General features: G+C 39.1%; 1 protein-coding gene across 5 annotated transcripts; it reads right to left on the bottom strand.

Moving 5' to 3' along the window:
- Window positions 1–723: 723 nt before the first annotated feature.
- WDR33 (WD repeat domain 33) lies at window positions 724–100,704 on the bottom strand. Of its 5 annotated transcripts, XM_082465671.1 has the most exons (23): window positions 100,536–100,703; window positions 62,950–63,033; window positions 60,239–60,465; window positions 58,914–58,982; window positions 58,226–58,330; window positions 55,893–55,988; window positions 55,554–55,705; window positions 53,786–53,883; window positions 20,431–20,557; window positions 19,015–19,169; window positions 18,843–18,921; window positions 18,305–18,415; window positions 17,847–17,941; window positions 17,547–17,633; window positions 17,176–17,315; window positions 16,381–16,533; window positions 14,660–15,745; window positions 11,428–11,536; window positions 8,025–8,463; window positions 3,510–3,673; window positions 3,309–3,401; window positions 2,139–2,354; window positions 724–1,375 (listed from the first exon to the last, which is right to left on the bottom strand). In XM_082465671.1, the coding sequence occupies exons 3-23, from the start codon at window positions 60,440–60,442 to the stop codon at window positions 1,146–1,148; spliced, it is 4,008 nt and encodes a 1,335-aa protein (XP_082321797.1). In that variant the 5' UTR covers window positions 60,443–60,465; window positions 62,950–63,033; window positions 100,536–100,703; the 3' UTR covers window positions 724–1,145. The 5 variants fall into 5 exon arrangements, with proteins under 5 accessions (XP_082321797.1, XP_082321796.1, XP_082321798.1 ...); XM_082465670.1 differs by lacking the exon at window positions 62,950–63,033; XM_082465672.1 differs by lacking the exons at window positions 724–1,375; window positions 2,139–2,354; window positions 3,309–3,401; window positions 3,510–3,673; window positions 62,950–63,033 and having other exon boundaries at window positions 8,324–8,463; window positions 14,842–15,745; window positions 100,536–100,704.
- Between the last annotated feature and the right edge of the window lie 17,899 nt (window positions 100,705–118,603).

Raw genomic sequence — 118,603 nt, 5'->3', positions numbered from 1 at the left:
AAAAACAAAGTAAGCGGTCAGTATACAAAGTATGCTGGGGTTATCTCAAACTGAACTTTTGGCTTTCAATTCAAACTGGGCCAAATATTCCATTTATTTAAAACTAAAGGAATTTGTTGTGGATGAGAACTTCCTGGCTTTAAGTTGGAACAATCCTCTGCCTTAAAGATTGGTGTTTCCACATAGCTAGTGTGGAAGAGGAAGAAATTATTTAAGTTTTGCAAAACTGTTTTAAGAGATATTTTGATCCATTCCTTTTCAACTTAGAACAATTTGTGAAATGATTTACAGTATTCAGAAGGTATGTGTAGTTGATTTCTGGTTTATGTCAAGTTCCTCTCATCAGAAAAAGGCAATTCAAGTCTAAGGTGTGATTACTAGGAGATGCAGCCAAGGAAGACCCCTACTTGGACATCCAGATTTTTTTTTCCTCCGGTGTATAATTTTCCATCTGCCACAGTAGATCTAACTAATAATAAGGCTTTGAATCTACTTCAAACCTTGTTATAGTTTTGAAGTATTTCTCACTCTACTACAAAAATAAGTGTGACAGAATGGCTAGATAAGAATTTGTTTAAAAACAAAAAGTTCACAGATGACTTTAGATGACTTAGAGATTCCCATCAAGTATGCTCACAAATATAAGCAATAATTGTACACCCCTCAGCAGACCGGATGCAATGGAAGCTAAGGGTTTCCTTAAGGCAAGCACTTGACGACTAGTTGTTTTCTGTTAATTCTTGCGTAAATCACATTCTGTATTCATACAAAAACAACTTTTTCTCTGACAAACTGTACATATAGAAACAAATTTCCAATTGGACATGAACTTAAATTTGTGGAGGTTCCATGTCTTGTGACACTTTAAAAAAAAAACAAAAAATTCCAGCTCTTAATCTTCACAAGCCCACGTGGGATTTAGGGCAATTTGGGCGGACAGGACAAAACAAGGCCAGCTACTCTGGGTAGCCAGCTACTCTGGCAGCAGTCTCTTCACCTTGAAGACATCAGGGGCTCCTGGGATTCAGCTGCTCCAGAAAGAGTTCAGGGCTACACGGTGCAGGTTTCCTTTTGTTTCTCTTGGAAAGTCCACAGAAGTTCTTAAATACTGTCCAGAGAGGCCAAGGGGTATTGAGCCCCAACTTCTACCGACCCCTTCCACCCCCCCTTGAAGCTCCTCGCCTTGGCGGGCCAGAGTTCATGTTACTCCCTCTACCCCAGTTACTGCCACTCCGGCCCCCTCTAGAAGGGGTACCACTGCCTGGAGGGCCCCCAAAAGGTTCATCTCTGTGGTATCCATCATGGTGATCTCCATCCAAGGAGCTGGAACGTCCGGACTTTGGCACTCTCTGAGAAGGTCCGGGGCCCCCTCGGCCTGAAACGAAACAATGGTTTTACATGTGACTTTTTTTTCCATCAGAGACTGTTAACAACTCCTGGTACAAACTTTTACTCTATGATGACAGACAGTGGAACACTTCTTTTTTTTAAAAAACAGAGTTCTGAGGACATGAGCACAGCCCTCACAGCACTGAAAGCTGTGCCTCTGCTTTTCTGGACCACCATCTCACTCCTGCCCCCCCTGAAAAGAAAACCCTTTCCAGACCATACTCCCCAAAGTCTTTGTGACTCTGGGCATAAGCCGAATTCCTCCTGGGTTCAGACTGAAAAAAAAACCCCACAGAACCTGAGAGAGGACAATTCTTGCTGCCACTGGGGACACCCTTCAAGGGATCAGAGCAGCCACTACCAGAGAGCACATTTGCCAGTTAGAGCAAGAGTCTCACAGATCAGCAGAGAAAGCACCGGGGCAATCTGAAAGAGCGCTGGAGTGGAAAATGCGAACAAACCAGAGATTCCTGGAAGCAAGGGGAGGAGAACTGCATAGAGGCTCAGCTTGCAGTCACCCACCGAGAGCTCCCACTGGCTGTACCGCAGCTGGGAGCACGTGCCTTTGCACAGTCGAAGCCCTGGAGGGTAGAGTGGAGAAAGGACCCCCAGTACCCCAGTCGGGGACAGACAGAACAGGCACACACTAGGATGGGGCTGGCCTGGAGATGAGGCTTCCCGTGACCCCTGCAGCCTTCTCGGCAGGGCTGTGGCATCCGTAGTTCCTGAGCTGAAATCACCGGCCTCACCTTTGCCTCCTCGATCCTCAGAAGGACCCCCTGGGGCTTCCATTTCTCTATGCTCAGAGGTTCCTGGCCCATCATGCCAGGGGCGCTTTCGGGGTGGTAGGGATGCCATGTCCATGCCTTGGAGAGAAGAGGACCGTTCTCTGCTAGCTGGGGAATGCCCGTCGTGAGGGGGATGATCAGGGCGGGGAGCATCACGGAAGTGTTCATGGCCTGGCCCTAATACAGAAAACACAGACCCAGAGGGCTAAGAGTCTGACCATCTCATTCTATTAAAGCACAGGGTGACTAAAAGCAGACAGGAATTATACTGCTAAGAATAAGTGGCAACCCGAAAACCAATATTCACTCATGCTAGAAACATTTCCTGAATACCTAGTCACGTCATGAGTACACAAAAAGCGTCAAGATAAGAAATCAACGTACCTCCTGAAACAGGAGGCAGGGAAGGACCAGAAAAGTGGTTCTCAGACTTTTTAGTTTCAGAGTGTCTTTACATTCTTAAAAATTATTGAGGATCGCAAAGAGAATTCATTTATGAGAGTTCTAACTACATTTGCCATGTCAGCAATGAAGACTGAGAAAACTTTAGTTCATTTAACTACATTTTCCAAAAACAAAACAATTTAGTGAAAAGAGTGGTATTTAGACAAATCTCTTTAATATCTGGCTCAGTAGGAGAAAGCTGGGTTCTCCCATCTGCTCCTGCATTCAGTCTACACTGTGGGTTGAAGATGTGGGTTGAAGACAATCCAGCCTGCCACGGAGAGGTGAGTCGCTAAAGAGAGAACCCCAGGGGCTTCCCTGGTGGCGCAGTGGTTGAGAGTCTGCCTGCCAATGCAGGGGACACGGGTTCGAGCCCTGGTCTGGGAAGGTCCCACATGCCGCGGAGCGACTGGGCCCGTGAGCCACAACTACTGAGCCTGCGCGTCTGGAGCCTGTGCTCGGCAACAAGAGAGGCCGCGATAGAGGCCCGCGCACCGCGATGAAGAGTGGCCCCCGCTCGCCGCAACTAGAGAAAGCCCTCGCACAGAAACGAAGACCCAACACAGCCATAAATAAATAAATTAATTAAAAAAAAAGAGAGAGAACCCGGTGGAGCCCTGGGAGAGTCCTCAGACCACACTCTGTGAACTGTGGGACCCGAAGCCACAAGCAGCTCTACTGCCTTACCTGGCTCTCTATTTCCATCCCAGGAGTCTGGTTTCCGACCTCCTTCAAAGCGAGGGAACTCATCAGGAGTGGGAAGTAAACCCTTCCTTCCTCCTACACAACAGAACACAGCAACGCCGCACTCACAGACTATTTCAGGGGTGTCCACAACAACCCACCTCTCCACCCCTGTCCTTCCCAGACCCGGGGTTCTCAGCTCACCTCGTGGGGTACCCCGACCTCGACCTCTGAGATCTCTTCCTCGGGCTGTTTCATCAGAAGCATCAAAATTCTCCTCTGGTCCAAAGTCTTCGGGACCAGGAAAACCATCCCTTCCTCTGGGGGGAGCACGGCCCTCATGCCTCGGCGGGGCTCCTCGTCTGAAGCTGTTAGGGAAAAACAACAGAATATCCACCTAATGGAACACCTTGTAGTCCTCAGTTCATGTTTCAAAGAAGCATAATGATGTGAGAAAATATGATACAATGTTAAATGGGAGAAAAACAAAATAAAAGTATGTATTTTTTTAAGTACGCATTTTACAATCCCAATATGGCACGTAAAAACAGGCAAGAGGGAAAAGTACCAGAATGTAGGGTTATTTTAACTTTGTTTTAGGCTTTTAGGAATAATAGCAGTGAGCATTTTTTAGGTGCTTATATCATGCCAAGTGCTTTACATGTATTATTTCATTTCATTTTATCCTCACAACTACCTTATGAAGCTGACACTATTACTTCCCTGGCAGTCCAGTGGTTAAGACTCCGTGCTTCCATGGCAGGGGGCATGGGTTCGATCCCTGGTCAGGGAACTAAGATCCCGCATGCCATGCAGCACACCAAAAAATGGAAAGAAAAAAAAAAAAAAAGAAAAGAAACTGACACTACTATTCTACCCATGTGTACATTGGGGCTCAGAGAGGTTAAGTCATTTACTTAAGGACACACAGTAAGTGTTGGGATTTGAACTCAGCCAGTCTTGACACCCAGCCCAGGCTCTTTACCACTGCCTCCCAAATACTTTTCATATTACCATTTATGTTTTTATAATGACTATTACTTATATAATCAGAAAAAAGGGGGGCACAGATTCATGCCTGCTAACTGTACCCAACTTGTTTTGGGGCATCTGCTCTGCCATCTGCCCCGGCCCACCTCTACTCAGGGGCAGGCCTGGCGGCCACGGACTTCACCAATGGCCCCAGACCACAGCTGACTGGTGTACTGCTAGGGCCTCTGGCTTACGGGTAGCCCAACCGCTGGCAAGCTGGCAACCTGGTGCCTGGGCTGGTGGACAATTTCACCACCTCTCAGAAATTCTGGAACTGGGAAACTAAGTCAGCCAGGAGTGTTACTGAAGCAGGACCGTTAATGAGGGGGTGCCAGAGCTGTAGCAGAAGCCTGTGGGGAAGCAGGAACAGGGGCCTGCCAGCAGGAAAGGTGCGTGAACACCCAAGAGATGCCATGGAAACGAGAAAGGATCAGAAGGGGGAAAGGGCCTGGGCCATCTGCATGAACTGCCTGCTCGTGGCTTCCTCTCAGGCCAGGCCTTCTGCTTTTTCCTGAGTTTCCACTCAGTTATATTTTACTCCAACATTTTATTTCGAAAAATTTCAAACTTAACAGTAAAGATGGAAGTATAGAGCAACAAATGCCCATACATCCTTCACTGCGATTAATTAATCAGTTCTTAAGATTCTGCCACATGAGCCTTTGTCTTTTCTCTATCCATCTATTTATAAATTCATTTTCTAAACCATTTCAAAACCAGTTGTGACGTGATGCTTCACCCCTAAATCCTTCAGTAAATTTCTTCTAAGAACAAGGACTTTCTCCTACATAATAACACTACTATCACTCTAAATAACATGTAATATTATTTAATATACAGTCCAACTTGAATTTCTCCAATTGTCCTCAAAACGTCCTTTTACAGTTGTCTTTATAGATTTCAGTCATCATCACACACTATTATTTAGTGGTCACGTCTCTGGTCTACCTTAATCTAGAACTGTCCCCCTCCTGTGTTTTATCTTTCATGACCTCGACTTTACTTATTTATTTTTTTTTTAATTTTTACTGAGATAGGCCCCAACATTTTTGAAGGACCCATTCTTCGAAATGGATCGTTTTACAGAACGTTCCACAATTTGAATTCACGTGATTGCTTCCTCATGATTAGATTCCAGGTGAAACACTTATCGCAAAACGTCTTATACCTTCACAGGGATGCCAGTCTGTCCCATTGTTTATGATGCAAAAGTGGTATGGCAACAAAACTTCATTGTTGCAAAGGTACATTTGATCCTTTGCAATTAAGTAATCTGTAGGGTGATACTTTGGCAGCATGGGAATATCCTGATTCTCCACAAATCTTTTGACTCAGTGGCTTTTAGCATCCACTGATGATCCTTGCCTGGATCAATTATGACACTGGGTGCTTAAAAGAAGTGGTTTTCTAATTCTATCACCCCTCCTCCATTTATAACTTGGTGTTTTACTGTAAAAAGAGCTTTCCTTTTTTCACTCCACCGTTCCAGCTACTAGCTACCTTTTTAATACCCTTCTTGTCCTGAGGTAACTTAATGAGCCATGCTCCTGCAAGCAAAGGGGGTATGACCCAGATGCTGGCTGAAATAACCACCTAAGGTGAGCGTGGAACTGACACGGGGAGGTAAGTGGGGCAGGAAGAGTATCAGCAGAGGGCACTATTGCCCTGAGACAGATTCGGGGAAGACTCCCCAAACACGGCAGGACTCTTTTCTTGTCCAGGCAGCCACTATACGACTGCCCTAGCTACAAAAGGACAGGGGGACTCTCATGCGCCCTCATTAGAAAACAGTTCCTGTTACGGACTAAACGTTTGCGTCCCCTCCACCAAATTAGTATGTTGAAGCCCTCTCCCCCGAGGTGGCTTTGGAAACGGGCCTTTGAGAGCTACTTAGGTTAGATGAGGTTCTGAGCATGGGGCCCCAGGGTGGGCTTAGCGCCCTTGTAAGAAGAGATGCCAGCAAGAGCTTGCTCACTCTCTTTCCGTCATGCAAGGACAGAGGGAGACGGTGGCTGTCTGCAAGCCAGGAAGAGGAGCCCCACCAGAAACCCACCCTGCTGGGCCTGGATCTGGGACTTCCAACCTCCAGTACTGTGAGCAAATTGCTAGGCCTGGATCTGGGACTTCCAGCCTCCAGTACTGTGAGCAAATTGACTTCTGTTGTCTAAGCCCCCCAGTCCGTGGTATTTGTTACGGCAGCCCAAGCTGAGCAGCACACCTCCTAATGAACTGACCCCTGTCAAATACATCTCCCCCTTTAACAGATTCATTTATTCAGCAGCTACTGAGCACCTACAGGGCGTCACCACTACTGCTCTAGTTTCTGAGGACCTGCCTTCAGGAAGCTACCGTGCTTCTGGGAGATACAAGTAATACAGAAATAAGTATACCACTTAATGTCAGGCAGTGCTAAGTGCTATGCAGAAATATAAAGCAGGGCAAAATAAAGGAACAGGAGGAGAGACCTAAGTGGAGTGAGCCACAAACATCTGGGAGGCTGCGCTCCAGGCAAAGGAAAAAGCAAGCACAACGTGGACAGGACATGTTTGGCACATCTGAAGAGGAGCACAAGCTGGAAACAGCATAAGAGTCTAGGTGTGGGTCTGTCACTGACAGACGAAATACGACAAACTGAAGCACAGTAAAATCTGAAACTTTGCACAAGATGCAGAGATTCAAGAACTCAATGAAAGTTATGTTGATGCCAAAGCCATTGGAAACGAGGTTCCTGCAGACTTGTGAACGCTCGGATGTCACTGCGAGCGCTCTTAAATCTTTTTATTAAAAACTCCCCCGATAGCTGCTTCCTTTAACCCCTCTAGCTCACCCTCCCTGGCCATTTTATCAGCCACTCTTTTCTAACGCACACCGTGAGAACGGACATTGCCAACCCTTACCTCAATGACCTGCAAGCGACAGGCATGAGAAGTATGACGGGAAAAGACACAGGAGAGAGGACTGAGGCAGGAAAGGCAGGAGTGCTGGACAGCACAGCTTGGGCACTGCAGTCGGACGGCCCAGGCCTGAAGCTGCTCTTCCACTTACCACCACCTATGGGGCCTTCCAAAGTCAAGAAACTGCTCTGACTCTCCGTGTCATCCCTTATCTGTAAATGCTGACGGGAACACCTGTCTCACAACTCACTCTAACAGTTAAATGAAGTAACATCTGGCACAAGGTAAATACTCAATTATTATCTCATTGATTATTCTGAGTCTCACTTGAGATTTCACTAATTCTTGTTTTTTTCCCCCTACTTCTATTCCTTTTGTTACCCCAAGCAAGTTGAGTGTTCAAGCCTGACCTCAACCTAATTTAATAGCAAGATTATTTTCCAGTTTAATTGGATTTTGTTAAGATCTTTAGGCAATTACACAGAAACTATCTACTCAATAATTCCTTTATTCTCAATCTAGATATCTGTCTCATATTTCGTCATTCTAACCAAGAGAACCTGGAGATTTCTATTCAAATCCAAGAAACTCTACAGTACACTGACCCACCTATCTGAGACAAAAAAGAACCACATAAATGTTAAAGGTATATATATATTTTCAAGTCTAAACACAAAACCTAGAGGAGGGAGGGTACTCTCTCCCCAAGTGAGAGAGGAAAGAGACTTTTGTGGAGAGAACAGGTGGAAAGCTCCAGGGAAGAAGAAACGGACCCACGAAGTATCCATCCCACCTTTCTTCTCTGCGCCCTCGAAACCGTGGGTCCTCAGGATCCCGGGGGAAGCGTTCGTCTCCAGGTCTGCGGCCTTCCCATGCCCCTGGAGGGCCCCGGGCCGCGCCCCGGCCATCTCCCTCACTGAACTCCCTGTGATCAGGAGGAAACGGAGGCCCGGGGCCCCCACGCCTCCACTTCTCTTCTTGCGGTAAAGGTCCTCCTCGCCCCTCAAATTCACGTAACCGGTGGCCAAAGCGCTTGTCGGGGTGGAAGTCATCTGGTCTGCTGAAGTCATCGGGGAAGTCGGGGTGAGGGCCGCGCCTATCAGGGGGACCCCTGCAGTCCTGGCCGCCCCGGAAAGGACCCCTCTCGGGACCGTGCTCGGGCCCGCTGCTCTGCTCGTGCCGTCTCTCTGACATTGGGCCCATGTGATGGTTCGGAGGGCCACGTGAGTCACCTAAAGGAAACAAAACTGATTTTTACCTTGTCTTCCAGGAATCATGCCAACGTAGGTCTGATTTTCAGCATCTTAAAATTTCAGAATGCATTCTTTTATTGAGAATGTTTTCCCTCTTTGGTTCCCAGCATACTTAGGAGACAAACGTCCCTAAGGCACCATATGATGAAAAGAACAAGGGTTCTGGGGGTGCAGATTTCATCACTCATTAGCTAAGCAAATCGACCTAGGGCAAATTATTAATCTCAAATGAGATTAGCAACTCAGTTGATGTGAAGATTCATTTAGAAAACACAAGAGAGCCTCACAGGCATAAGAACGAGCTTCCCTTCCTGCCCCCATGCCTTCAGTGTTTTTGTTGGGCCCACTCCCCATACCCAGGGAGAAGGCAACAGGGAAAATTCATGCTGAAAGTCGGGAAGCCAAGTACAAGGAATTCACCTCTGCGTTTGTAAAAGCCCGCAAGCTCACCCCAGGGCCACAGGCCTACACTGCCATGATGTCTCTCCTTTAACTCCTAGTTCATTTAACTTGATTTGTTAACTCATACTTTGATTCTTAACAAAATCCTCTGTAAGGTACATGGGAGCATGGGCCTCTCTAATAACAGCTTGGTGACCAAACAGCCTTGCTGTACTTCAGTTTCAGTGTTTATATAAACACTTTTTCTGTCCCTTTCTGTGAATGATATCCCTCGTCTATAATATCATCACCATTCTTTGCAGATAAGAGTTTGGAAACCCACTAAAGATTTTTAAAAATATTTTAATACATGTAATATATTCAGAATACTGAATAAAAATGGAAAGCGGCTAATTACACTTAGTTTACTTTGAAGGGATTTGTTTTCCTGGCTACTGAATGATTATTGCAGCCATTGTAAATGTACACCTATTTTCTGTCAACATACAATTTAAATCAAATATTTTTTTTAAAGTAGAGAGCAAAGGGACACTCTTGCTTCTAAAACAACTAACTTTTAAAAATGAAATTCCTCCACTTGCCCAGCTCATGCCTTTTACTGCGTTTCCCTGGCAATCAAGACGAACTTCCTTTCCTTACAGCACAGTCGGCCATAATCTTTGCCCTTCTAACATCCTTCCTCTCTCATTTTTACTCATTTCTCATTTCAATTCCTCCTCACCATTCAACATGTTTAAAAAACTTGGAACTCTTAGTATAAAAATACACCACTAGAAGGACTCTCTCTTCTTTTAAGCTTTCTCTGTCCCCTCTACCTTCCCTTCTTTCCTTCCATTAAACCAGTCCTCTCCATGCTGAGGAAAGCGCCTTCGAAGTTGCCTCTTTGTTCAAATACCCCAGGCTTCTTTCCTCCTGGTAAACAGCCCCTCACTTCTCAGTGTGATCCTGCCACTGATGGCTCCTTCTCTGACTTCATGTGGCTTGGACTTTGTGTGACCTCAGACACAGCAGACCTTTGACCTGAGGAAGCTGAACACATTCCATTCGAACTTACCTATGAATAATCCTCCCATTACCTCTATCTGCTTAAAAGTACCCTGGCTCCTCCAAAGAAAGAAACCCACCACTACAAATTAGAAGGGATGTGGCCCCTGGTGATGGGCCGCGGCATTGGTTAATCCAGTAAGGATGGCAGGGCCACTTTCTCGGCTCTCCCTTCTCCCTTTGGTCCCTGGGAGGAGAAAGGAGGAAGGTGGGGGGGGGGGGTGAAGAGAAAAGGGGAAGAGCAAGGAGGAGAGGGAAGTAGGTGGAGACAGACACAAGGTGGGGGAGAGGGAGAGAGGCAGGCTCTCGGTTTGCTGATGGCTGTACCTTGTGGGAAACAGACTTCTTTTCTTAGGGTCCCCAAATCCAGAGCTTGGTTCTTGACGCTTTCTTTCTCTTTTTCCCTGTTGGCCACCACTTCCATACGATGAGACTAAAATAAACATTCTCCTAATTCCTTTACCTCTCCCTTTCCTACCTCTAGTAACTCATGTAAATTCAGGACTAAGCTTTAAATTCCCAAAGTCCGAGGGCTGAAAATGCTGACAAGGACTTTTCTTAGTCTGATCAAATCGGGGCAAGAAACCTAACATGTACCACAAGGTGCTGTGGGCTTGGCCAATTAAAAATGAAAAGGGGTCTAGTTCTTTGTAGTGACGTCTCCACAACGCTCATGATTCTCTGGCTTGCTCCCCCGTGAAAAGGCGCACTGAAAGTACAACTCCATCCATCCATCCACACTCCCTCCCAGTCCCGCCCTGTAACTCTCCACCCAGTAGCTGCCCACTCACCACACTCCTGCTCCAGCTCCTCCTGCGCGTGTGAGAGCTGAACACCTCGGCAGAGCAGGGACTGCGGCTCCTGCGCATGCCCCCTTCCAACCCTCAGGGGTGACTCAACTTCCACAGAGCCTCATATCTCAACACTGACAATTCTCATCTCTGTGCTTTTCATATTATCAACAACCTGAGGCACAACACACTGGTACATGGCTTTCTTCTTTTCAAAGGGTACGGAACAATGTAACCAGCTAAAGAACGCAATATATGACACAATTTGAGGGGAGGAGGGGGTGATATTAAAAACACCGTCAAAATCTCTGAATTCTTTATCCCATCAAAAATTTAAACAGACAGTTCAGCTCTCTGGGAGGCTAAAAACATACGCTTGCGTTCCGTTAGCACAGGAACCACTCCCGCTCCCAGGAGACGGACAAGGCCGGCCTGTGGCTCAGGCCCTGCTCTTGGTGGCTGTCCAGGGGTCTCACCGCCCACTTGCGGTGGCGAGGAGCTGCTTCCTCTGGGCAGGATCTGGGCTATAACTAAAGCGAGTCTACGAAAATGACGTAAGACAAAGCTATGACCTGAGGTGACTAGGCTCTTAGTTTCCCTAGAGGTTCCAATGACCATTCTATCAATTACTTACCAGTAAAACTACTGTAAGATTTACCCAAAGGAGATAGAAGATGACCTCGTATTCAGCCAAGCAGATATTTACCTTTGTGAGGGCCAGGTCCTTGTCCAGGGTTAAGAGGGGGGAGGCGACCTTGTGCTCCCTGCTGCCCTAGGCCTGGTATCAGGGGTGGGGGGCCTGCGTTCTGTCCTTCCTGAAAAGATGTTTTTAAAGCGGGGGTGTGAAATCAAAGGCTTGTGCTTCATGAACAGCAATTGTATCATAACGTGACAAGATAAAAACACTAGGTTGCCCCAAAACTTCCATGAGTAAATATATACCTAGTGACATTATAGCAAAATTGTCATTAAATTGGGGGAAAGGAGATACTTCTCTGACCATAATAAAAGGAAACACTTATATTTTAAACCTGCTGATAAGTTTTATTTAAAGCTAGATCTTTACTTGTAATGCCAAGCAAGAACCTCAGTGGAAAGTCAGAAATCATAACATAAAACAACAACACTCTGCACAAATGCGGAACTTCTAGCAAAAGTAAAGACCTGGAAACCCTCCAGGACAGGTAAACTCTGCTCTCGCATCCATGACCCCTTTCCAGCTATAGAAAATATCCATCCTCTCAAGAGGTTATGGGCAGGTTTAAAAGGCGGGGAGCAGGAGAGTAAGAAAGGGGTTCCTGATGAGCAAGGTGTTCACACACTGCTTTCTCCTTTCACTCCCTAACCTCTACCGTCTCACTCCCCCGTGCTCAGCACCCACTGCTCTTTCCCAGCTACATTACGTTACCGGGACGTGGGTTCGTGGGCTCTTGCGGCTTCTGTCTGACGCAAACCTGCTGCTCTGCAACCCCAGCTTGTCCCCAGTCCTAATATTCTGTATTTTTACCTAGCCGTGTCTAAATTCAGATTCCCCACACTGCCCAGTGACCTTGGATCTGGTCTCCTGACAAACAAACAAATAATCAAATATATATCTAGTCATTCCTTCATATAAAAAATGCATTTAGTGACTGGACCTACCATGAGAATAGCAGAGTTTCAAAACCATCAACAGCAAAAGTGCTTTCACATTCCAAACTAGCTACAAGAAAGAGCAGCGTTGATCGGACTCATTTACAGCACTGCAGTTATAAATTGTCATCATTAACTCAACACCAGTAATTTCCATATTCCTTTGTTTCTTGTCCCTTTTACTCAAGGGCAGCTCTTATCAACATCTTTCATGCTATTACTGTAACACCTGAAGGCAATTCCATTAAATTTAACCAATTAAAACAACTGGTTTAAATAACTGACCTGGGGGACTTCCCTGGTGGCTCAGTGGTTAAGAATCTGCCTGCCAATGCAGGGGACACGGGGTCGAGCCCTGGTCTGGGAAGATCCCACATGCCGCGGAGCAACTAAGCCCGTGCGCCACAACTGCTAAGCCTGCGCTCTAGAGACCGCGAGCCACAACTACCGAGCCCGCGTGCCACAACTACTGAAGCCCGCGCGCCTGGAGCCCGTGCTCCACAACAAGAGAAGCCACCTCAATGAGAAGCCCGCACACTGCAACAAGGAGTAGCCCCCGCTCGCTGCAGCTAGAGAAAGCCTGTGCACAGCAACGAAGACCCAAGGCAGCCAAAAATAATAAATAAATAAATAAATAAATAAATAAATGAATAAATAGCTGACCTGGTCAAAGTGAAGAAAGTCAGATATCAGTGTAAGAAATATAAGCAAAAAAAAGAAAAATACAAGCAAAGCTTTTTATCAGACAACTTCTGAGACGTGAAATGCCCTATAATATATTAATCCTCCATTCTCATGCCACCAATATTTCTATAGGTCAATTAAATTTTTAGAGCCATTTTGCTTTTCATGTATAAAATCTTTTACTATATGATACAATAAAAACTTATTAAATTGTCCCCAACAGACCTGTCCTCTGGAATATGACATGTTTATACAATTTCAGTCACAAGGTGATAGCTAAAGTTCATTGTGTTTTTATCCTCCAAAATGAAAACTGTTCATTCACTAACATAAGGTTAGGTAGGTAACTACTACAAACACACACAAATATACTCTGTATTAATAAAACATATATTACTTTTAAGTCTTCGGACAGTTCTGGATGGTAAACCTAGATTTATTAAACATCCTAAATTCTGAAAAGTGCCCAATAAGCTCTGGAAATAAACTCAGATGCCATCAGATTCTTCATTGGTATGACATTTTTAAGTTCTGGAAGATGTGCTGAAGAGGAACATATAATCTAGTTATTTTAATTCAGTGAATCCAATGGCCACCTTCCCATTACAGACTCTCAGAGGTGTTGTGTGTTCTACACACAGCATCCACAGCAGGCCCTCTTCCACAGGAATCAAGTGCCTTGCAACACCAGCTCACTCAGTCACTCACTTACTTTTGGTCCACGACTGACTTCAAGGACACAAACCCAGTTGTTCATACCCAAATAATGCTTTCAGACTATGAAATTCAGAAAAATGTAAACACCACAGAGCCAAACAGTGTTCAATCCACTCACGCCCATGCAGTCTTCTGTAATTCAGCCCAAGCAAACTGAACTCTCATCATACCACCTCTCAAGCACAGCTCAGAAAATGGGTAAAAAAACTTGGCTGACAGTAACAGAATCCTCTAAAAAGGGCCAAGAAAATTTCTACAGAAATACTCCCTCCTGTAAATACTTTTAGATGTCAGCTAAAAAACCAACTTGAACGGAACTTCATCCAAAGGGTCACCATTTGAAAATGCACAATTCTGGACTCAAGAGATCTCTAAAAGCATTCACTGAAATGAAAATAGTGAGATCATAGTCTACAGTATACTCATGAGTTAAACAGCCCGCACTATCTTAAAAGTAGAGCCGGCAGGCAGATAGGAGGTGGCTCAGTTGTCTGGCAAGCCCATGAAACACCAGCCTACGAAGGCAACAGCCCAGAAAACGGAGCAGGACAGGATCAGAGCCACCCATGCTCCCTCCTCACCCTCCTCAGGGCCACAGCTCTTTTGGAGCCCTGGGACAATTATGAACTGTATTCAACAGGGAGTTCATCTTTTCTGGAAGAACCTCTATTAAAAAACATAGCTTGAGAAGTAAAGATTCATATTGCGATGTATTTGGTGTCTACTTAATTACTTTAAGTACTTAATTTCTTTCTTCAGCCATGATGCTATTCTCAAGCCACCATCACTACTTGAGAGATATCTATACCAGCTGTGACTGCCTTTCTCAGCATTTGGAAGTGCCACCTCAGTGCAGAGTGTATTTCCCCAAAGTGTAATGCCTACAAGTTGGAAAGAAATAATACCTGGTTGAAGGGGGCCCGGGGCCCATCACCTAGCAGAGCTGTTTTCTGCTGCTGGAATGGTATTGGCCCTTGAGATGGATGTGGCCCTCTTGCCGGGTTCTGCTGTCCCTGAGGTCCAGGGGGCCCTTGCATGCCACCCTGGGGTGGAGGTCCCAAAGAGCCCTGGGGCGGCCCCTGCTGACCTTGTGAGCCTGGAGGCCCTCGCAATTCCTGGGGAGGGCCCAGCATTGATCCTTGGGGCGGAGGCCCCTGCATGCCTCGCATCTCCTGAGGACCTCGCATCTCCTGAGGGCCATGTCCCAGCAGTCCACTTGGAGGATGAGGTCCTCTCATCTCTTGAGGCGGGTGGCCCAGCATCATCCCTTGGGGAGCAGGACCCTGGTTCTCTCGGGGGCCTGGAGGACCCTGCATTCCTCTTGGATTCAATCCCATCAGAGGTCCCTGAGACACAGGACCTTGGATCCCTTGAGACCCTGGCCCACCTTGCATCCCATGAGGATGGGGAGGTCCTTGCATTCCTCTGGGACCAGGTGGTCCCTGCATACCTTGAGTACCAGGTCCCTGAGGGCCCAAGTGACCCTGGGGACCAGGTGGGCCTTGGGGGCCTATGTGACCTTGTGGGCCAGGTGGGCCCTGAGGACCCATATGGCCTTGAGGACCAGAACTGCCCTGTGGTCCAGGTGGTCCTTGAGGTCCCAAAGGGCCATGAGGTCCAGGATGCCTTTGCATTCCTTGGGGCCCATGCATGTCCTGAGGCCTCGGCAACCCCTGGGGTGGGCCCTGGGGCCCTTGTGGTCCCATGAATCCTTGTGGCCCCCCACCTCCCTGATGCAGTGGAGGACCTTGTGGTCCCATTTGTCCTTGGGGTCCAGGGGGTCTAAACTGTCCCTGTGGACCTGGAGGCCCCATTTGAGCCATGTTCATTGGCATCTGCTGAGATGGATGAGGCTGTTGAAAACCTTGAGGGATCTGAGACATTGGACCTTGTCCTGGAAAGGGCTGGGGTCCCAGGAGAGGGGTGCCAGATGAAGGAGGAGGCTGAATTTGCTCAGCCTGTTTCTGTGCAAGTCTTTCAATTTTAAGTTGCTGGAAAGAAAGGAAGAAAAAGCATGCTGATAAAAATGCCACAGCCCTTAAAGATGACAATATTGCTATCACTTATTTCGTTAGGGGAGCCTCAAAACAAACATAAGGTATTGATTGACCTCTAGAGTCCATATGATATTCAGATGTTCTGAAGGTACTCAGGCTTCCAGACTCTAGAATGCTTCTTTTTAGGTGCTGGGAAACAGCAGTCAGGACTATTTATATCCATCTTGATCAGGGAAAGCCCAACAATTTACTAGTGTTTTATCATTCTTGGTAGCTGCCAAAGGTAGGGAAAATAAGAACAAACCACCTGCTCTAGAGCTGACAGAAAAAAATCTTTTATCCATGGATAAGTAAGTGAATCCAAATTAAAACTATGTTGGTTTTATCTTGTCTATTAAAAAACGTATATTCAACTTAGTTCTACTTGCTGCTTGACTGATCGGGTTTTAAAAGTCTAAGAAACAGGATTCTTTTAGAAACTAGCTTCCTAATGCAGCAATAAGAAATGATATTGCTCATCAGACCCATCTGAGAGTCCCTTCCCTTCTCCTTAAGAGCATATCAATTAAAAAAACATTAATCACTACTTTCTTAGATCATCTCGAATCCCCCAAAAGAGCGTCACACACCTCCAGAAGCTGTGGGTTAGTATACTGTAATGTGGCCATCTCTTGTTCGATTTCTGCTTGTGTTTTTTTCTTCTCTTCCAATTTAATGTCTTCTTTTCTGTCATTCAATACCTCATTTGGAGCAGGAATTGGAACTTTATTTTGCATCCAAGCCTTGCGAAAGAAGAGAATATTAAAGTATACTCTAAGTGTGTAAATTACAATGACAGAATGAGAAAGCCATTCTATAATGTCACTGGCTCATTCCAATCTGGTGAATACAAGTCGGCTCAGCTGGTAAACTATCTTTATTTCTAATACTAATTCTTAGTGACACAGGAATGGAGTCAGGCAAGCACATCACTAGGTAGAAATTGTTAAGTTGATAAAAGCTGCAAGATCTCACATGTTATTAAGATGCAACACCTGCCTGCCTCTTCAAAAGGACACGTGCACTCTCTGTTGAGGGAACAAAGTGGAAGACAGACAGAATATGTTGAAGAGGGTCAACATACTCTCCCTGCTCCATGTCTCTTTTTTCCTTCCTCTGATAGCTTGGAATGATAACAAGGAGGTGAGAATAAAAGAAGACCTAGAGAAGATTCATGACAAACTCAGGACTCACTGCAAAGCAACAGATGGGAACTATGTCTAATAATGCCTGAAATATGTGAAGAATGCTCAAAAAGTATCTGTAGTACAGAAATACCTTCAACAGATGAGATAATCCAAGAGAAACCTATTTCTGCACTTCAGTTAGACTTACCAAGCAGAGTCTCCCACCAAGTGGGCAGGGGCGCACTTCTAGTTACTCACCTGCTGAAACTGAGCAGGAATAGGTTTTGCATAAGGAACTTTCTTCTGAGGTACTTTTTTCTGATCCTTTTGCATCACCTCCTCCATTCCCCAATCTAAACCTGGAATTGTCATTTCAATTTCGTTTGATTCATCTTTCCCTGAAACCATAAAGAGAAGGAGTTAGCCAAGGAAATAAAAGAAAGTGGTCACTTCATCAATGAACACATTTTTGGAAGAACAGATTCTAAATATCATGCAGTTTACATCATTTTTATCAACAATTCTCAACATACATCATTCTGGCATTTTCAACATAATTTAATATCATGATTATAAGAAATAGGTAAAATTACAGAAAAAGTAGAATTTATAGGTACAACTTCTCTTACCCATCTGTTCTTGTTCCATAGCTAATTTTAGTTGTTCTGGTATTCCCATCCCTGGAATTACTGCCAGGCTATTAGGTTCAAGGTCATCTATACATAGGAATACAGCCATTGTCAACAGAGATTTTATAAATGTATCACGCCAATAAAATTAACACTTTATAAAAATGAAAATTATTGCTGGCGATTTATAAATCCATAAACTATAAAACTAAAATTCGTTTTGCAAAATCTTCTCAACACCTAACACTTTTATAACAGAATATCAGATTTCAAAGCTGGATAAACATGCAGGAACCTCACCATATTCCACTCCATCTTCAGACATTCCAGGCAACAGGTTTAGATTGTATCGATCTCGCATTTTATCACCTGGTCGGTTTCGGGTCCAAAATTTGCTGTCAAAATAAAAGTATTTGGAGGGGGGAGGAGAGGAGCATGGTTTCGGTGTATTTCTGGGCACTTAACAGTACTTAGCAGTCCTCTGGCAAAAACAACAAAGTTTTACAATGCCTTATTCTAAACATTTTTAATGTAGAAAGATATTTTTTAAATTAGAAGGCAAAACAAAATTAAAATAACAAAGTCATATTCAATACCCAATCTCCTTGTAATATATGTATTTATAAACCACGACAAACATGTCCTTAAGAGTAAGTTAGAAAACAAATTAATACATTCCTATATGAATAAAATATACATTTATCTCCTGCTGCTCCATAAATACAGTAATTCCTTGTTATTTTTGACATAAAGCTTACCTAGTATGGTCATTTGAGCCTGAGCAGAGAATATGTCCAAGAGGATGCCAAGCCAGACTCCAAATCATTCCTTCATGGGCCATCTCCATCCCACCCACTTCTTTCTCTACCCTGTAATGGCACCACAGAAAGTAGTCTTTTTCACAAAAGTTACCCAACCCCTTCCCCACCAAAAAAGACATTTTCTTTTAATGCAACACAAAGCTACCAAAGTCTGTTACTTTGAATCTGGTCAATTCCACATGTTTCAGAGGTACTGATTTGTCATCAGTAATATAGTCTTTTACCCAGAGAGTGCCTCAGAGGGGAAATGCTTCAGAGATGACCGCACCACAAGAAACAAGGAAGTTGGGTCATACTCTCCCTTCATGACTTCCATAGCCAAAAAGAGAGATGCTAAGTTTTCTATCCCAAACTGGGTTTACAGATACAGGACATATGAACACTCAGAAAAAATACAAAACACTATCATTTTTTTCAAGTTCAGGTGCTCTCTTCATAAAATTTACAACTTCTTTACATAGTACGTGCCACATACCCGACATGCCAGAATAACAAAGAGCCATCAGACCCTCCACTGGCAAAAAGTCCTTCATGAACAGGATGCCAGGCCACAGCTGTAAACAAAAACACGGAGAAGGACAAAACTATTAGGATCTCGGAACACTACAGGTAATAGTCAAAATGAGAAGCATATCATAGCCGCTGACCTGTAGCTTCTTTCTTATGACCTCGGAAGACTTGAAGCTCTTCTTTCAGGTTTCGGATGTCAAAAAGTTTACAGAGGTGGTCACGTGATGCTGTGAGTAGCCAGTTACCGTTGAGATTTAATTTCACTTCCATTACTGTGTTTTTATGGGCATGACTACAAACAAAGTACCAAGAAAATAATCTGTCAGAATTCAAAACAAGTATAAATCAATATAATGGCCATTTTTCTTGAAAAGCACATGGCAGTCAAGATGGCAAGAAGTTTGGCCTAGAAGTAATAAAGCATGTAACATTATAGGACCATGGTTAAAAGTACACGTGAAAGAAATAGGTCAAAGACAGAAAGAAATAATGTTCATTATCTAAGCACAGCTTTCATTAACTAGTTAAAATAGCAGAACTTCAACTGGATAGAAAAGTGTATCTGTGAAGCAGGGGAAGCACCTGAACACATAAGTTAATATTCGATAAAGCTCATTAAATTTTAAAAATTCAATGAAGCTGCTCTCATTAAGTCAAAGCATTTTTAAGAAGGACACAAGATAGTCTGAGGGTTGATTTGAACTAAAGGCCCTGCAACCGCTGAGGCCTGCACAAGGCGCGTCTCGGAGGAGCACCATTCACAAGGCGTTCTGCTTGGCTGTGGCCATTGGACTCGCGCAACAAGGCAGCCTGGCTCCAACCAGCTCACTCTGGGTATGGCTCAATTCCCAAGCAGAGGGACCAGGATACAGCTGCTTAGTCAAAAAAAACGTTACCAACATATTCACAGAACTGTGAATGTTTACAGATAATTCAAAGAGAAAATTTTTTATGATGTGGCTGCATCATAACTAAATACCTCAGACAAAAAATGAGAACTGATTCAAATATGAAGGGAAAATTTCTCTATAAATAGATGTAGTGAGATGGAGAAAGCTGGCCTGTGTCTAACAAATGGCACACACGTCGGGACTTCCCTGGTGGTCCAGTGGTTAAGACTCCGCGCTTCCAAGGCAGGGGGCGCGGGTTTGATCCCTGGTCGGGGAATACGATCCCACGTGCCGCGCGGCCAAAAGTTAAAAAAAAAAAAAAAAAAAAAAAAAATGGCACACATATCAATTCCATACAGTGCCAAAATGTATTACGATGAGGAAACAGCAAGCTAGAACGGTAGTGATAACCACCTCCCCCACCCCCATGATTCCCAAATTAAATTTAGATGTATGTGGCAGAACAAACATCAAGCCTTATTTTATTAGGAATTTAGAGAGAAATCATATTTAATAAATAAGAAGCCTCTAGGGATAAGTCCATCTGTTGTCTACACTACTTTTTCAGGAATACATGAGAGGAAAAAAAAGCTAAAAGTTAAAGAATACAGGCAGCTTTGCTCCCCTTGGTTTAGGGACCAAGGTGGGGTTCCTATCACTTACAGTGTTGCAAGACTCTGCCCAGTCTTGGGATCCCAGAACTTGATTGGCTGTTGACTATCTTTACTTCCTGAAACAACTAACCCTTTTGTTGGATGCCAGTCTACACACTTCACATCAGCACCGTGCCCTGTCGGAAACAAGTTAAGATAAAAACCTAATCAGCATAGATATTTAAAACAGGACTCCATTCTAATTTAAACCAAAGTAGAGAAACCTATTAAATGTTTTGATCCTAGTACTCAGTCCTCTTAAACTTTCAAAAAAAATTCTCTTTGGTCTTTGTGTCTGGAAGACTTTCGGGTACAGCAAGCCCTCCTCCTATGCCACAACGCACAGGGACCATTCCTCTTCTCCTGGAACTAAGCTCACCTTCTCACCTACTTGCTGGTAGGCCGGTCAAGATTTCTGGAAGCCCCTGTATATAAAGCTTTGCAAACTTTTCATGATCTTCTATGTATTGTCCTAATTATTAGAAACAACGCTTGTCATTCACTTTAGCTTTCCTGCTTTGAAGTAGTCCCTATAGATCAAAAGTCTTAAATTCAGATTCAGACACCACCACTTTCTAGATGTGACAATACGAAAAGTGTTCCATCTTTCTGATCCCATTTACTGAAATGCAGAATGGGAAAAATAATCCCTGCTTCACTCACACATATGTCAGATGAGATGACAATAAAAGCTCGTCTATCGAGTGCTCACTATATGACAGGCAGTGTATCGAGCACTTATAAGCATCACCTCTTTAAATCCTCTCAAAATCCTGAGAGAAGCTAGTCAACAATAACAGGAGCTGGAATCTGAACCCTGTCTGTAGGAATAGAGATAGTTCTCTTAACCACTGTGCTAGAGCATGAGGTTGCTTCAAAAACGCAACAGATTAACCGTTACTAAAAATTACTAAAGTGAAAATCAGAATTTACAAAACTGAAAAAAATGAGCATGATTTTCGAAAACTTGTTGCTGTACAAAAAGAGCCTCAAGAGTATTTTATATAGCAAACGCACTACGAAGCAGGTGAAGAGGGAGGTAAACGGCATTTGAAACAGCTCCTTCTTTAACCAGGATCAAATCCAGCTTCTATGGAGTATGAGGTGGGAAGCAGGAAGGATACAGAAGAATAGGAAAATAGGGAAGTAGGGAAGAAGGAAGAGATGGTTCTAGAGGCGCTGGAGAGTGAACGTGCACCACACAGAAGGGAAATTCGCATCTCAAGTAGGCAAGGACTTATCTAAAGCTCATCCCAGTGCTGGCGCTCGCAAGATACCAACTCGCTGGAGAAGTTTGGCAACGTGTATTAAAAGCATGGAAAAAGTACATATCCTGCAACCCAGTAACTCCACGTCTCAGAACTGATCACCAGGATACAATGGGTGTCCAAAAAGATTGGCATATTAACGATGTTGACAGATACAGTTTATTTTTAAATGCTCTTGAATAGGAAATATACTACAGAATAAATTTCAGCATGGCGTATGTGCTCAATGGAATATGGTGCCCCTATTATAAATGATTCTATAGATAATTTAATGGCATGATTAAAATGTTCATGATACTAAGTTTATTTAAAAAAAAAACCAGTGTGTATAGCATTCCTGATGCCATCACTGTAGAAGGCAAACAAATTAATAACGAGTGACTGTGTGTGCACATCTATATAGAGAAAAAAAGGCAGGAAGTCTAGACACCAAGCTGTTATAATATTAAGCTGGATAGCAATTTTAAGGTGATTCTTATTTCTCTGTGTGTCTTCTGTTTTTATATTTCCTACAATAAATATATATTATTTTGTAACTAGGATCTGAAGGTGGGAAAGGGGAAAGAGGTCTCGTTGTTGCCTTAATTTTTTATTAAGAACTGAGGATGGAAAAATTGGACAGAAATATAATTCAGTCCCCCAGCCCCTTGCTTGACTTAAGAACTTTTAATGTTATTAACCATTTTATCCTTAAAAGATATGGCCAGGGAATTTTAAAACTTTATGGGCCACTATCACCTGAAATTAAATATTATGTATAGATACGCATGTATTTTTACCAAATTTGAGTACAAAGTGCGTGAGAAAGTATTTTTAAAATGTGATGCACTATGCAAAAATGTTCATATTCTTAGCTGCCACCTCTACCCTCACCTTCTCCGGGACACTTTTATTACATAATGAAAGTTGAGCTTAGTTTAAAGAAGTATATGCAAGAACAAGAAAACTATCAACCCATAAGAAAGGAACAACAAAATGTATTTTAGCGGCTTCACTTTTGTTTTCGGAAGTTTTCTAAACTATTTAAGTAGAATTCAAACAAGTGAAAAATCCCATCCATCCCTTTCTGTTAAATGAATTTACCCATATCCATATATATCACTAATATACATCAAACTGATTGGAACTGATTCTTGGATGTTATTTTATTGGTCCCTGTCCCTAATAATAAAAATACTACTACTAGCAAACACATATACTCCTTATGTATGGTACTATTCTAAGCAAAGAATGTATACTGAGTCATCATTTTACATATGATTACAAAGCACAGAAAGGTTAAAAAAGTTGCCCACGATTATACAGATGATATGTGGCAGAGCAGACACCTGAATGCAGGGAACCGGCCCCCGAGCCACTGCTCTTAATGCCTATTCTTTACTGCCTGATTACATGTGAAAGGTTACTTTGAGAGTTACAGAAGGAAAACAAAAATATGTACCTTCCTATTTGCTTCTCTATGCATAAAGACTCACCAAAGGACGGTACATTGCAGACAGGGTACTGAAATAGAAGGGGGACTATTCAAGCCTTTACATTATTTTACTTTTGAAAAATGTACATGTATTATCTACTTTAAAAAAATTAAATACAAATAATCTAAGAAAATATGTACAAAAAAGTATGTGCAGCTTGCTAACATTTGTGGCTTAAAAAGAGAGAGACACACAAACATACACAGAGCACACAATACATTTGCTTAAAAATGCATAAAATATGTCTGAAAGAATATGAAAGAATCTGATAATACTGACTGCCACCAAGAAGGGGAACTGGTACCCTTGTACCCTGGGAACAAGGGTAAGGAGGGTTCACTGTATATTATTTGGTAATTTTAAAATATTGAAACACATGAAATGATCTATTGAGAAAAAAATTCAATTAAAAAATTTTATTTACTAGATAACAGATTGATTACCTGTATGAAATCTTTACAAGCAGCATATGTCATTTTCGTAATTTTTCATGAAAAAGAATAAACAGATTAAGCTGGCATAGAAGCAAATTGATATGCAACTGCTTCCTTCTCCAGGGAAAAAAGTTACTGAATTCCCAATGAAGTGACAAAAACTATTTCAAATGATAAAATTCTACCCTCTCATGTCAATATGATACATTTAGATTTAGAAGAATCAGACTGATAGAAATCTATCCTAAGAAAATAATTTTCAAGGATTTTTAAAAACTTTTATTTTTAAAATATGGTATTTGAAGCCTTGTTCGTAACAGTTAAAAAGTATAAAAAATTTTAGAAGTGGAATAACTAAATGAACTGTGCCACAGTCCCAAAACAAAAGAAACATACAACTACTACAATGAAGATTCTGGGAACAAAGAAAAACATGCTCATGAGATAAAGGGAACTTTTACAAGCAAACAACACAGGCACAACCTGTGCATATGCTATGAGAATGACTATAAAAATGTACACATATATTTGCAAAAACGTAGATACGAAATAAGCAGGAAATGAAAAACATATTGGGATAGTGAGAACAAAGGTACAATTTTTCTATCCACATTTCCTCTAATGTTATACTGTGGTTTTAACCATAAATAACATGGGTTAGATTTTTGTGTGTGTGTGTGAACTTTTTGATATGTTTTTAAAATGAGAAAAAAATGCAAGTTACTTAGCTAGGTAATGTCTTATCCATCAAATTAGCAAAAATTAATTTCGGCGACACCCAGTTTAAGTAAGTTACAGACACTCTTACGCATAACTGGTTGGAAAGTAAATCAGTACGACTTTGCAGGGAGGCTTTTGGCCCTATCAAAATGTTAAGTGCTCACAACCTTTAATTCTGTAATCCCTCTGCTAGGAATTTACCCTATGTTTGTAGCTGTAAAAGCACACCAAGATTTATATACAAAGGTATTTATTACACTGTGTTTGAATTGTAAAACTGGAAACAACCTAAATATAAATCAATGAGGGGATATTTAGAAAAATTAAGATAAATCCATATAATTGAATACCATATGGCTGTTAAAACTGAAGCTGAAACGGAATCTGGAGTGACAGAAGTGTTTTATATCTTGATTATGGTGGTGGTTTCAAAAATGAAGCAGTGAGAAGGAACTTTCTGGAGGGACTGAAATGTTATATATCTTGATTATGGTGTATATATTTGTCAAAATTCATAGAACTGTACACCTAAAGAAAGGTAAATGTTACCATATGTAACTTACACCTCAATAAACCTGACTTCTAAATAGTATAAGCAGAAAAGCAAGGTGTAATTTAGCCCCATTTGGAAAAAAGAAAACTTAAGCTGTTAATAGTTTTTTAAGGAGAAGAAATGGTATGGGAATAAGAAGAAGGCATTTACTCTTCTGTACTGCTTGAAGTTTTTAACATGCACTTTTATTACTTTACTTAATGTCAACAGGCTTTGGTTTCCCTCTATTCAAAACTCAAGGGACTGACTGACATCAATTAGCGCCTGTGTTTGTCAATACAGAACTAACCGGTGCCTGTGGTCCCGGGAAGATGTGCTTCAGAACCTCAGTGGGAATGAAAGTTTTCGTTGAAAGCTCTTGGACTTGCTATGGCTGAATTAAGTTTCAAGGATAATATGGGTTTTGTGACCTGGCATGCTATATATAAAAACTTAATCTTATATAAATTATTATCTCACAGAAAAATGACTGAGTCCCAAACACATGGCTTATCAATTTCAACCATTAACCCTAAAGAACACCTTTAAAATAATTTTTATCATTTCAAAGGTCCAGAATTTCAGGATAGAACCATTCAAAGTTCTTTGTTATCCCCAAACATGGAAATTTCAAGACTGTAGTATTTGCAGTGCTGAAGCAATTAATACAGACTTAATGGAAAATTCATTCACGTGACAACTGTTTTTTATTGGCCTACTGACCTAGATATTTTAGTACTAAAAACATCTTGCTAATGGCTCAAGATTTTAGGACTGAAAACTTCTTGCCAATGAAAGACCAAGTATTTTTTAAAGTGGCATTTAAATGTTTCAGAATCAAGCCCATAAAAAATACAAAGATAAAACTCTCAACAACACCAAACCTCCTCCAGATACTATAGAGCCTAACACAGGAAAACGTGGAGCCCTGCAGGGGACTGACAGGAGTCTAAAGGTAGATTGTAGTAAACACATACAATCCTTAGTAGGATGGCAGAGCTTTAAGAAGCCAGCGACGTGGGCACAGAGTTACCAAGTAAAAACTCTAAGATCCCCAGGAAAGGTAACAAGTAGCTCGGCCATACTGCAACTAGAAATGGAGGCTATGCTTAAAGAAAGATTTCAGTATTGAGACTTGGAGGTACAACTGCCAAATTCTAAAATATCCCAGTTGCAAATCATCAAATAAAAAAACAAGACTGTCATGATAAATCTACACGTGACATTCCCTTTGAATGCTTATAAATATTTAAGAACTTAACCTTTGCTGTTCAATATAGTAGCTATCAGCCACCTGTGGCTATTTAAATGTTTTAATTTAGATTAAAAATTAGGTCGCTCAGTCACACTAGCGACATTTCAAGTGCTCAACAGCCACCTGTGACTAACAGCTAGCACACTGGACAGCAGAAACACAGAATATTTCCATCATCTCAAGAAGTCCTATTGGACAACACTGATTTAGACTGTAATTGGACATTTTAAAGAAAGTTTCTCCTTGAATTTCCATAATCATATTATTTTTATTCCCTATCTCAGTTACACAATGAATAGCAACAACAAAAAAATTACCTTCAATTGATACTTGAGCTAGGGAAGACCTACAAAGTTATACAGCCTTGTAATTTTTACAAGAGAAAACTGAGGCCTAAAAGGGTTTAGGCCAGTGGCCAGAGGTGGCCGGGACTGCCTTCTTCCCATTCCAATCTTCCCTTCACCTCACTAAATATAACATCCAAATGAAGCGGCAGAAGAGGTCCTTTTGTTTTGCTTCACTTATCAGTCAAATTTTGCTTGCTCAAATGTAACTGAGGAGGGTGTAGAAGGCAAACTTCTACACACCTTTCCATCTCTCAGAACTGTACAAGAAGAGAATTTAGGGGTAAAATCTAAAGATAAACACATAAAAAAGAATTACTTTTTAACTATCTGAGAAGTAACCAGATTAACTTCGAAGACCAGGGTCCTGTTAAATGTGGCAACCATGACCCAACTCCACCCAAAGAAATTCCAAATTAATCTAACCATACTGGGTTACTCTCAGAGCTTAAGCTTTGAGGGCAATGAGTTCTGCATCATTTCTTTGCTAGCTAAACATCCCCTCAGGGTCCTAGCTAAATGAATAGTGACAGAATTAGCATCTCTGGGCGACTGGTGGCACTGCTTTGGGGATTAACCTGTGTCTGACATGCCAGAATTGTTTAGCTTATTACTTCATAATAATTACTTGCAGAAAGCCACCATTAATTGTGCATTAGAACTTATACCAAATGGGGAGGTAAACAGCAATTTTACTTATTCCACTTGATTATACTTTCACACATGGATCTATCTTCACTTGCTCACTAATTCAAAATAAGTGTGCTCAATAGCAACATTTACTGGGTTTCTATTACGTGTGCTCAACCTCTAAAATATGTGATCGCCAAATGAAACAGAATTGAACACTGGGGAAGTATCTGTGGAATCACACAGTCCAGGTACAATAACTTCCAAGAAAGTTAATACTTAGAATAAAAAAGTTTTCTGAATATAGACTGAAATTAAGCCAGCAAACAATGCAGGTTTTTTGGAGACCCTCTCCACAAAATAAAAACAGGAAAAAAACCTCTTTTAAAAACAAAGTTACATGACTATGCTTGAAATAGGAAGGTGCAGAATGCAAAAAAAAAAAAAAAAAGATTTTTCCTAATGACAAAATGCTTAATGTGTTGTTGTTGTTGTTAAAGGAGATCCTAGAAATATAATGCAGAGACTCCTTAATAAACCCTAAAATTCTAAGAATAACAGGATAGATGGTTAGGTCCTTCGCTGTTTGGTGAACAGCTCTAGACTTACTTTTGTAGAAAGTGGAGTCTTCCTGTTGATTGATAATTTCCAATCTCAGAATCGTACAGTGCAGTGCAGTGAGGCTAGGAGCCAACAAGGGAACAAGGTCTGTTTTTGCACTCTTCCCTTATGGGGGGAGATCCCCTGGCCTCTGTGAAATTGTATGTAAACTCTGTGCCCCTGTGCATTTCTCAAGGACCTCATCTCTCCTCCACAACCTCGCCAGATCCCAAGGGACCTATTATCCTACACAGGTAAACAGCCCTGCCTTAAGACAATGCATATGCCCCCAAGCCTCGGGTGAACAGTCTGAAAATCAAGATACAGAGTTTTATTTGAAGGTCAGAAATAGTGTCCATTTTCCCATTTTATTTTTCCTGGATCAGACCATTATATGAACAAATCTTAAGGAAAATTTCTTTTATACATAGCTTACAAAAAGCACCAAGATTTTCTAATACAGGAAGGAAAAAAAGCAAACAAAATTTAAGCACCACCTTGTACAACATTAACAGCTGAAGAACTGTTATTCAAGAAAGTGTGTCAAACATTAACAAACTCAAGCTACTTCCAGCCACAAGAACATAAAATGTAACAGATCAGTTCAAGGCAAAGGGTATGTGTAGCCATGGTCCATAGCCAAACACTTCAGTAGGTCACCGGAATCAAGAATTTAAAAAATTAAGGAGCATAAGTAACTTGTATGTTGGTCAATGAATATGCAGTTTATTAACATTTTTACCTTCCTTTTTTGCAGAATGATTTTAAACTTGATCCAACACTGAACATCAACTGGAAGTAATTACTATCTTTGTCATTTAAATCTAGAAAGTTACATTAGTAAAAAACTATAAAATTAAATGGAAAATAAATTTTGGAAAGAGTACACCTCTAGGCAGTGTTTACACAAAGCATATTCCAAGCAACAACAGTGCACAGAATCATGGGTGAAGGGTTTCGCTGGTCAAATAGCTGGGCAATGCTGAATTTTAAAAATTGACAAGTTTCTTTTCATGTCTGAGAGTCTTCAGTGCTTTCAATATGTATTACAAATCTGTAGGTGAAAATTTGACCACAAGCCTTTTTTTTCTCAGAATACTTCCAAGTCCCTCAAAAGACCAATCTGCGAAATTTTGAAATGCTAGCTTAGTATGTGGTCTGGCAATGATGAACCTAAATTCAGGTCAGCAGACACCTCTGGAGCAGGAGAGGAGCAACTAAAGGGACCTTTAACCATATCTGTAATGTGTGTAATGTGTACTTCTTTTTAAAATTCAGAAATAAGTATGGCAAAATGTAAGGATTTGACATAGCCGAATGGTAACACAGGAAAGTGTTATGAAAAACAGTTAAACATACGGTGTCAGAAAAGCATCCAGTATACAAATAAAAACAAACTCAAATGGCATAGGGGGTAGACACATCATAAATTTGCCCATCTTCTACTTAACTTAACATATTTAATTTGCGTATGCAAGTAAAATGGTTTCTATTTATTTGTACCATGTATTTACATGGTACTGACAAAGGCTGACCTAAATGAAATTGTCAAGTAGGTTAAAAATTGAAATTAAACATACATCTCATAAGATTAATGCCATGTAACTACTTCTGGCATAAAGTGAAAAAAATTATGAATATATGACTAAGTATATAATTTCTGAGTCCAATTAAAAATTTAAAGTATTCAAAAAAAGTACAAGGCTATTTTGTTGAATATTTATCCAAGCAGATTAAAGCAAAGGAATGCAACAACCAACTATTCTTTCAGCCTCATTGCTGTTGTACTCCCCCAGTTGCTGGATGTTAACAATCAATGTATCAAAGCACTTCAGCCATTTGTCTGCGATGGGAGATACTTGGTGTCCCACACAACGCAGAAACCAGCCACAAAGTCCTTTGTAAGAAAGGGTACACTGGTGTGTGCGTGTGTGCGCATGTGTATGTGTCTGTGTGTGTGTGTGTGTGTGTGTGAGCACGTGCGTAATTAGTCAAAGTTCTCTAGTAAACATTTCTGCACACATTCATATTTCAATAGTAATATACAGATGATACAATATTCTTTTAAAGGATCAAGAAGAAAAGCATAGAGCCATTGCTTGAAAAACTAGAAAGAAAATGTAAACCCAAAAACTCCTTTAAAAGAATGAGCAGGGCTACCAGCAAGTGCGGTACCTCTGCGACATTAATAGTAAAGTCATCAGTGCCAGCAGGTACCTTGGCCAAGAATGAAGAGAAGTCATGACTGAAACTCTAATAAAGAAAAAGCAAAACCACTTAGAATGATACTTTAGGGTACTTCTAGAGTAAGCCTTCCTTCTGAAAACAAGGTAAAAAATATGGTTCACCCAGTTGGCCATCTTAAGGAGACTGTTTTTTTAAGTTGAAGTTTAGATACATAAAAGCAACACATAATCTTGGTCAAAGTAGAATTAATTAACCCCATGGCAATCATGGCCATGCACAGCATCAACTGTACTTTGAATCTCTGAGTTTTGCCAGACTATTCTTGGGTATATGTGCACACTTGTGGTAAATGTGGTTCCCTATATAATCCTCTCCATCTACTACTATTCACCTCTTGGAAGAAAGGAAGGTAACGATGGCAAGGTTATAGAAATTTACCTGTACCAGAACAAAAGGGTTATGGGAACCCCTAAATACTGCTGGGGTAAGTATGTATCACATGATTCCCAGCACATTGTGTAATTTCTACCTATAACTAAAACTCTTCCTACAAATGAATATTCTGATATGGCATTACACTCCCATTGGATCTTGATAATTATCTTCAATTCTGTTTCAAAGCAGAAATAAGATAATGGAGAAAACCTCAACTGGGAGCTGGTCCTATTGTCTAGTTTCCATCATAGTGAAAACATATTCCAATAAAATATTCATTAGCCCATAGTGATATAAATAAATAATAAATAAGAGGGGGAGAAGAGCTGAATTTCTCATACGTGAAAATTCCAAATAACTTAGGTTCACCCTCAAGGACGTGGAGCATAATTCCCAGCCCCTTTGGTGTGGGCTGTGCTTCACGACTTCCTTTCAGAGAGAACTGTACGGAGAGGGGGAGAAAGAGTAGCCTTTCACTGGAGAACGGTGACAAACACTGCTTCAACCTGCTGCCCAAAGTCAACCTCAAGTCATGTTGACAGTATACACCCTCTTGCTCTGACGTGATAAAAATGGCACTTCACCTCTGTGATCTACCTCCCCAAATCCCATAAAACCAAAACCAATCATGAGAAAAATATCAGCTAAAACCCAACTGAGGGCCATTCCACAACTACCATAATACTTCTCATCAAAACACTGGCAGCAAGAAGACAGAGGAACAAAATCTTGATAGTGCTAACGTGGGGGAGAAACTTTGAATCTAGAATTCTGAATCCAGCCAAAGCCTCATTATAAATGAAATGAAGACGTATAATAAATTTTCAAAATTTTGCCCATAGATCTCAGAAAGAAAAAAAACTTTTGACCATTCTAGAAACGTGGAAACCAAGTAATACTGATTAGGAAATGTGAAAATCCAAGCCAACTCAAATTAAACTTAACATATTATAAAGAATGCCATTATTTCCTCATGGAGGTGTTTTAAAATCTGCCATCTTCTTGTACTTTGTTGAATGAATGAATGAATGTATGACGAAAAGCCCAGAGAAAAAAAAACAAAAAACCAAAACTGTGTTCTTAGGAAAAACAGATCAGTGTTTTATTTTGCCCTCCTCTCTGAGCAGCGTCGTGAAATCACAAAAATTCTCATCTCCACCTACAATCTACTATATACTTCCTTCCCTCTGGAAGAAATAACCACAAGATAAAGTGAGCTTTGTCCAACAGGCGCACAGGTACAGTGTCAGAACAGTTTTATTTGGAATCAAGGAAAGGATATGTTAAATATAATTTAATTCACGTAGGTACTAATGTTTAGTGCTCATGTGCTATACAGTGGTTATTAGTAAAAAGATTTGAAGTGAACTTGATCTGTTTAAACCTCAAATGTCATTTACCATCTTACATAATTTACTTAACCCTTGCTAAGCCTTTATATTTCCATGTGTAAAATGGACTACTCAATCATTGGGTTGTTTCAGGAATTAAATGAAATGTATGAAGCACTTAGCATCATGCCTAGCACACATTTTGAATAGTCAAATTTTAAAAACTCTTATTTTGATCCAATCTCTGCCCTGAAAAAGCTCACCATAAGGACAGAGATTTCCATGTAGAGCTAGTTATTCAGCAAGAGCTGTCACTACCATGAACAGAGTATGGGAAAGCAGAAAATGGTTCAATTTGAAAGTACTTCCCACAAGTGAGCCTTCTTAAGACTTCGCTAAATTTCAGTCTTCAAGTGACCCAAGAAAAAAAGAACACGGAGTTCTAATTACCAACATCCAACTTAAGTATTAGACTTGATCTAATGCCATTTCTCTCTGAGAACTGGAAAACCTACAATGGGGGCCATCATTGCCTTTATTATATTATTTTGACTGTGTTTTAAGTAACTAAGAAAGACAGGTAATACTTTTGATGACAGACGATACTGTTAATTCCACTAGACTAAATGGCAGTCTCCAATACTGAGATAAAACCAATCACTTTTTTTTTAATATTTATTAAGTAAATATTTGAAAATTCTCTCTACATTTTTTTCTATTTTTATTAATATTAACACATTTCTAGGAAAAAAGAAACCTATGGGAAAAATACTAGGTTTAACTCAAGTGTCTTTCAGTTATTTTAATTGATCACTTACCTCTAAATTCCCCCAAATGCCATGGATTACCTTAAACTAGAAATACATGATTAAAAACTTAAATGTATAATATTTCTTAAGAAATGGAGAAATGATAGAAGTAGGAAGAATACCAGGAGGGATGTAAGGGAAACTGTCTCAAGGTCACTAATGTGAAGAAGGAATTGAGTCTTGGAATAAATCATGATTTTACTACTAAGTTAAATTATGTATGCAAGCCCCTTCCTAAATTACTTTGAAAGATTTACAGTGGATGCACTTATTTCCCACGACGGTCACTGACCACAAACGTTATGAAAATTTCAAAAAACTTCAACCTAAATGTGGGCAATTCTCCAAAAATAGATGGGGCTCAGTGATGAATGAACCATAGCACAGAAATAAAACACAAAATACACAAAGGACTGCTGGGGCCTTAAAGACTCTAGGCTCCAGGACAGCTCAGTGACAAAGGCTGTGATGCTGTAATGAGGGTAATTACAGAACTCTCCACAAAGCAACTTGTCCAGGCCCCTCCTCCTGCCTTCCCATTTATATAGAACAGCTGCACTCAGCTAAAGCCAGACAACGGCTTTCTAAAACAAAGCAATAGTACGTCTGGGAAGAAATCCCAGAACAGGACTTAAGGCTGGAGGGAAAAGCAGCACAAAGTTTGTGCCAATGCCATACTATGACCCTGGAGGAAGGAAAGGAGAAGGGAGAGGAGAGAAAGAAGGAAAGAGGAGGGGAGATGAGACAGGAGAGGAGGAGGAAAGGGGAGGGGGAAAGGGGAGAAAGGAAGGTAGTTCCATCCACCCAAGGGTGAAATAAACTGAGCACTGCATCTCAGAATACAACACACTTACTTTCTTACTTTGGCAATTGTGGCAGTTGCCCGTTTACTCCAAGACTGTCCTTCCCCACACAGCTCACTACACACGCGCTCACACACAAACACACACGCGCGCACACGTGCGCACACAGAGTCCACGGTGAGGTCTATTATCGAGCAGAGAGTCCTTTGGGCCAGTGGACTTACTCAACTGCAAAAGAAATGAAAAACAGCCACTTATACTAACCAACACAAATCTTCATTCAAATATTTGGCCAACCAAGGATCACTGGACATTTGAGAAAAATCAAACAGGAGGAAAGAGAAAGACCAGGAAAAAGAAACAGATTAAGTGATTCTAGGGAAAACAAATAGGAACAGACCCAACCAAACTAAACACACATATACACACATACACACACACCTCGATTACTATGCTAAAAGTTTTAAAGGGTATATGCATTTCAAAAAAACAAACAACAAAACAGGCCACCATGAAAAATGAAAAGACCAGAGAACCACTAGGGAGTCCTGGAAATTAAACACGGCAGTGGATAAAATAAAAATTTCATCAGAAGGGCTGAATAACAGATTGGGCATGATTGAAGATCATATTCTGGAAGATAAAATAGAAGAAATCTCCCAATACTTGGAGCAAAAGATGGAAACAGAAAATATGAAAGAGGTAATACACAGTAGATAGCTCCAAGAGGTCCAACATTCATATATCAAGTTCCATAATACAAGCAGAGACAGTACGAAATGATAATCAAAGAAGAAAAACCCTTTGACTAGGATAAAGATTTGAGATTGTAGATCAAAGTGAGCCAATGAAGATGAAGTTTAAAATCTTATACCTATACCCACAGTAAAAAAATAATAATAATAATAAAATAAGTCCACAGGAAAAAAGAGATCATTTAAAAAACATTCAGAAGGGAAAACTAGGTTACATACAAAATAATGAGAACTGGAATAGCATATGACTTCTCATCAGCAGAACTGACAGAACATAGTGGAAGCCTTCAAAATCCTGAGGGAAAAGAATTTCAAACCTAGAATCTGAAACCCAAACTATGAGTCAAGTATGATGGCAAATTATAGACCTCTCCAGACATCAGAATTTTGAAATTTACCTCTCAAGCACTGTTTCAGGGGGGTGGGGAGGCGGGGGGAGTATATTTTTAACTAAATTGAAAAACAAAAACAAAAACAAAACAGAGTGGACTTAACAGGGGAAGGCAAAGAAATCCCAGTATGACTGCAATCACAGGCACAGAAGACAATCAGTCCAAATTAGAGTAGGAAGTCAGAGAACCAGGTGAAGAATATCTTCAAAAATAAAAATAAAATGCATTTACTATAATTGCAAAATTAAAATTTAAAAACTTGCTACGATAAAGGCTTTTAGTGCCATTAAGAAAGAAGGGAAAGTAATTACAAATTGTAAGAAAAACTAAAGCAAACTTAATTATGGCATTACTTTCAACAGTTTATAGGACAATCGATTTAAGAAAACAGAGTCTCACTTGATCTTGATAATCTTCAAGTAGGACAACTTTTAACTGCCACAGAGTTTTATAAACCTGCTTGTACTACTTGTTTCTGAGATCAACAGGCTCATTCATATTCACAATTCTACTTATTGGTTTCATTTTTTTTTTAGAACTGAAACCTTGGTTAAAAATCCTTGGAGAGATAAAAGGGAGATAAGTAGAAAAGATATTGAGGGGCACAGATTTCCTTAGGTAACATAATGGTGAGTCAAGGAACGCTGCCTAAAGTTGGTGGCCCCCAAAAATAAAGAACTAAGAACATTTAACGCTATATGGGAAACTATCAAAACAACTACAATTCATAACAAAGCCCAGAATGTAGAAGGCAAGGCTGGTGGTGTAAGTACTTGAAATTCTTCACCTTTCATGATAGGTAGTAAAGAGACACTGTGTCAGGTAGATATACCAAGAAATATTTTAAATTCTGATGGTAACCACAGGAATAAACAAATTAGTTTAAAAGGATTATCCACATTCCATCCCTCTATGGTGCTGGAGAAAAGATTTTACCATATGTGCATTTTATTTATAAATTTTAAAAAATAAGCTTACATTTTTAAATGGTGGAAATTTCCTCAAATGTTAAGCCTACAGTATCTCTAGAATTTTTGGCTGGATCACAACATTCTTAAAGTTTATCGTTAATGACTCCAGGATGGTGAGGACAACTCAGAAGTATCTTCCAAAAGTTTGAATGGTCATGCTCTGATCCATCAAGTTTACTGCTAGGATTCTATCCTAAAGGAAAATTTACTTAAGTGGGAACAAATATAAAGGTACAATGAAGCTTAGTGCACAACTTTGTCTTTGTAAAACTTCTTGCAAATCCTAAATGTCTGTCATTGAGAATGGTAAAATAAGCTATGGTAGATACATGCTATGTAATGTTATAGAGCAGTTACTTTAAAAAGACTGGAATAGTAATGAGACGGAAGAATGATCATGATATACTGTGTTGTGAGAAAAGCAAACAGCAGAAGAATATATGTAGCATAATCCCGTTTCAGTAGTTTTTTTTAAAAAGTATCTTTTTGTATATGCGTAAGAGTTGTAGAAACATTCACACCAAACTATTAATGGAATAGTGATGACCTCTGAATGTGAGATTGGAAACAGGGAGGGCAAGACACTGACTTGTTACTTCTAAGTGTTTGAACTTTTTATGAATGTTTATTACCCTTGTAAAAGGCAGAAAATTCTCAAGAAAACATCTTCAACATTAATCCTACCCAATTCTTTCCTTACCTTTCCACCCCTCCATTCCCCCAACACTGATGCATCATAATATATCTCAGCCTTCCATATGGCACATGGTAGGAATGTGTGAATCCAGACATTACAATTCTCTCCAAATCTCACTTCCACGTGATACACAGAATATACTTGTCGTCATGCATGACTGATGGAAAAAAATGCATCTTACAATGTTGCATGTGGTCTTCAGCTTGGTTGGTTAGGAAATGGTGCTGCTAATAAAGCCAAGGTTGCAAGTGATATCCACATATAGGTCAGTAATTGTTATGGAGTCAGCCTGCATTTGTACTCATCATCTGTCATCTTTCTGGTGACAGGACAAGGTGTGGAAAAATCAACATAAACCCATTTTAACTAGTGAGAACGCTTCTTAAAAGATACATACTGATAGTGGGCTTCAGTCTCTTGGTTGTATTCTGAACACAGCTGTGCACACGTATGACCGCAGTTTATACATTTCTTTGCCAGTCAACCACACTAAGTTGTGTCATCAGTGTTTCCCAGAGAGAGAATGCCGGTTAACCAGGTATCTGCAGCAACACCGCCTGTCTGTGCTCTGTGGGACCAATGTGATGTTGGGGTGTGTGGGACCACAAAGGTCTCAGTTTCTGGTCTTTAATTCTCATCTTCAGCCATCATACCAAACACAAAATCAAAGTAATGTGGCAGAGCGAAGGTTTCTCAACCTTAACTGTGCTTGAAGAATGATTTTTCTTTTACTACTCATGTTTAGAAAAGGCAACTATATAAGGAGAAAATCAAAGACTGAAGAAAATCAAAGTAAGAACTTATAATGTGACTGCATTGCTAGAAATGGAGTATGTGACCTTGATCTAACTTGTCTATTTAAAATGCCCAAATAACTCACACCGCAGAGATGTATCATTTTTTTGGCCATTATATCCTTTCAAGATATTATAAACCTAGTAAAAAGTAGCAATGGAAAGAAAATTCTGCTGCATCTATAGAATAACTTAGTATATCTTATATTCACCAAATATGAATTTACCTAACTAGAACTCAAAAAAACAGCTAGTGATTCTCAGGAAAGATTCAAATGTACTGTCTATTCAAAAACCAAACAAGCAAGCAACCAAAAAAAGGAACAGAACTTTGGGGACAGTGCATGGGGAATGGTGGGAGTGAATTATTGCCTTAAGGTAATGCTGTGATTCTGAGATGACAGTGGAAATAAAGTATGAGGACTTATATAAATAAAGCTTTAAAAAATAAGTCATAGTTCCATTTCAATATAATGTTATTTATTTAAATGTGGCTTACAATACAATTAATTTTATCAATGACACATCTAAACCTAAGAATCACTACTGAAATAGGATAATCATATATGACAATCCATCCCAATTCTTGATCTAGTAATCTCCTCTTAAATAAACCCTTTATAATATCTTTCCTAATCAATTCCGACCTCCTCTTAAACCAAATTAACTTAAATGTGTTACTTTCTTTACACCCTCCATGCTTTCTGCATCTTTCCTAGCACATATATGACTTAAGCAACATTTACTTCATGCCTGCAACATGAGAAGTGCCTTCTTCTGCGTACTTCTGGGACCCTCACAACAACCCTGTGAGGTAGGTACCATGAGCTCCGCTTTACAGAGGAGGAAGCGCATACTGAGAGAGACTGACCTGCCCAATAGCAGAGCTGGGATTCAAAGCCAGACCTGCTGCTCTCAGATGAGTAATGTTTAAAGTACCCCAGACGAAAAAACAAAGATTGCCCAAGTAGAAACTATGACTGCAGCCAGAATTTTGGAGCAGCTGGAGAAGAGGTTCGACAACATTAATGATTTCTTCTTCCTTGTCACTTAACCACTGTAAACAGCAATTACACTATATTCTCCTATACTTTATTTTAAAAAAAAATTTTTTTTTGGCCGTGCCGCGTGGCATGCGGGATCTTAGTTCCCCAACCAGGGATTGAACCCATGCCCCCTGCAGTGGAAGCGCAGAGTCCTAACCACTGGACCACCAGGGAATTCCTGTATTCTATATTTTAAAGGTAGCAATACACAAACAGAGAATTTACCCCTCCCTTTTTTATAGAAAAAAAAATGACACATTACAAACAGACTTGCACTCATCATTGACTATAAAAAGACATAGTAAACTGGTACTACTTCACAACAACCCTTATGGTAAGTGGATAGTTACAAAGAAAACATAGATGCAAATCTACTGGTTATAGTAAACAACAGGAAAAGTGAGTTTTGTGGGGATCATGAAAATGGGTTGCTGCCCAGATAGATTTAATTTTAAATTACAAAACCTTATCTGGGCACTTTAAATCAAGAGAATGTACCACAAACCCTTGTGCCTAAATTACATGAAGATGTATTCTGGCATCTACAATTGGCCCAAATCAACCATATTCTAATGCTACTACTGCTCTACTAAAAGCATCAAGAGTTCAAAAGTTTTGCAATCTAAATCCTTTCTTAAAGGTTTTTGAGATTCTCATAAACATTCAAAGCTATCATGAAGATTTCAATGACAAAATATGATTATATTCTTTATTTCTATAGGAATATTCTATAGACCAATGGCAAAACTAGTAGTACCACATAAAGAGACTGGTTTGCCTATAGTGTGTCTTGCTTGTCTAATGGAGCTAGACATTTTGAATTCTCTAATCATGTGACACTATCCTAATGTGCTCTATACTTTTAATAAGTACCTATAGTCAAGTCTTAATTACAAACCTAACTTTTCTAGTATTAAAACTTACTCAGTTTTTACCAAATGACAAAAAGATTCAGTATTAAGAATACTCCCAGTTTATTATTCAAGGTAAAGATTCAACAGAAGAAGCCTATCTTGCAGTTTCCTAGGAGACAAATTTTGTTCTGAAGACCTTCACATTAAAAAAAAATTATCTCCAGACTTGCATGAGCAGATGCTCCACAAATACATGATTTTTAAAAGCTACCACTTTCAAAATCACAAAAATGGTAAGAACTACCTCATTAATCATAGGGATATTTTTCTATGCACTATAATACAATAATACAGTGCTTACTTTAGTATATGAAATTAAGATACCATTAAAAGTGATGCTTTTAAACCAAAAATCTCCAGCTATCACTTGTATTGCTCATGAAGACAAGAATAAGTGCTTGACTCCCCCCTCCATACCCAGGGCCTGGCACCTAGCTTGGCACACAGTGCACAGCAATTACTTAAATGAATAAATATACATTTCTTTTCAGTGATCTTTGATGCACATGAATAAACTACAGAGTGGAGTTTCAAAACATGGTCCTTTTTTTTTGCCTTAAGTCAACCTGAGAGTTCATAAAGAATTTTACAATTATTATAATTATTAATTGTAAGGCTTTTTTAAACAGTGTTCATAAGTCTTAAAAACCTTTAAAATCCCTTTGGTGTACACTGCTATGTATTATATTAACAAAGACAACAGAGAAAATAAACAGTTGACTCTTCCCAGATCTAAAGAACTCCTAAAGTATGAAAAACTAATTCCTAGACACTAAATTTAGTAAAATAAACCCTAAGATCCCCAGAGAGATTAATGCAGCAAAACTGACTCATCTTATTTCTTAAAAAGGACATGGTTTTACCCACTAAAGGTACTCCGTGCTTTTCCAAAGTCTGCTTTACACCACTTCGCTTTTATGAAAGATCTACATTAGTACAGGCATACCTCCAAGGTATTGTGGGTTCGGTTCCAGACCACCACAATAAAGCAAATATTGCAATAAAGCAATTCACATGAATTTCTGGTTTCCCAGTACTTAAGCTATATTTACACATACTGTATCTATTAAGTGTGCAATAACAGTATGTCTTAAAAAAATGTACCTACCTTAAATAAAAAATAATGCTATTGGAAAATGGTGCTAATAGGCTTGCTTGAAACAGGATTGCCACAAACGTTCAATTTGTGAAAAATGCACTATCTGTGAAGTGCAACAAAACGAAGTACAATAAAACAAGGTATGCTTGTACCTGTTTTTGCTAACAGAAAGAAATCCAAAGAGAATTTCTGCTTTTACAAAAAAAGGCAAAAAGCATTTGTTTTGCAGCAAAACCGAGATAGAGGCAGTGGACACCCTGAGCAACAAGAGTGGCGCCACCAAGCGCCTTCCCTAGGAACTACACTCAGCATCTCAGCAGCAAGCCATGGTAGCCTGCGAGCACCTGCGCTTTATTTTGTGCATCCGCTGGCAAGCTGAGTCCTACTTTAGGATAGTGGGGGAAACCTGTAATTACTTCTAGCCAGCTGAAGACTGGCATGATTCCCAATTTCTCTGCTTTGTAAAAATATACCTGTCAGTATCACCGCAGCTTGTTCAAGTGACAGACCCAACAGGTCACTGCTATTAAATCCTGACCTCCCCCAGCTGGTCCCTACATAGTGAGAAGCCAGTTGGACTTAAATGCTATTGGGGGGCGGTGGGGGGGAAGCAGTTGCTGATCTCTGAGAACTAATCTGATGCTCACAGCTAAGCCTCTATGTTATTAAAAACTGATCCGACATTTACAGCTAAACCATTTTGTTCTCCTGTTGGACAATCTCACTAAACATCTGTATCAAATTAAGTCATTCTGAGATCATGATGACGTGAAACAAAAACAAGGTCCTGCACAACCTACAAAATACCAAACATCTCTCTTATGCTAAAAGAGTGATAGCCCTCACTTCTTTGAACCCTTACCTCAATTACCCAAAGTCCAAATCCTATAATATAATCTTTATAACATCCTCTTACTGAGATACCCCGTGGTTCCCTATAGTCTGTGTTCTTTGCTTAAGATGAGTAATAAATCCAATTTGTTCAACTACAGGTATGCTCCTGGTGGTCTCTGACGACAGGTACTTACATTTGTCAATACTAATAGTAGAATAAAATAGACTAAGTGTTCTGGGGTTACAAAATGACTCTAAAACATGCCTTATTAATACACATCTCATAATTCACAGGGAGGGCAGCTTTGGATGATTTTGGTATAAGATTTCTTCCCTTTTGCTTTCAATGTCAAAACCATGCTAATATGTGTTGAAGAGTTCAGATAAAATAAAAAGCATTATTGCCAATCATACTGAGAAGGCATAGGAGAAGCCTATCTAGCCAAGATGATTCGGAGAATGAGCAGTTCATCAAGAGTCAGTTCAATTGAAGGTATGCTCAAGTATCTGGGCTACACCCAGTTCAGAAGGATTTTTTAAAAAGGGTTCCAGGAAAATACTCAGCAATAATAAAACCAAAGGTATGTAAGGAAAAGGTGGAAGAAAATAACTCTTAAAAAAAAAAAAAGTGCTCACCATAACTACTGGAAAATCTAGATAATAGGTTAGTATGAGAAGAAAATGAAGATTTTCATATGCACTTTTCCACTGAAAGATTTTTTTAGATGTACAAAAAAATCTCCCACTTTACAGCTGAATGTTACTTTTGTAAGAATTAATCACATCCAGACAGAGGTTAAAAAAACCAAGAATGCCAACTTAAAACAAACAAGTTTCTATAACACAAACAAATCTACTAGACACTAAAATCATCATTTTGTCAAAAAAAATTTTTTTAAAGCTAATCTATTCATAACTATATGTTTAACAGAAAAGTGAAAAACCAGAAGTCTTAAAGAACCTGAGGATAATAATTTTTAAAAAGCCCCTCTGGCCCAAAGAAAAAACAGAAAACATCTTTTAACTTGTCAACTATAAAATCCGCTTTAAAAGAAAGAAAGAAAAAAAAAAAACTATGAAAAAAAAAATCACCCATTCCTTACCTTCCAGATGTAACCGGAAGATTTTCATGTCTAAGGTTGGGGACATGGGTGAATGTATGCCTGTTCCCCTAGTGCCTACTGTGTCCTTCCAGGCCACAGAAGATGTAAGTTTGGAGTCTGAGATCCCAAACATGAAAGTCACTGTCTTCAAAGGCACATCATTTCCTAGGAACCTGCACTGTGGGGACATTTTGGGTGAGAGAAAACATTTTCACCACCACTGCCCTCTAACATGTAGCACACCAAGTGCTGCATATATTACAACCTGATTTCTCTTGTTATATAGGCATTACCATTCACTTTTTATGGATCATGAAAACCTGGTTATTCAACAAGTAGAAGGAGCAATGACTTAAACTCATCTTCTGATGCCATGATGCAGTTGAAAACCATGACTTCAACATATCAATAAAAAATGTTTAAAAGTTTGTTCAAAGACAATATATATTATACCATGTAATGTCTGTGTAATTTACAGTAGGAAAAGGAAGTCTGTGGTAAATGAAGTACTAAAAGACTTTAGGGAACAACGGGCTAAATATTCATAAGTTACATTTTACAGTAACCTCCTCCGTAAATCTCTTCTAAATTTATTTTTTTCAAGAAATGCAAATTTATTGCCTGCTGGATTTTAGCACATTTAATTCAAATGTGATTGTAAAATAACGATGAAGGAAACACCACAATATTGACTACTCTCTCTTTACGGTCCAGACCTTAACAACAGTGCCAAGCCTTGTCCTTCACAATCATCACAGTCCTTGGTGAGCCTCCTCCAGGACTGAAACTCTCCTCTACCCAACTGAGCCTTTCAAGCACCTATCATCTCACGGGCTTCAATCTCTAATATCCAATTCCCAAATCAGAACTGTGTCAGCATCTTATTTCCTCATGGTGGAAGGATAGCAGATTTTCCTTTTTTTAAAAAAAAAGTACAAAAGCAATTATACCCCTAAAAAAAAAAAAAAAGGTACAAAATATAAAGTAAAAAACTACATTTAAAACACTTAATTCAAAAAGTTAAAGTACTTTATAGTAACATTTAATGATTTTTCTGCTAGAATTTAATTAACCAAACAAAATGCCTAGCGTACTCTTGAATCTTTGTTTTAACAAAGATTTTATTTTTACCCAGAAGACCCTTGGTGATTTACATTTGCATGGCACATTAAAACATTAAATCTGTAAAACTCAAAATGTCCTCAAAAGTTAGACTAAGCCACTTGAAAAAGATGTAAATGGAATAGTTTCCATAAATCTCTGAAAACTAAATTAAATGATCTGATTTGACCATTACAAAAAATATGTAAAATATTAATAACACCAAACTTTTGAAGTATTTCAAAACATTGAGGGCCTACAGAAAGAACATTAGAAGCGGGTGGTGTACTATATGACCTCAAGAAAGAAGCAGGATTTATGTTCAGAAATCATCAAACTTACAATGAATGCTCTTTAACTTCTAATACCTCCTGTAATATCATCCTGTTTGCTCCTAGAATCACTTTATCAGTCGGGCCCATATCTGCTACATCCTATGTCAGGATCTAGATCCCACCCTGTAACAAACTCCACCAAAGACTTCTGGGCTAGAATAGGCTACACGCCCAGCCAGTCGGCTGTCAGCTGGCAAGATGGATGCGATGGGGACAGAGGATGATCAGGAGGCTGAAACGGTTGATACTAGATTTCTATATTTAAGTCCTGTCTATTGTGACAAAAAAATATGTGGAATACACTTTCCCCAAAACTCCTAACTTACTGCTTATCACATTCCTCATCAAAGATGACAAACAGAAATGACATATTCCCAGAGTTATCACTAGCTCACCCAACTTTATTATATTGCTAAATGGAGTCTGAAGTTTAAAACTGTGATCGAATTCAGTCAATAGGAAAAAAAAACCTGTTCTTTCCTCAGAGAAAAATAAATGCTGTCCCAAGGAATCAGTCTAGACACCAATTACCACAATCTGCTGCAGCGTGATAAGCTGTGAAGACTGTTGGATTTCAGTTATTCAGCACTATGCTCACCATAGTACTAGGCCAATTTACAAAACATGTGAAGAAATGAAAGAACTAGGGAACTGCTGAAAATGCTGCTTAAGGGACAAGATAATGCCTTGTAAATATATCAGCAAAAGAATCAAGCACAGCGTCTTGACCAGTAGGTAATCATTAAATATTCAATTCATCTAACAATTAAAATAGAATCTTTAAATGTTTCCATATGAGATCTTAAGATCTAAACTTCCCTTTACTCTTTGCCCAATTCTAAGCGCTGAATTTTTTATACCTGAAAACATTAGAAAATCATGACAACTCTGTTTAAACAAGTGCTCGTATTTATGGACTACCTGTAAATAAAAACTTGTACTACTGTAAAAACTAATGACAATGGCTGAAAAATATTTAAATGAGAAAAGTAGAATACACTTCTGAAATAACCATTTTAATCCTTAAATAGGCAGAGACAGGGAAACAGGCTCTGAAATTAGCTTTAGAAATGACATAATAGCTGGCATCCACTGAACACTCTTTTTTATGGCACTAGTTAAGTGCTTCTTATGAATTAACCCATTTATTTCTTGCAACTTAGTAGGTTGGTACTATTATTAATCCCCATTATACACATGAGGACACAACCACAGTAATGTGACTTACATAGCTGCTAACAGCTAAAACTGTGAATCACATTCAGATTGCGATTGTAGTAATACACAATACTATCTCTTTATACACTAACTTCTGTTACGTAGCAGGAAACTAGTAAAAGAAGCTAATCAGAAAAAATAGTAAAACATTATTTTCAAAAGAGTACAGAAGCAAATCAAGGAAAGGAAATTAAGAAAGCTCCACACAAGGGAAAGTGAGATGATAGAAACCACAAAATGACAAAATAAAGAACAGTAGAAAAAAAGGAAAAATAATTTAATGAAAATATCTCTGGAAGTCTAAACTACCTAATAGAAGGCTTAGGTGGAAAAGAGGCAGGAAGGAATCTTTAGAGTGCTGAAAACACTCTGTATCTTGATCTAAGAGGTGGTTAGATGAGTGTGTAAATATGTAAAAATACATCATATCGTACACTTAGGATCTGTGTACTTTACTGTATATGTATATGTATAATATGATCTAAAAGTATAAATATTTTAAAATATTTTTTATAAGATGAGGTGGCTTTGAGGCTCCATTTATTACTTCAAGCAATAGGATTAATTATATTATCTAATGTCTCACCAAAAATATTTTTAGAACAGAAGGTGGCAGTATCTCCTCATGGGATAATATCCCATCCACTTAACCCTTTGTAATGAATGTATCCACATGCTTGACTTTCAGGCTTTTGGGTCTGCCTTAAAACATGAAACTACAGTTAACAGACAACCTAATCCAGGTTAATTATTATCAAATAGAACCATCCTTCTGAAAAAGGAGTGCATTCTATAATCTCCGTAACAGTTGGCAAAGCTAAACATGGCATAACTTGAGCAAAGGAAAGCCTAACAGCTCACAGAATAGCCCATTCTCTTTTCAACAAAAAAATTCCATAATTAAATCCAAATATGATGTCCCCTTTATTCTAGACATATATACAATAAATCCAATCCTACTTCCATACAAAAAGCCTTTAAATATTTGAAAATGACAAAACTTTTCTTCAATCTCTCTTATCCAAGTTGAATCCTAAACTTCCCTTTACTCTTCCTCATGATTTCCAGATCCTTCTCCATTCTAATCATCTCCCGTCAATAATTAAGCCCCATCATTTTGAACATGACTTTTACAAATAGGGGAAGGCATGACACCTCAAGAATTCACACTTATCATCTAAAACCCATGATCGTTTTTATATGAACTCTCATAAACCAGTCTAATAAACTCCAGAATTGAGGTTGAAAACCTAAATACAGAACTTTACATTCATCTCTATTTAAAATTTAACATACTCTTCTATTAAGTTTAACATCACACTATCTTCTTGAATCCTGATGAGATTCAAGAAGTTCTCTCTAGATGAGAATTTCTGCTTGTAATTTTGAATTACCTGTAAATTTGCAAAGCAAGCCATCTTTAATAAAAAATGTTAAAACAGGACAGAGGCCAAGTAAAGGATCTTGCAGCACTCTCTGCATAATTGCCTCACAGATAACAAACACCTAATGAAACTTTTTTGGAAATGACCAATCATGTAGCTATAAAGCCATGATCCTCTACCATGACTCACAGATGAATTCAAAAGACTGACTACGGTTTGACTACAATTTCCTTGACCCCCTCCGGTAATTCTAGAAAAATAGGGTTGTATTAGCATGACCTCTTCCAAACCACCAGTTTTCAATGGAAGCAGTAATGTCCCTTAATGAGCATTTTGTAAACTTTTCTTCTCAGAGCCTGTATGCGTGTGCACTGGTGCCTTTTTTAAAAAGTTTTATGTGTAGCAGTTATTATCAATGAAGTTCATTTCAGAAGAGTAAGAGTTAAAACTATTTATTAGAAAAAGCAATTAATAGGCTTTACAGGACCAAGACCAGCTACTCTAACCTTTGATGACTCCTGGTGTCAAAAATTACTTTTGTTTAATAATACATAAAAAGTTTCCGCCACAGATAAAATATTGAGCTCCCAGGTATGAAGTTTCTTGGACTCACCTTTGTACTTTGGTTCTGCACTCATGTTGATTTCCCTCAGTATTTCCTAATTGTTTTACTGTGGTAGAATACTTATGGTTTCCACCTTTGACAAAACAAACCTGGAAACTGAGTGGGGATTCCCACAAGCTGTCAAAGGGAGATGCCAGGTGCAGAAAATGCTCAAGGTTTAACTCTTGAACAGATAATTTAAAAAGGAGAAAAAAAATACATACACAGCCTGAAAACAGCAACAACTTGGCCACTTTTAAAGCCACATATCCTAAACTGGATCTCTACATGATGTCCGCACTTTTGCCCACTCAGAACTATAGACAAAGGGGCATGCACGTGCCAGGGGAGGGCTCTAATAAAGCAGCACACTGGGCTATGGAGAAGCTCTACCTACCCCTGCTCAAAGGCACCTTGTGGTGGCTGGGCCTTCCTTGGGGTTCCCTAGAACCAGTGCAATAGTTAAAAACATCAAGTTAAAGCAGATACAGTTCACTGGGCTAACGCAAGTAACATGGTATTCTAAAATCATGCTAAGAAGGTAAACTTCTCTCAAAGAGAACTATATTAATTATATTCAGCAAAAAAAACATAAAGAGGCCTCAGCAGATTGATTTTGAGACATAATAGTGTGTTCTGGACAAATTAAGACTATTTTATGACACAATCTGTAAAAAAGGATAAATGACCAAGAAACTACCATTTCTTCCTTTAAATAGAAATTCTTCTTCTAGTCTCTTTATAACTAAAGAGATCACAGCATGGTAGGTGTTTCTTAGAAATTCCTGAGATATGATTTAAGTCAAATTTTAAGATGGTTTTCAGATATATAATAAAAAAGTGAGTAAAGGGAAAAAAATGACTATGAAAAAAACAGTATTTGTTTTGGTACTTAATGCCCCTCATTGGCAAATAACTTGTTTGTGGTGATACCATATTTTAATCATATACTTTTATTAAAGGATCTACCCACTGAAAATAAAGAAGCCAAAAGGGTATTATATATTTATCTACTTTTATCAGCTCTTTCCAAAGCTCTGAATTTTAACTTTAAAAACTATCAAAAACTTGATTAGCTGAGAAGCTCTGTAAGAGGGTAACTAATTCCTCAGCAAACAAATTTAAGCCTCACTCAAAATAAACTGAAGCAGACAATTACAGAATATTTACTAAATGCAAAGATGAAAACTGACTGCCTAGATTACGAGTCATAGTGGTTTGTTGCTGTCAAAAAACTGGAATCTTTATACACAAAAGAATGTCTGGAAATTACTCGACTCTTAATTATAACAGTGAATAAGACAGTAACAGTGTGTAGCACTGGCATCCCAAGAAAGCTAAGGTCTATTTTCAACAAGTTTTTGCCACATTTGTGCAATATCTTAAGTGTAGAGTTAGAAAGGACAAAGCCCAGCATAAAAATCTAAAACAATTCCTGTAAAACTGTGAATGGACTATATAAAATGAATATTTCAGGACACTACTACACTAATTTCTTCAAATAATTTGCTTTAGAAGTAAATATTAAGTCTTCTTCCCTCTCATGATATACCCAGATAGTTATTTATCAATACATAGGAGAACCTACCATGATCCAGTCTGTTCAGGAGAGCAGAGGGAAAAGAGCCTTAAATAAACACTTCCTCAAAATAAGGAATCACAGATAAGAGAAAACAGGTGTCAATCAATATATATATGGGCCCACATGATTGTATGGATGATTATATAAGATGTGCCTGAAGTACTTTTAATATTAAAACATGCTATGTTAGTGGAAGGAGTTATTCTGCTATAGGCTATTTATTTTAAAGGAAGCTGGGTGTTTTGTTATTTGTTTTGGAGAGAACAGAAAAGATTTTGTGGAATGTTCTGTACAAATACATTAGGTCCATTAATCATAAACTTCATGGTTTGCCAATTTTACTTTAAATAAGTAAAATTATTTCCAATGAAAAGCATCAGAGGGGACTTCCCTGGTGGTCCAGTGGCCCGCACTTCCACTGCAGGGGGCATGGATTCGATTCCTGGTAGGGGAACTAAGATCCCACATGCCACACAGCACGGCCAAAAAAAGAAAAAAAAAAAAAAAAAAAATCAGAGATTTTTTTGAACACTCAGACTTTGTAAACATGTCTTTACACAGTTCAAAAACACACTTTTTGAACCAAAAGATCTTTGCTGAGGAGTTTCTCTCATTAAGAACCACAGCCAAATACAATCAGGCATGGATACACAGAGACTTAGTAAAAATACTAATAGTATTCTTTTTCATAAGCTGTGTGTACTCAGGGGTTCATTTCCTCTCCATGAGTGCTATATTTTAAAACTGAAAACAGATCTTACCTCCTGAGTAAGTCTCAGTACAGCTCCTTATGTCCATGTTATATTTATATAACCTAGCTTATAACTCATTTGCAGTTTGAACTATTCATTGAGGTTTAATTTTTTTTGTTGTTAAATATACATTGAAAACCTATAGCCTATATGGACAGCTTTAAAGAAGAATGGTAAAATAAACTTGAGTACCTAAATTCTCTCTACCCACACTTCTCTCCTTTCCCCCCAAAAAACTCCACAATTCTGTCATCACAGCTCAGGAAGACATTATTACATCCATGCTGATGATATTTTTAAAACATAAAAGAGGCAGTTTAACATAATAAGAGCATGAACGCTGGAGTGAAATAACATGGGTTCAAATCTGAGCCTCACCTCTTACAAGTTATATTACCTTGGGGAGGCTTACTTAACTTTCCTGTACCTTGGTTACTATTTGTAAACTGTGGAATAAACAGTATTTATCTCATAGGATTACTGGTAAGATTAAATGAAGTACCGGTTACTGGTAAGATTAAACGAAGTACTTAAAATATGCCTGATACATAGTAAGTGTAATGTGTCAGCTATTGTTAAAATCAAGAAGGTAAAACAAAATTAAAGCATGCTAAAGCTGGTAAACTGGATTCTTTTTAAGTTATATATAATATACATGTTATATATAATATATAATTATGCTTCTCATTAAAATTTACTCCGTATTCTTACTGATTCTACATTTTCAATGTTTCACATTTTCATTTTAGTCACAAGTGATCTGCTTCTAACTTTACACTGATAAAACTACACTTTTTTTTTTTTAAACTACACTTCTAATACTCTCATGACTCTTCTCCCCTAATATCCAACAATATTGTTTGTGACAATATCTTACCTTTCCTACTAAACTTTAAGAAGCAGGAGGGGGGGCTTCCCTGGTGGTGCAGTGGTTGAGAATCTGCCTGCCAATACAGGGGACACGGGTTCAAGCCCTGGTCTGGGAAGATCCCACATGCCACGGAGCAACTAGGCCCATGAGCCACAATTACTGAGCCTGCGCATCTGGAGCCTGTGCTCCGCAACAAGGGAGGCCGCGACAGTGAGAGGCCCGCGCACCGCGATGAAGAGTGGCCCCCGCTTGCCACAACTAGAGAAAGCCCTCGCACAGAAACGAAGACCCAACACAGCCAAAAATAAATAAAAATAAATAAATTAAAAAAAAAAAAAAAGCAGGAGGGTAGGTCATCATACTTTATTTTCTTTTAAATTTCTTCTACCTATGATAGCATGCATATAATATATGCTAATTAAATAAATGGATTTTAATGCCTCTATTTCTCTTGGAGTCAAGTGCATAAACACCTAGAGGCTCATTTAGACTCATGTATTCCTGGTGCTTAAATGTTATTTTAATCCCAGTCCATAATTTGAGTGCTGCAATTCATACTAGAAAAGGATAAATGTGTATAAATTATGCTGATTTGCATATGCTTTGGAAATGGGTGGACATATACATGGTGCTTCTCAATGTTGCAGTATATTCAATTTCACAAGTGTTTCCTTTTCCCATCTATGGACCAAACATTACAACTTCAAAGTAGCAAATCTGGCAATAGATCGATGCTCATTTTTTGTTAAAAATACTGATTATTTTCTCTTGTGTAACTTCTTCTTTTTCCAAGAAGCATAAGAACAATCTCAGTAAGGACACTAAAAAGCAACTGTAAATTCTGCACTCACAGGGAACCTGTAAGCTTATAGCTGAAAGACTGCATTAAGAAGACATGAGAGCTGTCTTCAAATACTTAAAGAGCTGCTTGCTATGTAGAAGAGTACAGACTTGATTTTTTTGTGTTCCAGAAGGCAGGACAAGTTATAAGAAAGTGGGTTTCTGATATAAAGAAAGAACTTTCTGAAAATTAGAGCTACCTAAAATTGAAAAAGAGATTCATGTGCGGTAGTGAATACTGTATCACTAAAAATGTTTTGTGAGTAGAAAACTGGTTTTGGAGAATGATGTAGAAAAGTATCAGATAAAGACTTGGATTACGTGATCACAAACATTCCCTTCAATCAACATGTTCTTGGATTTTCTTAACTTAATCCCAAGTGATGGTCTGATGCACAACACTAACATGCCTCAGGAATATGCCTACCCGCCTGGCGTCACACAGCCTATGGAGGCTACGTGAACATCACCCCCTTTCTATAGGGCAACTGACATTTTAGAGGCCGCCCTATTTGCTTAACTACGTGATCCACCTTTCTCTCTACGAACAGAACTAAATTAAGTTCACTTCAAATTTTATTTGAGGAATTTCACATCAACCCTTGAGACAAGTGGAGTTCCATCATCCCCTGATCCCCAAGCCACCAAGTGAAGAATAGGAAAATTATAACAACATTGGTTTCATTATTTTATAATCATCTCTAAAGTTCAGAAAATTTAGAAAAATGAGGAATGACAGAAAATGGATAATTGGAAAAACCCGTCTACTATACCAGATCCACTATCAGAACTACTGCTTGGGTGGTATAATTAACTTGGCTTACTATATTTATACTTCTCATATACTCATTGAGGTACAAAGAAAAAAATCATGACCATAAAGCAAGTAGAATACTGTTTAAAGGAAGCAAAAAACATGAATAAGCTAGAATACAAATCCTAAAAGTACATGCAAGTTCATTATACTCTTGTGCATGTTCGAAATTTTCAGAGTGAAAACTTAAAAAGAACACCCACATAAAAAATAAAATTCAACTCTCAGTATACACATGATATTGGTGTATTTTTTAAGCTATAAGAAGAAGAGGTAATGATTCAGCATCCACATTATCCAAATCCACCTGGACTCAAATCTGAAAATATTTAACTGCTAACTAATAACTCATGTACACTAAATTTCAGAAGAAAAGTTCTTAAGCACTATTTAGAAACTGAATATAACACTTCATTGGAGCTTGGGATTGAAAATGCTATTTTAGAGCAGCTTTTCTTCTTCTTCTTTATTTAATGCAAGATGCAGAGTGGTTTTGTATCAGACTTCACAGTTATTATAGTCCTAGGTCACTGTAAAATTAATGGTTTTGATCCTTTAGAATTACTTTCAATAAATAAAATTATTTGGTTTCCTCTATACTTCTTAGGATTTTCAAAGCCTAGAAAAAGTTGCTTCCCTTATCACTGTTTAGTAGCTAAGACTTCCACTAATAGTGAGGAAAGATGCGACATTAGTGTAGCATTAGGCTAGTTGTCAAGTGACAGGATGCTAGTCCTGGCTCTGAACTTCTTTTACCTTGAACGCGTCACTTAAGCTTTCTGGGTCATGGTGCTCATCCATATAGTAACTCAGATTAGATGATTTCAAAGGCTCCATCTAGTTCTGAAGCTGTACACTATTATGACCTCACTGTGAGGACACCCCTTCACTATGACAGGTGAAGGTACTATATCCTTACGCTAGCTATCACAATACGCTGCTGTGGATAAAACCCACACAAAATGTGCAAAGCCAGGAATGTTTAAAAATTGTGATTAAAAAAAAAATACTGGCTTGAAATATGGGTTAAATATCAAGAATACTTAGCTTCTTGTCTAGAAAGCATCGACACTATATGCTGTAAATAAAGCTCTGAAAAAGGTGTAAAAAACTTATAAGTCAACTAAGATAACTAACTCCGCCGACTCTTGAACAAAAAGGGCAATCTCTGAATAGTAATTGCTTGACACCCAATGTCTGTGGCACCCATTCTCCCACCCTGCATTTATGTGTCAGAGGAAGATGTTACGTTTATGGCATATTGGAATCAAGAGTATGCAACAGAATGTACACCCTGTTAAATCAGTATAGGTTCAAATTAAGCACTTGAGAAAACTACCTTCCCAATTAATAATAATGAGATTTAGTTAAAAGTGTAAATGTTTTTTGTTTCAATGTTTGTACTGAATATATAAAACACACAGTTAATTTCCTTAACTTACTTTAACAGCACTGAATTCACATAAATGGTGTTGATGTACTGTGAGTATTTCAACAGCCCCACCTTAGGAAGTCTAAAACTAAGTTAATCCAAGTGAAAATACGGACTTCTTTTCTAGAATAGAGTAATTCATAGATGTTAGTTTATAATTCTGAAATCAATAAAAGTAAATAAAACTCCCTCCAAAGCTTAGTAACAAGTGGGCCATGCAGTACAAATGCGGCATACTGAAAACCCACCTCCTTTCAGAAATACCAATACTGAGAAGTGTAGCTAGTGAGGCCTTGGTTAATGCATATTGTACAAGGCCTGCCAGGAGGGTGTGAGCTATATAAATAAAATCATCATGTCAGTATGTTGGTGAAAGCTACCCTGGGTACAAGGCCTGCCAGGAGGGTGTGAGCTATATAAATAAAATCATCATGTCAGTATGTTGGTGAAAGCTACCCTGGGTACAAGGCCTGCCAGGAGAGTGTGAGCTATATAAATAAAATCATCATGTCAGTATGTTGGTGAAAGCTACCCTGGGTACAAGGCCTGCCAGGAGAGTGTGAGCTATATAAATAAAATCATCATGTCAGTATGTTGGTGAAAGCTACCCTGGGTACAAGGCCTGCCAGGAGAGTGTGAGCTATATAAATAAAATCATCATGTCAGTATGTTGGTGAAAGCTACCCTGGGTACAAGGCAGGAAAAGGAGTACAGCCCTAACGGATGCATACAGATAAGTAAGTAATTGGGAGGAGAGGGGAGAAGAAGGGGAACATGTGTATTCAATTTATAGTTCAAAGAATTCAAAGGCAATATTAGTAGTAAAAATCTACAAAAATGATTGTGAACCAGAGTTCAGTTTTCTTTAAAGAGCCTGACTGAGAGGGTGTGTATGTAAAACAGTTGAATGAAGATGTAAGCTGGTATTGTGGTATTGTGATGATTTAAACCACAAATGCCTTCCCTATTTAAATATTCCAATCAGTACTGTTAGTACACGTACCTCGGAGAATTCTTTCCTCATGGCAACGAAGAAAGTCCCAGATTCTAACAGTGCCGTCATCAGAGCATGTAGCAAATTTATTATCCGTGGGTGAGAAACTGTTACATGAAGACACACAGCAGGGGAAAGAAGTCAGCATTTAACAGATTATCTGTGCTTCTCAGACAGGGAAAAATAAAAACACTGTGCTGCGTTATAAACAGGAGAGGGAAGTATCCACAGTGAAGAAGCCCTTAAAGAGAATGTTGTCAGCTAACAAATGTATCTCATCAAAAGAAGAATTCAACAGAGTAGCTGCTTCTTAGTTTTCAATCATCAATATTCAGAGAACTTTATGAGTGTATTATTAGTACTATTGTTACCCACACTCCCCAGTACAGTATTTCCTATGGTACCAACAGAAAACATGGAGCTGATTTAAGTGTAGAAACTAAACAAATTCTATCTTTGCAATATTCCTGTAAAGTCTTTTAAATCACATAGGAATACTGCTCAAAAAATTAGCATCAGCTTCTGCTTCAAACTTCATAGAAGTTTCAGACAGGCTGTTTAAAGACTGGTTGCTACACATCCCTACATATGATGTTTCTGATTTATGTAAAAGGTCTGTGGAAAACGTTCACACCTTCTTCCAGGCAAGCTATCCCATGAATGTTGCACTTTTTGAAGAAAACTAACATGGGGACCTTCTGACTGTTTAAAGCCAAAGAATATGCTTGCAAAGGAGGAATCCATTTTTTCCTCCCTGTAAAAGACCATCAAGTTTCTCATCTAAGAACTCCCCTGAACTTCTGAACCCTTTGCCTAAGAAAGGACCAACTGTGAAAACTCAACGTATGGTCAGGACAATAAGGCAAAGTCTTTGCAGAAGCGTGTTTATCCAATAACTTTTGTTAAGATTCTGAAAGTAGAAACAAGTGACTGCAGTGGATGATGTTTCTATAAAGATGTCAACCTCCTCCCACACGTGGGTGGCACAACCGTAAAGAATGCTGCTTAGCTTTATTCTGAGGCTGCAGCAATTCTTCAGGCTTGTTTTTGAAACTTTTTTTTTCCATTTCTACTATACATATCTCACTGATATGTAAAAATATACAACTCACTGAAAATATTTTAAACTCCCACTTATGATACATTTGCATTACTGATGTTATCAACAGTGAATCAGAAGGAAAGTCTTCTTGACATTGGTCTGCTTACAGTTTCAAAGCTTGAAAGAACCCACTCATTAATCCATTAATGTTTGCCACATCCAGAGTTACTTGTGAGAGTTTTTAGTCCTACTATACTTTCCTTTTGAAGTCGTGGCATAACCAAGCCAACCAGGTCTTCACTTAAGCCTTTTTTATCTTGCATTTTGTGTGAACTCTGAAGGTGTTTTCTGTAGGCTTTATATTTTATTCAGTTGTATAATTAAAGACTGAATTCTTTATTTGGAATGAAATATTCTTGTCTTACATAGTAGGTAATAAAAATGAATAACGTATACACATTATTAACCATAAACGAAAAGAGAAAACCAGTGCAAAATGCGGCAGACAATACATCTCTAACATATTGCAAAGGCTGATACCGGGACAACACTACTTCAGAAAAGTGCCAGCAAAATGGTGAATGTGTGAAAACAAAGAAAAATATTGTGTTTATAGGGTGCAGAAAGTTTCCCAGAATCTGACAGAGCCCATGCATCTCTGCACCCAGAATACACTTAGAGAATAATTTAACCATGACAATAGGGACTACAGAAAATGGTATATTGTGTATAAACCTGGCCTCTCTAATCGCCTCCTTATGTGCCTGGAACATCTTGACGTTGTTCATGTTCGACTGCCAATATTTCACATATCCTCCGTGGTCCGCTGTCAACATCCACATGTCATTATGTGACCAAGTCATGGCTCTCACTGGGCTATCGTGAGCCTGTGAAAACATAAAACATTTGTAAACATTATACAAAAGAATGTATGACGGAAGCCTTTACAGGAGCATATATTAACTCATAACAATAATCTGTCCAATTTTAAGTTTAAAATGCCAAGACAGTAACTCTATATCAAGTTCTTTACAGTAACACAGGATGATGCTACCATCTGATGATTACTGTTACCTGTAATATTGTTTCGAAATTGAAAGTGAGTCCATTCCACAAGGTGAACTCTCCACTAGAGGCTCCAGTGACTAACCGTCTTCCTTCTGGAGTCCACTGGCGGGAAAAAAAAGACATTATACAAGGTCACGAATCCTCAACCTTAATTTTTAAAACATTTAGAAAGTCTTTATTTATAAAACATCCAATAATTGACATTAAGTGGACAATACTGACTTTCACTTAAGACTATAGCTCAGATTTATAAGCAAGTACTTTGTCAGAAAAGAACTTGTATTAACACAGTGCAAGGAAAGCTCTAGCACTTTAGCTCATTAAGTAAAAATAATAAGTGCATTTTAAATACCTGTTAAGTTACACACACCTAGGCACTCTAAACAGCATTTCAAAACAAAATATGCAAAGACCTAATTTTTCTAGAATACATGGCAGACCAACATAAATAAGATGGTCAGTCACCAGAAAAACTCAAAGACTAAATGTATAAAGGATTTGGTTTATTACAGCTGCTAGTGAACCAATTCAGGCAAAAAAGTTACCAGTGTCTTATGAAAAAACAGTATTACATTTAAGGACATCAAGGCTATCAAACTTTTCCTGGAAACTAAACGTACAATATATACATGTATATATATTTTTTTAACTTCTTCGTTCACAGTATCAGGCAGTGACAGGTCTTATGCTAATCTAGCCTCCAAGAAAATGTAATACAACAGAGGCATGACAAACAGTACCCCAATATTTCAATGTCACAATTTGCACACTGAAGGGAATCTGTGATATATGCTTATCAACTCAAAATGCAACATATTTTTTCTTACTTTTATTTTCAAGTTTCTATGATAGATTACACGTTCATTTTCCTTAGATGTAAATACATGAAATATCTATACAACAATCCTATTAGTAAAAAATGTGACACAGAGTTGAAAAATACAAGTGTGTTTATAGGATGAGATACATGAAATGAAGTCTGGTAAATTTCACAGATATATATGACAAGTCAGCCTTTTACTGTTTACCTGCAGATCATGATTTTGATTATTATTAATAAAATCCTCCTACTTTCCTAGTTTCTGTTATCTGCTATGGATCCCAACCCAGTAAATACTACAAGCAATCAAACTGTAGACACAGGACCCACAGTCTTTATGTCTTTAATACCTTGTAATTTGGACTTGCCTCTACTATGTGCAAATTTCTTAAGACCTTATAGCTCAATTCCCAAATGAGAAATTTACCCATCTAACAAGATACAGGACACAGAATGCTCAGATATTACTCATTCCAAAAAGGTTTTGTGTTATGCTAACAAGATATTAAAATTAGCTGCCATCATACTCCTTTTGCCAAATTCCCTGGCAAACAAAATTACACTACCTACTAGTTGGCTCTCCTAATACAAAAGCTATTCAAATAATGTTTCTTTACTAATGGTTTCTACTGTAATAGGCCTCTGAAGTAAACAGGAGGCCTGAGACTGACTACCACATTTGTATGGAGCTCAAGCCAGAGTCTCTTCCAGCCCCTCTCAGTTCTCCCGGCTGTCTATCACAACTCTCTAATAAGAAGATCTGCTTATTTTGCTCATTTGCCACAATGTTTGCCATGACTGTCTTTTCTCTGTCCCATTACTTTTTTCAATTCTTATTTGCTCCACTTTGACTATTAACTTTCCTACATTTCTGGACTTGATACACTGCTAACCAGCAAGTGCATTCTTACTAGCAAACCACAAAAAAATGATTATATCATTATCTATGGAAATATTAACAGGACGCCTGGGAGACAGAGATGGGAAGACTTTTTTATTGCAAACCCCTTCAAATTTTAATAATTTGAACCATGTTAATACATTATTTATTTTTAAATTATATTTTAAAAATTTTAGTGAAAATGTATAGAGTACCTACAATGTACCTTCATGGAGCTGACAATTATGGTCTACCACTGGTCTTCAGCTCTTCTTAGGTGTTTTCCTTCCTAGTAACCCTAAGAGTTTTCATTCACCTTGAGAAGCTGCTCTCTAAACAGTAACAAAACATTCCTATTCAAGAGCAAGTCAGACACCTGCTGCAATATATATATCCATGGCCAGCTCAGAGAGAATTCTATGGAAATTGCAACATGAAGAAAAGCAATCCAAAAGTACTACCTTACTAAATGCGGATATAGTGGATAAATGATTGGATATTTCAAAATAAAAACACAAGCAATACACTGATTTTTATCCCAGATATACATTTAAAATAATGTTTAATTTTCTTTGCAAATATATTTGCAGGCTAACTCAAGAGTTAATTTTTCCAAAAAATATCAAACAGAATACTTACCCTAACAACAAATACTGGACACTTTACTTTATTTGTTGACGTTCGAACAAACTTTGTTGTTACTGCATTCATAGGATTATTCAGCATCCCAATAGGTGGAACCAGCTACAAAAAAAGAAAATTGGGTTTAAAGATCACAAACAGGGCATAAACCAGGGACATGACAAGGTAATTACTTCAACATTTAAAGACAAATTCAGGACCATATAGGACTTTCAAAACACTATTATAATAGATTACAATTAGTCTATAGTAATTAAATGAAGAAAATGGAGATACAGGAAAGTTAAATGCCCATAATTACTAAATAAACAATAAAATCGAGTGCCAGATTTCCCCCAATTACTTCTCAAAGTTAACACAATTAAACACATTCATAACAAGCCAAGTTTAAAATTAACTTTCCTGTTACAGAGACTCTGAGGCAGCGCAATCTTTTGCTGGACACTGCTTTAAACCCCAAATCAAAAGTTCATCCGTCATCAGATTAAAAGGAAAATTTAAATTGAGATTTAAAAAAAAAAAACCCATGGTTTACACAGATATGTTATATTATCCCTTTAGGAATGTTTTATTTTAATTATAAAAATGTAAAAAGAAAAGTCCATGTTTGAATTAGAGATCCCATAGTTCAAACGTCCAAGCAAAGAGGTTTCTATTAAGCTAGCATGACATATCTTATACTTACATCATTATAATAACCTGCATCAGGCTGAATTGCCCGCATATCTCTCTGGTCTCTTTGCCATATTCTATTCTGTTAAAAAATAAATAAATAAATAAATAAATCAATTAATATATGGTCTAATTATACTCAATTTGAAACGTAAGTAAATATTTACAAAATGCAAGCTGTCGTTAAATGGGGAAAAAAGAAGACTAAAACTTTTTCATTATGTTCTAAAACATAGATAATAGTGTATATCTTAAGAGATTTCCCCTCTTATGACACTGACATTGCTTAGAATTTCCCTCCTTTCTTTACTCATATTATGCCCAACCAATCATCCAAGATGCTGCTGACCCCAACACATTCTCACTGACCATACCTCAGTAAACGGAAAAAGGACAAGGGGTAGACAGACATTCCCAATTCCTTCAAAATTCTCAGCACGAAACAATTCCTCTTATCTTGGTGTTGGTTTTCTTAATTCCTCCCAAACTTTCCTAGTCTAGTTTTCCAACTGAAACACCTGAAAAAGCCTAAATCTGTCTTTACCTCTGAATGAATATTTTTGCTATGTGCCTGCAACATACTAATTATGCCCAATATGCATACAGGTCTTTTAACAACTTGTCTCAGGTAATGAAAAGCAGACAAATTTTCTTCACAGGAGGCAGAGCAGACCAAAACCTGATTAACGTGGAGTTAGCAATGAAAAAAACAAATCACAGAGGCTTAAGACAAGAAAGGTTAAGACAAGTAAATAAAGAACTCAAAGGGGAGATATGTCAAGCTGACACAGGTTTAGGCAGACCCCTACACTGCCTTTCTTTGCCATGTCAGAGTTAGTTTCACCCTATAAGACTATAGTAGGCGCTCAACCCTCTAAGTAAATACAGCCCTTTTCCCTGAGGGGCTTGGAGAGTCGCGTTCTGATGCCAGTGTCTTGGACATGCAAGTCACTATTCTGAACACATGTTCTAATACAAATATTCCTATGTTGGTAGTCTCTTAACATTTCATATACACTGTGGGTTTAACAAGTGTTTTAAAGTTGGCCTAGTTGGACAAAAGTACCCTCTTCTGAAATACAGTGTGAACCTTTAGAACAAAATCTAAATCTATTTTTAAGTTGGAGTCTAATAATTTTTGAGATTATTCATGTACGCAAAGAGCAAAAAAAAAAAAAAAGTACTCTTTTTTTATTGAGGTGATTGGCCTCATTTGAAATTCTACTTCATCCTACTAATTCAAAAAACACAGGTATACTCATTACCCTGCATTATAAAAACTTTCTTCTTTTTAAGAAACCAAAGTTTGGTCATCTGAAGTACATTAACTGGACTTACCTCCAAATACTTAATTACAGATGGATTATAGTCTATGGTTTTTCGGTTTACTGCTTTTCTCATTCGTTTTCCATCAAAGGTAAGCTGTTGCATTGCTTGCTGCTGTGCAAAATCAGGCCGCTTATAAAATAGCTGTCGAGGTGCCTGGTGTTGGAACCTTGGCATATGGAAAAAACGAGGAGGAGAACCAATTTCCGTAGCCATGGTGATGTTTTCCTTCTAGGACACTAGGGTAAGGAAAAAGTACTGTCACTACAAATATATCAGCACTGTAACACTGCCTGAAAATATTTTTAAATGAACATTTTTTTACACTTCTTTTCCTTTTCCTAATATGCACCATTTTTAGCTTTTAGTCAACCTATTTCCAAAATGAACTATTAAATCTAATGGCAGAGACCAGTTACACATTTGAAAAAGGTCAATTCACAGAATAAATGCTAATAAGTATTTGTTGTAAAATTTAGCCTGACGGAAAGAAAAATCACTGTTTATAACAGCTTGAGGCAATTGTGTTGTGCACGTGTGGGGTGGGTAAATTGTGGAGGGTAAGGAAGGTAAAATCACTGAGAACTGTTCACATTTTTAAAATGAAGTTTTCATTAGATGTTTGATAGTAAAACACATCATTTTATCGTAAGTCCCCCATTTTATACAAGAGTAACTAAAAAATTTTAAAACCTGACATTTTGTCCTTTTAAATTTCCTAGGACTAGTGTTAAAAAGTGGAATAAACTATCTTACTTCATATGAATGCTAAAAGTATGTATATCTAATTTCAGGCTCAAAGTAACTACCACAGAAACTTATTTCTCAGTATGTGGATTTACATATTTATAAGGCAATATTAAGCTAAGATCTGAAGGAAAAAAACGTTAAGAGCTTACAGTTTTTCAACTTTAGTGTTCTCCAATTAAACTTACTTTCCAATAATACAAATATGCATGATTTAAAACCACATTTTCAAGCATATTTTAAAAATCAGACCATGGGAAAAAAAAAATCAGACCATGAAAAAACACATAAAGGGTGTTATAACCATTTTGGTATTTTTCTTTGAAAAAGAGGAATGATTACACTCTCCATTATTTTTCTATATTCTTACATTTGCCTTTCTTCATTCAAGACACTAAATAAAGGACCTGAAAATAAATCTGTGATTTCCTCTGGATGAAAATATTCTTAGTACTAGCTAATTCACCCATGTCCCTTTAGTATCTCCTGAAACCATTTAATAATAACAGAAAGGAAATGGGGCAGGAGGAGGGGTGGGGGTGGGGAGATAAGTCCTGACTCCCACAACACCAAAAGTAAACAGTGCAATTAAACGTGCATCTAATACATATTACTGCCACTACTCTGGAACAATCCCAGAAGACTCCTGACAAATGTTCATCTGTAATGAGATGAGACACATTCTCAGTCTGTGTGTATATTAAATTAGAATGCATTTGCCTCAATAAGGTTGGTGAAGGAATCTGTTTATTCAGCTATCCCACGAATCCTACTAAGTTTCAGCATGCAGATTTCAATTAACGGCTTTAATTCAGATGTCTACGCCAGTAATTCTAAAAGGATGCAGCTTTGAAAAGTGTATTTTAAAATTTCTATTTTTTTCACTTTATAATCATCAAATTTCTAATTTTATTAGAATAAAGTTATCCTAATAGTCTAGTTTCTAATATCATTGATACCAAATGAGAATAAAGATTTTTACATGTATCAAAAGAGGCTTAAAAATTATTCAGCCAAAAAAACAAGGGAATGAAGTGCTGACACACGCTACAACATGGATGAATCTCAAAAACACTACTCAAGGGGCTTCCCTGGTGGCGCAGTGGTTAAGAATCCGCCTGCCAATGCAGGGGACACGGGTTCGAGCTCTGGTCCGGGAAGATCCCACATGCCGTGGAGCAACTAAGCCCATGCGCCACAACTACTGAGCTTGTGCTCTAGAGCCCGCAAGCCACAACTACTAAGCCTGAGTGCTGCAACTACTGAAGCCAGCGCGCCTAAAGCCCGTGCTCTGTAACAAGAGAAGCCACCGCAATGAGAAGCCTGCGCACCGCAACGAAGAGTAGCCCCCGCTCGCCGCAACTAGAGAAAGCCCGCGCACAGCAACAAAGACCCAACGCAGGCAAAAAAAAAAAAAAAATTAAAAAGGTCCAGCATGAAGAAAATGAAAAAAAAATATTATATTCTAAATCAAAATCCAGCCCTAAACCAAGAAAACCTCCTGACAATACAGTAACCAGTCTTCATAAATGCCTTACACACTTCAGCTTCACTTCTGCAAACCACTGTAATTTGCCCAAAGTCAAAACAGAGCCTCTTAGTGGCTGTTATGAGCTGAACTGTGTCCCCCCACAAATTCGTATGTTGAAGTCCTAACTTCCAGTACCTCAGAATGTGACTGCACTTGCAGATAAAGCCCTAACCCTTGTGACTGATATCCCAATAAGAGAAGGATATTAGGACGCACGCATGCACAGAAGGAAGGCCATGTGAAAACATGGGAAGACGAAAGCCATCTACAAGCCAAGAAGAGAGGTCTCAGAAGAAACCAACCCCCTGCTCACACCTTAATCTCAGATTTCTAACTTCCAAAACTGTGAGAAAATTAATTTCTGTTGTTTAAGCCACCCAGTCTGTGGCACTTTGTGATGGCAACCCCAGCAGACCAACACAGAGGCAGAGGCAGAGCAAAATACCTGGACCTCCTGACTCTTCTTCAACTCTTCTTCCTTTGGGTTGCCAAAAGATTTCAGCAATAATGATATAACAGCTTTCGATGACTGAAACAGCAGAAAACTTGATATATGAGGTTGAAAAATGAATGACCCAGATAGAAAAACCATTAATAAAATCATTAAAACTATCCTTTTCAGGTTTCACTCAGGACTATACTTCAAGGAACTATATATATAACCAAATACAGAAAAAGAAATAAGAGCTTTATCTTTCATAAAAATAATTACTGTAATTTCTACTCACTGAAGTACTCACACTTGAGCTATGCTAACAGAAGACAACAATTTAAACCAGAAGGCAGGGCTGTCCCCACAGCATATTCATCTCATATCTGGGGTAGAGTGGGAGGGAGGGAGATAGACGGGATGGGGTGGGGAGAAGGGTGCTGTAGGCAAGACAGAAACTGAGGCAGAATGAGCACAAGTAATTTGCGTATGATCATTAAATACATACTAACAACAGAACCAAATTGCTAAGGAAAAAAATCACCTGAAACATTGAATTCATCATGTCTTTCTCATACACACAAACCTTCAATGTTTCAAGAAATCAGCACAATTTTATCAAGTGCCTACTTTTTATTACACCTAGCATAGGGTACAACATATTGTCGTGATTCACTGAATATCACTTCTAAGGTCATAGAATATATTTCATACTTTGTGTTTTTTGGTCCCCATCTCTATTTTTGGCAAATACAAAGACTCCTGAAGTCACAAAAGTCTGCAGCATATTCTTAGCCTTCAAGCTTGCAACTACTCTCCAAAATTGGGCAGGTCATGCCACTTCTCTGCATCTGTTTTTTCAACCTGGACGACAAGTCTAATGTAGATAACTTCAAAGATCCTTTTTGCTCAAAGATATTATTTTGTATGAAATATATTATTCTTTTAGCCAATGTACTGACTAGTCTGTTGAACAAACTGGAATACCCAGACGCGTTTGTGTATGCAAATCCATACAAGCATTATAATTCTGCTTCTTGTCCCAACTATTACAAAATAACCTTTTATAATCTTAGTCATGTGATACTACCAAGGTTATAAATGAAGATAGGGAAAAAACCACAAATGCTTTTTTTTTTTTTAACAGCTTTACTGGGATGTAATTTACATACCATAATTTCAACGCTTTAATGTATACAATTCAGTGGTTCTTAGTGTAACCACTAAAAGACTTGTGTAACCATCACAACATCCAACTTTAGATTTCTGTCCCCCCACAAAAAAAACCCATTACACATTAACCATGTTTTCTCATTCTCCTCAACCCTCTCAGTCCTAGGCAATCACCAATCTCCTTTCTGTCTCTACAGATTTGCTCTTCTGGGCATTTCATATAAATGGGACCATACAATATGTGATCTTTTGTGAGTGGCTGCTTTTACTTTACATAATGCTTTCATGGTTCATCCATGTTGTAACATGGATCAATATTTCATTCCTTTTTATAGCTGAGTGCTATTCTATTGTACAGATATTCCACATTTTGTTTATTCATTTGTCAGATTGACATTTGAATTTTTTCCACCTTTTGTTTGTATAAACATGCTTCTGTGAACATTCACGTACAAGCTTTTGTGCAGACCTAAGTTTTTATTTCTGTTAGGTATATATTTAGTAGTGGAACTGCTGGGTCATAGGGTAACTCTATGTTTAACATTTGGAGGAACTGTCAAGCTGTTTTGCAAAATGGCCACCCATTTTACATTCCCACCAACAATGTATGTGGGTTTCAATCTCTTGTCTTTTAGCCTAGCATGTCATCTATGCTGGAAAACATTTCACATGTAGTTGAGAAGATGAGTATTTTACTGTTCAGTTGAGTGTTCTGTAGACATTTATTAGGTCTTGATAATTCATAGTGTTGTCCAAGTCTTCTACATCCTTGTTGATCTTCTGCCTAATTGTTCTATCCATTATTGACCGTGGAGTACTGAAGCCTCTACTTAATGTTGTGGAATTACCTATTTCTTCCTTCAACTCTTCGTGTATTTTGCTATTTTCTTCTCCATGTATTTTGGTTTTATCTTATTCAGGACACATATGTTAATAATTTTTGTATCTTCCCTTTTTTATCATAAAATGTCCCTTTTCATATCTAGTAATTTTTTGTTTGTTTTAAAGTCTATTTTTTCTGGTATTAGTATAGCCACTTCAGCATGCTTATGGTTGCTATTTGCATGATGTATGTTTTTTCATCCTTTTACTTTGTACACATTAGACCTGTGAATCCAAGGAGCGTCTCCTACAGAAAACATTTTTTTAAACCCAGTTCGACAATATATGACTTTTGATTGTATTGTTTAATTCATTACATTTAGTTTTTATTATTGATACGGTAGGATTTATTTATGTTTAACACTTTACCTTTAGTTTTCTACATGTCTCATGTTTTTGTTTTTTGTTATTGTTCCTCCATTTTCCTTTTTTTTTTTACATCATATTAATTTTATGATTAATAACATGATTGTCATGTTCTACCAAATAAACAAACAGACAACTTTTACATATGAATTGCCATTACAGCAAATCTCTAGATCACTTTGGGAAGAATTGATATATTTAAAATACTGATAGTCATTATTTACAAAGATATCTTTTTTTTAACATCTTTATTGGAGTATAATTGCTTTACAGTGGTGTGTTTGTTTCTGCTTTATAACAAAGTGAATCAGTTATATATATACATATGTTCCCGTATCTCTTCCCTCTTACATCTCCCTCCCTTCCACCCTCCCTATCCCACCCCTCTAGGTGGTCGCAAAGCACCAAGCTGATCTTCCTGTGCTATGCGGCTGCTTCCCACTAGCTATCTATTTTATGTTTGGTAGTGTATATATGTCCATGCCACTCTCTCTGTCACAGCTTACCCTTCCCCCTCCCCATATCCTCAAGTCCATTCTCTAGTAGGTCTGTGTCTTTATTCTCGTCTTGCCCCTAGGTTCTTCATGACCTTTTTTTTTTTTTTTCTTAGATTCCAAATATATGTGTTAGCATACTGTATTTGTTTTTCTCTTTCTGACTTACTTCACTCTGTATGACAGACTCTACGTCCATCCACCTCACTACAAATAACTCCATTTTGTTTCTTTTTATAGCTGAGTAATATTCCATTGTATACATGTGCCACATCTTTATCCATTCATCTGTTGATGGACACTTAGGTTGCTTCCATGTCCTGGCTCTTGTAAACAGAGCTGCAATCAACATTTTGGTACATGACTCTTTTTGAATTATGGTTTTCTCAGGGTATATGCCCAGTAGTGCGATTGCTGGGTCGTATGGTAGTTCTATTTTTAGTTTTTTAAGGAACCTCCATACTGTTCTCCATAGTGGCTGTATCAATTTACATTCCCACCAACAGTGCAAGAGGGTTCCCTTTTTTCCACACCCTCTCCAGCATTTATTGTTTGTAGATTTTCTGATGATGGCCATTCTGACCAGTGAACCACAAATGCTTTTCTTAAAGAAAAGTCATTACAAGTTTCACATTGTAGAATTGTGCTAAACAATAACTCATTTTATTGAACCTAACTTCTAATTAAAGTAATAAAAACTCTATACTAGTAGTAACACAAGCTCAAAAATTAGAATAGCAGAATGAACAGAAAGAGATTTATGAGAGATGTAAGACTTAAATTGAAAATTATATAGCAAAACTTATTAATAATGAGCAGGCACCACCAAATTCACTGAGGCAGTTACTAGTTACTAGCTATGAATACATAAACTTAGGAACTGTTGAATTTGTTGAAAAATCCCTGTGACATAGGGAAGCATAAGAAGTAATGTAATTCATTTCAAGAAGTAATCAGTGAGCACTAACTACTTGACAGGCTAAAGACAGAGACACACATAAAGTCTGTCCTCAAGACTGACAGTTTATCAGAACAGAAGAGCTCATAAAGAAAGCAATGTGAGAATACTACTACATTGAGAATCTACTATGCTTGTTTACCAGGAACTATTCATAGGCAATAGGGATATAACACAGGATGCTTACTGCACAATTCAGCCTCAAGAAGTTTAAATTCAGGGTGGGGTGGGGGAAGGTTGGAGGAAAAGACAGGAAAGAAACAAAAATAAGTAACATTCATTCATTCAGCACACCACATCCCGAATAATCTTTTCCCCAACCAAACATAACCCAAAATAATCTTCCCCAAGCAAACATTTCTGACTCCCTGAGAAAAATTTTACCATCACAGCCAATCTCCAACTAAAACACAGGGGGAAAGGTGTACAGTTGACTCTTGAACAATGCGGGGTTAACCTGAGTATAACTTATAGTCAGCCCTCCATATCCACGGTCCTTCGCAACTTCAGAGTCAACCAACAAATGGACCATGCAGTACTGTAGTATTTATTGAAAATCATTTGCGTCTAAGTGGACCTGCACAGATCAAACCCACATTGGTCAAGGGTCAAATGTATTTTTTATTGGAAAATAACACTGCTAAACCTTAACTAATTCCACAAATTCAATCCAAAATGAATTTACTAAATGCTTCACACAATTGAATAAAAATATCTTTACGATTCAGGAGGGTAGAACTGAAAAGAAACCTCCGTGGCCTGAAAGTTCATCAATTGCTCTGAAGTAGTGCTTTTCCTTTAAACCAGAAGTCATATCCTATTGGTGGTTCCTAAAATCAATGTGGCTGACAACTAGCATTACTTTAATAATTTAAAAAATAGAACAGACAAGATTGAACCACACATTTTAAAGGAAAGAACTGCTTCTTAAAACTTGTTTTGGTTGTACATGTGTGTACACTAGGTCACAATGTAAAAAAGTATTTCCTTCCTGTTAATTTGTCAAAAGTGAAAGCAAATGGCTTAATGTTAACAAACCGTTCAGTGAAAACCAGAGTTTCTTATTTATGCTATCTTCTGCTTATGATGACTTAATTTCTGCTGCCACTGAGAATCCACAGCCAAAGAAGTTCAAATACAGCATCTGTCTAGTGTGGGTACAATGCCTGGCTACAGTAGCTATGGCACCAGAATCTGGTCGGACTATGAAATATAACAATTCTTACCGTGTCAACCACTAATCAGAGCTTTCTGATCAGCACGTGAAAGCTTGTTTCCCCAAACTGAGAGGAAAGAATTCTAACCGAAAGCAAACTACTGATGCATTAAATAGCTAGGATAGCAAGTACAATTACTGAAGGGCTTTTAAAAATAACAGAAGATTTTAAGATCACCACCCTCATTAACACAAACCTGGTCCCCTAGGTCAGAACCTCAGCCTAGGAACCTCTACTGAAGATTATCACCAGACCATTAGGCCCTGAGATGGATAATCTACCCTAAAAGAGATCTGATACCTAATCTGCCATAGAACTTTGAGGGGATCTACACGAGTGGTAAAAAAGGCCAATAACAAAGTAATCAATATGTTCTCTCTTCAATGTCCAATCACTGATAAATATGAATCCTGAACAAATCAGGAGACATTATGTTGAGACCATTCCATCTTTTAAAGAATAAACTAGAAGGCAATTGTTTAAATAAGTAGTTTTTAAAAGTTCACGATTCTGTACCTTGTTGATGACTAAATCTGACATTAAAGATCAACTTTACTTAACTCTCAGTGTAGGAGTTTTCCAACTTTTATTGCTTTCAGCCTCAGATTTACCTGCGTAATTCTTTGTAACTTGCGGTAAGCAGCTTTGGTTGTATACTTAGGTACAAGGGTACTGAAACATTTTAGTGGACACTGCACTCAACCAGTTTAATACATGTTACCTGATACTGTATTTGGGCTTTTACATTCAGTTTTCTGTGCCATTTCAAAAGCTAATTTTAATATTTAATGGACATGTGACCACAAATCTGACTGTCTACTCAATTGGAAAGTAACAACTCAATATTTCAAAAGTGTGATTCTGGGATAAGGAACCTGTACCATCAACGGTTTTCAATGGAGATAAAGTCAGTGGTTATTGGATATGTTTATTTCCCCTTGTCATTAGCATACAAAGAGGGTTTTCCATTCTTACACTTTTCAAACTGCATTGTGATTTATCAACTGTCTAAACCAATAAAAACTGGACAAACCAATTCTCACTGGATTAGTGAACTGCCTTTGTAAAAGTAAACAAAAACCATGCCCCATTTAGATAAGGTAAGTAATCATAAAGTGACCTCCTAAATTAAAGATAAGGAATTCAAAGATTCAAGTGTGAGTTGAAGTCAGCAGTTCCTAAGGCCAGACTTTAAGGGTCTCATCTTCATTCTGATTTAACAGTATGGGATATGAACTGGGCAGCAGAGAGTTTTAAAAGCTCCCAGGTGATACCTTAGTGTGGCAAAATTTGGGAACCACTGGACAAAGTAACTTGGATAGCTTACTTCTGAAACAGGTTTTTTTTTTTTTTAGCTGCACCCTGCGGCTTGTGGGATCTTAGTTCCCCGACCAGGGATCGAACCCCAGCCACAGCAGTGAAAGCACCATATCCTAACCACTGGACCACCAAGGAATTCAATGAAAGAGTTTCTTTATGGCAGCAAATTCTTAAACTTTTTATTTCAGGACCCCTTTACTCTTAAAAATTGAGGATTTCCCCCCAATTTTTGTTAATTGTGGTATTTATATCCATAGATACTTGCCATATTAGAAATTAAAACAGAAAAATCCAAAGTATTTATTAATTTAATTTAGAATGATGACAAACCTATTATAATAACTATTTTCCCTTCACCAGAAACAACTAGTGAGAGACTGGCATTGTTTTTTACATTTTTGCAAATCTCCTTAATGTCTAGCTTAACTGAAAACAGCTGGATTCTCATGTCTGCTTCTGCATTCAATCTGCTGCAATATGTTATTATTTAGGTTAGAGTACATGAAAAATATCTGGACCCACAGAGATATACATTCGGAAAAAGGAAGATTATTTTAATAGCCTCAGAAAATTAGGGGTATTCTTTGATATTCCAACAAAAATTGACAAGTGATAGTTTATTAAATATTAACTGTAATGCAGCCTCTGAAATCACATCAATAAGCTTTCTGTACTCTATTATATTAAAATACACTGGTTTATTTTGCACTTTGGAACTTTAAACCATGATTTTTCAACACCATGCACTGATCACTTGGAAAACACTGGTTCCACAAAATCAGGCATTTCATCTAACTGTCACACTTCTTATAAAACATGTAATAATCACTTTTATTAAAATCAGCATTGATCTCACCATAAATACTATTAATTACTGGGAAACTCAACCTCACAGACACAAGTTTTCCAAAACTCTAATTCTTGCTTGAAAACTCAATTTTTATCACTGGCAACAAACACTAACAGTTACTTTCCTTGAAGCAACAGTCTACTTAGATTCATCTTCAAGAAAAATATTTAACATATACTCAAGAAGTCTGAATGCCATAGCTTGTCATTCTTTTCATTTAAATTTATTTAATATTTTTATATACTTTTAAAAATTACAGTTGATTTACAATATTGTGTTAACTTCTGCTGTAGAGCAAAATGATTGAGTTATACATATGTATACATTTTTTTGTATATTCTTTTCCATTGTGGTTTATCGCAAGATATTGTATCTAGTTCTCTGTGCTATACTGTAGGACCTTGTTGTTTGTCAATTCTACATGTAATGGTTTGCATCTGCTAACCCCAAACTCCCACTCCATCTCTCCCCCTCCCCTCCTCCCCCTCTGGCAACCACAAGTCTGTTCTCTCTGTCTGTGAATCTGTTTCTGTTTCATAGATAAGTTCATTTGTGTCATATTTTAGATTCCACACACGATAACATACGGTATTTGTCTTTCTCCTTCTGATTTACTTCACTTAATATGATAATCTCTAAGTCCATCCATATTGCTGCAAATGGCATTATTTCATTATTTTTTATGGCTGAGTAGCATTCCATTGTATATATGTACCACATCATCTTCATCCATTCATCTGTCGATGGACATTTAGGTTGCTTCCATGTCTTGGCTATTGTGAATAGTGCTGCTTGAACATAAGGGTGCATGTACCTTTTGAATTATAATTTTAACTGGATACATGCCGAGGGGTGGGATTGCTGGATCATATGGCAACTCTATTTTTAGTTTTTTGAGGACCCTCCATACTGTTTTCCATAGTGGCTGCACCAATTTACATTCCCACCAAAGGTGTAGGAGGGTTCCCTTTTCTCCACACTCTCCAGCATTTGTTATTTGTAGACGTTTTAATGATGGCCATTCTGATCGGTGTGAGGTGATATCTCATTGTAGTTTTGATTTGCATTTCTCTAATAATTAGCGATGTTGAGCATCTTTTCATGTGCCTGTTGGCCGTCTGTATGTCTTCTTTGGAGAAATGTCTATTTAAGTTTTCTGCCCATTTTTCAATTGGGTTTCTTTTTGTTGTTGAGTTGTATGAGCTGTTTGTATATTTTGGAAATTAATCCCTTGTCGGTCACATAGTTTACAAATATTTTCTCCCATTCCATAGGTTGTCTTTTTGTTTTGTTTCCTTTGCTGTGCAAAAGCTTGTAAGTTTGATGAGGTCACATTTGTTTATTTTGCTTTTATTTCTATTGCCTTGGGTGACTGACCTAAGAGAACACTGATACAATTTATGTTGAAGAATGTTTTGCCTATGTTCTCTTTTAGGAGATTACGGTGCCATGTCTTATACTTAAGGCTTTAAGCCATTTTGAATTTATTTTTGTGTATGGTGTGAGGGTGTGTTCTAACTTTATTCACTTACATGCAGCTGTCTGACTTTCCCAACACCACTTGCTGTAGAGACTATCTTTCTCCCATTGTACGTACTTGCCTCCTCTGACGAAAATTAACTGACCTTAGTTGTGTGGGTTTGTTTCTGAGTGGTCTTTTCTGTTTCATTGATCCAGATATCTGTTTTTGTGCCAATACCATGCTGTTTTGATTGCTGTAGCTTTGTAGTAGTCTCTGAAGTCTGGGAGGGTTATCCCTCCTGCTTTGTTCTTTTTCCTCAGGATTGCTTTGGCAATTCTGGGTCTTTTATGGTTCCGTATAAACTTTAGGATTACTTGTTCTAGTTCTGTGAAAATGTAATGGGTAATTTGATAGGGATCACACTGAATCTGTAGATTGCTTTGGGCAGTATGGCCATTTTAACAATATTAATTCTTCCAATCCAAGAGCATGGGCTATCTTTCCATTTCTTTGAATCATCTTCAATTTCCTTTATTAGTTTTATAGTCCTCAGCATATAAGTCGTTCACCTCCTTGGGCAGGTTTATTCCTATACGCTTTTATCTTCTAAAGCAGTTCTAGGTCCACAGCAAAAGTGAGCAGAAGGCACAGAGTTCCTGTGCACAGTCCCCCTCCCTCACAACATTCAGCATCAGACTGAAAATTAAAATCAGTGTACCAATATTAACACATCACTATCACCCAAAGCCCAAAGTTTATATAAGGGTTCACTCTCGGTGTTGTACATCCTATGGGTTTTGAAAAATGTATTCAGATTGACTTCTTTCACACAGCAGTATGTATTTAAAGTCCCTCCAGGTCTTTTCCACAATAGCTTAGCTCATTTCTTTTTAGCACTGACTAACATTCCATTGCCTGGATGTACCACTCTTTGTTTATCCATTCACCTATAAAGTATATCTTGGTTACCTAAGTTTTGGCAATTAGTAATAAAGTTACTATAAACACTCACATGCAGGTTTTTTCTATGAATTTATTTTCAACTAATTTGGTTAAACACCAAGAAGTGCGATTACTGGATCCTCTGGTAAGAGTACACTTCATTTTGGGACTTCCCTGGTGGTCCAGTGGTTAAGACTCCACACTTCCAGTAGGGGACCTGGGTTCGATCCCTGGTCAGGGAACTAGATCCCACATGCCGCAACTAAGACCCAGCACAGCCAAATAAGTAAATAAATATTTTTAGAAAAGAGTATACTTCATTTTGTAAAAAACTAACAAACTGTCCAAAGTGGCTGCACCATTTTGCATTTCCACCAGCAATGAATGAGACTTTGTGTTGCTCCACAGCCTCACCAGCATTTGGTGATGTCAGTGTTTTGGATTTTAGACATTCTAACAGGTGTGCAGTGGTATCTCGTTGTTTTAATTTGCAATTCCCTAATGATGTATGATGCTGGGCATCTTTCCATATTCGTATTTGTCACCTGTATATCTTCCTTGGAGAGGTGTCTGTTCAGATCTTTTGCCCGTTTTTTAAACTGAGTTCTACATTTTCTTATTGTTAAGTTTTAAGAGTTCTCTGCATATCCTGGGTAACAGTCTTTTATCAGATATGTCTTCTGCAAATATCTTCTCTCAGTCTGTGGCTTATCTTCTCATACTCTTGATTAATTTATTTTTAAAGTTACATGCAAGGGACTTCCCTGGTGGTTCAGTGGTTAAGAATCCGCCTGCCAATGCAGGGGACATGGGTTCGAGCCCTGCTCCGGGAAGACCCCACATGCCACGGAGCAACTAAGCCCGTGTGCCACAACTACTGAAGCCCGTGCTCTAGAGCCAGCGTGCCAAACTATTGAAGGCTGAGCACCTAGAGCCCATGCTCCACAACAAGAGAAACCACCAAAGTGAGAAGCCCACGCACCACAACAAAGAGTAGCCCCCGCTCGCCGCAACTAGAGAAAGCCCACGCACAGCAACAAAGACCCAACGCAGCCAAAAATAAATTTATTTTAAAAATAAAATAAAATAAATAAAATATACCTGTAAAAAAAAAAAAGCTAAGTGCAGCAAAATTCACTTTTTGGTATACGTTTCTAAGTTTTAACAAATGCATAGAATCATGGAACAATCAAGATGTAGAACAGTTCCACCACCCCCATATATTCCTTCACACTGGCCCGCTGTTACAGATCTCCTACCACTACTCTTAGCCCTTGGCAACCATTGATCTGTTTCCTATCCCTGTAATTGTGTGTTGTTTTTTTTTTTTTTGGCCGCTAGGTACGGCATGCGGGATCTAACCTGCGACCCCTGCAGTGGAAGCGTGGAGTCTTAACCACTGGACCACCAGGGAAGTCCCCTCATCATTGTAGTTTCTGTCTTTTACAGAATGTCATATAAATAGAATCATACATTGTATATAGACTTTTAAGTCTGGTATTTTCTATTCAGCATAATACTTTCGAGATTCGCCAACGCTATTGCAAATTCCTTTTTTTACTGTTGAATTCTATAGACATACCACAACTGTTTATCCATTTACCAATTCAGGAACATTTGGATTTTTGGCCGTGCTTGGCAATTTGAACAAAATTGCTATAAACATTCACATGTAGTTTTTGTGTGACGTAACTTTTCATTTTTCATGGGTAAATATCTAGGATTGAAACTGCTGGGTCATGTTAAGTTTATGTTTAACTTTATGGAAAGCAGCCAAACTGTTTCCCAAAGTGGCTGTACCATTTTGCATTCCCAACAGCAATGCATAAAAGTTCCAGTTGCTCTACATCCTCACTTATACTTGGTATAGTCCACTAGGCGGAGGACATGGTTGTTTGTTTTGCTTTTCAGTCATTCTAATAGTAGAGAAGTAGTATCTTGTTGAGGTTTAATTTGCATTTCCCTAGTGACTAATGATGTAGAAGTCTTTTCAGATATTTATTTGTCACACATGTATCTTTGCCAGCAAAGCTTCTTTTCAAATCTTTTGCCTATTTTTAAATTGGATTTTCGTTTTTTGGGCCATGCCACATGGCTTGCGGGATCTTAGTTCCCTGACCAGGGATTGAACCGAAGCCCTTGGCATTGAGAGCGTGGAGCCCTAATCACTGGACTGCCAGAGAACTCCCTCTGGTTATTTTCTTACTGTTGAGTTCTGAGAGTTCCTTCCATAATCTACACACAAAATCTTTATCAGATATGTGATTTGCGAATATTTTCTCTCAGTCTGTCACTTCTTTTCATTCTCTTCACCATTTCTTTCAGAGTAGAAGTTTTTCATCTTAATGCAATCAAACTTATCAACTGATTTCCTGCTTTCAATTATATCTAAGAAGTCTCTATCTAAGCCAAGGCTACAAAGATTTTCTCCTGTCTTCTCCTCTGTCAATTTTATTGTTTTACATTTTCCAATTGTACTGTAAACAATTATAAAAAAGACTCATCTTTTTTCTATTGAATTGTCTTTCACATTTTGTGGGGGGTCTACCTCAATATCTTGATTACCGTAACTGTAAAGAATATCTTGAAATCAGCCAGATCTCACATCAGATTCTCCAACTATGTTGTTCTTTATCAAGTGTTTTAGCAATCTGTGCTCCTTTGCCATTCTCTGATTTTTAAAAGCAGCTTATCATTGATTACCTACAAAAAATCTTTCTGGGATTCTGATCTGGTGGATCAATTTGAGGAGAAATTACACCTTAATGTTTAGTCTTCAAAACCACAAAAAGGTAAATTCTCTACAATTCCTTGGGCCTTCCTTAATTTCTTTAATCAGTTTTGTAGTTTTCGGCTCACAGATCCTGTACACATTTTGCTAGACTGATATCTATTTTTTGGTGCTTTTTAAATGGTACCATTTTTTACATATTTCCATTGCTGTAATTCCAATTAATTGTATTTCCATACTGAAATACAATTAATTGTATACATTGTCTATATAACCTGAAATCTTGCTAAACTCACTTATTAGTTCTAGAAGCTTTCCTGTAGACTTCTTGGGGTTTTCTGCACAATCATGTTATTTGCAAATAGGGGCAATTTTATTTCTTCCTTTCTGTTCTAAAAGCCCTTTGTATTTCTTTTTCTTGCCTTATTGCAGTGTTCTTAATTTTAGGGGAAAAAGCATTGTCTTTCACTATTAAGTATTCACTATTAAATATGACATTAGCTATAGACTTTTATAGATGCCCTTCATGAGTGAAAGAAAATCCCTTCCATTCCTAGTTTGTAAGAATTTTTAGCATGAAAGTATGAAGAACTGTATCAAATGCTTATTCTCTATCTACAAAGACTAGTATATTAATATGGTAAATTACCCCAACTGATTTTCAAATGTTGAACAGCCTTTCATTTCCAGGATAAACCGCATTTATTATGATGTATTATATACATCTTATAATTAGCTGTATTTGATACAGTCACTAATATTTTGTAACTCTTCCATCCATGTTCGTGAGGAGTATTGGTATAGTTTTACTTTCTTGTATATCTTTATCTGGTTTTGTATCAAGCCTCATATACTGAGTTGAGAAGTATTTCTTCTAATATCTCCTGGAAGAGACTATACAGAACTTGCATTATTTCCTCTTTTTTTTTGGCTGAGCAGCATGTGGGATCTTAGTTCCCTGACCAGGGATCAAACCCATGTCCCCTGCAGTGGAAGCACGGAGACTTAACCACTGGACTGCCAGGGAACTCCCATGTATTATTTCCTCCTTACGTGTTTGGTAAACGTCACCTGTGAAACCATCTGAACATCAAGTTTCTTCTTTTGAAAGGATTTTAACTATGAAATCAGTTTCTTTAAAAGATATAGGACTGGGACTTCCCTGGCAGTCCAGTGGTTAAGACTCTGTGCTTCCAACGCAGGGGGCGCAGGTTCAATCCCTGGTCAGGGAACTAGGACCCCACATGCCACGGAGCCAAAAAAAAAAAAAAAAGAGGGACTTCCCTAGTGGTCCAGTGGTAAATAATCCACCTGCCAATGGAGACACGGGTTCAATCCCTGGTTGGGGAACTAAGATCCCACATGCCGTGGGGGCAATTAAGCCTGCACACCACAATGAAGAGCCCTCACCACAATGAAAGATCCCGTGTGCCTCAACAAAGATCCCGCATGCCACAACTAAGACCTGACACAGCCCAAAAAAAAAAAAAAAGAGCGAGAGAGAGACAGGACTATTCAGGTTATCTATTTCTTCTTGAGTGACTTTTAGTAGTTTGTGTTGTTGCAGGAATTGTTCATTTTCACTCAAGTTATTAAATTTTAGAGCACAGAATTTTCATATTATTCCCTTATTATAATTTTAATGTCTGTAAGCTGTGTAGTGATAGCCCTTCTTTCATTCCTGATGGTTAATTTGGGCGCCTCCTTCTCTATACTCTCCCCACCTCTCTCTGAACAGTCTGTCATTCTTTTAAGTAAAAAATGGGTTCCATAAAAATAAGTGAGTATTATCATTACATAATTGTCCCTCAAGAGAAATGACATACTTTTGTAAGTGAGAAAAAGCACTTTATCTACACTTCCCATTTCATCACACAGTACGTATTTGTCTCCTCAGGCTGCCGTAACAAACTATCACAGACTGAAAGACTGATTAAACAACAGAAATTTATTTTCTCACAGTTCTAGAAGCTGAAAATTTGAAATCACGGTACCAGCATAGTCAAGTTCTGGTGAGAGCTCTCTTCCTGGCTTGCCGATGTCCACCTTCTTGCTGTGTCCTCATAGGGCAGACAGAAAGAAACAGCAAGTTCTCTGGTGTCTCTTCTTATAAAGACATTAATCCCATCATAAAGACCCTACCTTCATGATTTCACCTAAACCTAATTATCTCCCAAAGGCCCCATCTCCAAATCCTATCACTGGGAGTTAGTGTTCCAACATACAATTCTCACAGGGACACAATTCTGTCCACAGTACACTACACTGTATTTTAAAACACACATTCAAGTTTTAACATTTAAATAAATTAATTATTTTTACTGCTTGTCAATGACATTCTTTTTTTTTTAATAAACAGATATTCATTTTAAATTACTTATTTATTTTTTATTTTTGGCTGTGTTGGGTCTTCGTTTCTGTGTGAGGGCTTTCTCCAGTTACGGCGAGCGGGGGCCACTCTTCATCGCGGTGCGTGGGCCTCTATCATGGCCTCTCTTGTTGCGGAGCACAGGCTCCAGATGAGCAGGCTCAGTAGTTGTGGCTCACGGGCCTAGTTGCTCCGCAGCATGTGGGATCTTCCCAGACCAGGGCTCAAACCCGTGTCCCCTGCATCAGCAGGCAGATTCTCAACCACTGCACCACCAGGGAAGCTCCAATGACATTCTTAAGTAAAATGCTTTTTTCATTTTAACTACCAGTGTGAGGTGACAGTAAACATACAATGACTACTAACACAGTTGGTACCACTGCCTTGAATCATGTTAAGGAGCCAGCATTTTTATCCATTATTGCTTTTACACCATAAGTGCAAATGTCAACACAGTAAAAAAGCCTAATAATATCTTAGCATTATTATAAAAATAGTCCTGGTCTCACCTTGAGAATTCACCACTGCCTTACAAAGTTAAGTTCAAATAACTACCACAGAAAAAATTTTTACAAACTGCAAAATTTATTAGGAATTTAAGATATTCACATAGTATTCACAATAGATACAACTAATGTTAAAAACTTGATCCATTCCTAAATCTTCCAAATTCACTGATGAAAATAATCAAGCTATGCTTTCATTTGATGAAGTAAACCTTAGAAGGAAATATAAAGTTCTATAGAATCTAAAAAAGAAGAAACTACCTTGGTTGGCTATCTTGGTTGTGATAAAACAAACAAAAAAATAAATAAAGCAGGCCATTTGTAAGCTATAAGCACACTCATGTTTTTATAGGATTATATTACTTACAGACAGATACACCAGAAATATTACCAGTGATGACCTCAGAAAGGGAATTAGATGACTTAGGACAAGAAATTTAGTTTATGTTCGCTTCCAGTTTTATAGGGTCATGTCTTATATTTAGATCTTTAAGCCATTTTTAGTTTGTGTATATGATGTGATGGAATGTTCTAATTTCATTGTTTCACACATAGCTGTCCAGCTTTCCCAACACCACTTGAAGAGACTGTCTTTTCTCCATTGTATAGTCTAGCCTCCTTTGTCATAGATTAATTGACCACAGGTGCATGTGTTTATTTCTCGGCTCTACTCTGTTCCATTGACCTATGTATGTGTTTTTGTGCCAATACCATGCTGTTTTGATTACTGTAGCTTTGTAACATAGTCTTAAGTCTGGAAAAGTTAGACCTCTAGCTTTGTTCTTTTTTCTCAGGATGACTTTGGCAATTCTGGGTCTTTTGTGGTCCCATATAATAATCCCATCTAGGATCATTTGTTCTAGTCCTGTGGAAAATGTCACTGATATTCTGATAGGGATTACACTAAATCTGTAGATTGCTTTGGGTAGTATGGCCATTTTAACAATATTAATTCTTCCAATCCAAGAACAAAGAATATCTTTCCATTTCTTTAAATCATCTTCAATTTCCTTCAACAGTGTTTTATAGTTTTTGGCATATAAGTCTTTCACCTCCTTCGTTAAATCTATTCCTAGGTGTTTTAAGTTTTTTGACACAATTTTAAACAGGATTGGTTTTTTTTTTCTTTCTGACATTTCATTATTAGTCTACAAAAACGCAACAGACTTCTGTATATTAGTCTTACGTCCCATTACCTTGTTGAACTCATTTATTAGTTCTAATAGTTTTTGTGTGGAGACCTTAGAATTCTCTATATAGAGTATCATGTCATCTGCAAATATTGACAGTTTTACTTCTTCCCTTCCAATTTGGATACCTTTTATTTCTTTTTCTTGTCTGATTGCTGTGGCTAGGACTTCCAACACTATGTTAAATATAAGTGATAAGAGTGGGCATCCTTGTCTTGCTCCTGAATTTAGCAGGAAGACTAAACTCCTAGAAGAAAACATAGGCAAAACATTCTTTGACACAAATCGTAGCACTATTTTCTTCGATCAGTCTCCCACAGCAAAAGAAATAAAAGCAAAAATAAACAAATGGGACCTAATCAAACTTACAAACTTTTGCTCAGCAAAGGACACAATCAACAAAGCAAAAAGACAACCTAGGAATGGGAGAAAATATTTACAACCCATGCGACCAACAAGGGATTAATTTCCAAAATATACAAACAGGTCATACAACTCAATATTGAAAACAAACAACCCCATCAAAAAAAATGGGCAGAAGATCTAAATAAAAATTTCTCCAAAGAAGACATAGATGGCCAACAGGCACATGAAAAGATGCTCAACATTGCTAATTATTAGAGAAATGCAAATCAAAACCATAATGAGGGGCTTCCCTGGTGGCACAGTGGTTAAGAATCTGCCTACCAATGCAGGAAACACAAGTTTGAGCCCTGGTCCAGGAAGATCTCACATGCTGCGGAACAACTAAGCCCGTGCGCCACAACTACTGAGCCTGCGCTCTAGAGCCCACAAGCCACAACTACTGAGCCCACGAGCCACAACCACTGAAGCCCACATGCCTAGAGCCTGTGCTCCGCAACAAGAGAAGCCACCACAATGAGAAGCCTGCACATCACGACCAAGAGTAGCCCCGATTGCCACAACTAGAGAAAGCCCATGCGCAGCAATGAAGACCCAATGCAGCCAAAAATAAATAAATAAATAAATTTATTTTTTTTTAAAAACCCACAATGAGGTATCACCTCACACCGATCAGAATGGCCATCATCAAAAAGTCTACAAGTAAAAAAATCCTGGAGAGGATGTGGAGAAAAGGGATCCCTCCTACACTGTTGGTGGGAATGTAAATTGGTGCAGTCACTATAGAAAACAGTATGGAGGTTCCTTTCAAAACTAAAAACAGAGCTACCATATGATCCAGCAATTCCATTCTTGGGTATACATCTGGAAAAAATGAAAATTCTAATTCAAAAAGATACATGCCCCCCAATGTTCATAGCAGCACTATTTACAATAACCAAAACGTGGGTGCAACCCAAGTGCCCATCAACAGACAACTGGCTTAAGATGTGATAGAGTGCTCAATCATAAAAAAAAGAATGAAATATTGCCACTTGTAATAACATGGATGGACCTAAAAAATATTATGCTTAGTAAAATAAGTCAGATAAAGACAAATTCTGTATGATACACTTATATGTGGAATCTAAAAAGTAATACAAATGAATCTATATACTAAACAGAAATAGACTCAGACACAGAAAACAAATTTATGATTACCGAATTTATGGTTACCAAAGGGAGACGGGAAGGGACAAATTAGGAGTATGGGATTAACAGATACAAACTACTGTACATAAAATAGGTAAGCAATAAGGATTACTATATAGCATAGGGAATTATACCCAATATCTTGTAATAACCTATAATGGAATATTATCTGTGAAAAAAATTGAATTATTATGCTGTACACCTGAAACTAACACAATATTGTAAATCAGTTAAAAAAAAAGAAATTTAGTTAACACCTTTTGAATTTCAGACTATCTATATGTATTACCCCAAAAGTAAATGAAATTTGTTTCACAGTTAATATATAATGATTCCGTACATTAGAAACTCAATTTAAAACACTGTAAAATTTCACCCCCTCACTCAACTTGGGAAATAGAAGCCAGAATTGTTTTGTTTTTAAGAAAATCTTTTTCTATTCCATAAATGGTATGTGTATAATTTTTTTAAAGCAATAGGGGTCTGACTGGATCTCCTTTAATGACTGGATAGTATCAATTTATAAGTGACAAAAATATAAATTCAGTTGCTTATTCTATGTTGGATTAAGTTTTCAATCAAAAACCTGAGATAGTTCTCAGCTGGAAGGTCTGTTAAGACTGAAAGACAACATACATGTCATATATGTGATCAGTCCCTCCAAATGGAGAATTCAGTCCAGTATATTTCTGGAGAACTGACAATCAGCTTCATCATAACATTATTTTAAACAAATGAATAAGACACAAATCTAATATCTAGAGTCCATCTGAAACACTTTTAACCAAAATTAACTTAAAACAGGAAATACAACTTTCAAAACAACAGCTGTCCTTTCACATGTGCTTTAGCAATACTTTCTATTCCCAAACTGCAAGCTACTAATAATTTAAAAGCCTCTGGAGATTGATGGCTATCAGTACAAGGGGAGTAAGCTATAAAACACTGTGGAGGTTTCCCCCAAAATTAAAAACAGAATTACCATACGATCCAGCAATTCCACTTCTAGGTATTTACCCAAAGAAAACAAAAATACTAACTCACAAAGATATATGCACCCCATGTTCACTGCAACATTATTTATAACAGACAAGATACGGAAACAACGTGTCTATATATGTGTATACATTATAGACACATATATATGTATCAAAATTATTCTCAGCCATAAAAAAGAATGAAATCTTGCCATGTGTGACAACATGCAAGGGCATCATGCTAAGTGAAATAAGTCAAAGACAAATATGTATGATCTCACTTACATGTGGAATCTAAAATACAAACAAACAAAAAACAGAACTCATGCAGAAAACAGATTGGTGGTTGCCAGAGGAAGGGGGTGTGCAGTAGGTGAAATGAGTGAAACGGGTCAAAAGGTACAAACTTCCAGTTATAAATGTCATGGGAATGTAATGAGTAACATGGTGACTACATTTAATAATACTATATTGCATACTTGAACGTTGCTAAGAGAGTAGATCTTAAAAGTTCTCATCATAAGAACAATAATTTGTAACTATGTAAGATGACAGACATTAACTAGACTTATCTGGTGATAACTCTGCAATGTATACATAAATCAAATCATTATGTTGTACACCTGAAACTAATAAAATGCTATACGTCAATGATACCTCAACTTTTTCAGAGTTCAGAAAAAAAACAAAACAAAACTGAATGAATAAGTGAAAACCATGCTGTACACAGTTTAACCTCTCCTTAATGACTATTAGAAGGCACTTGAAGATCCTGTTCCACCTCAGTGTCACATTAATACGGACACTAATGATATTATATATACTGTGAGCCAAATCTGTATTACCTATTCATAATTTGCATGTTTTAAGCCTTGGTCCACTGTGAAAACAATACATGGTAATGATAGATATCTGGGAAAAGAGGAGAAAGTAAAGAGAAGAGGGAGCAAGTAAATACAGTCAGCCCTCCATATCCACAGGTTCTACATCTGCAGATTCAACCAACTGTGGATGGGAATAAACCTTTTTTAATTCCAGAAAATTTCAAAACACCTGAATTTGCCACACACCAATAACTATTTGCATAGCATTTTTCTTGCATTTACAACTATTCACACAGCATTTACATTGTATTAGTTATAAGTAATCTAGAGATAATTTAAATGTGTGTAGGTTATATGCAAATACTATGCCTTTTTATATTAGGGACCCCCACCTCCTCCAGGGGTCCTGGAACCAATCCCCCATAGATAGTGAGGGACAACTATATGGTACCATTGTTACTTGTTAATTGTATGTGAAATCATGGATTATACCTAAATTTTTACTCTTCCCCCCCCCCCTTAATAATTACAGCTTAAGAGTTTTGCGTGTTACAAAACTATTTGCAAGTGTTTTTAACAACTTCCTAAATGTTCCATTAAATATAAGATGATTTACTTAAAATAGTAAAAATGTAGAAAGACCAAGCTGGTTTCTTGGGTACCAGTTTCTTAAGCAGTCCAAATCTAAGCTTAGAAGAAAAGTTTAGCATTAAGCACCTTTACCTTCATGGATAAGTTCCAGCTTGCTCTTGCCAAGAGAAGAGTGCTTGAGTTACAGAAAGCATAATTAGTTTGAAGAATTCAGTCTTACATATCAAAATAGATTTTGATATATAAATGAGTTTTGTGAGATGACAGCTGCCTCTATTCCTATAACCATTTCACCTGGACTGTCTAATCAGTCCTATGAATATATACCTAAACGTGGTTTTTTTGAAAACCAAATAGCTGCCTCATGACAATTAAGTACATGTTATTTATGGAGGAAAAAATATTAAATTTTGAATTCAGCATGTACGCTCCCTAGTCAATGACTTTAACTTAAATTGTATGTGTTTGTAAAGCATTCATTGTCCTACATCAGACTTATATTAAATAATTCCATCCACTTATGGAGGAGACGATGTAGAACAGGTAGAAGCTGGGCACTAGTTCATGTGCCTATGAGTCAGTAAAGATGGAAATAATGTCCAAGGTGGAGTTGGTTATTTTGAAATATAAAGATTATCATTGAGGTAAAAATTCTATTAACTGGAAGATCACAGGATATATCCATCATATTTTTCAAGACAGGGAGTTTTTCATGTGGGGCAAATAGGTAAAAATTATACTGTATGGTAATTGCAGTAAGGTTCTAAAGAAAGAAAAAACTGCAGAGAAATCTATGCAATAAATAATTTGTCCAGATTGGTTTTCATTTGGGCAAAGAAGTTCTGAAAAATCTGCAATGCAGTTTACTCATCAATTGAAAGTCCTCCAAAAACAGAACTATTGGGAAACCGTGGTATGTGGGGATGGAAAAGAAAAGCTCCCTTAGTTTTTTGGAGAGGATAACTTTAAAAATACTTAAACAGCTAAGTTTACTCGGTTCAGTTAAGATTAAAACTTGTTGATTTTAACACTGCTGTTACATCAAAAACAAACTTATGTAATATTCTGGGTAGAAAAAAAAATTTATATATATATATATAATATAAACATGATTTACTCAGATGTCCCACTGTTGGACATTTGAATTGTTTTTAAGATACATCCTACTAAAATACAATACAAATGAACATATCTACGAAACAGAAACAGACTCAAAGACACAGACAACAGACTTGTGGTTGCCAGGGGGGAGGGGGTGGGGGAGGGAAAGATTGGGAGTTTGGGATTAGCAGATGCAAACTAGTATTTGTAGGATGGATAAACAACAACGCCTTATTGTATAACACTGGGAACTATATTCAATATCCTGTAATAAACCATAATGGAAGAGAATATATATACACATATGTATGTATAACTGAGTCACTTTGCTGTACAGAAGAAATTAACACAACACGGTAAATCAACTATACTTCAATAAAATTAAAAAATAAAATAAAATACATCCTACTAAAATTCAAATCACACTGATCATCTTTGTACATAAAGCTTTTTCTGTAGAACCATTTATTTCCACCATAAGCAAGAGGAACTACTGAAGTCACTTTTTTTGATACTTCAGGTTTAAAAAAGAAAAATCACTTTTTCTTGGTTGTTTCTTTTTTAGTTTTCCTGATTATTAATAAGTTGAATACTTTTCCAGTTTTCAATTTTATTAACCAGTTTTTACTCCCACCAGTGTAAAACTCCCAGTTTTTAAAACCAGTGTAAAACTCCCAGTTTTACACTGTCTTTTCATGTCTTTCAAATACCATTTTGTGGAATAAATCTACGGTCTTTGTCGTTTGTCTCCTACATGATTAGGTTCAGGGAAAAAACTTTCAGTATGCATTTTAGTTGTTTGGATTCTGAACTTAAAAGGCATACTTTTTATACCTCTGGAGTTTTTATTGTTTCCCTGTGCTCAAACTAGAGTGGATCCCCATTATTCAAAGATTCGGCATTTGCAAATTTGCCTAATAGTTAACTTTTTCTGTAGCCCCAAAATCGACATTTGTAGTCTTTGGCGGTCATTTGTACATCATATGCAGAGTTGAATCACCCAGAACTCAAGTTCCCAGCTGAGGTATAATCAGGCAATGCTCTGCTTTCTTGTTTCAGTTATCATACTGTAAACAAGTCTCCTTTTTGCAATCTATTGAGTGTCATGGTTTCCACATTTTTGTGCTTTTTGTTGATTTTCCTGCTTAAAATGCTCTCCATCCCCTCCCCGTCCCCAAGTGTTGTGCTCAAGTGCTGTCTAGTGTTCCTGAGTGCAAGAAAGCTGTGATGTGCCTTATGGATTAAATGCAGTTAGATACTAAAGCTGTAAATAACTAATGCTGTTCACCATGAGAACAATGTTAATGGATCAGCAATATACATTAACTAAGGCATCTTTTTTTTTTGGCTGTGTTGGGTCTTCGTTTCTGTGTGAGGGCTTTCTCCAGTTGCAGCGAGTGGGGGCCACTCTTCATTGCGGTAAGGCATCTTTAAACAGAAACACAGGGCTTCCCTGGTGGCACAGTGGTTAAGAATCTGCCTGCCTATGCAGGGGCATGGGTTCGAGCCCTGCTCCAGGAAGATCCCACATGCTGCAGAGCAACTAGGCCCGTGCGCCACAACTACTGAGCCTCTGCTCTAGAGCCCGTGAGCCACAACTACTGAGCCCACGTGCCACAACTACTTAAGCCCATGTGCCATAACTACTGAAGCTCACGCACCTAGAGCCCATGCTCTGCAACAAGAGAAGCCACCGCCAATGAGAAGCCTGTGCACCGCAAGGAAGAGAAGCTCCCGCTCACCACAACTCGAGAAAGCCTACGCGCAGCAACGAAGACCCAATGCAGCCAAAAATAAATTAATCTTAAAAAAAAAAGAGTAACTATCCTTAAAAAAAAAAAAAAAAGACACACATAAAATAAGGTTATGTTTTGGCTGACTGACTCAAATACTGTCACAGAGGCTCACAGGAATCTAAATTTCCTAGGAGCAACGGTTCAGTATTTGCTAATTCAGTGTTTGTGGCAACTTTATAGAACATAACTACCAGGAATAACAAGAATCAACTGGAGTTGGCAGCACTTACTATGTGCCACGCAGGATCTTAGTTTCCCAACCAGGAACTGAACCCGGGCCCTCGGCAGTGAAAGCACAGAGTCCTAACCACTGGACCGCCAGGGAGTTCCCTCTCATTCTCTCCTTTTAACTCTCCTTCAACTGAAGAACTCCTTCTTCAAGCTACATCTTAAAAGTAAGTTCAAGATAGACTGCAAAGTTGCACCACTCTAATACTATTCACAACTCCTCCACAGAACCCCTAAGCCTTGGGGGAAGGGGATACTGAATCATTAGAGTGCAAAGAACAACAAACTATGGAAGCTAGGACTCTATTTAAGGCTCTCCTATCCTGGAGAAATTTTTGACACCTCTGGGTCTTTGTTTCCTAGATCTCTAAAATGAAGAAACAGGATTAAGAACCATTAATACCACTCAATACTTAAAATGTGTAAAACACAAAGAGTGATTATGACTTATAATCTTACATTTGCTATTCAAGGAAACTTCGGCAATTTTTAAACCATGTTACAACTAGCTGTGATTTCCAGAAATACCTTTATATGTTTATAAATTTCAGAGAACCATTCTATGATTTAATAGAGATCTACGTGGGCAACTAAAAAATCCTGTCTTGCAAAAAAGTCTTTCAGTTCAGTTCACAAGCGTAACAGGCAACCAGAGAGGAATGACTAAATTACTTCTGCATATCTGTATCACGAAATTTTATATAATTAAAAATGTTTGAAATATTTTTAACAAATTGCACATGATCTAATACTAAGTGGAAAAATCAGATTATGAAAAAATTACAATTATCTTAAAAGAACTATACACTTTTGCTCAAAAGCCAGAAAATGGGAAGGAACACATAACGAAGGTAATAAGAGCATGGACTTATGGTAATATTTTGTTGACTTCTTTTTTTTTTTTTTTTTAATTTTTGGCTGCGTTGGGTCTTCATTGCTGCGCATGGGCTTTCTCTAGTTGCGGTGAGCAAGGGCTATGCTTTGTTGCGGTGCGTGGGCTTCTCATTGCAGTGGCTTCTCTTGTTGAGGAGCACTGGCTCTAGGCACGTGGGCTTCAGTAGTTGTGGCACAAGGGCTCAGTACTTGTGGCTCGCAGGCTCTAGAGCACAAGGCTCAGTAGTTGTGGCGCACGGGCTCAGTTGCTCCGCAACATGTGGGATATTCCCGGACCAGGGATCGAACCCGTGTCCCCTGCACTAGCAGGCAAATTCTTAACCACTGTGCCACCAGGGAAGTCCCTTGTTGTCTTCTTTACACGGTGGGTTTTTCCAAGTTGTCCACAACAGACAAGAAGGTCTGTATAAGGAGCTAGGAGTAGTGTTTTTTTGTTTTTTGTTTTGAATGCTATTCTGAAATCTCTAAGTTTGCCAAACACTCTCACAACCTTTGTTGGCATATTCCTATACCAGTGTTCTTAATTACTTTTGTAAATTTATGCTTATTTATTACACTCAATTTATTCAGCAGTCTGCACTTCTAAAGTATATTATGCATAATCATGGAAAAGCATGTATCATACTGGTAAAAACCACGTATCTGCCTTTCTGTCTAAACTATAAATTCCTTGTAGGCAAGGACTGAATGTTTTTAATCTCTATATTCTCAGTGCCTTGCATACAGCCTAGCACACATGGAAATGGTAATAAATATATGTTAAAATATATGCTAACAGAAAATCATCATCGGAACACCCATTAATAGTTGCTACAGACAGGGTCTACCAATGGATGCTAAAAATTTGAGAACGAACAGTATATTTACACAGTTTCCAAGGTACTTATTAACTACAAAAGAAAAAATATTAACTATACAGTGGAGAAGTACAGCAAACACAGTATTTGGTCATAGAACAAACAATAATTTTTGTGTTTCTGTATTACAGGTAATGAGCTAAGAGAATTTTCACCAAATTAAAAGGGTCTGTTTGCAATGGTCTAATTTAAAATACAGAATGTGTAGCATACACAAAATAAACATTTAGAGGTGAGAGAGCAACCCTTGAGACGTACAAAGATAAAGTCCATTCTCCAGAACAACTATAACAGAGAAAATGTTAACAGCCCTCTTAACTGTCCATCAAGAGACATGCCTTCTGTATTAAGACTCTTGGACAGAGAAAGCAAATGGTGGTTTCAACTAGTCTTAATCAGGTTGGCAGAGCACAGAGGCTTGATCTGCAACTGTGACACTGTAAGTCTTAAAAAAAAAAAAAGTATATATATAAGAAATAAAAGAGCAAAAAGACTGCTCCAGTTAAACATGTCCAAGGAGACAACCAAATGATTGTCTGGTTTGGGAAAAAAAAAAAAACAGCTATTAAAGACTGTTTGAGGGCTTCCCTGGTGGCGCAGTGGTTGGGAGTCCGCCTGCCAATGCAGGGGACACGGGTTCGTGTCCCGGTCCGGGAAGATCCCACATGCCGCGGAGCGGCTCGGCCCGTGAGCCACAACTACTGAGCCTGCGCGTCTGGAGCCTGTGCTCTGCAATGGGAGAGGCCGCGACAGTGAGAGGCCCGTGCACCGCGATGAAGAGTGGCCCCCGCTCACCGCAACTGGAGAAAGCCCTCGCACAGAAACGAAGACCCAACACAGCCAAAATAAATAAATAAATAAATATATTAAAAAAAAAAAAAAAAAAAGACTGTTTGAATGTGGACCATATATTACATAATATTAGGAAATTATGGCTAATTTTCTTAGATGTGTTACTGCATGTTGATACTGCATGCTGAAGCGTCATTTGTCATGTATGCAATTACTCTCAAATGGTTAAAAAGTATGTATGTATGTCTGTATGTATATAGAGACAGATTGTTACTGGTTGAATTACATCCCCTCAAAATTCACATGGTAAAGTCTTCACCACTACCACCACCCCGTACCTTACTGGGTAACAGGGTCGTTGCAGATATCATTAGTTAAGATGAAGTCATACCGGAGTAGGGTGGGCCAGTAATTCAATATGATTGGTGTCTTTATAAAAAGGGGAAATTTGGACACATGTAAAGATTGGAGTTATGCTGGCACAGGCCAAGGAACTACCAAAAACTAGGTAAGAAAGGTCTGGAACAGATCTATCCCTAGCACCTTCAGAGGGACCATGGCCCTGCTGACACCTTGATCTCAGACACCTAACCTCTAGAACTGTGAGACAATAAATGTCTATTGTTTAAGCCACTCAGTCTGTGGTATTTTGATATATCAGCCCTAGCAAGAAAATACAGCAAAACTATAACAAATGTTGAATTTAGGAGGCAAATAAATGGTATTAACTTCTTTCTTCAACTTTGTGTATATCTAAAATGTTTAATACTGTAGGGTAATGCCTTAGAATTGTGTGAATATTCTGTTCTCTAGTAACCATTCATTTAACAGGTATTGATGAAACTTATCTGACCAAAAGGAGCTTTGTTTGTTTATCAACATCCACAAAATAACTTGCTGGGATTTTGATTGGGAGCATGTTCAATCTACAGATCCAGCTGGGAAGAACTGACATCTTGACAATATTGAATCTTCCTATCCACGTACTTTACATATTTTGCTATGAGAGAGAATGCCATGGGAAGAAACAAGAATGAGTTGGGGAGCACTGATGTGAAACAAAAGTTTCAAATCAACTAACTTATAAGGGTAATAAAAGAAAGTATACACCAAGTGGAGAAGGGGAAGAGGAGCAATTCCAGGCAGAGGAAACAGTAAGTAGAAGTAAAAGAGAACTACTTTTTGGGTTTTTGTTTTGCGATATAATTGACATACTGGGTTGGCCAAGAAGTTCGTTCAGGGTTTTTCCATAACATCTGATGGGAAAACCTGAATGAACTTTTTTGGCCAACCCCACAACATTGCATTAGTTTTATTAGGTGTACTCAAGTTTTTAAAAAATGGTTCAAGGACAGGGTAGTGGGGAGAGGGAGCAGCAGAGGAAGAAGCCGAAAACCTGAGTTCGTACAGTGGGGCTAGATTCTGAAATGTCCATTACGCCAATCTACACACAAGAGTTTATATGTATCAAATAAAGCAGGAAGCCTTAACTGGAGTCTATGGATACATAAATGGGCAAAAGGATTTAAATGACCTCTCCACCTCACAGTTCCATGCAGAATTCTAATATGGATATTCACATTTTTGATAATGGGAAGAAGTATAAAACTTTCATAAGATTCCTATGGGGTCCAAAAAGGACAGAAACCACTATTATAGGCAATGGTGAATCATCCCCAAATTAGTGATTTTAAATTCTTGTTGCTACTCATGCTACAGAATGACTCATCATTTACTGAGAAGCAACAAAACTCAAGAAGACAAAAACTATGATAAGGCTTCCCTGGTGGCACAGTGGTCAGGAATCCTCCTGCCAATGCAGGGGACGCAGGTTCGAGCCCTGGTGCGGGAGAATCCCACATGCCGCGGAGCAGCTAGGCCCATGTGCTGCAGCTGCTGAGCCTGCGCTCTAGAGCCGGTAAGCCACGGCTGCTGAGCCCGCATGCCACAACTACTGAGCCCACGTGCCACAGCTGCTGAAGTTGGCGTGCCTGGAGCTCATGCTCCGCAACAGGAGAGGCCACCTCAATGAGAGGCCCATGCGCCGCGGCAAGGAGTGGCCCCTGCTCACCGCGGCTGGAGAGGGCCCGCAATCAGCAGTGAAGACCCAACGCAGCCAAAAATAAATAAATTTATTAAAAATTTTTAAAAAACTATGATAATGCAAGTGGTGGTTTGGTGTGAGAGAAACCACCATATTCACACACTAATACTGCACCTACTTTGACCAAGCAATCCCACTTCCATGAATTTATCCCTACACATGTGCTCACACAGGCACAAACACATATGCATAAGGTTATTCAATGGAGCACTGCTTTTAATAACAAAAGACTGGAAACCACCCATGTCTATTAAGTAGAGGACTAGTTTATCATGGAATACCCATACTATATATATAAATTTTTAAACAGTTTGGCAGGGTTTTTTTTAATGTTGCGTATTTTATTTATTTTTTATTTATTTGTTTTGGCTGCATTGAGTCTTCGTTGCTGCGTGGGGGCTTTCTCTAGTTGTGGTGAGCGGGGGCACTCTTCCTTGCGGTGTGCGGGCTTCTCATTACGGTGGCTTCTTTCATTGCAGAGCACGGGCTCTAGACACGTGGGCTTCAGTAACTGTGGCACTCGGGCTCAGTAATTGTAGCTCGCAGGCTCTACAGCACAGGCTCAGCAGTTGTGGTGCACGGGCTTAGTTGCTCCGCGGCATGTGGGATCTTCCCGGACCAGGGATCAAACCCGTGTCCCCTGCATTGGCAGGCGGATTCCTAACCACCATGCCACCAGGGAAGTCCCCCCATACAATGTATATTATGCTAGTGATACTATCAGGAAGGTAGTTCTATTTAGGATCTCCAAGATATACTGTTAAGTGAAAAAAAGTACAAAACAGTGTATAGACTACAACTGTGTAAGTGAAAAGCAACAAAAAAGGGACACATACACATCTGTAGTAAATACATTTGCTATATAGAACCCAAAACATCTATGGAAGAATTTACAACGAACTGCTAACTACAGCTACTGGATATATGAAAAAGGATTAGAGAATAGCCATAGGGAAGAGACAGATCACTGTATATCCCCTTGTACTTTGTACTTTTTTTTCTTTTTTGGTAATTTGTTTATAAATAAATGAATGAATAAATGCATAAAAATAAAACAACTTATAGAAGTAATGCTACTAAGTAGTGTTATGAACATAGGCACAGAACTAGAAATGACTACTCTAGGCACAAAACTGCTGTAAAAAACATAGTTGCAAATAAGCATCGTGGGTAGAAAATGTGGGTGAAAAAAAAACTCCCTCATACTATCAACTATAATTTGAGTACATAAAACACATGAGGGAGGCACCTTGCTACACACTTGGGATGTGGTGTGTGTGGATAAAATCTACCAAGAGGGAATTCCCTGGTGGTCCAGTGGTTAGGACTCCATGCTTCCCCTGCAGGGGGCACAGGTTCGATCCCTGGTCGGCGAACTAAGATCCCACAAGCCTTGCGGCGCGACCTGACTAATTAATTTTTTAAAAATCTACCAAGAAATATTCTGCCAAATCCTATGATTATCTGGCAGAGTTAAAGGCTGAAATCATTAGGTTACTAAAATAGAAACATACCAAAGTCCCAGTTTGATAATCAATTTTGAACAAAGCTAGATATGTCAAGTTCAGAACCACAAAATAATGTCACCACTTACTAACTGATGGAAGATTTCCCTATTTCAGACTTTTCTGGCTATGCAAACTTATAATTTTAGCTCTCTCCCAAAGACGATGAACCAAAAAACTCTCCCAAGTTACACTATGAAATGTTCGGGGGTTTGTTTTTTGTTTGGTTTTTTTGTAAAGGTGGAGAAAAGAACACTAAACTGGTACTCAGGTGACCTGGATTCTTCCACTAACTGTGTGATTATGAACAAATTTAATCTCCTCAATCCTGTTTCTTTAAGGGTCTAGATCTGATGACTTCCAGAAGTAAAATAATTCTAAAATTTCAAGATTATACAGGGAGTAAGCAACGATTTTCCAGTTTCTTTCAGCTCATTTTAAAACTTGGCTTAACAACTAAATTAAATGTAAAAGCATTTAACAAAATACATAATCATTACCAAAGGAAGAATCCTAAAGAGACGGTCTTGAATATTTCAAATTTGTCAACAGCAAGATGAAACTGACAAACTTAAGACTCTGAGTGCCTCTTGATTTTGGAACAGTGGTTCTCAGTTTCTGGTTTTATTACCCACACTGGCCTAAAAGCCTAACTAGTTCCTCAGTCTTTGGCATTTGTGTCTTTACCCTATGACACATACTATCTTAGTTTGGTATCTCCCTCCAAACAAGTCAGTCTGGATTTCAAAAGTACAGTCAGTGATTATTAAAGATATAATCAGTGAGACTTAACCAAATACCTAAAAGTGAAATTAAAAAAATTTAACCAATGAAACATATATCTTTTTTTTTTTTTTAAGCAAAGGCTTTTTTTTTTTTTTTTAACATTTTATTTATTTATTTATTTTATTTTTTGGCTGCGCCATGTGTTAGTTGTGGCACGCAGGATCTTTGTTGAGGCGTGCGGGATCTTTCGTTGCTTCGTGCAGGTTTCCTCTAGTTGTGGCGAGTGGGGGTTACTCTTTGTTGTAGTGTGTGGGCTTCTCATTACAGTGGCTTCTCTTGTTGCAGAGCACGGGCTCTAGGCGCGTGGGCTTCAGTAGTTGTGGCACACGGGCTCAGTAGTTGTGGCGTACGAGCTCAGTTGCTCCGCAGCATGTGGGATCTTCCCAGACCAGGGATCGAACCCGTGTCCCCTGCATTGGCAGGCGGATTCTTAACCACTGCGCCATCAGGGAAGTCCCCTGGAATGATTTCTTGGATATATTGTTAGGAAAAAACAAAGTTCCCACACACGTAAATGGAACTAGATCAATCTTAAAAATTTTCGTGCAGTAAAGGACACAATCAACAGAGTGAAAAGACAACCTACAGAATGGGAGAAAATATTTGCAAATCTGGTAAGGATTTATCAGATTTATCAGATTTTATCAGAATATATAAAGAACTCCTACAACTCAGCAACAAAAAAAATCAAATAACTCACTTAAAATTTGGGCAAAGCGCTTGAAGAGACATTTCTCCAAAGATGATATACAAATGGCCAACAAGCATATGAAAAAGATGGTCAACATCATTAATCATCAGAGAAATGCAAATTGAAACCACAATGAAGTACTGTAACTTTTGAACACAGTTCTCTGTTCATTTTTAGTAGAATAAATTCTAAGGAAAAAAAGGACTGAAAAGAAATCAACTGCACTCAGCAGGATGTAAACTGAAACTACTTTCTTTGTAGCAAATCCCAATAATAACGTTATAATATAAACTGATGATTTTTGAAAACATGTTTCCTAGCTCTGGCCACTGAAAGGAGCCTAGAAGCAAAGACACTCTAGTAACAGCACATATACTACCTAGCACCCAAATTTTAATTTATAAATATCATTTTCCATCAAAAGAAAGCAGAGTTTTTTGGAGAAATAGAAAAATATAAAAAACAAGAAGAAAGGAAAATACAAGAAAGACCTGGGTTATTCTGTTTTGCAAAAACCAAGAAAGCCCTCAGAGATTAATCAGGCTCAGTCAAAAAGAACGTAAGAGGGAATTCCCTGGCGGTCCAATGTTTAGGACTCTGCACTTCTACTGCAAGGGCCAGGGACACAAGAACCAGCTCGAAGAGGGACTCACACTGGCCAAATCTGGAACAACTTAAGCATCAAAAACAATAACAGGGGCTTCCCCGGTGGCGCAGTGGTTAAGAATCCGCCTGCCAATGCAGGGGACACGGGTTCCAGCCCTGGTCCGGGAAGATCCCACATGCCACGGAGCAATTGAGCCCATGCTCCACAACTACGGAGCCTGCACTCTAGAGCCCAAGAGCCACAACTACTGAGCCCACATGCCACAACTACTGAAGCCCGCACACCTAGAACCCGTGCTCCACAACAAGAGAAGCCCCCGCAATGAGAAGCCCGTGCACTGCAACGAAGAGTAGCCCCTGCTCACCGCAACTAGAGAAAGCCCACGTGCAGCAACGAAGACCCAACGCAGCCAAACTTAAACAAATTTTTAAAAAAAAACAGTAACAACTACAACATACCAAAAAACAGTATTAGTAATTCTCCAAAAGTGAAAACAAAACGAATAGACTATACTCTAAAAAAAAGTCAGTCATTAAAGAAAAAAAGACCACAGAACTGGTCTTGATTAAAAACTAAAGAAATATGACAATCAAATACAATGTTCAATTTTAGGTTGGATCCTAAATGACACGGGAGAAAAAACTCTGTAAGGGATGTTATTGAGACAACTGGAGAAACTGGAATATGAAATTTGAATATCAAGTATTGTATCAATGTTAAATGTGTAGAATTTGTTAATACTGTGGGTATTTAAGAGAATGGTGTTCTTAGGGGAAAGATGCATGGTGTCTGTGAAGGACTCCAGATGGTTCAGAAAAAATACATGGGCTGGCGGGAATTCCCAGGTAACCCAGTGGTTAGGACTAGGTGCTTTCATTGCCGTGGCCTGGGTTCAATCCCTGGTTGGGGAACTAAGATCCTGCAAGCTACTCAGCACGGCCAAAAAACACCAAAAACATGGGATGGGGAGAAAGAAGGGATGGAGGGAAGGAGGGATAAAGCAAATGTGACAGAAAGTTAACAAGTGGTGAACAGGGATGAGAAAGTATATGAGAGTTCTTTGTACTAATATTCCAACTCTTCTGTAAGTTCGTATTTATTTCAAAATTTAAAAGTTTAAGCAGAGGGACTTCCCTGGTGGCGCAGTGGATAAGACTCCGCTCTCCCAATGCAGGGGACCTGGGTTCAATCCCTGGTCAGGGAACTAGATCCCACATGCATGCCACAACTAAGAGTTCACGTGCCGCTACTAAGGAGCCCACGTGCTGCAATTAAGGAGTTGGTGAGCGGCAACTAAGAAGTCCTCCTGCCGCAACTAAGACCCAGTGCAACCAAATAAATAAATAAATATTTTTTTGAAAGTTTAAAACATGAAAGAGGGGGAAGCTCTTTTTTTTTTTTTTTTTTTTTTTACAGAAAACAGCTAATAAATGTAAAGAAATAACAGAGCCATGAGGAGAATTTTTGTAGACAGTTCACTCATTTAATTTTTATAACCTCCAATTAAATAAATGACTAGGCCAACAATCATCAACCACCAGATGACAGGAAAAATGTATCTTTTCAAGGAAGAAAGCTGACGGACACCACGCTAACCAAGTAAACAGCAGAGTAAACAATGGGGCAAACTAACATCTGGTAATCCTCACCACCTTACTGATCACAGAAACAGGAGAACCAGACATTCTGTCCTTCCTGATGTAATACAATGTGAATTACATATCATCATCTATGAAGTATTTTCGCCAAAAATATCTGACCCAAATTTAATCAAACCTCTCTAGATCTAACGTCCAGTTTATAGGAAATTTTTTAAATAGAGAAATAAGTTAAATGACATTTTAATCATTTAATCAGAAAATCCCAATTGTGGAACATTCTTTAAAAAGTCCATGCCAGAGACTTAATGCTAACTGTCTTAAGCATAATAATGGTTATTGTTTTTATACAGTCTTAGCGGGAGGCTAGTTTGCAATAAAAATACATAAAGTGTAGAAAAATGGCATTATTTTAAAGAGATCCATCCTGAGGTATTCAGGGGACAAACAGCATGATATCTGCGTTTAATTTCAATTGGTTGTTGAGGGGAGAGGTATACTGAGAACTAAAGCAAAATGGTTAAATGTTAGTAACAGATAAATCTAAATGAAAGGCAACAGGTGTTCACTGTGTTACTCTTTCAACTTTTCTGGATATTTGCAGTTTCTCCTAACATAAAAAGATAGGAAAAAAGTTACCAGATTATCCCACATACAAATAAAGGGAATTTGCTCCTTAAAAGTATTTTACTAGGGCTTCCCTGGTGGCGCAGTGGTTGAGAGTCTGCCTGCCAATGCAGGGGACACGGGTTCGAGCCCTGGTCTGGGAAGATCCCACATGCCGCGGAGCAACTAGGCCCGTGAGCCACAACTACTGAGCCTGCGCGTCTGGAGCCTGTGCTCCACAACAAGAGAGGCCGCGATGGTGAGAGGCCCGCGCACCATGATGAAGAGTGGCCCCCGCTCGCCGCAACTAGAGAAAGCCCTCGCACAGGAACGAAGACCCAACACAGCCATAAATAAAAAAAAAAAAAAAAAAAAAAAGTATTTTACTAAGTGGGACAATAAACAGAGCAAGTGCCTATAACAAAGTCAGCCTTCAAGCACAGTTAGGCATTTGTCAACCCACCCAAGGATCTGTTCAAAACCGTTAAGGCATAGTGGCCGGTACTACACAAAGTAATAGAAGGCAGTCACACAGACCTTAGGTTAACCGGAGAGACAGCTGTAAATAAATAAATACTCACTGAAGACCTCATTAATGGGAAGAGATTTAGTTGGATGTTGAGGAATGGACAAGATATGCATAGTCTGAAAGAGGTCACCAGTAAGGGCAAAGAAGCAGAATAATAAACCAGGTTTGTGTGAAATATGGATCCCAGCAGAGTCATGAAGAGAATTTTTGTAGAAAAATCAATCATTCCTCCATTTTTATAATGCTTAGGCTTCATGAATACAAAAAATATATAAGGCTCTGAAGCATCTGCCTTCAAAGAGCTGACAAAGTAATGGAAAAGATACTGCTTCAATCAAAATACATTAAATAGAGATATACACAAAATTCTTTAATAACACAGGAAAAGGAGTAATTAGTTTACCAGCGGAATGAGATTATCAGTAAGTTTTCAATAAAGATATTTGAGTTAGTTTTTAAACAGTGAAAATGGGGAAGGTAGGAATGGGCAAGATGGATGAAGGGGGGCCAAAAGGTACAAACTTCCAATTCTAAAATAAATAAGTTATAAGGATGTAACATATGACATCTTGACTACAGTTAATAACACTATACTGCATATTTAAAAGTTTCTGAGTAGATCTTAAAAGTTCTCATCACAAGAAAACAAAATTGTAATTATGTATGGTGATGGACTTATTGCGATGATCATTTTGCAATACACAGTAATAGCTAATCATTATGTTGTACACCTGAAACTAATACCTCAATTTAAAAAAAAGTGACCTCATCAATTAAAGTCACAAAGAAAAATGCCAAAAATTACTGAATGCTTACTATGTACTAGACACTTTACCTTTGAAATAAGTACTATAATTAACATTTTCATATATAAGAAAACTGAAGTTCAGAGAGTGTAAATGACCAAATGTAGAAAAGCTAGTTAGTGGTGAGCCTGGCATTCAAACCTAGGTTTGTCTACTGCTAAAACCGTGGCCTTTACAATACTACCCAGCTCTGGGAATTTACAAGCACTCAAGTTATGAACATAAGGTACAATACAAACGTTATAAAGTCAGTCAGTACCAGAAAATACTAAAATGTTCTAGGGCCAGAAAGGATGAGAGTAATGTACAGATTTTCCAATACTATACATATTTAAGAGTCTCAGAAAAACTTCCACTATTCCAAAAGAAAAAGTTTCAGCACAAGCAAAAGTTTCAACACAAATAAAATCCTGGAATAATGTTTGGCAGAAAACTAGAACAATCTGGAATCTTAAACAACAAATCTGGAATGCTTAAACAACTGGTAAGTTTATGACATTTAATTAAACATACTTTGATAATGAAGATTTCTAATCTGCAGCCTCTAGCTAATTAATACTACTTTATCTAAAAGTCCTTTTTTTTTTTTTTTGCTAAGCAAGCTCAAAAGGATTACATAAATAGATTCTTAAGTGAAAAGCTTTCACTGATATCTTTGTCAATATATTTGTTACACTTAAAAAGCTTTACTTTACCTTACCTTCTTCTTTCTTATTCTGAAATATGAAACAGTTCGAACTTCAGCAATAATCAAATAGCACGTTTTTCCCAAAGTAGTGTGAAAAATATACGGACTTATTACTTAGCAAAGAGAGCTTTGAATAAGCACCTTAAATGGTTACTAAAAGTATAATTAAAGCCTTAGGTCGGGGTAAAACTGTGATGGCAAAATCCGTCGTTTTAGTATTTTTCACCAACCTAAGAATGCAGGTTAAGCCATCAACTTCAGGGATAAGTATTTATTTTTTTCCTAAAGCACTGTGATGTAAGGCCAACTTTCTATGAAAATTCTTCCCCCATATACACAAAGATAAAAATTTTCCCTAAACTTCAAGAAAAAAGGCCAAATACGGAACTAGACGCCTCAACACAAACTCAAACCGATACAGTATTTTGCCGCCTTCTAGGCAAGGAGACCAATTAAAAAGTGCAAAGGTATCTTATGGTTATAAAAGACAGGCATCAAAAGCAATTAAGATTAGGAACAGAAAAATGCCATCAGGGGAAGAATGAACATGTTTCCTTTTAACTAACAGTCTCTAAAAGTTTTGTTTAAACAGATCTACCACTGCATCACGTTCACAGGCAAAAAATGCTGCGTGTACTGAATCTCCAGGGTGTACTTGAAAGTCAACTCAGTGCTCCCAAGAGGTATTCCTTTTAACATAGGCTTTTTGTTCATACTCGTCTTCGAAAGTTCCCGAACAGTCAACTTCATGTCATCTGTGTGGGAATTACTTCAAAACATTCTTGACAGTCTTTCTACAAATAATCCGTGCTTTTCTGACTTGATTTAAACAGGTCCAATTACGGAATTCCCTATCGACCCGCCTCCTTCTCCTTTCTCCGAAAGGACCACCAACCACTAGGGTTTACAACCAAGTAACCACAGTTTTTTCCTTTCCGTAAAAAAAAGAGAATGCCTTCTAAGAACCTAAATATCTAGTTGCCAGAAGTCTTAAAAACGGAGCCGTGCATGGAGTTCTTAAGAGATACTTGCAGGGACCATGATCTAAACCAAACAAAATACAAATGTAGATATTCCAAAGGAGCAGGGGATTTTTGCCTGTCAAGCTGTGAACTTATCCCTGTTAAAATACCGACTTCCAGCCACGATAATAACGAGGCTAAACCTTCCGCCGTTTTACAGGTTTCGCATTAACTAACTTCCCATGACCCCTTCACCCAACCACTCAAAACCACACTCCATTCCACTCTCGGCCCAACCCCTTCCACTCCCGCCCCAAATTCCAGTTTTAACGCGCTTCCCTCCTCCAAACTTCCCAGTTTTCTCCGTGGCCTACCCTACCTACGTCTTCTCGTCGCCACCGGTCCCCAGTCAGGGCCTTAGTCCTACCATGCCCGCCTTTCCCGGTCTGCCTCAGGCCTCTAGCCCCGTCCCCTAAGGCCCGAACCCGCCTCAAAGAGCCCTCGGGAGATCGATCCTCCCAGCTCTTCCAACCCATCCCCAGGCACCCCCCCAGGCCCCCAAAGCACGCAACGGCCGAGCTTGAAAATGGCGGAGAGTGCCGCCGCCTGCTGCAGGCGAGCGGTCCCGTGCCGCCGCCGCACTCACCCTGTGGCGCTGAGCAGAGCTCCTAATGACTAGCGAGCGAAATGTTCGTCTTCACAGTCAGGAATGTCTCTCCTGTCTGGCCTCCTCCCTCCCCTCTCAATCCCACTCCTCCAAAAGAGCAGCCGCCATCTTCCCCTATGAGCCACCGAGCGCACGCCCTGCGTCATCACGCACCGGCGTACACTTCTACGTCACGCGCGCCGGGGCCGCCGGGCTCCCTAGGGCTCAATCTGCGCCTGTGCATAGGTGAGAGGCGGGGCCTGACCGGAACCCCACGCGGCTTCGCTGAGCGACTCCTTTGTTCCAGCTGAGATGAGGTCGGCGCCGCCGGCGGAGGAGGGACCGGGAGAGGGTGGTGCTGCCGTACTTTTTTCACATTGTGAGCTAACCTTGATGCTCTCAGAAGTACCCAGTTTTCGAAAATTTGAATGAGAAATTTGTTCGGGGGCGGTGCTGCAGTTGCTAACTCTGTTTATTCCTCCGTGGAATTGGGGGTCCGGCCTGACAGTATCTTAAGAATTTGAAGGAAAGCGCCGAGCTGAGTCAAGCTCACAGAGTTCGCGCGTTCCCAGCGCCTCTGAGTTATCGCCTTTCCTCACTGAGAGTGGAGACCAAGTTATAAAAACTGAGCCCTAGGGTGCGACCACTTTGGTAAACTGTTTCCAGTACTAACACTAAGCATACCCTCCCCTTGAGACTCAGCAGTTCCCTTCCAAGAGGACTGAGTGCATGCGTCCACCAAAGGCTTGCACGGGAACGTTCATAGCAGCTTTTTTTGTGATAACCAAACACTGGTAACCCCAATGTCCATCAGCAGTTGTACTGGTAAATAAATTGTGGTGTGGTCATGCAGTGGGCTACTACGTAGCGACAGGAAATTCAGGCATACCTCGGAGGTACTGCGTGTTCAGTTCCAGACCACCGTAATAAAGCCAATATTGCAGTAAAGTGAGTCACGATTTTTTTTTGATTTCTCAGTGCATATAAGTTTATGTTTGCACTGTACTGTAGTCTATTAAGTGTGCAATAGCACTAAGTCTAAAAGAAATACCTTAATTTCAAAATGCTTTATTGCTGAAATATGCTAACCATCATCTGACAATGCAGGGTTGCCACGAACCTTCAATTTGTAGGAAAAAAATGCAATGTCTGTGAAGCGCAATAAAACAAGTTATGCCTGTAGTTACTGATAAATGCAACAAACCGGATGAATATCACAGATACTGTTAAATCAGGCACAAAAGAGGACACGGATGATTCCACTTATATGAAGTTCAGAATACAACTTCAAAACAAGTTGTCTTCTAACTTTAGGAAAGTAATTCGGCAGTATGAATCAAGAATCTTAAAATATTTATTACTTTTGCCTCTAATTCCTCTTCTAAGAATCTATTCTAAGGATAGTCTCAGAAGTGTGAAATATATATATATACAAAACTTCATTTAAGTATTATTGATGATAGGAAAAAAAAAAGGAAGCAACTTAAATGTCCGATAGCAGGGAATGGCTAAATAATAGCAGAGTATCTGTACATTACAGAGTATCTATACAAAGTTTTTATGATGATATCAGAAATGCTTATCTGACTTTAGTGGAACATGACTATGAAGAACTGTAAGTATGTGTATGTAATGAGAAATAACCTAAGGAAATAATATGGTGGGATTAAGGATGACTATTTTCTTCAAATACATGTGTTCTGTTTTTGTAATCACTGAGGGGGAAAGGGTGTGTTTTTTTAAAGCAGTAACAGGTTACTGACATGGTATGTTAAATTATTATTAAATGCATCTATTTGTTAACAATTACAGTTTACAAATTCCTGTTGATTGATTAACATCATACGTCATTTAGGAATTATTTCTCTTTCCATTTTTTTGGACTAGACTTGGAAGTTCACTGGGCATTATTAACAAATATCAGAACCCCACACCTCCCCAGGTGCCAAGAGTTTAATCTTCATTCCTTCAATTCCAGGGAGGCAGGGATTATCATAAACTTGGAAGCAACAAGCAAAGATTTAGGAAAGGAAGGATTTTATTCCAGGGTAGTGTTAAAAAACAAAATTCGACTGAGTAAATTTTAAAGATCTTATTGACTTTATTCAATGATTCATGAATCAGGCAGCATCCAATCTAACAGATGGAAAGGAGCTCCAAGGAGAGTATAGGCAGGAGGGTGCAGGAGCAAGGAAGTTCTACTAGCAAAAAGTAGATTGGTAACTTTGCTTTAAGGGCTGGGGTTATCAGGCAGGTTACTTAACTAGAGCTGATTACAAGATTCCTGATTGACTGGTTTAAGATTGCATTTCTGGGAGAGCCGAAACTGTAATTAAGTCTCAGTTTGATAAGGTGGGGCTTAGCATAAGTGACTCCTTTTGGGGGCTGTTGTCTTGTTTTTACCAATTCCCCCTACACACTTTTTTTTTTTCTTTTTCTTGGCCATGCCATGTGACTTATAAATATATGTATGTAATGAGAAATAACCTCTTAATTCCCTGACCAGAGATCAAACCCATGTCCCCTGCTTTGGGAGCACAGAGTCTTAACGCCTGGACCTCCTGGACCTCTCTGTGGTGTTTACAGGTCGTTACATTGGGTTCACGTTCTTTAAGTCAGTCATTCTCTTTGTTCCTTTTCTGATGTTCTAGTTTTAGGTAGATCTTTTGCTCGCTGGTTAGTGATTGCAAACATGCATTTGAAGGTTTTGAGAGAATACCAAGCCCCAGGAAGACTACTGTGATTATCATAAGCAGGATAATACCCAATATCTGGCATGTACTTTGGAGCCATGGTCCCCAAGACCCAAATCAATCAGAATCAAATAAGTCAGAGAAAGACCCCATTGAAGGAGTCACTCTCTTAAGACAACTGGCTTGTTCGCTGATCTTATGTAGCTGAGTCTCAGCTTCTTCAGAAGTGTCAATCCAAGTGTAACAAGTGGTGTTAGCCATAGCACAAACACCTCCTTGCTCAGTTAAAAGATAACCAAGGGTTATTCTATTATCAAAAACAACTTCAGCCAGAGAGTCTAGGGATTTTTGTTGGGCAGCTATTGCTTTAGCAGCAGATTTTACAGTACAAGAGTTAAGGAGGGGCTTCCCTGGTGGCGCAGTGGTTGGGAATCTGCCTGCCAATGCAAGGGACACAGGTTCGAGCCCTGGCCCAGGAAGAGCCCACATGCCACGGAGCGACTAAGCCCGTGTGCCGCAACTGCTGAGCCTGAGCTCTAGAGCCTGCAAGCCACAACTACTGAGCCCACGTGCCACAACTGCTGAAGCCTATGCACCTGGAGCCCGTGCTCCGAAACAAGGAGTGGCCCCCGCTCACTGCAACTGGAGAAAAGCCCGCGCAAACCAACGAAGACCCAAGAGTAAATAAAATAAATAAAAAACAAAAAAAACCCTCCCCCCAAAAAAAAAAAGTTAATGAAAGGTTCCTGATCACAGCCTCATTTGCACTTACTCCTAATCAAGGGAGTAGGGACCTGCCAAAGGAAGTGAATTTTGTATCATAAATGCCTCCTGGTAATTCCATTTGGGTCTGTGGCTCAAGACTGAAAAGGTGATGGCCATAGAGCTCAGTAAAATTTAAGCGTCTGTAAACTACACAGGCAGTTCTCTTAATCCATTCTGATGATCTCTGTCTTGTAATTGATGTTTTAAGGCCATCCATATTTAAAGTGATTATTGAGATAGTTGGATTAACATATACCATATTTCTAACTATTTTCTATCCTTTGCCCCTGTTCTCTCTTTTTTTTGTCTTCCACTCTTTTAAACTATTTTTTGCCTCTCTGGTTTTAATCAAAATGTGATTCCATTTTTTCTCTTCTCTTAGCATATCAGTAGTACTTCTTTTAAAATGTTTTAAATGGTTTCCCTAGAATTAACAATATAAATTTACAACTAGGGCTTCCCTGGTGGCGCAGTGGTTGGGAGTCTGCCTGCCAATGCAGGGGACACGGGTACGAGCCCTGGTCTGGGAAGATCCCACATGCCGCGGAGCAACTAGGACCCTGAACCACAATTACTGAGCCTGCGCGTCTGGAGCCTGTGCTCTGCAACGGGAGAGGCCGCGATAGTGAGAGGCCCGCGCACCGCGATGAAGAGCGGCCCCCGCTTGCCGCAACTAGAGAAAGCCCTCGCACAGAAACGAAGACCCAACACAGCCATAAATAAATAAATTAATTAATTAAATTTAAAAATAAATAAATAAATAAATATACAACTAACCTAAATTCACTTTCAAATAACACTGTATTTCTTTCTTTCTTAATATTTATTTATTTATTTGGCTGTGCTGGGTCTTAGCTGCGGCAGGCGGGATCTTCGTTGCCACATGTGGGATCTTTGGATCTTTAGTTTCAGCATGCAGGAACACCAGTTGTGTCATGCAGGATCCAGTTCCCTGACTAGGGATTGAACCCAGGCCCCCTGCATTGGGAGCGTGGAGCCTTAGCCATTGGACCACCAGGGAAGTCCCAACACTGTATTTCTTCATGGTTATGTAGGTATCTTATAACAGAGTTTTCCCAGTTCCTCCCTCCCATCCCTTATAAAATTTCTCTCATACATTTCACTTATCCATAAACTATTATCACCAAATGTATTTTTGCAATTATTAATTTGAACACAGTGAATCTTTTAGATAAATTAAGAATAAGAAAAGTAAGAACTAAAAAATATTTTATTTTGGGACTTCCCTGGCGGTCCAGTGGTTAGGACTCCACACTTCCACTGCAGGGGGCACGGATTCAATCCCTGGTCGGGGAACTAAGATCCCACATAGCCACAAGGTGCTGCCAAAAAAAAAAATTTTTATTTTACCTTCATTTATACCTTCTCTAACACTCTTCCTTTCTTTATGTAGCCCTAGGTTCCTGACCTACATCATTTTCTTTCTCAGAAGAACTTCCTTTAACATTTCTTGCAAGGCAGGTCTACTGGAGACAAATTCAGTTTCTATTTATCTTAGAGTCTGTATTTCATCATCACTTTTGAAAGAAAAATTTGATAGATACAGAATTCTAGGTTGGTGGGACTTCCCTGGTGGCGCAGTGGTTAAGAACCCGCCTGCCAATGCAGGGGACACGGGTTTGAGCCCTAGTCTGGGAAGATCCCACATGCCGCGGAGCAACTAAGCCCATGTGCCACAACTACTGAGCCTGCACTCTAGAGCCCGCAAGCCACACCTACTGAGCCCACCTGCCACAACTACTGAAGCCCGCACACCTAGAGCCCATGCTCCGCAACAAAGATAAGCCACCGCAATGAGTAGCCAGTGCACCGCATGAAAAGTAGCTCCCACTCGCCACAACTAGAGAAAGCCCACGGGCAGCAACGAAAACCCAATGCAGCCAAAAATAAATAAATAAATAAATGTATTAAAAGAATTCTAGGTTGGTGGGGTGTTTTTTTTCTTTCAGCACTTTAAATATTTCACTCCACTCTGCTTGCTTGCATGGTTTCTGAAGAGAAATTCAATATATTTCTTATACTAGTTTCTCTACACATAAGATTTTTTCCTTCTGCCTTCTTTCAGGGTTTTCTTTTTGTCTTTGATTTTCTTAACTTTGAATACGATATACAAAGGTATTGATCACTTGGTGTTTATTCTGCTTGGTGTTCTCTGGGATTCCTGTGGTTTGATGTATGTTAAATAAAAGTTTCCAGCCATTATCAAGTATTTCTTTTCTTTCTTTCTTTCCTTCTTTATTGTTTTATTTCTTTCTTCTTGTATCCCCTTTACACAGATGTTACCCCTTTTATAATTGTCCCACAGTTCCTGGATATTCCTTTCTACTTTATTCAGTCTTTTCTCTCTCTCACTCTCTTTTTTTTTTAGTTTGAAAAGTTTCTATTGATACATCTTCAAGCTCACTGATTCTTTCCTCAGTCATATCTAGCCTATTCATGAGTTCATCAGAACATTCTCCATTTCTGTTAGTGTTTTTTATTTCTACCGTTGCCTCTTAGAATTTCCATCTCGTTGCTTACACTGCCCATCATGTTCTTGCATGTTGTTCAATTTTCCGTTGGAGCTCTTAGCATATGAATTACACTCATTTTATTATTTACTTTTAATTTATTTATTTACTTATTTTTGGCTGCATTTGGTCTTCGTTGTTGCGAGTGGGCTCTCTCTAGTTGCAGGGAGCGGGGGCTACTCTTTGTTGTGGTGCGCAGGCTTCTCATTGCGGTGGCTTCTCTTGTTGCAGAGCACAGGCTCTAGGCACGCAGGCTTCAGTAGTTGTGGCTCGCGGGCTCTAGAGCACAGGCTCAGTAGTTGTGGTGCCCGGGCTTAGTTGCCCTGCAGCATGTGGGATCTTCCTGGACCAGGGCTGGAACCTGTGTCCCCTGCATTGGCAGGCAGATTCTTAACCACTGTGTCACCAGGGAAGCGCAAATTACACTCACTTTAAATTTCCAGTCTAATATTCCAGAATCTCTGTCATATTCCAGTCTGCTTCTGATGCTTGCTCTGTCCCTTCAAATTGTGGGGGGAGAAGGTGGTTGCCTTTTAGTATGCCTTGTAATTTTTGGTTGAAAGCTGGACATGATTAGTGTATTGGGTAAAAAATACACCAAACTGAGGTAAATAGGGCTTTAATGTAAGTTTTTTATGTTCTAGGAGTTAAACCATGTTTACTCTTTGCTGCTAGTCATAGGTGTCAGAAGCAATCATTTTCTCTGGGGTGCTTTGTTTTTTGCAGGTTTTTGTTGTTGTTGTTGTTTATTTTGTCTTCCCTGTTCTTTTTGTGATGATAGTTTGCCCCGTGACCTCACCTCTATGATGGATTTAGGAAGAATTGTTGATTTTCAGTTTGTTCAGCTTCTCTTCTTCTTGTGATGACAGGCGTAGTGATCTCTAATCTCCATACATATTGGACCACAAACTGGAAGTCTTTTAATCTTTTATAATTAAAATGAACTAATTTTAGCTTCTTTCCCCTTCATCCCTATTTTTGGAAAACCAAAGAGATGTAATTCAGGGAGTCGTTTTACTTTTTTAAAGCAGGATGTCACAAACTGCTCAGGGATATGTCACATCCTAGAAATAAAGCTTTCCTTGCTTGTGCTGGCTCAGAAGCTTTAATGCCAGGCCCATTCCCTTTAGGTGAGATTTGTATGTAGGTAATTTGCCTAGGACTTTAAAAGCAAAAAAGTAAAAAAAGAAATTGCTACATTAGAAAAGACTAAACGTGTAGGGCGTGGACTCCTGGTGTATATTCAGGATGATCCAGCCCCTCCAGGTCAGAAAGGGGGGGTGACAATCCCAACAGGCAACAATGAGCCTCTCTCTTTATCCCCCCCACCCCCGCCCCCGGCCTGTCTTATCCTGGACTTGCACTGAGCTTTAAACTCAAAGTACACTTTTTTCTCTTTTTTGGCTGCACCGCACGACTTGGCGGGACCTTAGTTCCCCGACCAGGGATCAAACCCAGCTCCCCGGCAGTGGAAGCCCAGAGTCCTAACCACTGGACCACCGGGGAATTCCCAAAATGTACTTTTAATATTCAGAAATTGGTCAGTCTTTCTAGTCATCAAGTTGTGCCACTCTCCACACCTGCTGAGCTGGGCCACAAGAAACTTTAAACAGGTCTGACTTCCCGATCATGACTCATACAAGTCAGTGCTTTCCACACCGTCTACAGAGTACAGACATGTGAGAATTATGCAAAGCAACAAGACTAAGGCTTAACTATAAGTTACAGAGAAGACCCAAGGATTCTGGGAGAAAAATGGTGAGAGGGGAGGAATCTACTGTAGGCAGTAGGAGGGGTCCCGCCTGCTCCGTGGCTGGAGGGGACAGGACAGGACAAGGACCTCTTACAGACAACAGCCTCAAACTACCCACCTTAGGGGAAAACTGCAGAGTACGGGATGGGAATGCTGTTTCTCTGGGCACCCAGTTTGTTCCAGGATCACAGAGGTCAGGCCTACATGTGTGTATCACATTGAAATGGGGCCCATACGAGGTCCAGCCTGGGAGGAAGGTAGACACTGACTACTTCTCCAGGAAGCTATTCAGTCAGGCCAGCGTTCGCCTCTCAGACCCCAAGGGAGTGACTGGATCCCGACCTGGAGGAAAATGATTTGGCTGGCCCAATGGTTTTGTGTCCCACCCTGGACGGGTGATAAGGGAGCCATAACAGCAAGGTTGCCCGTCCTTGTGCCCACTGCGGAGGCAGGGCTCCTAGGGGTTGAGCCCGGGATGGACCTGGCCCTAAAGGCAGCCTTGCTGGCAGTGGTACTGGGCCCTTGGCTGGAAGGATGGCGGCTCTACTGGGGCATGCCCCTGGGAATGTGACTTAAGATAGGGGCAGTAGTGCCTCCAAACGCAGGGCTATTCCTAGTGCTGGGTCCTGGGCTCACCACGGGTGCTCTGACCAGGGGGCCCCAGGCACTCAGTCCCAGACTTCCCCCACAGCAGTGTGCTGTAGCCAGCAACCCTCCACCCCTCGCCTTGTCTCTGCTATAGTGCTGAGTGCTCTTAGATCTGGGGTAAAGCCCGTAGGTGCTACTGAAACCCTCAACCTGAAGGGAGCCGGGCTTGTGCTGCCAAACTCCCGGCAGGTGCTGGCCCCCAGTGCCTGGGTGGGGCTGAGGGGCAGAGTCTGCCCAGGTAATTGACCATAGAGCACTTGGGGGCCTGCTTCTGGGACACAGCTTGGGAATATGTGAGCCAAGAATGGGCGTGGGTGCACGGAACCGGCCGGCGCAAAGGTCCTGGAGGGATGGCTTCTGTGCAGAGGACGCGCGAGGACCTGAGGCAGCACAGGTGCAGATTCACCTCGGACCCTCTGGCGCTTCCCAGGCCTGGGGTCTGAGGGTTGGAGGTGTTTGCCTTGAGGGTGATGAGCTTATTGGCAGGGCAGCGGCCCCTTCTCCCCTAGCCGGGCCCCAGAACTGTCAGGGAACTAACTGTACAGGACAGAGTCCCCGGTCCCCACCTAGTAGAGGGGGAACTCTGGAAAGCAGGGTTCCTGGTTCAGCAGCTCCTACCCGAGGTGGCAGCTTTGGGATCAGCAACTCTGTCCTCCTGCCCTTTCCCTTGGTGCCCATACCACCCATATCCTGCTGCGGGGGGCAGCTGAAGTGGCATCCAGGGCAGGCTGGGAGGGACATATATACCATATATATTTCCCAGTGTCTGTGGGAGGGTAGGAGCTGACTTTGATGGTTACTAAATAGCACACACAGATGTCCTAATCACAGAGAAAAACCATTGCCAACTCAGGAATAACTCAATGTGCTGGACACACCCCATAGATCAACCTCACCTCACACTTAAAACTCTCCTCCTCCTGCCTTTGGGTTCAGAGAAGCTGAGCTCAGACTGAGTTCTGGTCTGTCTTCCTTATTGCAGTAGTCTTGAATAACATCTTCCTTGCCTGTTTAACATTCTTGGGTGCAATTTTTGTTTTGACAAAAGTAAAATGTAAGCCTTACAGCAATATAGATTCTTTTGCTCTTTGTTTTTTATGTTATAGTTGTTGTATTACATCAACACGAATTGGACCCCACCCTCTGAGATTCTGGTATAATTTTTTAATTCAGAAGTCATGCATATATTACAAGAATTTAAGAAGAGAAAAAAAATAGACTGTCTCATTTATCCAGATACTACCGCTTCTGTTGCTTTTCCTTTATCCCTGAAGTTCCAACTTCACAAACTCTTGTGTCATTTCACTTCAGCCTGAAGAAATTTCTTTCACATCATTTTATATCTAGTTAATCATCAGATATGATTAACGCTTCTAGTTTTCTTTCACGTTCATCAGCCTTTGTTTTGCCTTCAGTGGTAAGGATATCTTTGCTGCATATAATGTCCTGGGTTGGTAGTTTTTTCTTTCAGTACTTTGAAGATATTATTCCACTCTTTCCTGGCCTCTGTTTTCTGATAAGAAATTACAGGCCTTTGAATTGATATTCTTTTATGTATAATGTGTCACTTTTCTCTGACTGCTTTCAAGATTTTTTCTTCACCTTTGATTTTTAGCAGATTGTGTGTTAGAGTGAAGGTTTTCTGAGCTTCCTAGATCTCTGTTTTACATATTTGTGAAGTTTTTTTTGCCATTTTCCCCTCATATATTTTCTTCTGCACTAACTTCCTTCCTCCAGGAACTCCAGTGGAATGGAAATTATAACTTATTTTCTAAATGAAGTACTGTCGATTTATAGTGTTGCGTCAGTTTCAGGTGTACAGCATAGTGATTCAGGTTTGGGTTTGGTTTTTTTTTTCAGATTATATTCAATTATAGGCTATTATAAGATATTGGGTATTAATTCCCTATGCTATACAGTAAATATTTGTTGTTCATCTATTTTACATATAGTAGTTTGTATCTGTTAATCCCATTACTCCTAATTAGTTCTCCCCCCTGGCTTTCATAACCAGAAGTTTGTTTTCTATGTCTGTGAGTCTGTTTCTGTTTTGTATATAGATTCATTTGTATTATTTTTTAGATTCCATGTATAAGCGATATCATATAGAATTTGTCTTTGTCTGACTTATTTCATTAAGCATAATATTCTCTAGGTCCATCCATGTTGCTGCAAATGGCAATATTCATTCTTTTTTATAGCTTTATATATATTTATGTATGCCATATAAATTTATATGCCATATAAATTTATTTATTTTATTTTTATTTTTGGCTGTGTTGGGTCTTTGTTGCTGCGTGCGGGCTTTCTCTCGTTGCGGAGAGCAGGGGCCACTCTTCATTGCAGTGCGTGGGCCTCTCATTGCAGTGGCTTCTCCCGTTGCAGAGCACGGGCTCCAGGCGTGCGGGCTTCAGTAGTTGTGGCATGCGGGCTCAGTAGTTGTGGCTCGCAGGCTCTAGAGCACAGGTTCAGTAGTTGTGGTGCAGGGGCTTAGTTGCTCCGCGGCATGTGGGATCTTCCTAGACCAGGGCTCGAACCCATGTCCGCTGCATTGGCAGGTGGATTCCTAACCACTGTGCCACCAGGGAAGCCCACACCACATCTTCTTAAGCCAATCGTCTGTTGATAAGCACTTTGGTTGTTTCCATGTCTTGGCTACTGTAAATAGTGCTGCTATGAACATTGGGGTGCATGTATCTTTTTGAATTAGAGTGTTCCATTTTTCTGATATATACCCAGTAGTGGGATTGCTGGATCACATGGTAAATCTATTTTTTAGTTTTATAAGGAACCTCTATACTGTTCTCCATAGTGGCTGTATCAATTTACACTCCCACCAACAGTGTAAGAGGGTTCCCTTTTCTCCACACCCTCTCCAGCATTTATTATTTGTAGACTGTTTGATGATCGCCATTCTGACTGGTGTGAGGTGATACATCACTGTGGTTTTGATTTGCATTTCTCTAATAATTAGCAATGTTGAGCATGTTTTCATGTGCCTGTTGGTCATCTGTATGTATGTCTTCTTTGGAGAAATGTCTATTTAGGTCTTCTGCCCAATTTTTGATGGGGTTGTTTGTTTTTTTGATATTGAGTTGTATGAGCTGTTTGTATATTTTGGAAATTAATCCCTTATCAGTTGCATCATTTGCAAATATTTTCTCCTATTCTGTAGGGTGTCTTCGTTTTGTTTATGGTTTCCTTTGCTGTGCAAAAGCTTTTAAGTTGATTAGGTCCCATTTGTTTATTTTTGCTTTTATTTTTTTGCCTTGGGAGACTGATCTAAGAAAATATTGCTAATGATTTGTGTCAGAGAATGTTTTGCCTATGTTCTCTTCTAGGAGTTTTATGGTGTCATGTCTTATATTTAAGTCTTTAAGCCATTTTGAGTTTATTTTTGTGCATGGTGTGAGGGTGTGTTCTAACTTCATTGGTTTACATGCAGCTGTCCAGCTTTCCCAACACCACTTGCTGAAGAGACTGTCTTCTCAACTGTCCCTTTTCTCATAAGTCAAATAAATACAGTTCTTCCACAACTACTGAAGCCCGCACGCCTAGAGCCCGTGCTCCACAACAAGAGAAGCCACCGCAATGAGAAACCCGCACACGGCAATGAAGAGTAGCCCCCCTCGCCGCAACTAGAGAAAGCCCGCACAGCAACAGAGACCCGACGCAGCCAAAAACAAAGTAAAAAATAAATAAATGTATATAAAAAAATACAGTTCTAGATTCTTTTCTTGTATATGATCAATCAAAATGCCATGAGGGGAATGTAAAAGTCTACTCAGAGTTGAGATTTATTACTAGTAAAGTGATTGTTGTCCCAGAAATAGGGATTGTGAAACAGTTTTGTCCATTTAGAACTCTGTGTGAACATTTTGTTGATAGCGATGGTATTTTTTGCTGGCTTCTTGAGGTATATTTAGCATACAGTACTGCGCATATTTGAAGTTTATGATTTGATCCATTTTGACATACGTACTGCAGTATAATAATGATTATATCTGATCTCTGGCCCTGGTTTCTGGCACAGAACTTCAGAAATCCTTGGAATTTCCTGAGTGGTGGGATTGCCTTTGTTTTGCCCATGAGGTGGCTCACTGTGGGTCCCTAGATAGCTTCAGGCTGGGAGTGTAAGAAAAAAACTTGTGCACTATTAGATGCAGTTGGTATGAGCCAAACTTTGGGCCAAACTGACTTCCGGGGAGGGGAGGGGGCTGGAGATTGAGTTCAGTCACTCGGCCAATGATTTAATTAATCATGCCTCCATAATGAAACCCCAGCAAAACCTCTGGGCACCGTGCTCAGTGGAACATCCAAGTGGTGAGCCCATTGACGTGCTGGGAGGGTGATGGTAGGACTCCACAGGGAGAGGGCACGGGAGCTCTGCCGCCAGAAGCCTTGTAGGCCTTACCTATGTGCATCCTTCCTAAGAAATTGCCGTTGTAAGTACAGTATAGTGCTTTCTTTAGTTCTATGAATTATTTCCAGGGAATCATTGAATCTGAAGGGTTATGGGAACCCCTAAATACATAGCCAGTCTGTCAGAAGCATGGGTGGCCTAGAGATCCCCAAATTGCATCTGGTGCTTGATGTTAGAACGGTCTTATGGACCTGGTGCTCACTCCGTGTGGTGAGCAACAGAATCACGTGCTGTCCACCCAGCTGGGGGAGACAGAGCACTGGGCTCAGAAATGTGGGAGTCCCTAGAAGGACCCTGACTCACTGAGACGTGTTTTGGGAAGAACAAGGATGAAAGGTGGGGAATGAGGATCCTTTGATTCCTGGGTGGCCCAATGTCACTTGTGGTTAGAATGGCCAGTGTGCTACAAGTTAACAGTAGAATTTAGAGATGAAGGACCCAGCTCCTGGGGTTTTGGCTCACTGGATGCATAAGGAATTGTAAGAGAATAAGAAAAAAGCTAAGTATCCAGTCCCTTCATTATTGTCATTTGTAATAGCTAAAATGAAATTAAAATAGAGCGCTGGGTCAGGTCTGGATGCCGGCCAAGCTCAGGTCTCAGCCGGTCTGACCTACAGCCACTGGCCTCAAAGCTTTCCCAAAAGGAAGAATTAGGCTTGGACAACAGATAGTACCTCTGAGACCTCTGGTCATGCAAATGTAGTCCAAGTTGGGGAGATGGCCAAACCAATAAATTTAGTGGAACCAGGAGGTAAGAGTGTGAAGGAGTTGTCTCATTGTGTGGATTGGTATCGCCAGCTTCCCGAAGAACCCTTGTTGAAATGGAATGTGAGAGGGACTGATTTGGGGGCTGTGTCTTTGGTTTTGAATACTGCAGAGTGGAAGAGAGTGTTTGGGTTGATACAGGACCCACGTATCACTATGGAGCCATCACAGATGGCTGTGCGTGATTCAGACACACCACAGGTTATTCCTGAGAAAACAGCTAGCCTGGTGAACTGGATAAAAGCCACTGTAAAAATGTGTTGACCCTGAGAAGGGGGACTATCTGACTCCTCCTATGAATGCCAAGTGGTCCATCTCAGATGAAGGAGCTGATATGCTTTGCATACATGCCATGCTGTACTGGCTTTATGATAATCAGGATTTGAATGCACAGAATATGCCCCTTATCCAGGGCATTGGCCAGTGCTGTGATTAAAGGGCCCCTTTTGCATGGGCCCACTGTGGAGACTTACTGCTGCAAAATCGAACAATGGCCCCACTGGTCCTCTGGGGGAACTAGGAGGATGCAGGTGAACTTTTGGTACACTGGTGGGCCTGCTCATGCATTACTTTTACCCAGCTATGCAAGGGAGTGTTTGGACGCCAGGCTAATAACCAGTGTTCCCATGAACTCTTATTTGTCCCTACGTTTTGTATCTCCCACGATTTGAGCATTTCTAGGGCTTGTGGTGATAATGATGTCAAATAGCACTAAACTATCTCCTCAGTTCTTATTTGTTTTGGACCAGACGCTAAGGAATAGTCCCAGCAGTGGCAGAGGTTGACGAAGTTGCCCTTCTTCTTGCCTCTAAACTCTCAGAATCTGCCAACTGACCGGAAGCATCTAAACTTTCTATGTGCTTTTTGCACATTCCCAGAATGACTGATGTGAAAAATTCAGAAAATACCAATTGTGGATGAGGCTGGGCAGCAACCAAACCAACCAAATGCTCTTCCACAGCCAGTGTGAGCATCAGGTGTGCACTCCATCTGGAAAGCTCTTGATCAGTATCCACTAAGGGTGAACATAAGCATCCCTGTGTCCTGGGTACCAGCAGAAATGCACACATATGTTCCCAGAAGACATTTACAGGAAGGTACTTAGCAGCATGATTCTTAAATTTCCCAAAGGTGTAAACTACCCAAACCCTTGTAACCGTAGAATGTGTAAACCAGTTCCAGCATATTTCAGCAAGCTTATGCTATACCTTCATAGGGAAAAATGATCCTGAAAATAGACAATTATGTGAGTGAATCTCACAAAATGGAGAGCAAGTGAAGCCAGACACAAAAGGAATCAGGATTTCCTTTATTTGCACGTGGTTGACAATGGTGACCTTGGGGGAAGAGGTTCATAAATTCATTGAGCTGTACAATCATGTTATTAAAGATTTTTTGGTATGTTTATAATACTTCAATTAAAAGTTTAAAAAACAATATGTTGGGGCTTCCCTGGTGGCGCAGTGGTTGAGAATATGCCTGCCAATGCAGGGGACATGGGTTCGAGCCCTGGTCTGGGAGGATCCCACATGCCGCGGAGCAACTAAGCCCGTGTGCCACAACTACTGAGCCTGCGCGTCTGGAGCCTGTGCTCCGCAACGGGAGAGGCCGCGACAGTGAGAGGCCTGTGCACCGCGATGAAGAGTGGCCCCCACTCGCCGAAACTGGAGAAAACCCTCGCACAGAAACGAAGACCCAACACAGCCAAAAATAAATAAATACATTTATTTAAAAAAAATATGTTTCAAACATACTATGAAAATCTCATCAGTGACCCCTTTGATTAGGTCCCATTTGTTTATTTTGGCTTTTATTTATATTGCCTTGGGAGACTGACCTAAGAAAACATTGATACAATTTATGTCAGAGAATGTTTTACCTGTGTTCTCTTCTAGGAGCTTTATGGTGTCTTGTCTTATATTTAGGTCTATAAGCCATTTTGAGTTTATTTTTGTGTATGGGGTGAGGGTGTGTTCTAACTTCACTGATTTACATACAGCTCTCCAACTTTCCCGACACCACTTGCTGAAGAGACTTTCTTTTACCCATTGTATATTCTTGCCTCCTTTGTCAAAGACTAATTGTCTATTGGTGTGTGGGTTTATTTCTGGACTTTCTATTCTGTTCCATTGATCTATATGTCTGTTTTTGTGCCAGTACCACACTATTTTAACTACTGTAGCTTTGTAGTATTGTCTGAAGTCTGGGAGGTTTATGCCTCCTGCTTTGTACTGTTTCCTCAGGATTGCTTTGGCAATTCTTGGTCTTTTATGGTTCCATATAAATTTTAGCATTATTTGTTCTAGTTCTGTGAAAAATGTAATGGGTAATTTGATAGGGATTGCATTAAATCTGTAGATTGCTTTGGGTAGTATGGACATTTTAACAATATTAATTCTTCCAATCCAAGAGCGTGGGATATCTTTCCATTTCTTTGAATCATCTTCAATTTCCTTTATTAATGTTTTATAGTTCTCAGCATATGTCTTTCACCTCCTTGGTGAGGTTTATTCCTAAGGTTTGTTTGTTTGTTTGTTTGTTTTGGGGGGGTGAAGTAGAAAAGGATAGCTTTATTACTTTGCCAGGCAAAGGGGGACACAGTGGGCTCCTGCCTCGAAAAACTATGTGTCCCCTAAGTATTTTTTTATGCAGTTTTAAAAGGGATTGTTTGTTTACATTCCCTTTCTGATATTTCATTGCTAGTATAAAGAAATGAAACTGATTTCTATATGTTAATCTTGTATCCTGTTACCTTGCTGAGTTTGTTTAACAGTTCTAGTAGTTTTTGTGCAGAGTCTTTAGGATTTTCTGTATATATTATCATGTCATCTGCGTATAATGAAAATTTTACCTCTTCCCTTCCAATTTGGCAACACTTTATTTCTTTTTCTTGTCTGATTGCTGTGGCTAGGACTTCCAATACTATGTTGAATAGAAGTGGTGACAGTAGGCATCCTTCTCTTGTTCCAGAATTTAGCAGGAAGGCTTTCAGCTTTTCACCATTGAGTATTATGTTGGCTGTGTGTTTGTCATAAATGGCTTTTATTGTGTTGAGATATGTTCCCTCTATACCCACTTTGGTGAGAGTTTTTATCATGAATGCTTTTTCTGCATCTATTGAGATGATCATGTGGTTTTTGTCTTTTCTTTTGTTGATGTGGTAGAAAGCATTCTTTTCTTTATGCATCATGTTTGCTAATGTCCCAGTGGCCAGAGCAAATCACATGATCAAGGCTGGAGTTAGTGTGGGAGGGCAACACCACAGGGCACAGCTAGTTGGAGGAGTATAATTTACAGACAGTTTTTACAATCTGCTATTGTATCCCTGGCAGAGATACAGGGAAGAGCAAATGCAAAGTGATGAGGTTCATAATAGTAGTAGTAGTAGTAGTGGTAGCAAGCAATTATTTGCACGTAATAGGAGATCAAAACATGTGATATTAAAAATTCTCATTATATAGATGAGGTTCAGAGAAGTTGATTAAGTTACCCAGGGTCACACAGCTAATTAGTAGAAGAGCAAGAATTTGCACCCAGTGCTGTCTGATTCCAGAGCTCATTTTCATGGCTGCGATCCTCTTCAGGCTTGCCAGGACATGTTATTAGTTCTACCAATACAGATTGATAGAAGCCTTAATTTGCATTGCAAGCCCTGTTTTTTCCCTTCGTGCTTCCCCTCATTGTTGTGAGACAATGAGAATGCCTGGCCACGTTTTAAAAGCTAGCCAACTATTCTTATTCTCACTCGTATCCCAGATTGAGGGCAACTGAGTCAGGCACAAAGTAGAAATCATAATTTGTTCAAATAAGATACCCACCCACATCAATAAAGACCAAGTGGAGAGTCTCAGCTTGCACAATGGTCAGGCTGTAATGGGGCGCCCCCAAACCCCTTCTGGTGGGGAGGCAGTTGGTCGTTGCGTCAGAGGGACTCAGAACTTTCATCACTGCCAGGAAATGAGGAAGCCCTCCATTCCCTGACGTCAGTAGAGTTTGGAGAGAGCCCGGATTTCTACTCCCACCCAGCAGTAAAAAGATGGGCCACCCTCTCCCCACTAGGGTGGTGTCAGAGGAGGCTTTCACCACCACAGGGTGGCAATGAGGCCACTCTCTCTACCCTTGGTGTCAGTGGAGGTCACATGGGGAACACTCATGGAGTGATCACACATGGAGATACTCATACACATCCCTATCACTGGAGCCCTAACGGGTAGCTGGAACCCCACCCCCCCCTTCCACACTGGCCAGCAGTAAGGAGAACCTTGGCATTTGGGGGTTAGTGGAGGCCAAGTGGGAAACCTGGTGTCCACACTCACTGGCAGTAATGAGGCAGGACCCTTTCCTCCTTGATCAGGGTCAGAAAATCCAGCTAAAACAGAACATTTAAATAAGATCCGGAGTTTCATTACATAATACTCAAAATGTCCGGGTTTCAGCACATAATTACTCATCACACCAAGAACCAGGAAGATCTCAAATGGACTGAACAG

This window comes from Balaenoptera physalus (genome assembly GCF_965194825.1).
Source record: "Balaenoptera physalus genome assembly, chromosome: 6".
NCBI classification, from domain to species: Eukaryota; Metazoa; Chordata; class Mammalia; order Artiodactyla; family Balaenopteridae; genus Balaenoptera; species Balaenoptera physalus.
The sequence above is the reverse complement of the archived record's forward strand: the minus strand, read 5'-3'. Positions and strand labels throughout refer to the sequence as shown.

Bases quoted from the DNA above. Each gene is read 5' to 3' on its own strand.
- WDR33 (XM_082465671.1), bottom strand. From the start codon at position 60,442: ATGGCTACGGAAATTGGTTCTCCTCCTCGTTTTTTCCATATGCCAAGG. The intron at 17,942-18,304 runs GTAAGCTTTATG...TTATTTTGACAG, and splicing joins GGCTCAAATGACCATACTAG to CAAATTTTGGACCCGAAACC. The intron at 8,464-11,427 runs GTAAATATCTGC...TGTTTCCTTTAG, and splicing joins AGGACCTGGCCCTCACAAAG to GTGACTCACGTGGCCCTCCG.